This window comes from Phaethon aethereus (genome assembly GCF_964289735.1).
Source record: "Phaethon aethereus genome assembly, chromosome: 4".
Classification (NCBI taxonomy): Eukaryota; Metazoa; Chordata; class Aves; order Phaethontiformes; family Phaethontidae; genus Phaethon; species Phaethon aethereus.
Window position 1 is genome coordinate 20,127,980 of NC_138578.1, and position 128,495 is coordinate 20,256,474.

The window sequence follows — 128,495 nt, forward strand, 5'->3', positions numbered from 1 at the left end:
CCTGCCCAATGAATGCTGTCTAAAGGTGGTGAAAGCATGCAACATCCAAGGCATGTTGGCTCCCTCCATAGGCACATAGCAAAAAAAGCGCTCTCCTCGGCATCTTAAGTCCCACAAATCTTAAAAGGTGAACCACTGTCTTCTGGTGTCTCTCAACTACAGGAGACTGTATGATTAGTTATCCACACAGTGCAATAGGTAATGCTGCATGAGAAGCATCCTTACTCCCTAACCACCTTGCAGGCCACACTAAGATGGTTTGGCACAACTCATATTTGGCTGTCCTCTCTGGTACTCGGAAACCCTAATTCAGGTGGGCTAGTATTAGCTCATTTGTAAATTAAAGGTACATGGGGTCCATGTCCTCCCTTATCTGAACCACTGGCATTAAGGGGGTTTTAGATGGCGTTGCATTTTCCCCTCTGAGAAATACTATGGGACTCATTTCCTTGGACACACAAGAGCTTTGTGTGGCCTCCTATCACAGCTTCAGGCTACTCCTTTCCAAGATTCCTCTCTAAACCTAGCGAGCCTGAAAAATTCAAACCCCCAAGCGATCCTAAACTTTTACATAACTCTTGGCTGCATTTTGTAACTTTTCTTGTCTAAACACATCTTAGAAGTACACTTCTGCTTATTCTTTCCTAAAGAGGAACCAATGGAAGAGCAAAGACTAATTTCTGCCTCCAGGTACTGGAACAAAAACACTCTGGCTGAGCCTTCTCTTAAGCCTTCCTGAGGAATTTTAAACCCAGAAGGTGCCATCAGAGACCAGCATAATTCAACAGTTTGCTCTCCAATGCTAGAGAAATCCCTGTAGGGCATTTTTCATCTAACAAAAATAAATCCCTACCTAACATGCTATATGCAGAGATTTGCACAAACCACCAGCAAGACCTCTGATAGAGGAGAAATCACATTTTTAAGAAAAGTTCTTAATTTACTATGTTTAAGAAAGTATTTCTATAGTCTCAGCTCAGCAACCTTTAGGCTTTTACTGGGACTCACTAATGCACTAGCCTGAAGACTCTTGTGTTCAGTGAGATGATGCTTCCTCTATGTTAATACTGAAAATAAACCATGACACTACTGTGAATCACTGTGTGTCCTTAGGAGCTTAAAATGTTTCAGCAGAGATTAGGAGTGGCAAAGGAGACCAGCTGCAGACCACTGCAGAACACAAGAATGAGCCATGTGACAAAGTCGCAAGTGTCCGAGAACTAGCCAAGTGTTGTATGGCTAGCACACGGGTTTTATGGCAGCAGATAAGTTGCTCGGTGTTGTAGGAACACAAAAAAAGAGTTTAAGAGGAAGGATGGCCTTCCTTGAGCAGATTCCTACTGTCACTAATGAGAAAGGAGTTCAGCTCCCATGAAGCACACAAACTGCTGGTAGCAGGAAGCAACGTAGTCATGTGAGAGTCTGAAGGCAATTTTTAAAAGCTCATAACCACAGGATGTTCTATAGAGAAATTTTCATATACCCTGCAGTATATTCCCCTACGCTGTTATTGCTGCTTTTATAAGCACTTATGCTGACCTGATTCAGCCCTTTACTAGCAAACTGCCATAAGGCCACAACTGTCTTTGGAGATGGCAGCTTGTACATTCCAAAGCAACTAAACCTGCTATTAGCCATGCACAAACTAATTATGACTTAGTACAATCAAGAGATACAAAGGCAAGCCTTTGCTGAGCTGAACGAAGAGCCTACAAGAGGTTGAGTATAAAAGCTCAGAATCCAGCGCAGTTTGTTTTGTCTTGCTTGTCTTCACTAAGTAGCTTAGATGTGTCTATGGTACAAAGCCCTTTGCAGCATGGACACAGAGATAAATACAAGGGTAAATATAAGCTTGAAACTGAAATCCACATTCTGGCACCTGACTGCCACATGGCAAGACCCAAAGAAAGTGCCTTGCAGTGAGCATTTGTACAGCTTCCTGCCTTGTTCTTCCACTCACAGGTCCCACGGGAGTCACTGTCTGATGGACAGAATATGGTGCAAGAGCAGCTTGCACCTACACATAGCCTTTCCCCTTGCAGTGGAAACTTCCACTGTGGGACTCAGCTACTCATTAAGGAAAACTACCCAGTTATTTCACCCTCACAGGTGTGGAGATGCTGATTAGACATTAGGTGGCTCTCTGGGTCACCACGCATAGCAGCCATTTCCAGGAAATAAAAAACAAGTGCATGGAAAACATGAATAAAACATAACCCGTGCACAGCACTAAAGAAAAACCTTTATCACAAGCTAAAACAATACTGCACATGATTGATTCTTTAAGACATGCCTCAAAACAACTAATCAGTTAAAGAGTAAGTTTTTAATGGAATGTAGATCAGAGAACATTTTAGGTACTAAAGCGATGCCATTTTACAGCAGACATTTGTACTACTAGGTAATCTGAAGGGATATTTTCACTTTGTTTCCTAACTAGCTTCTGCTGCACATGCTTTAATCTTGTGATGCATTTCATTCAGAGATGACTCACTTGCTCAGAATTAGGCCCATGCCAACATACTTCTGTGGAATAGTGCCACAATATGCCTCTTTTTCATGCAACACCAGCTTTCAGAAGTACAGTTCTGCTCACTCAAGCTGAGCTCTTTCCTTCTCATGTGCTACACCTTGGAAACAAAGGCTAAGTTACTCTTGCACATCTGTAGCACTTTGGGACATCTTTACAACTCCATGACGGATACCGGGGAAAACACACCACACTGAGCTGCTCGAGCTGTAACTCCAGCCCATCCAGGGCACATGTCCCGGCCATGTGCAGCTCACCAGACTGTTTAACAGGAAGGACACAGGACAGGTTTATAACTGTACCTAGCATACAAAACAGTTGGTGAACACCCAAAACTAATAACTGAGAACATGCTGTTTTCACAAAAGGCTATTCACCTGGCTGAGACAGTCTGAATACAACAATTGTCATCTGTATCCAGCACCACTGGACCTGAACCAGCTTTCTGTCTGCCATGAGGCCAGCACAGAAGATCAAACTGCCTGTAAAGCAGGGCTACCCTTGGTGAAAACCTCTGGTCACCACCATGAGAACAAATAGTCAATTACAGGAAAACTCTTGCCCTGTAAGCCTCATTTTCTTTACGCCTGATGGCCTCATTTTCTTTACCCCTGATGGCCTCATTTTCATTGTTCTGGATTTTTTTTTAAAAAATCAATTGTCCACTTTAGAAGGTATTTAAAAGAATTATCTTAAAAGACTTTCAGTTAGAAGATGAGGCTTACCCTTCAGCACCCTCTGACATGTTTCTTTAAGGGCAAAGTCTGCAGCAGCTACACAGAAAGCAACTACAACTTGTATTAAATTTACTGAACAACACTGACTTCAAACTGCATTAAGTAAGTGTCCATGCTTAGCGTAGAAGAATAGTAAGACTGGTTATCTGCATGAGATGTGCAGGTGCTAACAGAAGGCCCATCCACCCACTACAACCTAGTTATATTTGCTGTGAGACAGAATCAGTGTTTAATTTCTGAAGCCCTTAACGTGAGGCAACAGACTCCTTTCCCATGTACTGCATCTAACTTGCAGAAATCCTAAATTGGCTTCATCCTGGCTCCCCTTTCATTCCACCTCCTTAGCCTGGAACCTAATTCCACTGCCACATTGCTTGTGTTTGTTCATTTGTACTTGGTAACAGCTTAACACAGCATAACCCTTCCAGAGCATCACCTGGGACCTGTGTTCACCACAGCTGCTTAACTCCTTGCAACACCAGTGCCTGAAACTATCTCTGTTCTTCACAAGGCAAGAATAGCTTCTTTCCAGAAAGCCTAACCTCCACATTGCTCACAATGCCCCATGTGTTTGGGACAGCCCACATCTTCTCACAGAAAAGCATACACCACCTCCTTCAGCTGAGCACCCACTGAGAAGATAAGCACCTCTTTTCTCCCAGGCCCACAGACTTCCTTGACTAGTGAAAAACTAGAAACTGTAAGATCACTTCTAAGCAAGCATGTGGCATAAAGCTACTCAGAGGTGGAAAACATTTTCCTGACTCGACTATAGCAACCCACAGCGGGGCAGGGGGGAAGTGTTTCACATGTGGCAATATGTACTCTAACAGCTCACTTTTGGATCAAGGAATTTAAACACGTATTTCATTAGTTAAATTTAAACTTTCAGATGATGTATGACTACCTTACAGGAAAATGGAATGTAACCTTCCACTGAGACCCAGAAATTATTTTAGATATTACTTGACTAGCTTGTTTGCTTTGTTGTCTGACCATAAATTTCTGATGCCACTCTGCTTCAAATACAAGCATCACAGAAAAACAATAATTAAAACCTGCAGCATGGCTACTCTGCAGAAGGTGGTAAGGTACAAATCTTTTCACATTCAAATCACTTTGTAGCTTCAAAAAGCTTAAGGCCTAAACAGACCATTAGGTCACTGTGTGTGACCTCCTATAGATAACAGAACCTTAAATTGCACCATTACCTCTGAACTAAACTCAGCCAATATTAGCTGTCTAAGCCACTTTCCAGAAGGGCAGCCAGTCTGGATTTCAAGACAGACAGACAGTGCAAACCTACCCTTTCCCCTTGATAGTTAGTTCCAGAGCTTAATCACTGCTCTTAGGAACTGCTGCTTTGTTTTCTCATTACAGTTGCATGCTTTCAACTTTTACCCATTTATTACCGCATTTCTCACCTTAGTTTAGCAAACATGTTTCCATGGAAGAAAATGGATAGTTAACCCAGTCACCCCAGGGACTTCTGAAAACTCAACATAAATTCCTCAGGTCCTCCCTAAAAGGCATTTGTCTTTTTTAAAATCAGTCTGACAAGGCTTTATTGTATTGCTCGAATGCTTTAACACCCCTTCTAAAACACATGTATCAAGATTTTAGGCTTATTTCTCTTAACGGTTTTGCCAGTGCCAATAAGCAAGCTAAAAAGCAATGAAATAGTAAGATACCTACGTCTATTTTGCTTTAATGACTCCCTCCTATCCAGACTGTCTTGCCTCACCAGTCTGTTCTCACTGTAATGCAGCATCCACAAATATCATTCTATACCTATTTACTTGCAGACTGTGAATAGAAATGCTGAGTTGTGGCTGTTTCTAACAAAAACCCTCAGCAGATAAGGATTCCTTAAACAATAGCTAGAATGAGATCAGTTCACTAACTCTTATCCTGTTAGCTCTGAACAGCTAACTCTTGCAACTCACAAACTTCTGCGAAGTTGAGTACTTGTCCCCCAAACCTACTACACCGGCACAATTACTTTTTCCAGCCGTAGTGCTTCTACTTAAGAAACACCACATGGCTTGTTTACTAGCATCTGTTTTCCTTTAGGCCATATTGACTTACACTAATACATTCCCATCCTGTAATTTTTTATTGAGTGAATCTCATTTCACTTATCATGTATTTTCCCCGGAACTACTGAGAGGATAGCAAGCCTACTGATGAGCCCTAAACTTATATGAGCTCCCAGTCCAGTGATCAATTCCTGTCTGTTTGGCTCACACATGCCACAAAGATGAGAAACATCACTTACTATCCAAAGGCAAATTGCAGCTAAAAACACTTAGAAAAATCAAATTAAACCTGGAGTAGATAACAAGGGCTTTTTTGCTGTAGAAGATGTAGCACCTTTTGCACAGACCAGCAAAAGTCCACCTGATCCTGTCTTGGGTCTTCAGTTAGCTCTACAGTACAAATGTACCTTCTCAGGCTGGGCATATTATATTAGCCCCACTGGCTGGGTGTGCATCCTGAATTACCAACCAGCTTCTACCCACACAGAGCCTCTAGGAAAGTCATAATCTTTCCCACTCTGCTAATCTCTCCTGTCTGTTAATCTTTATTCTGCATGGAAGGAAAAAGCATCTGATCAGAGAAGATGCCCTCAGGTTAAGGGAACAGGTAGTGAGCTCCTTTAGCAAAACTCCATAGGTCAAAGCTATTAGTCAGCAGCTGGTAAAGGACATTTACAAAGGTAGGTCTAGATTTCCAGTGCCATCTCTCAGCACTGCTTTAAGCGAAAGGAAATATCTTATATTAAGCTACAGCTTTAGTTTATATATAGCTTCTGTTCTTAAATAGTTTGTAAAAAAGCCTTTAGTGGAGGGTTACATTCAGCAATTATTTATTCTATACACACCCCCTTTTATTACCTTTTTTTTCCTCTGTACCAATTAAAACATATGAACTAGGATCGAGATTGGCTATGTTTGTTTTTGAAGATTTTGAACTTTTTAGCACAGAAATAACCTGAACTCAAGCTTTTGAAAACAGCTCTAAGAGCTACTTTATATGGAAGTCTCTGAATTGTGTTTCAGCATCCAGCCTGCCACTACAATATACCCTTGAATGTTGTTACCTCCTCTTTTTTCTACACTTGCCTTCATTTAAAGCTTAAAACTGTATCACACCATATCACTGCTTGAAGTCCCCACAGTGCTGTAAAATGGATGTGAACAGGGTAACACAACACAGGTGAGAACAGCTAAGCACTACCTTTTTCCATTTTTAATCCACAATTTTTCTAAATCTTATTTTGAGTCCCTGTGATTACTCAACGTATATACTTTTGCAAGCATAGGCTTTGCAAGAAGCCTGTCTCACCTGGGGAACGATGGGACTTGTATCTTAGGATGTACTTCACTTCCAAATGGGATGTGACAAAAAGGAAACAGCGCAGGCTTCGAGCACATTCGAGAAGACATCTTACAAAGATTGTGGTACTTTAAAAAACACTCCAACTGTTCCTCCCTGTTTTTACCCGTTACTGTAAAGCAGAAATACGTAACCACAATTATCTGTTTCCAGATAATAAATACACTAATTAAAAGAACAAAAACATAGTCCTATTATTACCTATAATGCTAGAGGCTATGAGGAGTCACAGTGAAATGCCATACCCAGCATAGCTAAACAAGGCAGTAGTAACTATAGAAAGTGACTATTCCCCATTCTTCAGAGCAAAGAATTATAGCTGGTAGTGGACTTTGACTGTATGAAACAGTTACAGAATACTACCCCTTACTTACCCTCTAATGTCATGGTTAGTGCCGTAACTTGGGACTGTCCACACGTAGTGGAGGTCAGCTAGGCAGAATATGCTAGAAAATGCAGTCTTCATGATTCCTGGCTTTTGAAAACACTCCATAACAATGACTGCAAATCATGACATGGTGCTTTAATGGTGCTCGAGTGTGTAACCACAGTGCTGGTTTTAAAAGCAAAGTCCCAGCAACATTTTGGATCCAGAAATGATCAGGTACTGAAATATTGTTCTCTGAAGTCCCATATAGACAAAAATGGAAGCATGTATGTACCCTCACATGTAGAAGTTGTAACTATGATTTCAGCATTTGAAAGTCAACAAAAAGATAACCATGCCAGGCCTCACCCTGAATTATGTGGTAACTGTTAATACATGTTTTCCTCAATCATTCCCAAAAGCATTACACACACGCTATGCTGTGAAAATATTTTATCAATTGCTTGCTTTATAACATGGTAACAAGCAAAAAGTAAATTATGAAGCACTTCCTATTTAGCCCAGAAAAAATACACTGGCAACCTAGCTCTCCCTGGAAAATGGGAATTGAGACTGCCATGTTAGTAATATTACAGCAAAGAATTTCTCTTTCCATTTAACAAAAAAATGAAACTAAACAAATTTTACATTAATGAAAGCAAGAAACAGAAAATGCTGCATATAAATTAAAAAAAGAAGACAGCTTGCTTTGCTCTTTAACATCAAAGTTTAGCAGAAGCCACCAAGCTTGTGAGACACATGGACAGATAGCTTACTGCATCATTTCAGGCAAACAATGTGCACTTCAATCAACTCAGCACAGGTGATAAAATAAACTGTTCCTTAAGTAAAAACAAGAGTGGAATAGGTTGAATACTTTATACCTTTCAGACCTCCCCTTATCACATACAAATGTATCAGTGATATATTACCAGTTCTTCCATAAACATGATCAACACACTGATAAAGATGCAAAGCAAGCCTAAAGATATCCAGCAACCTACTCTCCATTGAAGCCCCATCATAAAGTGTACCAGATTCAGAAATTCCCCTTCCTAAAAAAAGCCTCAACGCTTAGCAATATAAGAAACAAGATACACAGAGCACTAGAAAAAATTTTCTTCCTAGAGTTTTAGAAAAAATTACTAAGTAGCTTAGGGTAACATAAAAAACCTTAAGAAAATAATGAAAAAGATACGTTGGAGAAATACCTGATTATCCTCTTTCTCAAACAGAAAAAAGAACAATATAGTAACTAATCTAAGAAAAAATCTACTTAGCCTACACTGCAGGCTTATATAAACTTAGAGTAATTCGGCCCAAAGTCAAAGCACTGATTAACATGAGGGGCACATTAGCTAAAAGCAGCTGGAGAAAGACCCAAATAAGTTGTTTGAAAAGAGAATGTTTAGGTCATGTTCTGATTTTACAAGTTTTAAAGAGGTGAGTGATATGTTGCTATAGTTTAATGTATGATAAAAGTTGAAAAAAGCTAGTTTTTTCAAGTACTAAACTACTGTTAAGGTTGTTACCATGTGTGAGGGTGGGGTGTTTTAGTAGTATTAAGCAGTTGATAAAAACACAGTCTTGTTGTAAAAGGAAGAGTTCTTTTACAGGTATTTGATTTAGACTAGTAATTAGTAGAATGGGGTAAGTATGAAAATTGTTGTGTTATTAGTATGCAGCACATAAAATTAGCACGTTGTAGGTAAATATTCAACTTTGTTTCCCAGTTTATATATTTTTGGATTTTATATTAGGTGTCTTGAGATTGTTAAGAAGACCTGAAATAACAAAAAAGCACTCACAGTGGGCAATGAAACTCTAGGCTATTTGAATATATCTTTTTATTTTTCCATTGTATAATTTTTTAAAGTGTGACAGGAATATGCCTAGTTACTCAAGCAATAAAAACTTTTTGGCAAAAGAGCACAGAGAGCCTTACCACTAGATTAGCTGTCCAGGCTGCTTTTTAATATTGTGGTTAAAAAAAAAAAAAAAAGACCAAGCTGTTTTCTAGGCATGTTCTGGTCCTGGGTTTTTTCTTAGATAAATGGTCATAATTTCAAGTTTATGCTGTTGTAATAAAATCAATGTTATACACTCACTAAAAATCAGTCAAGGCTGACTGCCTATTTTTCAGTCTAATGTTCTTAGTTTGGTAATTTTTTTTACTTTTCTTTTGGATTATCTTTTGCAACGAATAACAAAGTTTCAGTAGTAACTACTGCAAAGAATAAAACCATCATTTCATAGAGAAGGTCACATGTAGAACAAAGTCTCTAAGCTTTAAAAAAAATGGAGAGGGATTTGTGTGGGTGTTGTCTCCCCAGTTGATGACTTACATTGTTTTCAGGTTTCTTCATATAATTCCTTTTTACTAGATCAATGCAATCCAGTGTACCAAGCTTTTGCTGAAAAAAATTGTAAAACTACCAAGACCTCATGAATCTCAAGTTCAGTCCTGCATTATACCTAAAAGCATGTTATAAATTGTTTTGAATCCAGTCTGCAAAGCCCAGTGGTTAGTGTTTACTCCCTTATTCAGAGTTAAGTCCTATTCTTGTCATTTTTACCTCTGGTGGAGAGAAAACTTTCTGATACCAAATAACCCATTAGTTGAAGTACCAAAGTACAACCTATGCCATACATGTGGGAAGCAAGCTTTGCTAACATGTTTTGAGTATAGGTAAAGACTCAGAAATCCAAAAAACCCAGAGGCTGATTAATTTGTTCTTCTGCGCTTGCTACGGATGAATAGAGTTTAATCACAAAACACAACTGGGAATGTGCTAGCCTTCCCCAAGCGCCGGGGTCTCATCTTGGTTATGTGTGCTTAGCTCTCCATCTAGTGGGGAGGTTCTGGTTTTGACTCCCGCATAAGGGCAGGCCCTGGCTGACAGAAAGGATACTCGGGTCAGCAGTGGGGTGTGGGGTTAGCACCGCCCTGTTCACGTGTTCTCTTAGCTCATCACCAAAGGTCGTCTTGGTTTTGAGGCTAGAGTTGGCCACTTGGGTTTCTTCTCTCAGAAATGGTTCAGTAGATCTGTTCATTGCTTTCCAGATGTCACTTCTGGCCCACAAGGAGAAAAAATACTCCACAAAGCAGTTGTGAACACAACTTGTCACAGCTTTTTAGAACTGTCTTCTCCCTTAAGTAGCAGAGTGAAGCAGCAAATGCCCTAAATTGGGATGTATATGAATGGCATACTAACACTCTTCAATCCGCAAAGGGCATACTCCCAAGAGTTGTGCACAGAAGTCAGTGTGACTTGCTTTTCAATATAAAAAAAAAAAAATCTGTAAGGCAAGTAAGAAGAAGCCTCCAGACTAGTGCTGACTATCTCTTGAAGGGAGAGAAAATTCTCAGCTGGTACCACTTTGAACAAGTTACAAGTAATTTCAGTTGAAAATACATGGTCAAAATACTCTTCAGCCTTGAAAAGGAACAACCGTTGATGTCACTATTTTGCTCTTCCTTTTCTGATGCTGTTGGATTAAGAACACTTTCATAATCAAGAATAACATTATAATGGGGTCTAAACTCACTCAACAGTTTCTTACTGAGTAGTAGTGGCAAGATACCCTGAAACAAGATACCTCTTTATGAATATAGACAAGTGTAGTAAGCACAGCAAGTGTGCATGGTCTCCATGTTTTCCTGTATTAAAGAATTTGATTTGATAGCAAGTACTTGCTGCTGTAAAATTATCTGAAAAAGCAGTGATGTGCTGTCACCCCAAGTTTGACATCCTGACACCTTGTGAATTCCTTTCTTGAGGGCTGTTTGCCTTAATATACAACTTGGTTTTGTTTCTGTAAGCAATGACAGAATTGAAAAGTATGAAGTATCTTGGATCCAAGATATGAAGCTAGATAAGCAACTGAGCAAAAGGAGTTTCCAAGAGAATGGAGATAAAGCATAAAAGCCTCTGAAGACACAAATGTTTATCATATTTTTTAAAAATCAACAGCAGAAATGGAGGGTAGCTAAGTCTGTTAGCATTCTGTGAATACAAGTATCATTAAATATTTAACTTTTTTTTTTTAAAGGTTACACTAGGTATTTACTAATAGCAAACATAAATTTTTCAGGCTGCTATCTTTCCTATGTCAGTTCCAGTACTAGGTAAATCCTTGTCACTTGGGCTTTTTGGGAAATGGTAGCTTCCTCTACAACTGTTGCTTTCATACTTAGATGGCTCTGAAATTGTTTTTTCTCCCAGATTGGAACAGTGAAATGAGCGAAATCTTGGCAATTAATATTTTGTTCCAATATTTTTGTTATTGCAAAGCTGTGAATTCATGTCCTTGTATGATTCAACATATAAGAGCTGGTGCATCCAACTTGGCCTCAAATCCGTAAGTAACATAAGTTTCATGAGTCACTGAAGTATTCCAAGGCAAAAGAATATAAACAAAGTCAAAAAATAAATGATAATTATTTCTGGATAAGCCAGGCAAACAATGAACCTGCTCTGAAGAAATAAGACAGGATGTCTGATCCTCTGTAGAACCGCTGTTAACCAAGGTTACACTGCAAATCTCAAGCTGTAATGATATGACTAGTTAAGGGAGTTAATTTACCACATCCCTTGAAGTTTCTGTTTTAATTATCAAGTAAGTCCCTCCAATTAACTATCAAAAGCCTAATCACAAATTTTTGAATATTTTTTTCTGCCAATACTATGTTACTATTTGAGGAATTCCTAATTAGATACTGTGTGTCTAACTGTCTTACACTGTCTGCATAAATGTTTTGACACTATAGTTGCCTTTAAAGTAATTGGGAGAGTTGAGAGGAAAAATGTAAATTAGAGAAGCTATCCAATGAATAGCCAAAGCCAGCTCTGAGTTCTGACACTGCTGACTTGGAAAAAGCAGTACAGCAAAAATGTGTACAGTGTACTCAGGACTTCCTTGTGGTCAGCTTGGCTTCTACTGCCATCTACTACCAGCATCTCTCCTGTAGCAAATAAATTATCTACATCTGCTGTGTTAGAGGGTAATGCAGGAGGCTATTCAGTAAGATGCATGACCCTTGTGGGTATTGGAGGTGAGTGTTTCGAGTGCCAGACACCAGCCATAGTAGACAGAGACTCTTATACTGGACTTTGTCAGCCCACACTGAAGGTCAACAGCCACCCAACCTCTGTCTGTAATAAGGATCTGGAAAATCTTCCATCTCTGCTCTTTTACAGTAAACTTGTCAAGAGGTGGGCAGCTCTCTCCTGCTCCCACAGCTACTCTCTCCACTCCCCCTCCCAGAGAAACTAAAGTGTGCTACCAACTCAACTAGAAGCCATCATAACTACCTGGGCCAGTTGTTTTGGAACTCAGAAGTATCACCTGCCAGGTTCACAGAAGTCCTTCCTATTTATGGATGAACCACCCTTTACTAGGCTCTTGGCTTCTCTAAAAGTCTAACAGCACTACAAATCTAAATGCATAAACACATTAAAGAAAAAAAAAGGGGGAGGGGAAGGTGGCAAAACAAAAATCAAGGTATTAAGAATTGTGGATTCAGCCAAAATCTTTGACTTGAGAAGACATCAACATCCTCCATATTTTGAAATAAAAAGACTATGATGAACATAGACTGAAAACAAGGAGCTAAGATAATTCACATCAAAGCTGGAATTACAACCTGAACAAGATCACCTTAAACTAAAACATGATCACTGGATAGGAACAGGTATTGATGAAACTCTGCCTGGGCTCTCCCATTACCCAAAGAGCTCTCTGAAAACCCCTCCAGCAAATTGCACAATAAGACTCGTTCATTTGGCAGACTATAAGGATGGGTAAAGAGTGCACAAATCCAGAATGATAAACATCAGAAAGGCCCCTGATACTTCGTTGCTGTGCATAAGCATTTCAAGTCGGTCCTGCTTATCGCATTATACCTTTACCTAGTTGTTGTATCTCATTATTAAGTAATCTGCACAGTATTCTCCAGCCTCTCCAGTTTCAGGTGTTTAATCTTTTGCTGCACAGAATCCCTACCTGTCAGAATCTGTTACACCGCCAGTTCCAAAAAACCACTATGGATACTTTTGCAAAATTATCAATTCATGCTGCCCTAGAAAATAAAGAACATGCTTAGCTTACCTTAACTTGGCATGTGCTAAGTTCTAATCACAAGCAACAAGCTCTCTTGGGAACAGCGGTCTTTACCCCATCTCTCAGCACAGATTAACTGTGCCCTACTGCACCAGTGCAGGAGAAGGGGCAGTATTTCCTTCAGTTAAGATTTCAGACTTGCACTTTATAAACAGAGAAGGAAAAAAGCTGGGTTTCATTTGACATTTTCAGGGGCTGAAACTGACAATTCCAAAAAGTCAACTTATTTCAAGTTACTGCTTGAGAAAAAAAACCAAAAAACAGGTCCCTGCAACACTTAAACCAAGTGGCTCATTCCAGCCTTTATTAGAATAATTACAACTAAAAGAAACATGGCACTTATATTTTCACAGCAGGACAAGCATCATAGGAAGTAATGGGCTACTGCTATAGCAATACAGTGGGAAAAGAATTAAACCAAACCCAAAGCTTGCTGCAGACATTACAGTTGCTTCTATGTGGAAACCACAGCTTTCAAGACAGCAGAGTGCAATGCAGAGGCAGCAACAGCATCATTCTATACTCTGAGAACTGGGGGACTGTCACACCAAACATGGTATGACATAATTGTGTCCTAAGCTAGAGTGAAAGCAGAAGGTGGGGAAATGAAGGTGGGTTATTCATTTGGTTCACAGTCCTATTCGGTTCCCTTCTTCCAGCACAGTAGGCAGTCGACTGCCTCCATTTAGACAATGGCTTAGTCACTGAGCCATCTGGGCCTCCATTGCCTGTGCGGTCCATTCTGGGGCTGTCTGACTTATCTTCTCCAGCAGGTTGTTAACCTGGAAACACAGTGACTGAATCTGCTTGTCCCAAGTTGGCAAAGCTTCACGAGCTGGAAAACAAACAGAGTAAGTCTTAGCAACTCCCTTGCCTTTTCAACTGCAACCTTTTCTTCTGTCACTGCACTCACCTACCTCACAGAGGAAGCCTTCCTTGCAGTCACATCATGCCCATTTCTGTATTCAAAAGCTATAATGATTTTTGGCTGTCTGTTACAAACCTAACTCCTGCATTGCAAAGTAGAATTGAACAGATAACTTCCTGGTGAAACTTGAACCTACAAGGAGACTGATGGAATACACACTTTCCTGTGGATAAGAAAATGCATTGTAGGGAGGGTGAGTGAAGTGTGGCCCTCCATTAAGGCAAACTCTGCCACCTCATGGACACAGCAAGACCCAGCAAGCTCACTTCAGACAAGATATTAAGAAACTTAATTTCCCTATCTTGTAAAGCAGCAACTCAAAAAGCTCACTCTGAATGGTGCTAAAAAAATAACTGTGGTCAAACTTACTCTCAAAATGAACAATTCCATCGATCTGGTCAATGAATCCATTCATGCGACCCTCAGTTATCATCTGAGAAGCTATCTTTTCTGCCTGAAATAATGAAGAAAGATGTTAGAAACTTCTTCCATTCAAAAAGAAGTTAAAAATGATTAAGACTTAATAGTCCTTATGGGTTTTTCAACAGCTCCGTACACTGGGGAGAAGGGAAGCTACAAACAATAATTATGAAATGATTAGATATACTATCAGCGGCATCTAACTCCACTATTGTTCATTCCATATCATGTACCCTTCCTTCTTATAAGAAGGTATTTAGATATTTAACCTTCTTCATAATACAGAATATTTAATTATTTCTTAATATTTACCACAGCTATTTGCTCATGTCTCTGATGCTCCTTGTTTTTACAAAAGATGCAGAAAACTGATACCTTAGCTGCAGGGATCTCTAGCAATGCTCCAAGCTCTTCAAAAGTAATGTTGTTGTAAAGTTTGCTCGCAGATAGTAAGTTGTGTTCAATAACAGCTCTGTCCAGGATACTGGAACCTTAGGGGTTAGATTAGAAAAAAAAAAATCCATTACTGTAAGACTGAAATACTTGGTTTATATTGTACAGCAGATTGAAAATGTTTTTTTTCCCCCAAGAGTTATGTGTGCAAATATGTCCAGATGCATCTGCCTTACATCAGTGTTATGCTATGCAGAAGAAAATGAACAAAAAGAAATGGATGGCATGTAGTTCATTTTAAGACAGCTTAAATGCTCTAATTTATCTTCTAGAATAATCAAGTGAAGCCTTTGGTTTTGCTACAAGACTCAACTTCTGAATTGAGGCAGTTTGACTTCCTGTGACGAGTTCATAGCTTACCAAATGGAAAGACCATTGCTTTTTTTTTTATTATTCATTACAGTTCTTATGGGTACAATTCACCGCTCTCTTACTGTGCTTGTATAGTGATAAACCCTCATCTGGTTCTCTCTTCTTGATTTAACAATTTAACTCATTTGCCCTTTAGCCTCTAATTGAAGATAAGCACATTATTAAATACCAACTAACCTGCATTCTTTAACTTACACAGACAAGAAGTACAGGTCATAAATAAATGACAAATTGACCCAAGGACAGGACTGCAGATTATTGTTAGTAAGTACCTTTAACCAGTTTTCACCTCTGCGATTACACAGTTGTTTATTTGTCCTTAATCAACAGTTACTGTTCACTAGGAAGGTTTTCCTGATTAAGAGGTATTTCATGCTTATGCATTTTTCCACTTCAAAGTCTTCTAATTTAGAAAATGGAGAGCAGTGTGTTTAGGATTCCAGTGAAGTCATTAAGTCACATTATTTCTCACCGTTCAGAGGCTCTAGGAAGAACAGAGCTAATAAGACATCAGTGAGATGGATCAGAAAACAATGTGGAGGCAGTGTGAGATTCAAGTCATCCCCTCACTACCTGTCATCTTCCTGTCAAGTCAGGAAGCAGTTCAAATAAATTTATCATCCACACAGACCATTTACAGCCTACATGCGTGTCGCGTGGTTCCAGGCATCCTATTTATAACAGTGCCTTAGAACTGGAGAAGCTCAAAAGGACAGAGACTCAAAGTATGTGGCAAAGTTAGAAATACTAGGAGGTTGTCAGTGAAGAGGACTGTACATGGACAGAAAAACAAGATTTTTATAAGTTATCTTCTAGAAGAGTATTTCAAAACCTTAATAACCAATGAGAAAGATGAACTATGGCTAAGAAGCTTTACTATTAAACTATACTCATGAGGGTAACATGCTGGGAAATAATTTTTTAAAAAAAATCACATAAGCAATACTAAATTCTTTTCCATCACACTTCTTGACTGCACTGGGCAAATCTAACTCCTGTGGATGAATACCTAGAATTACAAGACTTTAGAGAAATACATACCATCAGCTGTAGTTGCTTTCTGGTGAGGCATTAGCATAGCTGCAAACTCTTGCAGTTGATTTCCACGGATAATTCTGTCAAGATACATTTTCTCCAAGATCCCATAGGCTGCAAGCTGCTGGCATCTCTCATCCTTGAAGAGTGTAGCAAGCATGCGAGAACGCTGTTGTCCTAGGACAGTCAAGAAGAATCCTCATAAATGATCACCAAAGTATTGGGTATTTAGAGGTAAACAAGAAAGTTATTGTCTTTTTCTCAATACATGCAATTAACGAAGAAAGCTCTACCAAAGAAGGAACTTGGTTGTGTTCAGTTCAAAACACTGTTTGTCACTGACTTTTGCACTTTGACACTATCTTTTGCATCTTTAGCCATATGCCACCTTATCACTGGCAAAGACATGGAAGTAATCCAACTCTGATTTAACAGTATGCCAAAAGGTAATTTTGACGCCATGTTCACAATTTTGGATCCCTCCCCACCAAGTAATACACAAGCTGACTTGCTTTGGGGGATATGAAATACCTATGTTGGGTCTTTTTTACAAAAATATAAGGTGTATTTTACCTGCTGATGCCAAAATAGTACAATGCAAAGCATGCTTCAATGCCTCCAGTCGCTCAGTTTCATGGACTATGCTCTTATAGGAGAGCTCATTGTATCTTTGGGCAGCTTCAATGAACTTTCTTCTGTAATCAAGAACTCGAGCATAGCAAACCTAGAAAGAAAGTATGTCTCAGAAAAAGAAAACTAACAGGGGTGGCTGCATAATATAGATGTATATAAATTGCCACATTATCATGTGACAGTTCCCACAAATATTGCTCTACTGCGTCCTAGGGACATCTGTGTGTCTTCGAACAATTAGCTTGATTTGTAAAGTCCTTGCTAAAGTATCAATGTCAGCAATTGAAAGGGCATTTCCCAGCACTATTCACATGTTAAACACTGAAAATGTCTAAATGCCAGAAACTAAGTAAATGAAATATCGTGCAGCTCATATTGTACTTATGTAAGCTTCCCCTTCACTACTGACATTGACAGCTAGCGCTTAGGTAGCAATTTATATGTTTCAAGTGTTTGCTTTTCCCTTTCAGCCCTGTAACAGCATGATACTTCTTCTCTCCCTTCCTTTGTGCTTTTCTAACGCTTACAGAAAATATTTACACTTCTAACTTGAGTGCATGCTTTAAAACACAGCGTGGTGGGAGAAACAAAAGAAAAGGGAAAACCAACAAACCAAAACCACCACACCCCGAGTTAAAGCTCATGGCACATCTGCTTTGTGTTGTAGAATTTTAAACACCACCACACTTGATTGGTACTGTCACACTATAATTATCACTGGTCATCCCACTTACTAAAATGGTTTGAGAAATTAGTGTATGAACTATGTACACAGTAAACCCACAAATAAGCAGAAATGTCAGCAGTTACTTTACTACTTGAGACTTTAAAGCTACTTTTATGGGTGGGACTGACTTACTATTTAATTACAGGAGCGGGGGGAGGGCTTCTGTTGTCCCTAATATTGGACATGATTTTTTTTTTTCCCCTCTTAGATTTACAGATGTGGTGGGTTGACCTTAGCTGGACACCAGGTGCCACCAAGCTGCTCTATCACTCCCCTCCTCAGGAGGACAGGGGAGAGAAAAGAAGATAGAAAAAACACGTGGGTCAAGATAAAGGCAATTTAACAAAGCAAAAGCCACGTGCAGGAGCAAAGGAAATCAAAGGATTTATGCTCTACTTCCCATCAGCAGGTAATGTCCAGCCACTTCCCAGGAAGCAGGGCTTCAGTATGCATAGCAGTTGCTCCAGAAGACAAACGTCATAAAAAACAAATTCCCCCCCTGCCCATCTCCTTTCTCTTAGCTTTTATTGCTGAGCTGATATCATATGGTATGGAATATCCCTTTGGCCAGCTGTCCTGGCTGTGTCCCCTCCCAAGATCTTGCCCCCACCCAGCCTACTGGTGAGAGGGGAATGATGGAGAGAGAGCCTTGATGCTGTGTGAGCACTGCCCAGCAGTAGCCAAAACACTGGTGTGTTATCAACACCCTTCTAGCTACCAATACAAAGCACAGTGCTGTGAGGGCTGCTATGGGGAAAACTTAACTCCATCTCAGCCAGACCCAATACAACAGACAAAGGTGGGTGCAATATTTTCAACAATATTTCAGATGTTTTGAAGCCTACGTTTTATTTTCAATCAGTAAAGCTGGCATTTAAGGAACCTTTACAGATTTATCTCCAAATGATAAGGAATGAGCTGTTTAATTATTGTTATAATGTGGCTCTCAAGCTCCCAAAGCCATTTAGAAGCTTTTCCCTTTGTCTCTTTCCTCATTATGAAACTTCTAGTGGCATTGTACAAGAACATCTCAATGTGGAATCATCTCCCTTTAGAAAGAGAAAGCAATAAAGCAAATTAGACAACCTTATAATGGATTTGCAGCTGTTCGTTAGTTGATTCATTCTGAAGCAGGGAAGCTCGATTAATATAAGCTTCTGCTTGAACTGGGTCATCATCCTCCAGATACAGCCTGGCAATTTTCAGGTAGGTCTCCAGTTTGTAATCTACATTGTATTGTCTGTAGAGAAATAGAAAAGCAAGTGCTCAGAGTTGCTCCACAACTGCCCTTGCTCTTAGCTGTTCTAAACATTATGTAATGATTCTTAAGCACTAGGCAGTGTTTGCTTTACCCTGTTTTCTTCTTCCCTAACACCAAAATTAGTGCTCTCTATTCAGGGTAAGGAAATTTGAGATGAATGCCAATATAGAACTGGCTCCTACAACTACCAGTAGCTGTCCACCAAGACACAAATGTAAACTCTAATAATCTGTTTTTAGTGGACTGGAAGTTTGCCGTAAGTGGTGAGCCACTTGAGTTAAGAAGCAAACTTGCAGTGGAACAAAAAGGTGCTAATTAGGCAAAACCTACAGCAATTCCTTCTGCATGCATACAGAGAAAGAGGATAGAAAGAACAGCCAGAGAAAAGTAACAGCAAGGGTTCTAGACTTAAAAAAAACCCCAAACACAACTACAAACAAAACCCCACAACTGTATTTGTTAATATCCATTTTCAAACTATGTCTTCATTTTGAACTATAAAGGCGAACACATGGAAGAACTATCACCTTTCAAGAACCTTTCAATAACCTTAGAAGCATTTTTGAAAACACTATCAAAAAGGCTGTTTATCAACAACACTAATAAATAGTGCAAAAACTTCTGGAGCAGTATTTTCATCCACTAAACTGCTTACTGTAACGTACAGTCATCAAGCTATACTTCTGTCATCTGGCAGTAGTTCTGGCCTGAACTACTGAAACTCTGGGAAAATAAGCAACCCCAAAATTCTCACTCCTTGGCCTAGTTAAGTACAAAGGGAGCAAGTATATGCAACAACACAGAACTGCGTCTAGCACAGTACTTACTTTTGCCCTGTTTCCAAAGGTATCCCCACCAATACTTGTGCTGCATTTCTCCAGTCTTCTTCTTTCTCATAGATTGACGCAAGGTGTTGCCTTATTGAAGCAACCTAAACAATAATAAGATCATGAGCAAACGCTATAAAAGTTGAATGGTTCTGTATTAACTTTCACAGTATTTGTTCTCGTTCAGAAATCCCCTCAACCGATACCCCAGCTTCACAGACACAGCAACCTATAAGCATGCACTCTTCCCACATGGGGAGTCCTGCGTGGAGCTCCTCGATCAAGCTTTAATACCAAGCTTTTTAAATACGAGTGCTGATTTGAAGCATTTCCACTTAATCTTGTGACAAGATAAAAGGAGTTTATCTTCAGGGAGCGATAAGTAGGAAGCTTTTATAAAGCTTTTAAAAAGATGAAACAAGGCTTTCAAGAACTGGAGCACCAAGATTCCCAAGCCGTTTCTTGCAGTTATACCTCATATCAAGCCTGTGAGATATGAATGAACTATGATTAGATCCTAATGCAGAAACTTCTACTTTGTAGAGCAGCTGTCAGCAGGTAAAATGTAAGTGCTTATGATCTGGTTTTATAAGCAGAAGTATGGTTAAAAAAAGAAATCTCATGTCTTGGACTTAATTTATGCATAATCATTATAACATATAGGCAAGCATATTCAGTTAACATTTAAAAGCTGCTTAGAAAGTCAAAACATAAAGAGAAGCAAATACAAATCATGACAGAAACTGCCTTGCTTTTCTTCTCAAATATGAGATCCTAAAGGCTTTTTACATAAATACCTTCTGTAAGAACTCTCAGATGAATACATATACAACAAAACCAAGAACTGAATTGAAAAAGAACTCCAGTACATTCAGTAGTTAACTAGAACTGGGATTTCAAGAAAACATTTTTTCCTGGTAAAATGATTATGGCTAAAATACAGACATACACAAACACACACACAGATACTTATTTTGAAACAAAAGCTATTTCTCAGATGCTTCTCCCTTTACATCACCTGTGTGTTCCATTAGTTGGGTAAAATGCAATACAACGAATACCAGCCTGTCTCTCAACAGTAGTTCAAGTACCGTTTCACTGTAAGAGCCATTTTCTGGTAGCAGAGGAATACAAAGTCTGTATTCTTTGCAAGGTCCTAAATACTCTCTGCATTTAGCATAGGTTTTGCATGTACAGGAATGCAAAACTGGACTCTGAGTAGGAATACCTGTTTTGAACCACTTTTTTAAAGACTTAAAATAGTCAGCAGATCAGAAGCACAAAGCTAAGCCCACAAACAAAAAATCCCTCATCAAGATCTCTCACCTGCTCTTCAAATGAAATAACTCTAGGCTGTATCTTTTCCAAGGTGAAGTGATAAATTTCTTTGGCCGTGCTGTCAGGAAGACTTGGAAGATGTGTACAGAAATCTGTAAGTAGCTGACGTGAGATCACTAGACTGACATTTTCATTCACCACTGGTTCAGAGACACATGGAAGAAAAACACAAGATGGAGGCAATGCTTGTCAGTGCCTTCACTGTAAGTGACCATTTGCTTTTATATTAAATTTGAATATTTCAAGTTTCTAAATCTGTATCCAAGTAAAGGGGTTTTTTCTTTGTTTTTAAAGGGTGAATTTTTTTCTCTCAAACAGTTTGGCTACACTAGAGGTCACCAGATTTCTAACCCCTGACAGATAATAATGAATTTCTCACTTTGATTTATAGAGAGTTGTTTCACTCTGAATCACTGTTCTCAGTTGCTGAAACATCTTGGACAAAGTAAACCTTCAGGCTGAATTTCACTAAGTTTATTCTCAACTTAAAAAAATTACAACATGTATAATTTATAGAGGTATTCAATAAGCCAAGCATTCAATACAACACAAAAAACCCTAACCATTTCTTCTCGACAGTTTTTCACACAAACTTAAGACAGAGGAAGAAGGGGGTTGTTAGTTTAAATATCACTTGGTATCCAGTATCAATTTTAGCATTCAACAGAGACTACTTTATCTTTTCACCTTCCAACACTGTCACACTGACAGGTTGGAAAGTTAACATAATTTACAAAGCTTACAAGTGCATTATCCCTTAACTTCTGAATGTGGAAATGATGATTCCTCTTCTAGGTGTGTTTGAGTTCCAGTAGGACCAAAATATCATGTATTTACATGGCCTCACGTAGACCTCTGCAATTCTAAACAGGAATTACACAGACCTCTGGTCTTCACTCAGTGTGCAACCAACTATACCAGATGCACTTACTTGCTTCTACAAAAGCTTTCAAAGCTTCAAGTTGTTCTACACCCGACAGCTGAATGGCTTTTTCCAATATTTGACGATATCTGTCCACAGATTAAAAAAAAAAAAAAAAAAAATTAAAAGTCACTCATAGGGCACATTTTGTCACTAACAAATTTTGTTTCTCTGCTTATTTTCTATGCCAGAGCCCTGCTTTTGCTTATATTTTCTACACCTTTGAGGTGGCAATCTTCCAAAGGGCTTGTGCTCAAATGTCAGGAACATTCAGCTGGAATTGGTATCTGGTTCTTTTTAAATCCCAGGACTACATTCTCAGATAACACAGCTCATCATTTTGTTACCTGTGAATATATGTGCAATTCTGAATGTTAAGAAAAAAATTTAAAAATAACATCCCTAGGCTAACGCACAGAAAAAGTAATGAAAAACTGTATTGCTCATTGATTAAGATTAATAAAATTAGGCAAATGTTCAAAATGCCATGTTCAATGAGAATGAGAATCAGTGTTGGGAATAGGAGGTAAATAGTAAGTTAGGGCCACCTGACACGAGCACAGGCATACACTATGCACTTTTAAGTATTTATTCCTGCAAAAATTTCAACTCCAGTTTTCATGCTTCAGAAAGCTAATTAAACTTTGCCTGGGCCATAACCTCAGCGTGTGCAATACTGATGAAGTACTACATTCACGTTGAAGCCACATCTTGAGGGGAACTTTTCCAACCTTTACATGAAACTCCTAAAAGTGAGGCAATTCCTCTGGAAAATAAGCAACTGGACTGGGACTCAAAGAATTTCAGCTGACTGATCTGACATCTGACTGAACCTTCAGGGGCAAGAAAACCTGTGTGACACATTGCACTACAAGTAGCTCAAACCCCAAGGTTTGTCATCCAAAATACCAACCTAATGAAAGTAATAATAACAACAATAATAATAATAACAATGTTACTGACATATCTACAGCAGTTGAGGAATATAAACTCCTCGACCTATCAATTTCGCGCAGTCGACGGGCAGGCAGCCGAACTCTTGAGGGGCGGCGGGGAGACACGAGAGCGCTACGGCGAAGAGCTGAAGCCCCGCGAGGGAGCTGGCGCTAGGATACCACCAGCACAAAGCACGCCCTCGTTAGAAACGAAAAACAATTTAAAAATTACAAAATCATGCATGGAATTCTTTCTTACTTACTTCTTTTTATTTAAAGAACCGCGGCCGCTGGGCAAGAACCATCTCGCCGCCCAGTGCCCGGCAGCCCCCCATCTGCCCCCGACCGGCCGTAACCTCAGCGGCCGCTCACGCGCCTCGCCCCGCCATGGGGAGGCCGGCGCTAGCACTCACTTGCCCGCCAGGTCCTTGTGAGAGCCGCTGGAGTTCATCAACTGCGCCAGGTCCTGCCTCACCGTGGCCGCCATCTTCGCCGACCTGCCACCGTCCCTCTAGCGCGCCGCAGGCCTTCTCCTACCATAGAGCCGCGCCGCCGGCAGGCTAGAAGGACCGCCGCGCGGCGGGATCACGTGGCAGGGAGCGTCCACGGGGGCAGAGTCCGGCCGCGGAAATAAAGTTCTGGCAGGCTTCACACACACCTTTCCCCGCGGCCGCAGAGTCGGCAAGTGTAGAGATATATATGTTTATAATTGCACGTCGGTGTGTGCGCGTGTCGGTGACCTCAATGCGGGGTAATGCTGAGTCGTCCTGAAGCGGCGCGCGCGGCCCCGGAAGCAGGCGTCCCGGCGCAGGTGGGGCGGACCCGGAAGCGCGGGGCGGGGCGGCGCGCGCGCGCGCGCGGGGCGCTGCGCCGGCGGTTGCCAGGGCGGCGCGGCGCAGTATTATGGGATGCGGCGGGGGAATGGCGCGGGGCGCGTGATTTTGAACAAACACGGCGGCTTCGTCGCGGGCGCTGCCGCGGCCGCCGGGCGCGGTAGCGGAGAGGAGGGATCCGGCAGCGGCGCGAGGCGCGGAGTGTGTGCGGTGGCGGCGGCAGCGGACAGAGGCATCGATAGTGGAGGAGGAGGAGGAGGAAGAGCACCCGCCCGCCCGGTGAGTGCGAGGGGCGGGAAAGCGCGGCGGCGGGAGGACGAAGAAGGGGGTGCGGGCACGGTCCCGCTGGCGGGGAGGGAGTGGCGGAGCCCGGGAGGGAGCGGCAGAGGGCTGACAGCCGCCTCCCACCGCGAAGGAACAGGCCCAGCCCCGCTGGGCGCGCTCCCTGCCGTGGGGCGGGCTACCGGGCGGCCCCACCGACCTACCCGGGTTTGCGGGAACAGCCATCCCGGTCGCCCCTCCGCCGCGGGGGAAGCCCGCTGCTCGCTGAGATCAGCTGCGCCCAAAGCCGCAGCGAAGCGGTGGGATTAAAACGGACCCGGGGAGCGGCAGGGGACCGGCGGCGAGGCTTCCTCTTCGGATCGGGGTCTGTGCGGGACCCGCCGCTGCCCGCTTCCCTGCCGGTCCGGAAGCAGTTGGGGTTTGGCGGCGGAGCAGTTCAGGGCGGAGGCGCCCCGCGGGCGGCGGGCAGGCGGGGCGGGGCACCCCGGCGGCGCGGTGGGGGCAGGTGCGGCGGGGGCGGGCCCCGGGAGGCGGTGGTGACGGGGTGAAAATGGCGGATCTTTCGAAATACGGTGGCGGCCGCTGACGGAGCCCGGCGGCTCCCGGCCGCCCCCGCGCTGGCCGCTGATGAGGTGAGGCCCTGGGGGGCGCGCGGGGGTAACGGTCAAAGGCGGGGGGCGGCCGCTGCCGACGTCGCGCGATGCCAACGGTCGCGGCCGCTGGGGCTCGCCTCGCTGGGCCTGGGGCCCGACTCCTCTGGCCCATGGGACACCGCATCGGGCGGTCCCGGGCCCCTAGCTGTGGCGGCGGCGGGACGCGGTGGCTGCTGCCTTAGGCCTAGGGACGCTCTCCTCGCCAAACTTGCTGGCGTGGGCCGCTGCCCGCTGAGGACCTGTTTGAGCCGCGCCGGACTTCGTCAGGGATGAGGACGTCCTGCCTTTGTCCGCGGGGATGCTTGCTTGGGCTCTGCCCTTGCAGAGCGGGGTGCGGTGAAAACGACGTAGTGTGATTTCCATGCTTCCTTAACTCACCTAAGTGCGAGGACGTACCTGTGCCTTCAGCGTGCTGCTGCATGGCCGTGGACAGCCTCTGAGTTCAAAGTGAACTTAGCTGGACTATCTTTTGGGATAGTCTCTCTCTTCATCGCTTTTGCTCATTACAAGGTATATCGGTGGTCAGAATGTGTTATTAATTATTTATGGCCTTGACTTTGAAGCACATCATGTACTAATTATGTAACATTTGGTATGGAGGTTTAGAGTTCTGGAAAGCACTGCGGCATTGAGAGCATGTGGAAATTGTCAACTGGACCATAGTGTGAACAGGAGGAAAGCTCTCATATTTAAGATTTCAAGTGAAGAAAGAACAAATATTCAAACGATCTTTTGTTCGGTTCATCCTTCTGAACAGTTGCTTGAAATATATTACAGTTATTGTAGAAAAAAACTGAATATAGAAAAATAATTTGGAGTATTCTTTGCAATGTTTACATAAAGCTGGCAGTAACAGGCAATGCCTTGTGTGTGTGGTTAGCTTATTCACAATAGCTTTTTGGCTTATTGGAGGCAAGAATAGTAGTGGGTTATCAGCTGAGAATATTTCTTCCGTCAGGGGAATCCTTTAGTAAAATAAAATGCATCAGACTTGTCTTTGTTCATTCCCCAAGACATCCAGTTTACACATGCGTCATCAAGTGGTAGCTGTTGGTTACGTGCCTTGTACAGACTTGCATCAACCTACAGAAAGATGTATGGCTGTATTGCTCTGTAGGCCAAGCACTCTTTAAAGACTGGCTTGGAGAGTATGTTAGAAAATACAGCCCAGCTTCTCTAATGCGTTAAAAAGGTACTTCATGCTTGTTATAATGCAGTCATTTTCAAAAGTTTGTTATGAAAAGCTGATTGTTCAGATTAGGTATCAGGAACTATCTGCTTGTTTGTTTGGTTTCTTTATACTTCTGTGATGTCCCAGCTCAGATAGTTTGTAACTGAATGCTCTGAACGGTTCAGCTAGAATCCTCAAAAAGCTTTAACTGGTTTCAGGTTGAGTATCTGCTAACCGCAGGTAAATGTGAAGAGTGGTGATGAAGAGTGCTGTCAGATTTCAGCCTTAGAGACATCACTGTCTCACACATTGGGATATCCTTTATTTTAGGTTTTGAAAATCATTCAAAGCCCCTTATATTTTTTTTCCCTTACACTTGTTTGAAAAATATTTCATTGGGAAGAAAAAAAGTAAGGTAGATTGGGGGTGTGCATTTTGATTCTTCCGTCAGCAACAAACTGCTTCCTTAGGCAGGTGTCACTTGGTCTGCTTCTGCTTCTGTTCCCTTCCTGTGCTATAGAGGTAGTGCTTTCTTACTTCACATGCTATTAGACACACATCTTAATGTCCTACAAAAGTTGTATACTACAATGGTGGGATTCATAATAAGTACCTGGGAGACAAACTCATTGTTGTCTTTTTTATTTATTTATTCTTAGCTGCAGAAGCTCCCAATAAGAAGTAGAAAATGTTTCTTGAACTCTTGATTCAAGGGTTTTTTATTTTGCCAAGCCCTACATTTGAGTAGCTTGGTTTCCTCAGTTGCTTAGAAAACTGGTAAGCAGCACGTGGCTTTCAGTACAGCCTGTGATTAGGCTTGCTTACTTGACAATATTAGAAGACATAAAAGGGTTTTTTTTTCACAAGAAAGAATGAGACTGTCAGAATAATCCCTAGATCAGTGATGGGGGTGCATAGCATGATGCAAGAGATTCAGGCTTCTCATGTTCTGGATCTGCATATAGATTAGTGGTTCCTTAACTCTTCCATCTTGTGTGTGGTTCCCTTTCACAAGCCGTACCTCTGCAATTGAACATGTTCCTACATACATGAGGGTTATGCCCTTAATTTTGGGCTCTGATCTGTCCTATGAGTTCCAGGTACGTACCCAATCCCCAACTCTATTGTCTGGCTGTTTCTTTTTTTCTTCCTCTGGCGTGACAACAGTTTCTGTTATCAACTCAAAAAGTCGATCTGAAGAATGTTTTAGAAACTTCTTTAGATGAATCTGTTGTTCCTGTGAGTTTTTTGGGGTCTTTGGGGGTGTTTTTTGTTACTTTTATCAAAAAGTTTCCAGTAGTCTCAGGTCTGCCTACATAGCTTAATCTACCCCATCCCCAAATATTTGAATAAAACAGGAGACACAATCTACAAACAACTGTTTTAAAATCTAGTTAATTGTTAATATTGTAGTGTCTGGGCGGAGCTTTCCTGACAGCTTTTGTAGTTTCGTACTTGCTTTCAGTGTTTTTTTCTAAGTGTAACTGCCCCATTTATTTAGGAGAAGATGTGACTATTTACTTCTATAATCCCATGAGTGCTTGTTGCTGCTTTGCAGGAGGATGGCCCTGCTCTTCCCTGGGAGCCTCTTCCCCTTCCATGCTTTCCCCTTTTGTGCTTTGTAAGCACTCAAGCAGCTACACATAGACCACAGTTAAAGACTGATCTGCATTAAAACTAACCTGACTTTTGCTCTAGGTTGGGGTGAATCTATACAAAATGGCCTGAAGAAGTCTAGTGTTCTGCCACCACTGAAAGAGTTGGTTGTGCTCTTCCCTCTGTGCAGGAAGTATAAATGCCAAACTGGGAGGTGAGGGAGGTTCCTGGGTTTCCCCAGCCCCCTGACCCACCTGGATTGTTGGCTTTGGTGTGATTCCTTGGTGCTGTTCTAGTGCTTGTAAGACTTTGAACTGAAGCTATCTCGGCACACTGACCCACCAGAATTTGCTCGCTACTTTGTGGAGTAGTGTTCTTCCTGGGTTGAACACCAGTGTCAGCAGTGTGGAGAAAGTGGGGCTGTGACAGCCGGCAGTTCAGTTTGGATGGATGGCTTTAATCCAGCTCAGTTCCTTCATCTGGGCTGCCTTTGCAGCTGCATAAATTTTTGCTAGCACTAGGAGGAGGGAAAATGTTTGTATGGAAATAAACAGGCAGATGCCAAAGGAGGGCAGGAGAGCTTTAGCAGTAGTGCTGGCTTCATATGCACAGGGAATTGGAGTATAAGGAAAGTAATGCTGCTGATCATGTGCACACGGCAGTCAAAGTAGCAAAGGATGCTATCTGAAATAACGGTGCAATAAAAACATTGCTACAGTGTTTTTCACAGTAAATCCTAAAAAAATGCAGCAGATGCTTGTTTTATTAGTATGTAATTACCAGTTTGCTGGCAGATAAGGGTTTTTTTAGCTGTTGATTTTTCCTTTTTAAATTATAATGGAAGCTTAAATTACCCAAAACTTGCCAAGGGAAGAAAGATCTCCTCATAACTGGCATGTGGGCAAGTGGTTGGCTGGTTTGTGTTTTTTTTGCTCCAGCCATTCTTAAAAGAAAACAGCTAGCACCTCTATTATAAACATGGCAGTGGTGACGCAAGCTTCATCTTTCTTCCCCCAAAGATAAACAAAACCAAACCTATGTAATATAAAACTGTCCTGTCCATATCACTTGATAACTGTTACTTTAAACACATAGGAGTTGCTAATTTGTGTACCTTGCCCATTCCTCTGATGTGCTGCAGACAGTTGTATGTATGGTGCATCATGTAGGGAGTGTTCACTTAACAGAATGTAGAGTAAGGGAAGGGAATGGTGTGCGTTGGTTGCCTTGGGAACTATGATTTTGAATTTTGTGACTACAGACAGTTAAATTTGTGGTGAAGAACACCTGATAATTTCTTAGTATTCCTTGTAATTGATGAAAAAAAGACTGGATATTTACACTAGTTATGTATTAAGCATTTGATTGCCATTGGCATTGTATTTGATAAATCTAGAACCATGATCCTCTGGGAAGCATGCAGACAAACTGCCTCCATATCCTGTCTTCTGTAGAGAATGGAAATTATTTTGTCCGTGTTCCACATGCATATGTTGTTACTGCATTAAAACGATTTGCTGTCGCTCTGCTGTTACTTATGCAAAAGTGGTGAGTTTGCAGCCTTAGATGATTAATTTTTCCACTTATCTTTGTTAATCTCAGCTTTCTTATGGATTAATCTTTTTTTGTTTCATGACATGTATTTTTTTGAGGCAATCTCTAGCTCAGTAAGCTTAAACAAAAGACTCTCTGTTGGAAAAATGCAGTACTGAGTGATTTTGTAATACTTTGCTTTACAACAAAACAAACCTTTAAATTTTAGAGACAAAATGTAGAGTGTCAGAGAGAGTAAGAAAATGGGGAATGCGTAAAATGTATTACACTATTTTACCCATTATTGAAATGGTAAAAAAAAAATTGAGGGATGGAAATTAATTAGGAGAATTGTGGTACAGTAAGATCGCCTACATGCAGCTGTGGTCTTTCATTTGATAATATGCCAGCAGTACGGAGTGAATCTTGGGTATACATATGCTTCTGTAAAGGCTTTTTCTAGTAAATGAGAGAAAACATGTCCAGTGTCAAGAGTTTCTTAAGGACTGCATTTTCTATCATTTTGTGACATTGATCAGTTGCCTGGAATAGTTGATGTGTGCTTGCTTGTATGTACTTGGAAAAAAGGGATGGGAGAACACAGCAAACAAGGAAATGAACTAGCATGTTCTTTCTTTTGGTTTGGTTATAAAATCACCCAATAAAATTATTTGTTTCTCTCAGATTTTTTGCTTCTTTTGAAATCAACTTAGGCAAACAAGTGACCTTCACTTTCTTAACTGTAACTTGTTTCTGCTTTGCATAGTTCTATATCACTTGCACTAGCAAGCAGTCAAGAATCTGTGGGAACTACGAGCCTGATGTTTCTATGTAGTGTATTCAATCTTTTCTTGAAATAAGTTTCTTCTGTTTCCTGGGTTAATGTCCAGAATGTTAGATGAAGTGTGTGGTTTTTTCCACTTGCAAAGAATAGTTCTGGTGTCAGTGCTGCAAACTGGCTGCAGCAGAGGGACCAACGAGGCTGTAGTCAATTTAGCACCTATAGTGATATTAGCAAAGGTCACTTCTGTTTCCTGTGAAGAAAAAATTAACAATTGCATATAAGTCACGAATTCTCCCAGGAGAGAAGCAGAAAACATGAAAGAGGGAGGTTACTTGTGAATTTTTATCATTACTGCTGCAATGACTGGTTAAAATAAGAGCTCATTCTCTCTGTTGGACAGGAAAGTGAATTTTGGCCTTATGTCAGCAAAAAGGTTGAATGAAAAGTTTGACAAGTTTGTTGTCCTGGATTTTTGACAAAAATTTTTAATGACATTGTTATCATGAGTTGTTACACTTGCTTCTGCTTTTAATACTTATTTATGGCTGCAAGATAAGCTTTGTCCTTGAAAGAGAGTTATCTCTTAGTTGTCCAGATAATAAGAACCTAGGCTACCCTCAACAATGCAGGTGCTATACAATTTTGCACAAACTCATCCCATAAGTTATATTGCTGCTGCTCAGTTGGTTTTGATAGACTATACAGTCTGATACAGAGTTGCTTGGGTGCATGTCCTGAGCTGGATTCTGGGGGAACTTAATGAGGTGCTGAGACACCCTCTGATTCAAATGCATCCAGCTCTTTGTGGGTATGTGGTGCTTTAACACAGAGTAGCGATTGACTAGGGCCGTGAGTCACAGCAAGTAACCTGCCAAGGCTACAGGTCAGCTTCAGTGTCCATCATATGTAACAACACTGTTAATGTCCCAACAGTTGGCAAAAGCTTCTTTTGTGTATACAAAGTTCTCTAAGATGTAGTAAAGAGGGAAGCTATGAGCTAGGTGATCTTGCAACATAAAAAAATGAGAAAACTTCTTCCATGGAGAAACACAATTAAGGGTTTGCATATAATTGTTTCTTCTCTTATTAATTCTGAGAATGAGATGAACCTTCTAGATCCGTTTCAACTCACTTGTCCAGCTGTTGGTAGAGCATGTTTGCCATGGAAATCAAATTGGGAAGGGTATCCTGTGACAGAAAAGTATAGATTGAGCAGCATGGTTTGCATGTAAAGAACTCTTCCTCCCAGGTGGCCTTAGTATGCTCTCTGCAATAAAGCATCTCCAGGAATGGAGTAAGATGCAGTAAACATCTGTGTTGCTTTCAGGATATTGAAAAGAAAGGTTATAAGATATGATGTGCGGTCCTAATCACTGAAATGCTTCTCTCTGGCTAGTCCTGTCTGTAAGATTTTTGGGGGGGGGGGGGGTAACTTTTTGAGGTGTTAACCAATAGTTATACTTTTGGATATTCTTATGTACACTTAATAAAACTTAGCAGTTTGTGTTTCAGAAGTTCTTCAACCTTTTGTGTTACAGTAAATGAGACTTTAGGGATCTGAGGAGTCTGCATTTGAAATGGCCCGCATGGTTCTGGAGCAGAGACAAAGATTTCACTGAAATTCCCATTTCTTCTATTTAGTTGACTTCCTGACTCAAAATCTTAATGTGGAATTTCATTCCACAAAAGCCAGTCAGCTATTGCAGAATCCTGGTTATTTAAATAAGTTTTCCCCAAAAGGAACACAGAGGTGTTTTACCTAGAGATTAAAGTAGGAGGGAGGGGGTAATAGTGTTTTTTGGCATCTAAACCAAGTCATGGTTTGCCTGCAGGTGAGCTGTTCATCTTCAGCTCGGTCCTTCTACAAGTAAATATATTCTGTATTTATTAAGTGTTGTCATGTTTAAGGCTGGCAGAGCTGCTGAGATCTGCAGCTAGAAGCATGTTTTCTGGTGAATCACTGCAGTATAACTGTTTGAGCTACTTTTGCTTTTCTTTCAATGCTCCATTGCACTCAAATGAAGAAAGCCAATTTAGATTTCTAGGATAAGTTTAAAAAGCAATAGTGGCCATAACAGCTTTCACTGCTGTCCAGATCTTGACAGCACTACCCTGAAAGCAGTTTATGGTCTTAGATTTTTATCTGGTTTTCATCTCTGCATTCTTCTAATGTTGAAAAGGATCATGTGATTGTGTAAGACACATAAGGAATTAACTTTTTAGGACAAAATGCTTTTCCTGTGCCATGGTAGCGTATTTCTGGAAATTAAATACCCCACTGAAATCAGTGTTGCATGTGTTTTTGTTTTAGTCAGAATGAACTTCATGTATTGTACCTTCTGACTGGGCAGTGCTGCTGAAGTATACATGTAATGCACACCAAAATCATTGTGCTTCCTGATTTGCAAAGTCTGAATAAAATTGGTATGCTACAATTCTGTTGAGATGAGCCTTTGCTTGTAAATAGAGCGCTAAAATGCACTCTTACTGAAATAGCTGGCAGCAAGCCTAATCTTAAAAGGTACCCAATAGGAATAGGTTCCCAACACCTATTAAAAGTCAGTGGGAAAATCGGTATCAAGCCTGTGATGGCAGTTTTCATGCATGTTGCTATTAAGAGTGTTCTTGGTGTTATACCTCTGTGTCTTCTGAATTCTGTAGCCCCACATTCAAGAGGCATCCAGAATTTGGAAAGCAAGACCTTTATTTGAAGTTATGTTTAAAGACTGAAATCTGCATCCCTTGGGCCTTGCGATAAGTACTCTTTACATTTTTTAATTTGGAATTTTTGTTTGGTTTTTTTTCAGTAAAGCTAAGTTCACTACAGATATGTATATTAATTTTAACTTCAGGTTCTTATTGTTTTAATTTTGGCCTCCTAAACACTGCAGAAAATAAAATAATTTGAAGTTACTTTAGGGGTTATTCCTTTTGGTCTCACCACAAAGTTTGCATAGAACATAACGTTAGAAATGCTTCATTAAATGAATATAAATGCCCTGGAATCTACAAACCCAGATACTGGATTGTTCATGGCAGTGAACACCTTCAGAATTTGTTTAATGATCATAAGAATACCTGTGCAGTTTTGTTTTTCAGCTTTTGTGCTACTGTATGTTATGAAAGTGACTGAAAGTGGCATGCAACCCCAGGGAAGGGTGAGGGGAAATGTTCTGATTTTTGGTTTCTATTTTATTTTTAGTTTGCATAAAACTGCTTGAAAGTAGAACATTGTTTCCAGTTACAGAAAGCAAACTGAACTGCTTTGAAGTGTTCTGCTGCAATGACTGTTCTTTCCTGGAAACCTGCTATAAGTAAGGTGTGCGCTAAACAAGAAGTGTTTAAGACTTTGACCTTACCATGATAAAGTGACCTTCAGCACTCCTTTTTAAGAGAAAAGGAGGATGTACAGATGTGTATGGAATCTCTCTCTGTGGTCAACTGCATGCATTTGTTGGTAATCAGAGCATAAATGGCTATCCTAATTACTTCTCTATTTCTGCCTTCTTACCCTGGACATGCCCGTTGTTTCAAAAATATACACATATCTATGTTCTTTTACTTCCGCAGAACATTGTACTGTTAGATTGGCAGGCAGCATTTGCGTAATAATAATGCCTTTGCTCTTCAGTGCAGTCTGTAATTTCCTTAGCATTGGTGAGGATTAGACCCTTGAAGGGCACTAAGTAGTTCTTGAGGAGCAGATTTATCATCAGCTTGCTGATCCTGGTTGATCTTCAGAACAACATGGAAGTCTAAGCTTTCGAGCCACAAATAATAAATGCTGAAAGTGTTTGAGATAGGTAGATATCGATACAAATTTGAAATATAGACATGGCTTGAAATGCAGACTAATATTAGTAAAATGGTATGGGTTTGTCCCCTCCTTAATGGCCATTTAACTAGTGAGATATAGGTAACAGCTGAGAGCCATGCATGGGGAAGTAATTTGACCTTTAAGTAGCTTGGTTTTCTAGATACAGAATCACAGAAACATTAAGGTTGGAAAGGACCTCTAAGATCATCAAGTTCAACCATCAACCCAACACCACCATGTCCACTAAACCATGTCCTGAAGTGCCACATCCATATGTTTTTTGAATACTTCCAGTGATGGTGACTAGACCACCTCCCTGGGCAACCTGTTCCAATGTTTGACCACTCTCTCAGTAAAGAAATTTTTCCTATTATCTAGTCTAAACCTCCCCTGGCGCAACTTGAGGCCATTTCCTCTCGTCCTGTCACTTGTTACTTGGGAGAAGAGACCAACACCCACCTCGTCACAACCCCTTTTCAGGTAGATGTATAAAGAGTGATGAGGTCCCCCCTTAGCCTCCTCTTCTCCTGACTGAACAACCCCAGTTCCCTCAGCCGCTCCTCATAAGACTTGTGCTCCAGACCCCTCACCAGCTTTGTTGCTCTGCTCTGGACACGTGCCAGCAGCTCAACATTCTTCTTGTAGTCAGGGGCCCAAAACTGAACACAGTATTTGAGGTACGGCCTAATGATTCTGGGTTAGTGCTTGAAGTTTTGTTGGTTTTTTTCAGTAACACTACTCAATACCTCACAATGGCTAGAATGTTCTTCCTTAGTAATCTTGTTTTGTAACTGATGGTACATTTGGGCAAAGTAGTATTTTCTTTTTGTGGTGAAAATGGGGTTGTCCAATCCAGAGTTAAGTATCTGAGTGCTGTAAAATGCTGGTTTTCTAGTAAGCAACACACTCTCATGTACAGGTAATATAATTCAACCATTTACAATTTGTTTGATGTGCTGCTTTCATCAAAAACTTAGTGGTGGCTTTTTTCCTCTTTCTCTTTACCTTCTTTTTTGCCTGAAAGGTTCTCTGAGTCATGGGGATTTTTGGTTATGTACTGTATCTAAGGTCTTTGTTAATTTGATTGTAAAAATTGCTTTTGTACTCAGTGGGTGTAATCCAATTTCTGTGCTACTGTGCTGTGATTCCTTGTATGTGAGAATTCATTTTGATGTGAAGAAAACAACTACAGGTCACAGGATAGCTGAGTCTTTGTATATTTGTAGCAGCAGTTGTGGTGAGGAAGATGCAATCGTATTGTGTGGATTGCTTCTAAAGCTTTGGGTGTGATCAGCTAAAGATTTTTGTGGTGAAGGCAGTGTATTTCATATCAATATGTTGGTAAAACATTTCTGTTTTGAAAACAGTAGGACACAAATTTTTGGGAACTTAAGTAAAATATTTTTTTTATGGCATGTCTACAAAGAACATGTATTTGTTCCTCTGTGGGGTTTTTTGGCTCATTGTGTTTTAACTGTCCTTGTCAATATTTTGTAGTGTTATATGTCAATCATGGCAGCATGGAGAGCTTAGTAACTGTTCCATGGTTGAATAATTGCAAGATGCTTCTTTTTTTCCCCTCCATCCCAAGAGCTGGAAGATTAGGAAGAGGAATGGGAGCAGGTGAATGAATTGCTACTGCAGTGTTCCTACTGGATCATACTTGGATCTCTCTTTTGTGGCAGCTTCCGACTACTTGAAGCCTGGTAATTTCAAACTGCTTAATCTCTTAAGTATTAAGACCAAAAAAAAATTATTTTTTTCAGCTCAGCAGCCTTCTGGAGTTTACGTATCACCACTGTTGGAGAGGACAGACGAGCAGAAGCTGAAAAATTTGAGAAGCATTTAAGCACCTAAACTTTTACTGCGTGTGACTGACAGCATCTCATGCTTCTCGGATAAATCAAGGAATCCACTCTGTATTTCCCCTGCTTCCTCTTGCTCTTGCCTTTGTTCTGATGAATGGATTTAGGAATGAAATAAATTATGTTTTTAAACCTTTATTAGTTAAGAGAAGTATGCTGATTTTATGAATATAACTTCATGCAAATATTGTGTGATTTTCTAATTTTAAAAACCTCAGATCTGAGCCATAGCCTGCCGACAGTCCCCTGCTCCACCTTTGTTTGAAAGAGAAGTGATGGTGTTGTCACATTTTTTTCTCGGCAAAGGAAATGCTAAATGTATTGGCTAATTGGTGATACTGTATTCTTTTGGTTCTTCCCCCGCCCCCCCGCTTTGTTTTTAGAGTCCATTGTACTTGCAGTGAACAATTACTTGTTAGGTTGTCCACTGTTACTTTTCTGCCATTTATCTGACCCTAGTTTCCAGCCTGATTCCTGCTGCCTGCCCACCCCCCGACCCCCGCCTAGTAAATCCCTTGAGAGATACTGCAACTGTTGGTGTTCTTCCACTTCTCAAATTATTAGGCATACACCTTGATTCTCTTAAAAGCTAATAATGTTGTCTGAAGTCTATTGATCTTCAGAAAAGACTTGGCCTTTTGTGGCACCAAGGGCATGTGGAGATGCTCGTAAGTCCCTTAACACAAGGATTCTGATTTTCTGTTTTTCAGGAGCTGCATCCTGTGTTACATCTCTCAGGAAGAAAATTGTAGTAATGAATATATGGTCATATTTCCATCTTCTTCTCGTTAGTGATATAGTAACTAGTTTCACATATGTCCATGTGATTTGTCTCCTGGACAATAACCCTAGTGGTGACCTCTTGACGGTAGGGCTTTTTGGGATGTTTAATCATTCCTCTTCATACTTCTTTTTAAGGGTTTTTGCAAGTCCTAGCCCAGGAAGTTGAAAGTATTTGCCCTTGCTGGCTCTTAATAATGCTATGCTTAAGTGTGTACATCTATCACAACTTTAAAGAACTACTGGCTGCTGTATCTGGCAGGTGCTTGGTTTCAGTTAGCATTTGCTTAGCATGCAGCAACAATTTTACTGATCCCAAGAGACTCCCTGCTAGTTTAGGGGCTATGCTGGACTTACTGCATTTATGAAGCTTTTGATTTTGGGGTGGTATTTTTTGCAGTTTTAGATAGGTGTTCATACAAAAGCTGTTACTGATTTGATTTCACAATTTCCTGGTGAAAGTGACACTTCAGAATTTAGTTTAAAATGAACATTGACAGTGACTTAAGGCATGTCTGACCAATGTTCTTAAACTTGTCAAGTTATACCAGAGTCTTCCCATGGCTGAGCAGTACCAGGCCTATGCTGTGTACTCACAAGAGACAGGGAAGGGGACAACTAATGGGGCCACAAATGGTGATGAGTCCCATGGTCTGATGATTCGTTGAGATGACCTTGCTGATATGCAGCACCGTCCCAGGACATCCTGTAAAGTTGGTCTCGGCAGCCTTATTTCTGAGTAATCTGAATTTCTGAACATTTTTCCTTGCAGTACATATCCTTGCTGATGATTTTTGTAACATCTCCATGTAAGTACTGCACTCAAACCACTCATGGTTGCGGACTGCAAGGTTAGCTATTCTTATCTTAGTAAAATGGGGACATTTCTGGAGATGTAATAAGATGCAGTTAGTTACTGTAAAATACAGGCATTGTTATATCTTGCATTTTGTTACTTGTTTGCAGATCAATATGCTTTATGATTCTTTTGATTTTTTCCTGTTTAATGAGGCTGTTTTGCATGTTTTTATCAACACCTTTGTTGATATAATCCATCTCAACACTCGATAACAGTGTTAGTTTCTTAAAGATTCTGCACTGACATACTAGTGACAGAAGAGGAAAAACAGATCAAAGTTCACCGGTACCTGTCAGACACCATTCTGTATTTTTGCCAACAATGACAGCATTCTTTATCCTCTTCCTTATAAATCCCCTTTACCCTTTATGACATTATATGTATCTTTTTCTTTGTGAATGTCAAGTATAGAGATCTGTGCTATGGGTAAGATGATCAGAGGTGGCTCACTCAAGCTGAGCTTTTGTCCCTGTCCTCCTTCTAACAGTACTCAGTATTTTTCAAAGTTGTTGCTCCAAGACTTTGCTGATTATATGTTTTAGTCCCTGATTTCTTTATATGTGTTTGGCTGGCTGGGTGTCCTGAGCTATACTGGGACGTTCTTGTTCTAAACAAATCTTCATTGCATGAATTTCTTCTTGAGCTTTTAATTCAGTTGTATGGCCATTATTTTGTAGACTAAAATTATCTGCTTAGTAATCTGATCCTAGAATTTTTGTGGAGTTTCCCAGTCTGATAGTGTGCTTATCCACTTCCTTGGTTTAGATTTTCCTCAGGTTTTGAGCTCAATAAATGTAAACACTTAGTGATGCATCTTTCTTGGGGGTTGTAGGTACAGCTCTTGCATTATCAAGTGACTCAAAGCATTGCTGAAGCAAAGGAAACTTTCAAGTTTTTAAATAGTTAAAATAATTCTCTAATCTGTCTTGAAGATCTCAAAGCTGTTAGAATTTTAAAAAAGGTTGGCATGCTTTCACTGTTGGAAATCACTTTAGTGGAGGAGCTGGAAAAATGGAGACAGTGTGTGTTTGGTATCAAAGTATTAGAAAAAAATTAACAGATGAATTGTTGAGAAATCCTGGCTAAATATCTAGTAGTAAAATCTGCTGGGATGTTGAAGCTGCCTTTGACCACAGCAGCCTCTGATATAGCTAGGATGAGATTTTCATTGTTGCATTTCATGTATCTATTTCAGTCATCCAATAAGCAATGAAGAAGTAGAACAGGTGAGTTGTGTTGTGGTTCTTTTCCTGCTGCTGTTGATGACACTAGCCTGAATGTTAATGGGAGCCAACTGTAAAGTGATGAGACCTAATAACTAAAAATCTTCCAATGTGATAGCCATAAGCTGTTAATCCAGTAACTGTGTAATGTTTCTTTTCTTTTAACTTGTCAGTTTCTGATTCCAGACTTGATGTCATGTGTTTCTTTTGCATCTACATACTGACTTGCAAGTGGTTGTTTGAAATTAGAATACTATTTAAAACCCTGACTCTTGTGCACTTTAATTTAAATATCCTTTCAACTAGATATTGGTATTTAATAACCGTTTGCTCTTTGTAACATAACCAAATGATAAGGCTGAAGAATATAAATAACTTTTGAACTGTTTATAAGTACTTCATGATCATACTGTTGAAAGATACCAAGACTTTTCTTTTGGGGAATAACACATAGAAATGCACACCAAAAGCAAGTAATTTTAAAATTATTTGCCATTACCAAATCTGCTGATTTTTACACTGCCTGGTTTAGATGATTCCCTCCTTTTCAAACAGGGAGGCAATCATTATTTGGATTGGGGTTGACCCTCAGAGTATAACTTCTGGAACCAAGGCCCTTGTGCTTGTCAGTATAGGATGGGATGATGGTTGTTTGCGTTTGGTTTTTGGGTTTGATTTTCTTATCTGAAGTAGTTTGAAGTTGTAAGACGTAAGACACAAGCCCATCCAGGTTTGTGAGGAAACGGTAAAGCAACACAGCTCAGGAGGAGAGCTAGTGGCCTTAACATATGCTGAAACAGTCTGCTTTTACTATTCCTATTTTTGTGTACTCTCATAACCAATTTGACTGAGACAGCAATGCAATACTATTACTAATGTGTCCTTAGGAGTAAGCTGTTTTGTCTAGCACTAAGTACTAGTGCTGGCATCACTGCAAGCTGTACTGGCCTTACTTTGGGAGAAATTATTTCCGAAGGAGGTATTTCTGGCAGTGACATCAGATGACTTTGTATCTTTATGCCTGCCAATAAGTAAGCTATGTGTGAGTTTGACAGTCCGTCATCTGAACAAGTTCTTTCACAGCTTGGGGTTCCTGGGTATCATGCAGTTTGGTATGGCTTGTGCTCTGGAGGTGAGGGAAGTCAAGACGGCACTCTTCACAATCAGGAAGGCCATGGACTGCTTCAGTCTCCTGAGCTCAGCATGGAAACTAGGTAGATTATAGCAGGGTTTTTTTCCCCATCCTTCTACCTTTTGGGTAAAATGCAGCTATTCTGTAGTTAGCTGCCATGCAAAATGTAACCACAATGACTCCGGAGGAATCAATGTCACTTTGGCAATTTGGTCAGTGTTTTTAGTGGCACAGTTCCTTAATTATGAATGTCGCTTAATACAAATAACTCAGCTCTGCTTTTCCTAGCAAGTAGGAAACTGAATTTGCAAGGCTCCTATCCTTTTAAGCTTATAATGAGTACTCAAGAGTGTATACATATAGCCACATAGTGCGCTCACATAGTGCCCAAGCATACTGATGGGGTTAGCAAGTGTGAAAAATGCCTTATTAAACTGATCTGTTTTCAGCCTCTGACAGTGACATGTTTTTAGTGGAAATGGTAGATGTCACTATTTCCAGGAATGTCTTTAAGGTTTCTCAAGTGGGAAGTGGCTGGCTTTGAATTTCAGTGTAGGGTTTTTCATATAAATTGGTCACTCTTACTAGTCAGCTTAAATTCTTTTTTCTTTCAGATGGGGTGTTCTTTGTTTTGTGTTCAGAACATGTTTCAAATTAATCACTAATTTGGGCATTATATTTTCATGTGAGTATTGAGGGGGGGGGAAATTAGAGCTGCTCTTTTCATAGCTGGTTTAGAGGAATTCTCTGTTCATCTTGGAAGGGCAGGGCTTTGGCTTGGTCCTGGGATAGGTAGGCTGTTGATTAAGCTTGTGGGGTTGTTAAAGCCTGTCACTACACAGCTGTTTGTTTTTCTAAGGCTTCCAAAATGCAGATTTGGCAAAAATGAACCCCTGTTACATCTGGTATGGATAACATGTCTCTCGAGGCAAGGTAACCTGCTATTCAGTGTTGACATGTATGAGAAAAGCTGCTGTCATCTGTTGGATTTTTAAAGCTGTTTTAACTCTTATGTTATATTTCAGTAAGCTTCCATGTCTATGAACAAGGTGCCCATATCTTGGGGGATAAACACTACCTTGTATACTGTGTTGTCAAGAGCGGACTGGAAATCCACAGCAAGTCAGTGCCTTGATTTGACTTCAGTGGATGATGTTGAAGATGTTTGATATAAATTCTTGCTGAGAGTAAAACCAGCTTACTGTGTTATGTTTTAATAACAATTTTTTTCATTATATCCCTCCTGTGCATGCACAATACCTTCAGTCTGAAAAAATTTCTACTACTGTATTTTCTTCTTTTGTAATACTATTCATAAAGCTTTGAAAATGTATGTTTTCTGGAAGCCAATAACTTTTAAAAATATTATTGCAGTACCTGCTCTGGTCATCACTGCCACAACTTTGAAAATGGAGGTGGTTTCAGCAGAAGTCAACAGCTTGCTCCCTGAGGAAATAATGGACACTGGAATAACTCTGGTGGAAGATGACAGCATTGAGGCAGTTATTGTGTCATCGCCGATGGGAGACTCTATTCCCATGGAAACAGAACTGGAAGAAATAGTGAACATAAGCTCCAGCAGCGACTCCTCATCAACAACTACGGCTACAGTCATGACAGAATCAGTTACTGCACCCAGCAATCACTCAGGTGACGCAACAGTAAACACCACAACCTCAAAAACTGATGTGAATGCAGTAGCAAAGCCGACCTTTCCAAGTGGCCTCCATAAACTTGGTGCTCAGACCCCTGTCACTATATCAGCCAATCAAATTATTCTGAACAAGACTACCGATATTAAAATAGGCAATCAGAGTATTAAATCAGATGGGCAAAAGCTAATTGTAACAACTTTGGGCAAGTCTGGCCAACCTATTGTTTTAGCACTACCCCACAGCCAACTTCCACAGGCACAGAAGGCCACATCCCAAGCCCAAGGTGGAGACTCCAAGGTACAAGGCCAGCAGATCAAAGTTGTTATTGGAGGTCGGTCAGAAGTGAAACCTGTTGTTGGCGTCTCAGCATTGACGCAAGGAAGTCAGCTGATAAACACCGCGGCTCAGCCTTCTGTTTTGCAGACCCAGCAATTAAAAACAGTACAGGTAAAGTGAGTTATGCTGATGAAACATCTAAAAACAATTTTGTTGCTGCAGCTGTTGTCTGTTTCCTTCACTGATTGACATATGGTTGCTTTTAGTCTTTGCATTTATTCCTTGTATTAAAAAGTACAATGCTGCTCTTACCCCATGCTTTCATCTGCATATGCATTTATCATTTTATGTCCTTTACCTCTATCTACTGTCTAGAAACAGGATTTGCCTCAGAGAAAGTGAACTATTAAAATTTAGTAAACTGAAGAGAATTTTCCCATTGTTTTCACTTTATAAAAATAAATTTTATATGCTTTCAGGAAGACTGAATTGAACTCTATATGCCTGTTTTCCTTTATTCAAAGTGTATTCTGCTTTACTCCTTTATGAAAGAGTAGCTTCTTCCTATTATGTTTAGTTTGTTTAAATAATAAACTCTGAAAAAAAAACTTCCAGCATTTCAAAAAGAACAGAAAGGCATATCTTGTCTGCTTCAAATCTAGTTAACCTTGTTAGTAGATACGGATAGACTAGATGCTGTCATAAGCTGGACACTTCAAGATCTTGTTCCTGATCTCTGGTATGGATCTTGAGATACTTGAAACCACAGAGAATCTTCTGGGATCTGAAATTGTGTTGAAAAGACTTGAGTTATGACCCAAAGGGTCTGATTTTCATGTGGTGTATGGCAGACCTTAATGTGAGTGACTTTGTCCTCGTTGGCAGTGAGGCAGAAATAAGACCTCATGAAAGTGAAGAAGTAGAACTTGATGCAGGTTATGATGGAAAAATATTTATTTTACAGTCTAAATGAAATGAGGAATTAAACTCTAAATATGCTAATAAAAACTAATTTGCTGCACATGAAAAATTACAAACTTTTAAGCATGTTATTAGCCAAATGGTAAGTTCCCCGACTAGTATTTCAAGGAAAGCAAAATGTGAGCAACTTTCAAGATGGCTTGTTTTAAAGCTGCAGATGATCCCTGCACCAATTTCTTCTTTCTCCTTTTTTTGTTGCTATATCATACCTGTGGAAAACATGTTCAATAATTGCTGTTTCAAATGGCTGTTTGAAACATACCAATTTTCTTAAGTGACTTTTATTTTTGTGCTTTGATCATTAATGATATGGTTGTCATAGCTTTCAAAAAAGCCTCTGCTTCTTGACTCAGCATAGGAATGTTTGAGGGGATCAGTTCCTGTTACTTGGCTTCAGTTACTCACTGCCAAGTGACAGATACAGGAAATGGAGGAGAATGACTTAGCTGTGATGTGCTTTTGGTTGCATGAGATGACCTATGCTAACAGTGACTTGGCAATTGACCTCTGCTGTTTGTCCTTAGGAATTCTACAGGTTCCCTAATAGAAGCTGTTAAAAATGGACTTGCATCCATTTGTAAATCTAGTTAATTGCTGTTTGAGTAAATTTGTTGTGGTCTCTTTTTATTAAATTTTGCTTCCATTTGCAAAACAGATTGAATCGTTAACACCTGGCATTCCTTTTTTCCTATAAGGAGGGGAGGAAGTAGAAATGAAAAGCAAGAGGCAATATAATATTCGTTATAAGTACCTTATACTGCAGGGAAGATGATTACATTAGCACTTACCAGACAGTGATTTTTCACTGTAGGAAACTACTAAAGTATCAGAGGGATATATGAGGTTAGGCGAGAGATTCATGGTCTACCCTATCATGAACGACAGGGCAGGTAACTTGTGCCTTGAGTCCTTGGCTTAGAAAATGAAGTGATGCATTAACCCCATCATCCTGAACAAGCCTCTTAACCTTTTGGTGAGTGGAAAAGGAAGCTGTGAATGCCTCCCTGCCTCCCAAGGGTCTTGTCTAACTTATCTCTTGTGGCTTTGTGAATCGTGTATTTCAGATGCAAGGCAGCACAGCAGTTCAACTTGGTGCTGCAAAGTTAATTGGTAAAAGATAAGACGACAAAGCTCTCTTCAGTTCTCCTTACATCCTCACTGTCACGGAGGCTTTACACAAGGTCATTAGAGAAACTCAGCCTTGCTGTAATTTGCTGTAATTGTGACATTGGAAATCTCAGCACTTGAGAAAAGGCATAATTGATAGAGTTGAGCAAAATGTTCCTTGGAATCTGGCTCCCTCTCTGATTACAATTTTAGAGGTATGAGGCTGTGAGGTATAAAATGTGGCAGGACCTTGGGCTTCATCTATATGCAGAGGTTTATTTCTGTCCCTTGGCAGCTTGTTCTGATTTAGTTGAAACCACTGCCCTGGATGTGTGGGCAAAACCACTGGGCAAGTGCATCTACTTTCAGCCTGTGGCTCCTGCCTGTGTACAGGCTTAAAAACAATGATGTGCCTGCTGGTGTACTACTTTAGTCCGAGTGCATTAAGCAGGAGTTTGGCCTTGCAGGTGATTCCCAATCAGGTGTCCCGACCCATCGTCATTGCTGTCACTAAGCTAGTCTAACTTGAACTTGTATTGATGTGATAACTGGCTCTGTGTTTCAGCAGTTAAATCTACGTGTCCATAGCACCATTGCTACCATGGCAAGACAAATGCTAAGCCATCGTTGTGGCTTCATCTCTTCATGGAAAAGTGACCTTGTGCACTTTGGAACCTCAGAGCAAACTCCCATTCCTAGCTCAGTTTCTTCATCTTCTCTGAAGTATACTATTCTATTTCTAGAGTCCCTGATTTTTCGTATTATGCCAAATATAAATTACATAAAGCATGGCTACATGGACAAGCTCCCATGAGGTCATCTAGGGAATGGATCTATAGTATGTTAGCTCCTTTGTGGTAGCTGACTATGTGGGTATTTGATCCATCAGTAAATGTGAGGTATGCATGAGCCTTTTTCTGTATGAATAGAACACGTTTTGACAGCTGAAAACAAAGTCCGGCTGTAGAAACTTGCTAGTTCATCTTGTTTAGTGGACAATGCTTAGGAAGACACAAATTAAACCTTTAAATAAAGATGCTTGCAGATAAATCTCTTTACTTCTGTAGGGGGAAGAAGGTTGGTGTGTGCTTCTAAATGTAATAATTTTGTTATGGAAGAGCTTGTTGCCCCAAGAAATATTTTGCAGTTTAATTCAAAGTAACTTGCAGAGAGCGTGTTTAGCTTACACAGGCAGAGGAATAATGTTAAGCTTCTTGTGATTAGTACAGGCAATGTCAGAGGGCTCCAGAGAACTTGCTCTTTCTGAAGCATCAAAGGGGCAGTCTGTCATCCTGATTATTTCATCTGGCTTCTCCTGTCTCTATTGAAATGGGTAGTGAGTTTCCCACTGATGTCTAGAAGGCTTTCACAGGTGGCTGGGGTTATGAGCTCCAGTGGTAAAAACCTCAGAAAGGCTCCCTTGGCTGCAAGTAAGGGCAGGAATGCACTGCCTGCACTTGGGAGCCAAGGGCTGTTCCTCACCTATAACCACATTTGAGTTTTGCCATGTTTCCTAAGCCCTGAGGGGATTCACTCATTTTTTAGACCTCCTACTTCCTAGACAAACAGTTCACTCAAAAAGCAGGGGGGAATTTATCTGAGGACGATACTGCAAATTGAGTCTGAGGGAAGCAGAGCTGCTTGTGTTGACCAGCTATTGTTTGGGATTTTTACATTTTTTCTGAAATACTTCATGTTAATGGGGGGCTAGTGTTTTACACTTACTCATGTAAGTCATTTAAGCACACTTACTGACTGTTACTGGGAAATGACTGCAGTTGTCCAGAGCTGGCTGTTCCTGCTAGATGTTGATCACATTCTGAGCCAGACTTTGCCCTCACTTTAGAGAGTAAAAGCAATAGCAGTTGAGTTACAATAATACCTTATGGCAGGGTAAGATTAATTTCAGCAGAATGAAAAATCTCAAATCAAGCAGATGAAATGCAGGGAATTTATCAGGAATTAAAATGTGTGCAAATTTACCAAAAAATGTACTGATAAAATGCCTGCTCATCTATCAGCTGTGCATGTGCTAAAAGAACTCGAAATGTTAAAATGTCTTGGGTTAAATTTGTAAACTGTGAATGAAGCTTTCTTCTTCGAACAATTTATTTGTGAAGGTTTTTGTTAATACCTCTCCATAAAGAGCAGGTTTTTTTCTTTTCTGTTTCATTTTAAGCCTTGACTATTGTATGCTACCTCTAAAGCAGGTAATGAGGCCTGAGTGCAGCATGTTTGAGCAAATGACCTTCAGACCAATGGTCTGAGGTGGAGGTTTCCTCTGAGGAACACTTGTACTGTAACTGTGGAGTGGCACACAACTTCCATTAAATGAAGTTTGTTTTCTGGCACTGCCCAGTGTCAGAACTGCTCATTGCTGGCTTCCCTTGGCTGGGCACAGCTCAGGCACACAGAGGTGGCATTTGCTTTCTGTGGGAGGCTGGAGGACTTCAGTGCCATAGCAGGAGTGGACCTCCAGCTTCCCCAGCCATGCTGTGAGTGTGCTGCTGGGAGCTGAAACAGCCTCACATATGCTTTTTGTGGGGCAGCTGCGGAATTCATTATGTGCTACTGAATACTTTGAATGTTTTGGTGTTACTCTACTGTAGAGGAGGTGTCAGCAAATTTTATAAATAGGGTTTTGTGTAGGAAACCATAACATACAGCCTACTCGATTGCTTCATTTAAGCACTCACAACTTTCTCAGGCTGTTAAAAGTAGCTGTCGTTACTGTATCTTGGCATGTCAGTGAGATTTCTCCAGTTACCTACTTGAGTAACAAAGGTGGTTCTGCGCCTTTGAGGGGTGGCTCCCCATGTGGATGCCAATGTTGCGCCTCTCTGATATTGCTGGAGTTGGTGGCTGGGTGTGTGTGGTGGGGAGAGGCAGCGTGTGGCTGACCTGTGGGGTGTAAGTGCATCAGTAACGCCTTCCAGTGTGCTCACTCGGACTAGCAAAAGTCCACATCTATAGGCAGCCTCAGCAGTCAACAGGTTAAAATAGTGTTTGAAAGAAGTCAACCTCTTAATTGAACTATTCACCAGCTGGATGCTGGTGTACAGAAACTATTAGGATAAATGCATCTGGTAGTTAACTTCTCTAAGTGTGGAAAAGGGGAACAAGTTTTGCTTAAGACTTTTAAGACTGTAAAATGCTGCTTATAAACATTTCAATTTGAAGTGGTCCATTTCATCAAATTGCGCATATATGTTCCTGGTCCAGCTGTGTTTCAGGAGACGTGATCATGGAAGGAAAAAAAGACCCACTTGTGCTTGGATGTAGCCAACTGATTTTTCTTAGCTAGTGAGTACCTAAAACTTTCCCAGACTCACAATCCACATACTTTTTAAGTTTACCCGTTTGCAGGATAAAAGTGTGCTGCTATATCAGAATAGGTCAAGAGATGTTTCAGAGCAGTAGTTGTCATATTTAAATCACTTTAGGAACAACTTTTTTCCTGGTTGGCTGAAAAAGAAGTGACTTTCTTTAAAGCTTTAAGTATTGAGTTGTGCATTTCACTTTAACATTTTTATATAAAGCAACAGCATGTAATAAATAATTTCAGCATCTTGAAGATGAGGTATGTTTGCACAGAAAGATATCTTATGAAAAAGCTGTAAGGGATTTGGCTATCCTGCTTTGGTGGCTGGTTTTCTAAAGTGGCATGGATGATAACCTAGTTCTCTCCATAGTGAGAAATGGAAGTAAAATGTGAGATAAGCAATTATTCTTCTAATTATGTGTGCAAGTATTGCCCTTTTTGTTTTCTAATGTACTTAACAATACAATAATTTAGATCCAAAATGCTCAAGTTACTTTAGATCTTTTTTCCTCTATCTTTCAGATTGCAAAGAAGACCCGAACCCCAACTTCTGGCCCGGTGATCACCAAGCTGATCTTTGCAAAACCAATCAACAGCAAAGCTGTTACAGGGCAGACCACTCAAGTGTCACCAGTCATTGCAGGTTGTACTACTTTGACTTAGTTTGCTTTACCATTTTTAAAGGCTTTTCAAAGAGATGGTGGTTGTAGAAATTTTTCTGTCTCGGTGTAGTTTCTGTTGAAGTACCTCAAGCAATTGAGGTGGGGGGGGGGGGGGAAACACAAACAGAATTTTGTGGTTAGAAGCGGTTAAATGGAGTTATTGGTACCTTTACACTTTCCTCATTTAGAATTATCTTTGTGATTGTAGAGTTTGATCATTTTGCTTTTACTGTAAGATGCTTTTACTTTCTGGATTTGGGGGAGAAGAAAAAAATACCTCACAGCCAGAGAAAAGGCTACTTGTTAAAAAGAAAGTATTTGTAAATACATTATATAAAGACACATGGGGGAAAAAGGAGACACATGCTTTTGTATTGCTTTAATCTGCTTATAGTTGGACTTAAAGGTAATACTTGCAAATAACAGGGAAAAATGTTTGAGTGAAAAAAATGTGAATAAAGCTGTGTTGTTTCTGTTAAGTTGCTCACCTACTTCAAAAATAAGCATCACAGAAGAGTCAAAGAAAGTAATTTAGGCAAATAAGAAATGGTTTCTCTCTTTGGAAAACAAACCTATGTTTGTGTCCTTCAAAAAAAACCCCAAATTAAAGAAAAAAAACCCATAATTTGCTGATTATGGCAGTGGGGCTGATGTGTCCCTTGATAAATGTATCACTGCATGTATGCATGTAACATCTGAGACATGTAAATTATCTCAAAAGGACAAATGTAGGAAGCCAGTCTCGTCTTCAGAGCTTTGAAGAATGTCTCCAACTGCTTCCAGATTGACCAACCCAAGTAGGCCTGAAATCTTTTCCACATATTTAAATGATTTTTTTTAAGCCTTTACAGAACTGGGACTTGCGGTGGTTTTGAAAAGAATGCAACTGTCTCTTGTATTCAAAACTTTGATAGATACAAGTGAATGGCACATAACTGAAATATAATCTTTTTCTTGAGTTGTCAGGCTGCCTGCACCCTGAAGCCCAACTCATGTTTCAGGTGAAAGAGGGATTCCCTATCCCACTCCCTAGTTTTTCCCCTTTCTCAAACAATTCTGTACAAATGTACAGACCTGTGAATAAGAAGATTGCTTCACTATGTTTATAAATACTTGAATTAAGCTGTTTGTGTGATTTAAAAAAAAAAACCAATACACATTTAAAAACCCTGAAACTAGCTACTTGGAGCTGTGTTACATTTTCATCTGGCAATTCATGTAAATTGGTAAACACTAAGGAACCACAACAAAAATAATACTAACAAGAGCATGTTTTTAAGTTTGCTGCCTCCAGAATGAAGGGAAATGTCCAAATCAAAACATACCTACATAAAATTGACAAAATAAACAAAAGTCCAGCTTTTAAATCAATAGGTTGGAAAATGAAGAGTACCTGTCCCTGAGCCTGTGAGAGAATCATCACTGGGAAGTGAAGATGCTTGTCTAATTGAGAGGGAAATCTTTTTAAATATTTGTCTTCTTTCCATCCCAAACAGCCAGCACAGCTTGCCAGCTTTAAGAGGCTAGCATCACTTTGGGGAAAGTGTAACATCTGTATGTTGTGTTTTGATTTTGTATGCGTGTTTTTATGAATCTGATAAGTATTATCAGATTCTCAGATTATCTGATAACCCTGGGAATTTCTGCAAACTGAGGTGGAAGTTGTAAATTTGAAAGACTTGGTAATAAAAGCAGCCAGATTCTGTTTAGGAAGCTGATGCCAAGGGGCGCAGACGGGATGTAGTGAGAAAGGGAAAGCTGTCACCAGGACAAAGCAAACTCAAAGCACTGAATACTGTAGATGGTAAAATTCTCAGACTCTGACGCTTTTCAGGTTGCATGTGGCTTTAGCAGCTGCTAGCAGCTATCTGCGCTGTTACGTAGGCTGTACAAAAGGTTATTTTGGAGCACCTAGGCCTCAGAGGAAAGCAGCTTTCCACAAGGATGATGTTTTTTCTTGTTAGTTCCAGTTGACTTAATTATCATGCCCCTTGTTTGTTTTGGATGGAAAAGTTATGCTGGTGTTTGTTTCTTTCTTATTTTGATAAATGTAGTACAAGAGAATGGGTAACAGAAGCTATGATGGAAATGAGTCTGAGCCAAAGTGCAGCAGAGGAAAGCTCAGTGGTCAAGCACTCTTTGGAAAGAAACTTAGAAGTATGAAGAAAAAAAAAAAAGTTTTCCACTCTGGGAGTTTTGCACTATTCCTAAGACTGATTTCATGATTTGGAGCTGCTGGTTTTGATGTTTAACCTTTTTTGCTGTTGTGAAAGCAGATAGTTTGTCGAGTTACACCACCACCCATATTTTCCTGGGAGTGTCATATATTCTATTAGGCAGTGAAAAAAAAACACCAACACAGAAGAAAAAAAAAAAACACCTTAGAGTTGAGTGTAGACAGACCAAACACCTTTTTTGTGGTCACTGTAACACAGCTTGTTTCTGATGGCTGACATTTTAAGAGGAAATAGCCCCGCCCCCGATGCTCAGTTTCTCTGTACATTTGCAGCAGCCCAGGGAGTTCCTAGGAAACTGCCAGCTGGCTAGGTGTTTGTGTGGAGTGCGGGTATATTGGAAGGCTGTACACCTCAGGATGCTCTCCTGGCTTTAAAGAATTTTCAGCTGAATGTCACAGAAAGCTCAATGTACATTTCTGTTTTTTAAGCCCAAGTGAACTGTCTTTTTATTTGCAATAATGCCAATTATTTTCTTTATTGCTAAATCTAACTTAAAGAATGTTGATGTCCTTCCTACCAGGTAATAGACTCTCAGAAGTAGAGATCAATTGCATGATATGCAGAGAAAACTTTTAAAGAAAAGTTAAGGTATAAACAGGGATAACGAGCTGATGGTATCTTCATTGTTTATAGGTAGGGTTCTTTCACAGTCTGCTCCAGGAACACCACCAAAGACAATAACGATCTCTGAGAGCGGAGTCATTGGATCATCTTTGAGTACAACACCACAACAGACACCGAATAAAATAGCTATCTCACCGCTTAAATCCCCTAATAAGGTAAGGACCTGATTCTGGCTGTAGTCTTCTATCCCTCCTGCACAGTGGTCTGAATGGAGCTCTCTGTTGTCTTTGCTACAAGCTGTTTATGATCCAGCCACTCCAGAGTCTCCCTCACTATGCTCTGCAGTAATGGTCTAAGCTACATTTTTTGTAATCGGCTCCCATACTATGGTTTTAAGTAAATATGCATTACTGCATTAGTTTCCTATTCCTGCCATTTCTTGCCATTCCCTAAGCATCCACTCTGAGAGCACCTGTTCTCTCTTAACCAAGTGATCAAACAGTATCTTTTTTAATGCCTTCATAAAGTGTCAACAGGCTGTTTAAGAGGAGACCTCAGTGATGTTAATAGGTCAGCACTGATTAACCATTGCCTGCTACTGCATGGATAATTTAGTCTTCCCTAATCACATCTGAAGTAAATGAGCTTTTCAGTGGTCCTTGACGAATACAGAGCTGGAGATGGGCACAGGTGGGCAATAGATAGAAAAGGTAACTCATCCATTGTGTAAGCTGTTACAGACGAGTGTCATGGTGCAGCTTGTATTTTAGACTTGATAAAATTGTCCTGAGAAGAGAGATATTGATGGAGAAAGGAAGAGTTGGGGTGCAAGATGCATAGTGCATGCAAACCAAATACCATGTATAAAAACTAGCATAAGAGTAAAGAATTCTCTTAGTTTGTCTATGGTTTAGCTATGTAATGTTATACAAATGGAGTGAAGGACTTCTGTTTGAGAATTATTAGTGAGGGAAACAATATGAGGAAAAAGCTTAAAAAATATATAAATCTAGAATCAAAATTGACAGCAAGTGGGGGTAAAAAGACCCTTCAGGGTTACATCTTGAATTTACTGTAGATAAGTAATTCCAGTATCTTTTAAAAGCAAATGGTTTAAAAAATTGGGAGTTTTCTTAAAACATAAAGAAGGAAGTTTGGAACAAAAACTAGAAAACCAACCTTGGAAGGGGTGTGGCTATATAGAATACAGTATTCAAACACTGCAGAAATGCAGTCAGAAGACTGGATCTCTATAGGAACCTGGAAAGTAGATTTGAAAATACTGATGTTCTTATTCTTTGGCTGAATCAGTAGTGTAAGGTGAGATTGTGCCTGTCATCTGTTCCCCCACCATGTTTCTTTTAAAATTTCCATTTATGATGAAATAGTCATGGTACCAATTATAAAGCTGTTATTCAGAAAATCCATCCTGACAATGCTCAGGCTTCAATGGGCTAGTTTCCAAAAAAAAGAAAAAAAAAAAAAATCCACCCAAAAAAAACCCCAAAGCAAAAAAACAGAAGCAGTGCTAGGTTTCTGCAGGGGCCTTTTGGTGCTGGAAACCAGCAATGCCTTGAAGTTTCTAACGTGTCTGTGTGCACAGTTGTTGCACAGTCAGACCCATGTGAGTTGTGATTAAATACAGCATCCGTGTTCACAGAAAGAACTCTTTGTACTGGTGGAGAACTGTACTTTCCTGAGGAAAGGAATGTATATGTACAGGGTCTTGTATCCTGCACAGAGATTTGAACTGCTTCTTTGTTTTGCCAAGCAGCTAACAGTGGTGTCAGTGGCCTCCCAGCCTCCCAGCTCCCCCCAGAAGACGGTGGGTGTCCCACTGAATGTAGCTTTAGGACAGCAGATCCTCACAGTGCAGCAGTCAGCGCCCTCCTCCCCTGGGAAGGCTATAGTCAACCACACAACCGCCCAGGTACAGACTGACTTTCCTTTGTTTTCTGGTGTGTCTCTGTCTCATTGCTTGCGGGGAACTGGAGTGTTAAAGCGCAAATTGGCAGTGGTCAGTCCCCAGGTGTTCTTGTAAGGGTGTTTTCTTAAGAATTGGCAAAAGCATTGCTCTGAGGAGCACGTGCTTCTTCAATCGAGGGGCGCAAACGATTGCAAGCCTGTACAAGGGCATGCTGTTAGGAAGCAGCTTTCCAGCCTGGAAAGCCCCACTTTGGTGCAAGTTCTTGTCTCTGTATGCTGAATATCCCAAATCATCTGAAAGGCTCCGTATGACACACGGAAGAGTTCTTTGGGTGGTTCTCTCTCTTCTACCAGTGTTTCTATGATGCTGACTAGGGCTGCTTTTCAGGTGTTTCTGAGGTTTGCAACAATGGAGTTCACATTGTTGTGGTAGAGGTCTGCGTAAGAAAGACACCATAGTCTGAGACCTACAGAATTAGAAATTATTAATTTCCTGTGTCTCATTTCTACAAAAATATCAGGGTTTTCCATAATAGCTTTGAAAAATTAATTTGCATTAATGAATGACAAGACAAAACTGACTTTTCTTACAAACAACAGTTCTTACTCTTTTCTTTTGTAATCTTAGGTGAATCTTTTTCTATCTTAATGTCTGTATTCCTGTTTTGGTAAACATAAAGGAATGCATATGAGTGTAAACAACCAGAGTGGATATAGCAGGAACTGGACACAGTTGCATGTATAGCACGAGACCAGAGACTCAAACAGATTTTGTCAGTCTCTTCTTACCAATACAGGTGATAATTAGAATGCTGATATGGGGACACGGACACCAGGATGATTAGTTCTTTTTTCCACAGTAAAACTGGCAAAATTGTCTTTTTGAAACAGTTGTTAAAAGGTTAAGTCACTCTAATGCAATCATCAGAAGTGACAAAACAGAGATGGCTGTGTGGTATTCATACAGAGTTCTGCTGCAAAGCTATCTGACACAACACAGGGGTTTCACCTGTCTTCACTGGGCTCTCAAGAACATGCCCTTAGAAGAACTGTCACTTGAATCTTACAACTTTCCCAGTTGTCCTTGGATGGCAGCCACTAATTTGCGTGCTAGTGGGAACTTTGCCCATGCTGGTCCCCTGTGATAACACTTAGGCTGTGACTGTGCTTGCAGATAGTGCTTATTTTGAATTGCTCTAGGTTGTTGAGGTTTCAGTATAATTAAAAAAAAAAAAAGTAATTCCAAGCAAAACACCTTCTTTTAAAAGGCTGGGCTTATATTTCTAGTGAAATACATGCAAATTGAGATTTCATTTGTGTAGTTACTGAAAGCTGGGGAGCTGGGTAAATGTTCTTATAAGTAGTCACATGATGCTATCAACCAAATTTAATACTAAAACTTAATGTCAAGGACAATGATACATTTAATATTGATAGTAAAAGATACTGAGAATAAAAAGCTGATCTTCAAAACAAGTTAGATGGAAGGAAAAAAGGGAGGAATAAACCATGGGTTGAGGTTGTCAGCAAGGCTAGAAAAAGAGACTCTTATCAAACTGGTAGACTTATGTCTAAATAAAATAAACACTTGCTTGTTATCAGTTTGTAGTTTCAGAGAAATTGGAAAGATGAAGTCTTGCAAATTCCAGATGTACTGTTATTCCAGCTGTGAGGTAGCACAATTCTGCCAAACTCCCTTTCTTTCCCCTTTTTGCTTTTTTTTCCTCAATAAATTTGTTTTGTTGCTCTTCATTGTTCTTACTTCTTTCATTTCTCAGCTTGTGCCCTCTTATGTCTTCAGCTACCAGTTTATGGACTCTGTTCCATTTCCTTCTCAAGGGTTGCACAGTGATTTTTGTGTATTAATTACAAATTGTCTTAACAGGACACACTCTGTGCACACAGAGACAAATCATGCCATGGTCCAGCGTGAATAGTTATGCAAGTTCTTACCATGTGTTTTTATTAGGAATATTTCTAAGTTTGTTCATTGCTTGATTTTTTTTGAATGCAAACAGCAATGTACTCTGTAGTCACCTGAAGTTTTTTTGGCAGACATTGTATCTGGGGAGGTGGACTGAGTCACCCTACTCGTCTAAATATTGGTTTACTCTGGTGTTTTGTGTAGAGCATTGAAAATGGAACTGAGTTTGCTCTGAGCTGTTGAGAGGCGTTTAATCTCTTAGCATCTAAACATGCTCATGTTCTTTCTGCCTTTGTACAAATAACTTTATGTTGTCTGTGTTGGCTTAACAGGCTGTGAAATCAGCAGTGCAAACCATTACTGTAGGAGGAGTGGGTACATCTCAATTTAAGACAATTATTCCCTTGGCAACTGCACCCAATGTTCAGCAGATTCAGGTACCTGGAAGCAAGTTCCATTATGTCAGACTTGTTACTGCCACAACAGCCAATAGTTCAACCCAATCGGCCAGTCAGAATTCCAGTACAAGTACACAGCCTCTTCAACAGGGTAAGTGCTAGTGTTAAGGTATTGTCTGAAGTAAGGTTTTTCCCGTGGGTTTTTTCTTGTTTTGTAAGGATTAAAATGAGTACATAATAGAGATCTATCAAGACTGCCAGATTGTGGTAGACTCCTATAAATTTCTTCTACTGTTTTGTAGTAGTAGAAATGTGTTTGTATGTGGAAATGTTTCTCTGTGTCAAATTGCTCTGTAGTTGGGCCTGAATCCTTGGAGCGTTTTAGATTGCTTTTCCCTAGTTTACTAGCTTTATGGGTGACTCGTGGCAAGTCTGAGATCCTCTATATGAAAAGTGTGAAGCCAGGACAGCCCACAACATATTGCCAAAACTCCTGCAACATAAAGATCCTTCCATGTAAAATGCTTCTGAAGTGCCAGATGTTTCTGCTGCTTTCTGTCTATGCTTTCCGGAGCTGTGGTGGAATAAAAGATTTCAAACCAAGCTGTGGTTTTTGTATTCTCCTCTTGCTAAGGGAAACCCAGTGTCCAGAGGAGCTCTGCACCCAAGCTGGTTTTTAAGCCATTGATGTGAAACGTGTGCATGTACTCTCGCACCAAATACCTGTTTACAAAGGTGTTCTTTAGACAGAAGTGTTATATGCCCTGAGTTTGGTCAGTTAATCTCAGTACATAGCTACAGTATTAAGTATCTTTGTGTTATGCGCATGTGAAAGTCTGGAGGACTGAACTGCGGACGTTGAGTGAATAATGTGCATTAATGTGATGTTGTTTCTTGATACTAGCAAAGCCAGTAGTGGTGAATGCAACCCCGGTGCGGATGTCTGTTCCCATAGTGCCAGCACACACTGTGAAACAGGTAGGCTTGATGTAAAGGCATGTTCCTGACTTACTTTGTCCAGATGGAAAAAAAGTCCAGTTTCAGCACTATAATGAAATGTTCTGTTAATAAAAGTGCATTCTGAATCAGCAAAACAGTGATTTCATAAAGACCTTTTCTCTGCAGGTGGTGCCCAAACCAATCAACCCAACTTCCCAGATAGTTACTACTAGTCAGCCCCAACAAAGACTTATTATGCCAGCCACTCCATTACCACAGATACAGCCCAACCTCACCAACCTCCCGCCTGGCACTGTACTGGCACCAGCACCTGGCACAGGAAATGTTGGGTATGCAGTCCTTCCAGCTCAGTATGTCACACAGGTATGGTGTTAACCCAGAGATAAATAAGGAAATAGTGCTGTTGTGGAACATACTGCTTTCCTCTTAAAGGTTTTTGCTCCCCAACTGTCACCTCGCACTAAGGAGACAGTTTCTTTTAGGGATCCTTTGTGGAATGATGACAGCACTAAATCATGGTTACAATTAAAGCTTTATTAACAGGATTTTTTGATTAGCATAGCGTAAAATTTAGAATAGCACAGGATTTCTATAAGCAGAATCAGTGTAGTACAATTTTATAAGTAGCATAGTACAGAATTTACAATGCAACTTAGTTCTAATCACCTAGACTTTAACTTACAATTTCTCATCACCTAGATCCTCTGTAGATCGGGTCAGATTTAATATGTGATTTGCTTTACCAGTATAACAATCATAATCTAGACTCAAAAATCATATAAAAGAATGAGTCACTCAATCCTCGGAAGCAGATGGCAGTGGAGGCTTGTCTGGTCACCGGCACAGGTCTTACTGTCCAGCAGCAGTTCCGGTCCAAGTTCCTCACTTAAGACTTGTAACTGCTTGGTTTTATAGACAGTGCTCTGTGTACTGTTACACTTCCCTGTTCTGTGACAGGGTCATCACCACCACCTGGTTGTCTGGGTGCCCGAGACCTTCACGGGCAGTAAGGAAGGGAGTAATCGGCCTGGTGCCCAGGAATCTTGAGACCAGTAGCGAAGGAAAGAAGAAATATGTTTGGTTTGTCTCCTTGGTTCACAGGACCTTCAAGGCCTGATAATGAGGGGAAAGGGAATGAATATGTGAACTGCTCAGTCACACAGAATAGCTGCTTGCATTATAAAATGGTATTAGTTATGCTGACCATGTTACCAGGGGTCAGGAGCAGGCGGTACTGGTCACACCAACCCAGGTCTAGGGATTATTTTTTTGCTCTTTTCCAAGACCTGACCAATATTCAGAATGAAAAGGAGAATAAATTAAAAGTTCTCCTAAAGGCTGACCAACCAGTCTGTGTAAACAAGTCTGTCAGCTCATGGCATGACTGGTACCAACCTCATTTCTGGTTCCCTTCTGGTTTTGTCACAGCTGCAGTTTGACCCTGAAGACTCTTAACTGTGTCCTTCCAGTCCAGTTCCACAGATCTTACCTTAAACTAAATAATACTGTTTATTGGACCTTTCCTTGGAGGTTCTGTGTTCCAGACACAATCTGTCCCCTTTGACCTGGCCCAGTAGGTCCATATCTTGTTATATGCCAATCTGTCTTCAGAACCTGTGTGAACAGGAGAAAATGGCTGTGTGTAGGTAATACAAAAGAAGATAGCCCAAAACAGTGTCATTTGGCAGATTCTTATGAGGTTTTGTTTTTTTAATGTGAAAACATACGCTGTGGGTCCAGGTATACAGAGAAGTTGGAATGTAAATCATTTTACTTGCTTTTATTTAATTCCGTAACAGCTGGCTTGTATATTAAGGAAGCTACTAAAGTAATTTGTGCAGGAAGTGATCCTGCTCTATTAGGGACAGGATTGCTTAGGAAAAGAAGGGGGAAAATGAACATGTTTTTAGGAGCTGGAACTGTTTGTAGTCTGAATATTTCTGCGTGTAATCTCTGTGTTTTCTGTATGTCTGTAGATGCTAATAGAGAACAAAAATGTAATCTAAAATAATGTTTTTATGCTAAGTATGGAGGCAGGAGGTTGCTGCCTTGTCTACAAATGCCTAAAACTGTGCTTACAAGCATATTATTCTTATAACAATATCTTGAAAGCTAATTAAAAGACTAGCTACACATCCTCTTGTGTATACTATATTTTATGAGTTAACCTTTTTGTTTTGTTTTGTTAGCTACAACAATCATCATATGTATCTATAGCAAGCAACACTGGCTTTACAGGGACATCTAGTACCCAGTCCCAAGCACGGCTACCATTCAATGGGTGAGTGTTTTGCGGTGGGGGAAAGAACCACCACCACCAAAAAAAAACCAAACCAAAAAAACCCAAACCAAACAGTCTGAATGAGCTGATGAATGAGTGTCTTCTTTCAGTCCCATTATAAGGAAGGGTAGGAGCTGAGGTGTTGGGGTTTGATTTGGGGGATTTTCCAAGAAAATCAAGTATACTGTGGTGTGGTAATTACCTCTGGCTAAAACCCATGTATCTGTCTGACAATTGAGCTGGTCTCTTGATCAAAGCTGTGTTTTCCTTTCTGTTTTTGAACTCATGTAGTAGAAAGTTGACCTGAAAGCTCCTTGTTGCTCATTCTTCATTTTGCATCAGCAGCTGGGAGCTGCAGGCCTCCATTATTTCTCAGCATTGCTGGAAAGAGGTGCTGGACAATATCGGAGCTAGATGCTTAGCCCATGCAAAAATCCAGCCAAACAGCAAAATGGGACTAAAGCCCAAAATGGATCCTGATAGGAGGCTTTGGGGTTTTTTTTCAGTCTTGTATTTTTCCTTGAAGGATGAAAATAATGGCTAACACATGTATTACTTTACCTTTGCCAATCCAGCAGGCTTAGGTGTTTTGCACAGTTCTTCTGTGTTATTGTTTGCTGGAAATTGGAAATGCCAGGGTGCTTTTTGTTGCTGCAACCTTAACAGATGCAAACTAATCCCAAATCCAGATGCAGCTATTCAAACAAATGGGTTTGATTTAATCTTCCTGGTATTACATGCAGAAATTGCTGGATAGGGATGGAACGAATCTCATCAAAGGCGATTAGTAACACAAAATCTGAGTTTTAAGAGCAGTTAAAGACTGTCTGATATAAAATGTATCTATAAACTGAATACCGTGTTTTGGCATGCTTTCCCATTATTCCAGAGCTTTCTTTTTTAATTTCAGCTAGAACAAAAGGAAAGGCACAATCATGTTGCATGAACCTTCATTGCATCTAGTCCCTCTGCACAGGTTCTGGGGAAGTTTTCCCTGATTCCACTTTTCAGTTATGAGGCTTCCTCTAGCTTTAAGCCTCATTTCTACTTCAGGCAAGCAACCAGATTTGCAGCAAATAAACCAGCTCTTTCTGGGTTGGAAAGGCACTATATAAAGACACTATATATAATGGTTACTTAAATGCAGTCAGCCAAAAACCTAATGGAAGGGGAATATAAAGATTTTTTTTTTTTTTAATTTTTATTATGAGCTATTTACTTGAATTTAAAATAGGAAGAAACTGATAAAACAGTGTGCATGTATATAACTGCACTTTTTCCTCCCACAGAATAATTTCTTCTGAATCTGCAAACCGCCCAAGGAAGCCTTGCAATTGTACTAAGTCTCTATGTTTGAAATTGTAAGTACAGCTTGGTTTTGTTTGGTTTTTTAAGCCTTATTTTTTACACCACAAATTTATGTCAAGTATCAGAATATAATGCTTTTAAATATGTCAGAAATATTATGTCATCTAGACATAATTTAAGGTTGCTGTTGATATTGGTGGAGATGTTGCAGTGCCTGTGTAATTTTGCAGCTCCTGTGACCTATATGGACCCTAACATTTTAGAAATTTCTAACTTGGCAGCCTTGTTGCGTGGTGGAGCCAATTCCATTCAGCAGCTGTAGTTGTGGTGTTGTTGCTATGAGTGAAATGACATGCTATGGCATCATCAGTGGGCATCTACTATACTTTGGTGAAGTGCATCAGTACTACCATGCTGTATCAAGTACTTCAGAAAAATTTGGTTCTGTATCTTTTCTTAAATGACTGAACAGACAAGTGATTCTTCACTGTTAGGTCTGAGTCTTGCTCATCCTCATGAGATATTTTGCTATTCCATTCAGTAAGCATTTTAAGGTGAGGAGATGCTAAGTTTCTGTAACTTGAGGCAAAGACAGTTTACGGGTTTTTGGGACAGTAACAGGAAGAGATACTGAAACTAATCTGTGGTTCCCTGAATCCTAGAAGAGGAAATCGGTGGTGTGTGAAATTTGATGGGTGTGCCCCCCCATCAAAGGGAAAGTGATGCAACAGTATCTGAACCCAAGTTAAGAAGTGTGTTTAAACTTTTCAGCTTGTATTTCTTTTTGTGTAATGCACGCCACCTCTGTGAGGTATGCCCTGTGCTTCCTAATCTCAAAATTCTGTTGCACTGAAGACATAGTAAATGCAAAGATGTGTAGCTGTGTTTTCAGATGTTTTACAATATACATGACTGACTGTATGAACATAACATGCCAAATATGTGTTCAATGCTTAGGGTTTTCAACTTATTTTAATCTTTGGCATCTGAATGCTCTAGAAATTCCGGGAGAATAATGGCATTGCTGATGATGCTTTGCACCTTCAGAATGCTGTTTGGAAACAAACTTTTCTTGTAAATTATTGTAATTATATCTTTAAGTGACTGGACATTAGTGCAGAGCAAATGGCTAATTCACTCTGGCAAAGGTGCCTTCTCCCTTGGAAGGGGAGCTGCTTTTTCCCAAATGAATGTTGAAGTAGGGACATAGCCTATTCTACAAAGAAGAGAACTCAGAGAAGTTATTTGCTCACTGATGCTCTGGGTTGATGCTGGAACTGTTTGTTTTAGAAACCAGGACCATTCTATTACTGAATTTTAAACAGGACAGAAGGGAGAACTATTACAGATTGTAAAAGATTTTTATGTAGTTTATCCCTGGCACAATTCAGGATGCTAAAAATCACCAAAATGCAATTCAACCAAGTGAAAGGTTGTAGTGGACTCCAGGGCAACCCTAATCTGGTTCTTGTAGTGTTACCCTGGGCAAGCCACAGGAAGCCAGTTTTGCAAGGGGTTTAGGCTCCTAAAAATGAACATATGCTCCCAGCAGGATGTGAAAAGCAACTGAGGAGGATCAGCAGTTTCCATCAGCTATAGCTGGAGGTGGTACTGGAAGCACTGAAACATGCCAGAGTTTGTTGTGGCCCAAAGCCACGTTTGAGCTGGGAGTAAATGTGGTGCTTCCATGTATCATCCCATTGGTGGGATGGTGAGATCTTTCTTTTTGGTAGGAGGTAGCAGAGGTACGTAAGAGGCATGACAATGTGATTGGCTTTTCCTGTCAATGTTTTGCTGCTTTTTATTCACATACTTTTCCCTTTAAAGTCTCTGGTAACTACAGCTTTATCCTCATTCAGATCATTTCCCTAGTTACCTGTGCTTCAAAGCCTGAGGTGTACCACTTGTTATTCCTTTTTTGTTCTTCCATCCCTGCTTTGGTGAACTCTGCCTCAGTTCACAGCTGCAAACAGCTTATGGGCAAAACTTAACAAAAAAAGGCTCCTTGCTGTGTTACTCAGTTTGCCTGTTGATTGGCACTCGAATTGTTTGGTTTTTTGTTAAAGCTGTATGAGAGCTCCTGAAGGCTCATTTGAACTGGTTGGGTCAGGAACTGGCTGTGAGGTGGCTGTGGCAGGATGGTCCTCAATATGTGGGTCAGTCACCCATGAGTCACCCTAGAAAAAAGTCTCATTAGCTTCTCGTGCTGTGATGGAGACCTCTGGTATGTGAACATCAGCTCAGACTGACACCCTTGAGCTATACCTGTGTCTTCAGGCAGCAACTAGATCTGCATTAGAGGATTTAGGCCTTGCAATGAGGCTGATACCCCTTGTACACGTGGAGTTGAGCATAGGGTGACCCTTACCCTTATTTGTGCATGTGTATATCACTAGACTGGGAACCTACACTACTGCCATCAGTACTGATACCACTGTAATGGTCATCTTTACAAAAGCCTTCTGCATCTTCTGTTTCAGGTATTGTGATTGTTTTGCAAATGGTGAATTCTGCAATAACTGCAACTGTACAAATTGTTATAACAACCTGGACCATGAAAATGATAGGCAAAAAGCAATAAAGGTGAGGAGCCTCTTCCCTGGCCCCTGGGATGAAAGCCTCTTAGCTTGTGTCTTCTGAAGCTACGGGCAGGGCAGAGTGGGTTTATAATGCCCTGATCTCCTCCCACATGTGCAAGGCTTAAGTTCTTTTATTGCACCTCTAAATTCTGCTCCCTGAATGCAGTGACTGACCCTTTGGGTCTGCATTGACAGGCCTGCCTTGACAGAAACCCTGAAGCCTTCAAGCCTAAAATAGGGAAAGGAAAGGAAGGAGAATCGGATCGGAGACACAGCAAAGGCTGTAACTGTAAACGCTCGGGATGTCTCAAAAACTACTGTGAATGTTATGAGGTACGAAGCATTATCTCATCTTAAAGATACTGACTTTTTCCCTTTAGTGCTGCAACTTCTCTGATTTGCTTTGTCTCTTCTTTGCATTGCTATAATGTTTTCTCTTCTATTATTTTCTATTACTGTAATGTTATCTCTTCTTCCAGCACTTTCCATGTAGAAAGCCATGTATATGGCAAAATTCATCACTTCTGTGGTCTAAGTTTAATTTTAAACCATGTAGCAACTTTGAACTTAGGCTTGGATTTGTCCTTTACTGAAGAGCAGTATTTCCTAAAGAAATCTACTGCACCAAATCTGTAGGAGGAGTTGAAGCAGCATCCCACAGACACTCTGGGATAGAACACGTCTGTGGAAGACAAAAGCAAAAGTTGTTGTTGCATCAGCTAACTGATCAGTCTAGATGTAAAGACAGTGGCAGACTGACATCTCTTGTAGCTCAACCATCTAAATTCCACCAGCAACAATGGTTTGAAGAAAGGGATAAGTGGGAAACCATTGATATGCCTTTGATTCAAGTATCCATTCTGGGAAGGCATCTCAGATTGAGGTGAAAATTTGGAGATAAAACTACTATGTGGGGGTTTCTTCTAGTGGCTAATTGGTAAGAGATTAAAACACGTTCTCGTTTTCATTGTGGCTTATCATAAAGGGAGTCAAGATTGCAACAGGTTTCTCTTGTTTTCTTTCAGGCAAAAATCATGTGTTCTTCCATATGCAAATGCATTGGCTGTAAAAATTTTGAAGAAAGCCCAGAGCGAAAGACATTGATGCATTTAGCAGATGCTGCAGAAGTTAGGGTCCAGCAGCAGACCGCTGCAAAGACCAAGTTATCTTCCCAGATCTCTGATCTGCTGACAAGGCCAACACCAGCACTGAGCAGTGGTGGTGGGAAGTAAGTTAATGCAGCACCCCATTTCAGTTGCTTCTAACGTGTTTCTTCTGATGTATGTGACAGGTATGTTGCTGTCATCTTTTGAGTGTTATCTGTGTAAGCTGTAGAAGCAAGAGCACTCAGATGAAGGGAGCTTTTTGTTCACACAATGATGCTTTCTGTGGAACCTACGGTATGCCAAGCTTAGCTCTGTTCAAGCACATAACTAAGCGTTGTCTTCTCATAGTTGCTTATGTGCAACAGAAAGCATGACGTCCAAGTGTTCCATTTACTGAGAAGATGTAATCCTTGAGCTGCCCTTATAGTAAAAGCTGGAGAATTGTTCTATGTACCTGGGTATTTCAAAATGTACATCAGTGAAGGGAGGCACCAAAGCACAATGGCCCACCAGTTCATTTGGCTGTAGCTGTGGCTTATTCACTCCCTGTTGGTTGTCTAAAGGCTCTTGGAAGCAATGGAGCAGCTGAAATCTCATCAGTCCTTGTACTAAAAAGTTGCCTCGCCCTGGAATTAGGTGCATTGTGTGTTTTTGCTGATAGTGAGTGGATATTTCTTTGTTTCAGGCTGCCCTTTACGTTTGTGACAAAGGAGGTAGCTGATGCAACTTGCGAATGCCTTCTCGCACAGGCAGAGCAAGCGGAGAAGATGGGCAAGTCAAAAGCTGCAGCAGAGCGCATGATCCTGGAAGAGTTTGGACGCTGTTTGATGAGAGTTATTAACTCTGCAGGGAAGTCAAAAAGTGACCCTTGTGCCATGAACTGCTGACTCGTGCACATGAGCCACAACAAAGCGGACTGAACAGAACACTTAAGGCACAGGGACACTTTGGTTTGGCATAGAGGATTTAATAATATTTGTTAATTTGGTGCTTGTAGTTAATTGACTTGCGTAAGACTGAAACAAGAAGATCTTTTATAACAAGATGTAGAGCCTTTTAAATCTTAGCAAAATCCTCTTCTACTTAAGAAAATGCGTAAAGGTCAATTCTTCTTCCCAATGTACAGCTTTTACCTTGGGTTTCTTAAAAATTAGATGTGTTCTCCCCTCTCTCCAAGAATAATTGCCTGAAGGGCATATATAAATTATTATAATATATATTATTTACAGTGTATGGAGTTGCATCGCTTTGTGCATACAGGAAAACATGGGTGATGTCAACAGCCAGGTGACACTTTTGGCAACAGGCCCGTAATAAGGAAGTATCAGTGTATTCAAGATAGTTCTGAAAGGAAGAGTGTAAAAATGAGTATCTAAATGGGAGGTAGCAGTTGTATTTAGCACCTGAAACAGTATGTCTCTTTAGTGCATGGAGCACTGTGAAATAGATGGGTTGCTTGCGGACTTAGCATTGGGCAAGTGGTGGAGAATCTTGCTGGAGCAGGGCCCAAGGAGTTTAGAGGCAAATGGAATTAATGGGAGTTTTTTGATAGGAGTGTGGCTGAGAGCTCAGATGTTTCTTAAGCTGAAATTGGAAGGCTAAGACAGTGACCTGTTCTCAAAAGTGAGGAAGAGTAGCCATGCCGCAATGCTGGACTGTCTGCCCAGTGTACAGGGTTACCTAAGTGTGCAGCAGATGGATGCTGTTGCTTAGGTGAAGCTTGCTCTTTCAGAGGTCTGCAGCAGCCTAATCCCTCACTGGAAGTAAGGCTGTGCAGTCTATTGTGTTTTCTAGGATCGAGCTGTAACCCTGGAAAAGTGTTTTAAGTCTGAGAAGCTGAGTTCGCTTGAGACAGTGGAACCATAGTTGTCTTAATAAGGACTTGAGACAATCTGCATCTAAATCAACTTGCAAATGCAGGTAGGGATCATGTTCAGCCTGGTTGTGGGTCTTCAGGATGCTGCTTCTCTATTTTGGAAATTTACTTGGTGTAAGGGGTTTTTTTTAGTGTTGTTCAGAATGACTGTGAGACCTGTGATCAGAGAGAGCACTAGCACAGAATCATGATTGCTACAAAAACAGACAGATGGATTCTTTTACACAAAGCAGTGGGGACAGGGGGAATCAACTAGAGCTGTGTATAGACTTGGGCAGGGCAGTTTTTCAGTATTTGTTACAGGCAATCTCAGATCACATTTTTGATAGTGGGACATATTTGCAAAATTAACCTGGTAGGTTACTTACCTGCCATGGATGTCATAAGCATGTTTAATCACTGACATTTTTATTACCTGTCTCACTGCAGCCTGAGCTAGCTAGGTTTTTCCAAAAGGGATTTTGTATTCCTCATGTAAAATTGTAAATACAGGGAAATGCAGCAGAGCTCTTCCTCCAAGTTTTCTAGCAGGGGGCCAGGCTGGGGAAAGGTAGAAGCTAGACAAACCAGCAGCAGAGCTAAGTGCCTACATGTGTGACGGCAATAGGATGTGAGGATGCCTCTACTCCTGTCTTCATCCCACGGTCCTGTGCACTGAGCAGAAGGCCCTTTCTCCTTGACACTTCTCTGGTGCCTCCGTGAAATGCCTTGGGGGTGTGAAGGGCCTGGGAGATGGCCAGCAGCGGTGGCAGGCCCAGCGAGTGGTCAGTGCAGACAAGGTTTGACCTGCTAGTCACTCTCTGAAGGTCCTGTCTGCTATTAACATCTCCCTGACCATAAATAACAAGTATATTTGTGTAAATCTTTGAAAAGGGAGTCCACCTCTCATGTAAGTAAATGCCATTTTTTTCATAATTAGGACTTGGATTTACTAAAAAAAAAAATAAGTGCAGTAACTTTACATGTAGATAGTGCGGATATTCAGTTTACTTCTAGTGACCTAATATAGTATGTCCAGTAAGATTTGTATAAATGTAAATTAGTGTAAGTGAATAAAGTAATACTTACGTTATTTTTCAAACAGATTGCAATATGCCTTCTTTTGTTTAGACTTCAATCCATGTTAATTTTGTATATATTCCATGTCTTACTATAAATTGCACCTTTTGTGATGTGTATTTATATACAGTGTGCAAAAACACTTGTGAAATTTAGATTACAGTTGTAATTATGTATGATGGCATTGCTTGAGAATATTTTGCTTGTAAAGACTTTGAAGGTGCAATCAAAAGCTCTTAGTTCTTCTATTTTCTTTTGAACAAGCTTTCTCAAAATTAAGCTTGGATTCCTCTCTCTTCTCTCCCTGGAGTAGAATGTGTGAATTGGTTTTTGTACTTCCTTAGCCATTTGCATCAAACTGCTGGATGAGATTTACAGTCAAGTTCATCCAGTTAAATAAAAATAATTGGGAATGGGGCAAGGGTTCATTTTCTAGTTCTGTTTACATCTGAAAGTAGAAAAATTAAATTTATATTTACTAGACCTATTCAAAGAATACACTTTTCTATATTGTACAAATAAAACAGCCAGATAAATCACAAAGAAAAATAAACATTTATACTATTCTGTAAATACGAATTTTTTTTTTTTTTTTTTACTCCTTCAGCACTGACAAACATACACAGAAGATTTTCACTGAAATATCCGAATAAATCTATTAATACTAGGCCCACTTCTGATGCAACTACTGGCTTGGATTTTCAATATGAGATCGAATCCTATCAGAGATAAACCCTTGGTTACTGGTGTACTGTCCTCACATAGCAATTCATGGCACATTGTGGCACAGTTCATAAAGATCCAAATGTGTCAACCAAGCCAGCTCCAGGTAGTTGAGCCCATGTGATAATTTCTTTTAAACTCTTTAAAGAGAAAGCATAGTTATTTCACACGCACTGGCTGGACAAGAGTTAGGCTCAGACTGAGCAGAAAGATGTGCAAGGCCATTCTGCAGCATCTTTGAGGACAGCAGGATGCTACATAGAGCTCATTGAGGACCCTGGGCAAAAATTTGAGGCAAAGCTTTGTCAAGAGCCTTAGACTGTTTGTTATCAGCACGCAAGGCACTGTTTTCTTGTGGCATTTCTGTCTTTAGTTTCTCTCTTGGGGAGGAAGTTTGTGAGCAGCTCTTGCAAAGCTGTATTACTCAGTTGCATTAAGGAATACAAGTCAGTTAAGAGAGCTTGTGGTTTGTTTCTGCAAAGTAAAACCTGGTTTTACTTTTGTGCATCCAATTTCTACGTTCATCTCTTTAGCAGCTTGGTAAACATGGTACATGATCAATGCTTAGGGATTCTTAGGAGCATTGTTAGGATACGGAGTGAACGGAAGATGTTACTGTACTGAGCTTTTCACTCCTAGCACACTAGCTGCCCCAAGAGAAAGCTGTCGGTTACTTTAGGCTGCAGTAGAGGACTGAAAGAAGCAATGAGGTGCTCAAAGTGACTTAGGGGTGGGTTTGTATGGACCTCATGCAGGGCATCATGCTAGCAAGAGTGAGGGTGTTTCAGAGAGAAATGGTGAATGTCTGAACAAGGAGTTGCTGGGAAGAGAAAGCAGTGTCCAAAAGACACTGTGGGAAAAGGAGTGGTGCAGAAAATCACTTGGTCTCAAGTGTGGAGTTATAAATGATTAAAAATTCCAATGAAACCTGACAGTTCTTGCAGTGTGAGTACAGGCAGCAGTATCTCTGGTGGGCAACAGCAGGTCTGTATTTTTGGAAAATAATGGCAATTGGTACAGGGTTCCTGTAACAACTGTCAAGCTTTTTTATAATACTGGGTAGCTTTGTTAATTAGAGAACTGCAACACTTTTTTCTACTAATACGCTTTTGCTCAAACATTATCCTACCAAGCCCTCTAAGACTTCCCTCAACATCTCTTGAAAACCTCAGTCACCAATATTTCAGTGAATTACAAATGGATGTGTGAACTGTGGTGGTCACGGGTACGGGTAGGCCAGCCACAGGAATGCACAGAGCCTGACGTCAGCCTATCTGCGCAGCGGTCTCAGGCTCAGCGCACAAATCGGCAGCGACTGCACAAAACCCGTGAGCAATTCTGAGGTCAGGAAGTCCTGTGTGCAGCATGCCTGCCATGTTCACAACTTCACCCCAGCTTTTGTACATCTTTGTGCAAAAGCTTTCCATTCAGGAGGAGGCTCAGTATGAATTGAGCAAGACAAACTCCCTCAGATGTAAACAGGAACTGGCAGCAGGCTTTATGTTCAGACAAAAAAAAAAATGCACAGTGAGTTAGTGCCTGTTCCCTATGGCTCAGCTCAGATTGGGGCTGGAAGTTTAGGCAATGCAAATTTTACATTACATGAGCGCAACCAATCTACCACTGGGATTTCAGCAGCATTTTTCCAGTTGTCCTAAAAATTGCATATATATGGGTGGGAAATAGTTTCCTGCAGAGTCTCTTGTTGCTGGAATGGCTCCGTAGCAATGACAGCTTCAACATGTTTTTTTGCATTGGTAATTGGACTGGGGAAAAAAAAAAAAGTCTAGAGGCTTTGGTTTGCTGCTCCTAGCAGAGAACACATGAAGTTCTGCCGTACTGCTGCTCTCAGAGGTTGAGGAATTGCATGCAGGAGCTCTGTTCCCACTGTGAGTAGGACTAAGTGGAGGAGGAAGAACCCAAACCACCCAGGGACAATTTCATCAAGTCACTGGTAGGCAGAATAGCACCTTGAAAATATTCCTGCCCTGGGACATGGTGGATCACCATTTTCATACCATCTCTAACATGCAGCTCAAAAGTAACTGAACAGCCAGAGTTTTGTGAGAAGTAGTTGCCTTCCGTCTCTATGGATGCAACTGCTGTTCTGCATGGCAAAGCTAAGCCATTAAGCAGCAGTTATATGAAACTTTGCTATTTCAGGTAAAGCAGTGCATACCAAGGCAGCTTCCTTGCCATAGAAATGAACTGACTGAAGAAGCCTGTCCTACTTGGTGGCATCAAATCTATGATTCAAGTAATCAGTGGAAACATCTGAAAAGGAGACTGCCTCATGCCTTGGGCTGCAGGACACCTGCCAACTCTGGGAGGAAGGGAATGTGTAATGGGACCTGAAAAGCTTGCCCAGCTACAGCACACTGATAGTGCTGGTGCCTGGGGTTCCTGCCCAGAGGGGACGGTGGCAGTGCCCCTGGGTGCTGCTGGGCACAACAGCTTGTCCCCAGTCTCAGCACTGCCCTCCCACCATCATGGACAACAGCCTCTCTGCTTAGCATCCACTACCTCACATGTAAAACATGGGGCTTTAGGGGTGCAGTTTTTGTAGTCCTGCCTCCAGGGGATCTAGACTTAAACAGCTTGTTTAGCTGTTTGATGAGACATGGAGTAGAGATTATAGAACTCATGTACAACTTGAGTGTCACTTTCTTTTCACATCTTTATTTTCTTTCAGTAAAAGCCCTGCAAGCTTTCTTGCCTCAGCTTTTTTAAAGCAGATATGCTTTGGTGAAATCAAATCACCAGCACACATGATGCTGCCAACCATGTGGAAGATGCCTCAACTTCCTCCCGGCAAGAGTACTCACAGCACTAAGCTACCCAGCATCTCCAGGGGACACTCTGCAGTGTCCCCTACCGCTTTCCCAGGCATCCTGAGCAACCATTGCTCATCCTGATCTGCCATGCGAGTCTCATGAAATATGTGGCTGCTTTGCAGGATTGCTAGATGGAACACAGCATCAGATGAACTTCTTGCTTTGCTCAGACAAACTGAGTGGCTCAACACATCACTGCTTATCAACACCAGTTTTGCTGGCAAAATCATATGAAGACACCACATCATTTCCTTGCATGTGTTGCCGTGAACTGTCTATTACTGAGCCTCATAGGGGACAGCCATCCTTGGAACAGCAATGAGTACTCATGACCCTGCATGGGTTTGGCTTGACTGACAGCTACCCTGTGGTGATGGAAACAAATGTTTACCCTTCAGTATCTTCAGTCTGTGCCTTCCACAATGGTATTCCAAGTTCAGGTGTTTGGCATGGTTTATTCTGATGTTTAGGTAACATCGTGTTATTTCCTTTACTAAGATTGTGTAGTGATTGTTGATGCACAACTCCCTATCAAATAAATGATTTGTGAGGGTGGGGAAGAGGGGACTTTCTCCCAGAAGCTCTTGGAATACTTTCTGTTCCAGAGACAAATGCCATAGCTTGGTGTTTTTGCTAGAGTCTTCTACTTTGCCATACCGGTTTAGGACTTGTTCCAAAATGCTTGTTATGTGGTACACACTTGCTGAGGGCAGACTCACTCCACCTAACTTTTTTATGTAGAGCACTGACCCACATCTTAGCCTGCTCTCACCTGACTCAAACAGGGAAGCAAGACAAGCCTCGCATTGCAAGTCAGAGGCTAATTGCTCAGCAACAAAGCCTGCAGCACAAGTAACACTCTGTGCATACAGTGATAGGTCTGTCAGCGCGTTACTCAGTGCAGAGCCATGCAAAAGAAGGCCTGCACAACAGGGGTACTCTGTTGCCAGTGTCCTCCCACAACCTGGGTTAATCTGAGCACGAATGCTGCCAAGGGTCAGATCTCTCCTACGAGACAGAGATATGTCCAAGGAGCTCATAGTGCCAGAGATACCACTATGTGGTGAGACTGATGAGAGGCTACAGCTGGCCAGCAGTTTGTGATAAGCAGCCCGGAACACAGTGCAAGTGGGGCTCCCACTACTGCCGCAGGCTTGCTTGAGGGCCCCGAGAAACAGCTCGAGTGGGTCAAGGCTCAAGGCAGAGGCCAGGATGTAGTGGGAAGGAGTGCCTTCTGGACACACATAGTTGATGTAAAGCCACTTGAGGCTTTCAACATTGAGCAAGAAACTCAGAAATCCTAGTTTGCGTTTGCTCCTAATAATATATCTCCCCATCGAGTCTGTTAAGGTGACGAAGAAGCTCTTGGCCTCATTAAAGAGCTGGCTTATTTTGGTGTAATTTCCAGCTAGCAAAGGCCCCTTCAGTCCCCTTCTATAGGGGCCTCTGCCATGAAATATGTCGCACAGATGGCTCATAAAACGCACAAACCTGACTGTACCACTGCAGTTCTGGAATGAGGCCAGGCCCAGCTTCTGGAGATGTTCCAGTGCATCAGCAACACCCTCGCTGAACAACATGGTAGCAAGGTTGACCTTCAGGTGGTAACTCTCACTCCCAGGTCTGCCTGACTTGGGACTGCATGGCTCTAACAGCCTCTGCTCCTGTAAAGCTGCCAGCTCCACCACATGCTGCCACTGCACAGTGTCACTGAGACACTCAATCTTCCGGAAGCACTGCAGAGCATTCCTTATCAGCTGGAGTGCATGGCAAATGTCGAAGAAGTACGTGATGCTGTGAGCAGAGCCAGGTGGATGCTGGAAAGTGCACTGAATCCTTTCAGGATCTAACCTGATCCCCAGAGCTCTGGCGGTCTCAGCACCACGAGCGGTGGTGCCTGATGTCACAGCCAGCACTGTGATGCTGATGTTGTTCAGTTTATTGATGGTCTGACGAAGCAGCTGAGCAAGTAAGTGGCCGGTCATACTGTTCACGAAGAAGTAGCCAAGTGGAGCTGCCCAGGGACTTGAGACGCCAACTGCCATGAGGATTATCGCTTCTGAGGCCAGTGGAGCTTCATCAGCGTCAAGGACACCTGCTCCCAAGTCAACAAAGCCTGTCAGGCTCTGGGTCTGAGGGTCCCACTCCTGCTGCTTCTGTAGGGACATTTCTTGTACCATCAGGGCACAGTAGCGGTAGGCCTGTTCCCCTCTCTCCACCTTTTCCTGAAGGTCGAGAAAAATTGCATTGCTGAAGCCTGCGGCAGCCTCATTATTAGACAGCCAACTGGAAAAAAAGGGAGGATACAATCAGGCGACTTGATTCTGAGAAAACTGAAGGAACAGTCAGCACCTTTTACCACTTACGACATGGTCAGCCATGTCCAGAGCTGGAGAGCAGGCTAAGACACCAGAGTATAAAGCAAGCAGCCCTGCCTTTCTCAATGCACAGTCTGAGTTTCTTTTCTTACACCCTAGCGATGGGAAGTAACAAAACAGCTTCCTGCTCCTCCAATGTATAGGAGATCAGGACAACAGGCAAAAAAACCACAAAAAACTAAACCAAACACAGAAGTGCAAATCAGGCTATGCAGAGGGCCAGCAACACCAGGCTGCTCTCCTTCCCAACCGGCTTTTTCTACACTGTACATCTTAATCCAGTTTAGAAGATGTGAAAGCCTTGGCAGCCCATGTAGAATGCTCTCCTCTAATACAATCTCGGTTCACTACCTCCTGGCACTTCTTCGAGAACATTCTTTGGAGGAAGCTGTGTGAAACCCCCACAGGCTGGCATGGACACAGTGTGTGTCTGTTGGGCATCCTCAAACTGCACTACAGGAGTCTGGGACTCAAAACCTGTAGGAGGGAAAGTTTCTTCAGCTTTTGTTTTGTGTGTGTTGTTACAACTTCACTCCCTGTTAATGGGTCTGATAGCACTTCAGGTAGTAAATTCTGAGCCTACATAATTATTTGCAATGGGTTACACAACTGAGTTATAGAGGGGAGATATTTCACATAACTTTGAAACAGACTCTTGTCCATGTTCACTAACTTCCCAGAGTCCTTGTGGAGCAAAATGAGAAAAAACAGAACTCTATAGTCTAAGTGCTTTATGCAGTCCTTCACTTTCTCATGTTCCCTTCTTGACTTCTCCCTTTTCCAGAAAACAGTCCCAAAGTTTTCCATGTGTAGTCCTATTGTTTTTGATTTCCTCTACTGACACTTATTCCTGCCCATGTCTCCTCACTTGGTTTTGGCTGTTGGTGGAGTTCCTTTCGCACTGCCTCCTGCTGCTTCTATTTAGATGACCTTACTCATATTTGCCCTTCCTTTGCCCTTCCTTCCACTATCTGGCTCATCCCTCCCCTCTCACAAGTCTACACTGCACATCACAGGGCAAGAGCATGTGCCAGTGTAGTAAAGCACCTCTGCTTTTTTGTATTCCTCCTTCCTCCCCAGTGAACAGTAAAACACATATAGACTCTACAGAAGCTGAGGCCCTGAAATGTAGCTTTCTTTTTTTTTACACCTGTACTCGTCTGTGAATACTTCGCAAACTCCACAATTACCCTAAAATTGTTGATATGAGGAATGTGTAATTCTCATGCTGTGACCCACATGCATGAGAACTACCAGATCTCTGAGATGAGGGGTATCAGTATTTCTTGTCATTTGCTTCCCACTCCACCTCTGTTACTAAAACAAAGCAGGGAAAAACTACTGCTGAATGTTTTCAGGACAGATCTGTTACACCTATTTCTACATGAGTACCTGGAAACACATTCAGAATGAATGAATTAATAAAAACTTGCTTTGTCAGGCTGTAAGGATGAGGGAGGGGCAAAATCTTCCGTAGATAATCATAGGCCTTAACATGGTAGAGGTGGAGAATACAAGCAAATTGCCTCATTTCTGGTGAGTATTCTGACATCTGCCTCCAGCTGTGCAACTCACAAGGCAAATCTGCTTAAAAAAAAAAACAGGAGGTCAGATTTAATGAAGCAAATAAATAGCTGATAACTTAACAGAGGGATGCATAAAACAAACACATTGCAGAATACAAGGCAACAGGGAGGCCTCCGGAGCCACTGGGTCCTGAAGTCTGGTGTGAAGTGTACAACTCAGCAACACTATTACTGTGCCTCATCTCTCCAGGGCCAGGCAGTGGCCAGGTCCACAACACATCTTTTCCCCTCGTTTCCTATCTAATGTCATCCACAGCTTTGAGTAAAGATTGTATCTTAAATGCAGGTGCTGCTTAAAAATAGACATAACAGGAGAGAAGCCATTAACTTACAGTTGACTCAGCAATTTGAAATGGCTTCTTTGGGTTATATTATCAATGTTAACAGAGCTCACTTCTGGACAGCACAAAAGACAAGGTTTTCCTAGTTAAATATACTCTATTCTTGAGTCATCCATCAGCTGAATGATGGCACAGTTTGATCTAACAGTCTTGGTTATAGGTCTGACCTAAGCACTATAGCCAGCCTCAAGTAATTGAATTTTTCAGGGAAATTTTAATGTTTTGCGGGATTGGTTGTTGCTTTCGGACCTACAAATCGCAAAGCCTTTGTGCTATAGCATTGGACCTAGAATTCCAACAATCTGGGATTACCGGTATCAGAAAATCAAACAAACACATAAAACTGACGCAAGGGAGTACAGAACCTGAAGCACTCTGCCTTAACAAACGCCCCCAGCAGTACCTGAAAACTGGGCCTGCAGCAAACTCACGGTTTCCTCAGAAAGCTGCTGCTTCTCCACCAGCTCCCAGAGGATGTTCGCCAGCGTTCTGGGCCGGTGCGCAGGGGAGCATCGCCCGGCCGCAGGGAGCTCCTGCTGCCGCGGGGTCTCCAGCGGCCGCCGCGCCTCGCCGCCCGCTGCCTGCTGCCCCTTCAGGCTGTAGTTGTGGTCCTCGGCGGGGGGGCTGGGGAAAGGCTGCTTCAGAGGTCGAGTGGGTGGCCCCCTCCTCCGGCCGGCGCCCAGCGGCTCCTAGCGGGGAAGGGAGAGGGAGGTCACCACACACCGACGCGGGCCGGCTCGGGGGCGGAAGAGTGGAGCACGGCCGTTATGCGCACGCACCGGGTGGGGGAAGCGGGAGGGCACAGCCCCCCGCCGCAGCTTCCGCCGCAGCCCGTAGCGTTCGAAGTCGGCCTCAGCGAAGTGCCGCGAGCAGAGAATGGCCCCGGGGCCGGGCCGCCAGGCCTGGCGGCTCCGCGGGTCCACGCGATTCACGGCGCGGATCCACTCGCGGCGCTGCGCGGCATCCACCGGGAACCTGCGGTAGACGGAGAGAGAGAAGGAGGCGAGGCAGGGCGCGCGGGGGCTGGCCGCCCCGCCGCTGTCCGGGGTGCCGCCGCGGGGCACGGCCGCACTCACTGGTGGAAGGAGATGCCGCGCTCCCGACTCCGCCCGTTGTCGCGGGCGGTACAGCCCAGCGCCGAGCAGCTTCGCGTCATGGCTGCACCCCAAGCCGCCGCGACCCTCCGCCACCGCCCACCCTCCCAGCTTCCTCCTTCCCATTGGCTCGCAAGCCACGGCCCCTAAGCCTTCCCGTAGGAAGCTGCTTCTCCATTGGGCGCGGCAGCTGTTGCTGCCCGTCTTGTGGCAGGGCTGCAGTTCCGCCTCGGTGTGACGTACGCAGAGAGGTAGACGGTAGGACTGAGAACCAAGCCAACCGGTAGCGGTGGTAGAAGAAGAAGCAGCCAATGACAAACGGTGATCCTCGTAGCCAATGGGAGCAGCGCTTCCAGCCCCTATATACAGCGGGGCCGAGAGAAAAGGGTCTCTTTCCCGCCGCGCGGTGGTTGGAGGCGGGCTGTAGCGTACGCCTGAGAGATGCCCGACGGCGGAGCCGCTGTCCGCAGGCGCTCAGCCTCGCGGAGGCGGGAGCCGCAGCCGCGCCATGAGGCCAGGGCAGCGCCCGCCCCGGGCACAGCGTGTGCTCGCTGAGCGGCCGTGGAATCCGGCGGCGGGAGGCGGCGGGCGGAGCCGCGCCCCGGCTGCCGTGAGAGGTGGGTTAGGGGCCGCGTCCGGAAGCGCTCCCAGACACGAGCCGCCGCCCCACCCCGGCCTGTGAAAGCCGGCGGGTCGCCGGGTGCGGCGGCTGGGTCGCTAAGTCACGCGTGTTGGTGCTATTCCCCTGCCCCGAGAGACGGAGGAACCCCCTGGTTCTGGGTCTGGCTCCTGTCCGATGATGAGCCTCACTGCTGTTCACATCATGACAACGCCGTGATTACTGCCGTTGAGCTGAGGAGGACAGGCGGCACCGGAGTCCCTGTGTAGCAGGCGCTTTCCCCCGGTTCCTCTAAACCCCAGCGGGGCGGCCGCCCCTAACGCCTGTCTCCCTCTTCCCCAGGGTCGATCGCTGCTCCTGCCCCGAGAAACCTGGAGGAGATCCCGAAGAAGGAGGTGGCTGCACACACACACACATACACGTTCGCTTCCCGCGTGGGGGAAAGGCGGAGCTCCACTCTCCGACGCCCGGAAAGTGCGAGGCGCGCCCGGAAGCCGGCGACGGGCGAGAGGCGGTGCTGCGGCTGCCACGTTGGAGCGGGCCGGGGACGGGTGAGCGCCGGAGACGGGGAGGTTGGGGGGGTCGGGGGGGAACAGCTCTCCTTTTACACCTTTGTTTCCTTTAGTTCCTGTCGGAAACGGGGCATAGGTGCCGGTCGACGAGGCGGCCGGCGCCCGCCGGCCGTGCATGATGTTTCCGAGGTGGGGGAGCCTCAGGGTGTTAAAATAAGACCCGAAAATGAGACGGTGGAGGCTTTTAAACCGTTTTTTGTCATCTGATCCGTCTGGCTGTTGAAGGTGTTTGGCGGCGAGGGTCTAGTGAGGATTTTCTCGAGGGAGGGTTTGTTTTGTGGGTTAAGGCTGAAGGCTGCTGTAGGGTGCCCGATGTGTGCCTTGATGCTGCCAGAAGAGGATTTTTCAGAGCAGCTCAAGCTTTGCCTACGTTTTCCTATGTTACAGTCTGTTCAGCAACCCTCAGTTTCCTCTATGTGTCGATTTTATTGTGCTATCAGAGAATCATTCCTCCCCTTCCCCCTGGGTGTGCTCTGGAGGGGATGGCTTAGGTGTCTGTGGGATATCTTTAGGAAAACAATCACCCTGGCTACTTCTGCCAAGTCCTAATGCAGCTGCTGAATCCATGGCAGTGCACGCTCCATTTAAGCATTACCTTTCTTGGTTTTATTTTTCAGTAAAATGAAGCTGAAGGAAATTGATCGTACTGCCATGCAGGCATGGAGCCCTGCCCAGCAGCACCCCATCTACCTGGCCACAGGTGAGTTTCTGGGAAGTATGTGCTAGCAGGCATCGGGCTATGTGTGGTGGCTGCCAGGAAGTGGTCATAATTGAAAGCTGTAGGAGTTACTTTTTGTCCTGAAGGCTGGAGTGTAGTATATGGGGCAGTGCCTTTAGTGGACTTCTCCAGATGTGCTGTGTGTGAAAACATGCTTTGCATTCTGCAAGTGACAGGAAGCATCCTCTTCTTTCTTCCAGGGTAGGGTCACAGCAATCCTAACTGCTAGCTCACTGTCCCTTGCTGCTCATTTATAACTCTGATCATTTTCTGTACATCGTCAGGGAGAGAGAAGCATTTGCCCAAAGCTTTTCCTGTTCATACTGGTTAAGAAACCCCCAAAGGGGGAACCATGGGGAAGGAGAGTTATGTAGAACTGCATCTAAATAGCAGAAACAAAAACCTGACCCCATCTCAGGGTCCTTTTTGCAAGGATGATGTTTTTATGCCCCTACTTGTGCTGCTTTTGCTCTTTTGTGTATCATGGCTTTCTCACTGCCAAGCGCGCTTCTTTGCAGGTACATCGGCGCAGCAGCTGGATGCAACCTTCAGTACAAGTGCTTCTCTAGAAATATTTGAGTTGGACTTATCAGACCCTTCACTGGATATGAAGTCCTGTGCCACCTTCTCCTCCTCTCACCGGTAAGCAGTGGGGTTGTAAGAGCAAAGTAATGTCTGTGGAACTGTTACACATGGTACATGTGGGAAGACCACTTAATGAGGTTTATCTGCAGTTGTTAAGGAGAGGAGCAGAAGTTCAACCCTGAAGGATGAAGGTACATGAGTGCCATTGATGTTTTGGGGCGGTGAGATGTCATTGTGAAGGCAGTGAGCTTGTACTCCCAAGGAGTTGCAAGCAGCTCGTGCTCTGACATAAACCTAAAAAATCTGACATTGGCCAGTAGGTTTGAATATGTATGCAGGCTGTTTATCTTGGGGAGCCTCTGGGATTCTCCAGAGAACAGAAGGAAATGTGAAATTATGAAATTGCAGTGCAACTTTTCATGATGATCCATCCTGTTTGCATTTAGGTATTTCAGGGAGACTCCTGTAACATAACTGATGTTGTGTGTGTAGTATCATACCTCACTCTACAGCTGGGAAGCCAGGCTCCCAACTGTGCAACTCCACTTAGCTCTTAGTTCCTTACCATGTGCATGTCCGAAGAGAGATTGCTAGCGTCCAGTTTCCCTCTCTGCAGCACTGGTAGCAGCTCTCTGGTGGCTGGTCCGGTGGCTGCTGCTTGTTGTGGGTGAGCTGAAACAAAACAGATGGAAGTGCAGGATGTTTCTGTGGGTAGAGAAGGAGATGACAATTTTCATTGCCATTGGATTTGATCCGTGACTTTTTCATACCAGCTACAGTGTCAGCATAACCACTCTTTTTCCTGGTGACCCAAAACAACAAGGTAAAGGCAATTACAGCATTTTGCCAGTATGTTCAAGTGAGAATTTGTCACTTCTAGAGAAGCAGTTGCTATCTCCCCCACCTTTGACATGAGTAGAAATTAATTGGATTTGAGTCTTCATTATCTGTTTTAAAGCTGTAACTTGGAAAAGAAACAACTGTTTCCTAAAGTTTCTGACCAAATGCAGTTTTCTGGGTTCCTAGAGATTAAGTGTTGCCTGTAAACAACTTGAGAGGGGTTGAAATTATGTGCATTTGCATGCAATAAGATTGTGACCTTGCTTAGGGATGCTCTCCTGATTTGGCTAAATAACAGTTGCAGTAGCTTTTGCAGGAAGAAGCCACAAGGTGTTAGGCTGCTGGCTTTCTGCCATGTCAGTTTAGTTGTAATGATTTGTAGGGCTGGCAGAGTAGTTGTGCTGGCAGGCACCTCCCAGTTTGTGCCCTGCAGTTGTCTGTGTTTTATTATGTGGAACTTGTGAGAAACAGCCACAGTCTCTGTTTAATGCCCTCCACTGGGGGAAAAGCTGATGTTAGCATGTCCTACTGACCTGGTGACCACAGGATGAGGTATTTGATCTCCTCAAGTTTCCTTGTTCTACCTTGTTTTAACTATGACTGATTTTTAAAGCATTGCCAAGTGGCATTTGCTTACTGAATTTCAAAAAACACTCCTTATAGCCAGGATGCAGTGCTCCTTTGAAAGCAGTTCCCTTACTGAACAACACAAGGATTCGACTTTGCCCCAGAAAATGCATTACAAAAGAGGTGGATTGGGTTTTTGTTTCTTTTTTTTTTTTGTAATTAAAGATAACAAGAATTGCCCCAGCTAGTGTATACATTGGAAAGTTTTGCACTGCTTTTATAAGGGCCATACTTTATCCTGGAAAGAGTAAAGGGCCAGAGGAAAGTAATTGCACTGTTAACTCTGGTTTTTGTTTTTCACTGTTTTCTGCCTTCATTTTGGATTATCTTAAGTCCTGTTGAATCTTGCTGGTGGTGTAATACTAGTGCCCGGTCAACCCTGTTGGTCGCTCCATTTCTCGTAACCTTGCGTAGTTAGGTGCAGAAGTATAAAAATCATACCCAGGAAAAGGGTCTGTCTGATATCACAGACCAATTTCCATTTGTAGTGTCATTCTTTGGTGAACCCCCACTGTAATCTGAACACTGCACTAGGAGACTGAGCATTTGGCTGTTACAGTATTTTTCACACAGCATATGATCTCTGTCTAGTTTTCTGCAGTATGTATTTTATCATGCTGAGGTTGCTGTGATTTAAATAAATTATTTGAAGGTTGTCCAAAGATAATCAAGAGATTAATAATAACCCGGTGAATGCTAAAGTAACTTCTTGCCACCTTCCAGTCAGTGTGGGTTTGCTTTCTCCTTGTGTAAGAGCTGATTTGTAACAGTGTGTTGCTTTATGTAGAAGAAATTAATTCTTTGCATGGCTGAATACACAGGAATGCCGTGTATTCACAGCAATGCTTGCTTATGCAGCAAGTTCATTGAGTTGAAGGAGATTTGGGTATTTGCAGATGGACACAGTGGTGTGAAAATACTTCATTTCTGGAAGTAGGTTTAATTCCTCTTGATTTAGCCTGGAAAATAGATTGTGTCCAAAAGACATGTGTTTGTGATGTGAATAAACTACTTGCTGAGCCTCCATTACAGCAGATGTAATGCTTGCATGTGCAGAAGCACAGATATGGAAAAGGATTTGGAATTTTTCTAGTCCCACCTTTTTCCTCTCTTGTATGCAGAGCTGTTCACAAATAGCAGAAGTTTCCCTCCAGGCTGTGGCTGGATGGGCTTACTGTCCTTATTTTGATTACTCCTGTTGTTTTGCAAAAGTGGGCTCAAAATCACATGCAGCTACGAGCACTTACCTGATTTTGCAGCCAGAAGATGAGAGATGTTATCAGCTGTGTGTGTGGTGACCCTGCATATTGATAACGAGCAGAATTGGGATACATTGCCTTTCTGATGGAAGGGGTTGTTAGTACACTCATCCTTGAAGAGAAATGCAGACAGTGTTTTTCTCTGACGTGTCTTCTCTGTCTGTTAGCAGCAGTCTGGAGGCTTTAGCCGGAGTGAGCAAAATAGGGTGCATCGGTGTACCTGGAGCTAGTGGTGGATGGTTGTAGACTGTGGGGACCTCTGTCTTACAGGTACCACAAGCTGATCTGGGGCCCGCACAGTGTGACCTCAGGTGAGAGAGTCTCTGGAGTCCTGATTGCCGGGGGTGAAAATGGAAATGTCATACTGTATGACCCAGCCAAAATCATAGCTGGAGATACTGAAGTAATAATTGCCCAGAAAGACAAGCACACGGGACCAGTAAGAGCACTCGATGTCAACATGTTCCAGGTTGGTTTTCTGCTGTTCTTCATCACATACTGTCATAGATGAGTGGCCTGTCTTAGTAACCTTAAGTGTTTCTGTCCCTTTCCACTCCCCTGAAAAGCATGAACTAAATTTGATGCTTGTATTTAGTAAGAAAAACCTATCCTGTTAGTGGCATTCAGGATGGGGAATGAGGAGTGTAAGGTTTCTGGTTCATTCCTTCCCCTTGTCAATTTACATTGTCAACTTAATGGGTCTTTTTGCTCAGCTTACTTATAAAGTAGAGGTGGTCTTCTGTGGTGCTTTTAGACAGTCTCCTTTTTCAGCTCCCACGTACTGTGCTGATATTATCATCGCATGGGGAGTATTTACATGCTCTCACTCATATTTCCAGTCACATCAGAGTTTAGGTGTCTCCTTTTGGGGGTTGGGTAGGATCTGTCTTAAAGACCTCCAGGTATTCATACTTGGAAAGAGGAGACAGAACAGGAAACACTGCGATGTGGCCTCTTTAGCAGAACTCTCAAAACCAACAAGCTTTCCTCCGTCACTAATGTTTACTTCCTTATAGACACAGTGGGTTGATTTTTCCTTGTCCCCACCAGCTGTGTGAGAAATCAGTTGAATTAATTTCCTAAATAGCATTTCTGTCCCTGCACACTTGCTTTCAGCAAGGCTGCCCTGTGTTCATTGGGAGATTCATGAAGAATTGCTTCTTTCCCTTTCTGGCCGTTATGAAGTTGGGACTTGCTTGTCACCAGCCACGGGATGTGATCAAAGGGTGCTCAGTGCTCTCGTCTTGTGTTGCCCTGCCTAGACTTTTGCATCCCAGATGCAGGATTGCTCTGGATGATTGCATCCACTGGGGGCAGGGTGCTGTCTACTGCTGGTGGCACAAATGCCACACTCCTTCCAGCCAGCCCCACATGTCATGGCCTGCCCAAAGCAAAGCTCTGCAGCGGCGATAGCTGCAGCACTGCTTCCTTGTTTGCCGCCTCCCAGAAGTGTCACTGCTTTCCACTTGCCTGTCCATGGCTGCGCCCCTGCAGCTTCCTCATGGGTGTTTGCCGTAGAGTGGAGGAGGGCACTCCACAAGATGCGAATTTTGGTCTTGGCATGCCAGTCTAGTGCAGTGTATGGATTTTTTTTTAACTCAGTCCTACCTGCAATCTCAAAAAAAAATTGTTTTTTCCCTAAGCTGCTCTGTGTGAGCCAAAGGGTACATTCCAAGCTGATAGGAGAAACTGGCACAGTCCTATGGATCTGATGCCTCCCAGCAGCTAAGACTGTGAAAGCTGATGCTGAAAATACTCTTAACATCTATTAATGTGTCTTACAGACTAATCTGGTGGCCTCTGGTGCTAATGAGTCTGAAATCTATATCTGGGACTTGAACAATTTTGCCACACCAATGACACCAGGAGTGAAGACACAGGTACCAGATTTGGATTTGTTAAATACTGCAGAGCAGACTAATGAAAAATATGCATGTCGCCTAAGTTGAGAGATGATTGAAACCTAGAGTTTGAAAGCTGTCTCAAGGGTTGGATGGGGGGGGGGAGCCTTTTGAAGTCTAGCTTGGGTAGCAGTTAATTATAGTTATCCATGAGCTACATTTCTGGCAATGTTAGATCCAGTCCTTAAGGCATGGTACAACAGATCTTTCCATATCAAAATAAATAAAAACATGTTCCTGCATTTTGCTCTCCACTGGCTTTCCCCGAAGGCCAACAAACACAGGCCTTCTATTGGACTTATTTGTAACATGCTTATTAGACTGTGGGGTTTAAGATATTTTTCTCCTTGTGACATGCTTGTGACTCAAAGCATATGACAGGAGCCCATGTCCTTAAGGACAATACTCTCTGAGCAGCAGCATAGGTAGCTTTCAGGGAACAGTTTTGGAAGTCAGTCAGTTGTGATAGCATTATTTTGCCACACTTTATGTCCAGCTGTGATTTTTTTTTTTTTTTTTTTGCCCAGCTTCATACAAGGGTGACTGGCGGCTGCTGCTGCTTTTCTAGCCCCAGGAGTGCAGTTTCCTGTCTGTGCCTGCAAGTGCAAGCATGCACAGGTCCAGGTGATGAGTGGTTTGCTCTGCTTCCCATGCAGCAACCCTGGATGTGCAGTCATGTTTATCCACAGACCTGCAGTTTTGGCTGGCTACACAAGCAGTTGATTCATGTCTTCATGTGGTGGGAGTTCATTTTTTTTAATTTTATTTGGCCAGGGAGAGCTGAAGTATCCCCTTCAAGGGAAACGTCACCTTTTATCGAGCAACAAGTAATAACAAGCTGAGTCTCTCAGGTTACACCACTTTTTAAGTATCCATAACCATTACATGTCTTCTAGTCTTCCTCTGCATGTTTCACTGCATGTATGAATCTGAAGATTGTGAGGGTACAGATTGAGGAAAACGGGAGGAAGATAAAAAGTAGCTACTGAGAAATCAGAAGATGAGGCAGTAGGTTTGGCAGTTACCTTCATGGGTTTCAGGGGGTGTTTAACTGCTGTACTTAAGGGCCAGTGTTTCGCCTGTGTCTCTTGAAGATCTATGGGGAAAAACAATAGCCTTTTGTACTTTGTGCCTTTTGAAGGAGATAGAAGAATGGCAGGAAGTTGTATTGATGCATGTACATTTCTTTAGCTGTTACAAAATTGCACAGGAAGTTTCTGGTTCCTGGAAAATGGGTTTATTCTGCATGGTAATTTGGAGATGACAAAGTGAGGAAATGGGATGAGAAGTATTCTTTGGTTTAAAGATTTTTAGTTTAAACTCTGTGGGTTTGGATATTTTGTTTAGTCTGAGTTGTTTATTATCATGTGGGCGTTTTTGAGGGCGCTCACCTTAAAGATCTCTGTATAGGAATTTTTTTATGTTTGATAGTAATTTTTTAAGCTGAGAGATCTTCTAGTCCATATGCTTAATGACAGCTGGAAATAATAGTGCAACAAGGGCTGAGTTAGCACTGCTTTTAGTTCCTGGACTAGAAATAAGCAGTGGGGAGGGGGGATAAAAAAACCCCCACAATTCCTTCAAACAGACTTTTTTTGTAAGTCAAATCCTAATAATCCAAGGCAAAAGGCAGTTTATATACCTGGATACACTTTCAAGGAGTAATTTTCTGTTCTCGAAGACAGTTGTGCTTAGTCTTCTTTAACTGATATTTACTCATATTATAAAGCAGAAAATGCAGATATTACAGAGAAACACTAGCAGCTTATGAATTGGGGTTTTCAGGCGTTCTGCCCTACAGAACATGTTCATGTGTACATAGGAAACCAGAACACACAGACTACCTTGGATGAGTCGTCTTGCAGGTTTGTCATTTAGCAAGTCATGAAAATAACAGGTTTTGAGTTTTCAATTTGGAAAGGTTGACAGGCTGTTCTGTGTGTGCAACAGCCTCTCGAGGACATCAGCTGCATTGCATGGAATAGGCAAGTTCAGCACATCCTGGCATCTGCCAGCCCTAGCGGCCGAGCTACCGTGTGGGATCTCAGGAAGAATGAACCCATCATCAAAGTCAGTGACCACAATAACCGGGTGAGTTAGCTCTCGTGCAGCTGTATGTGTGCTTCTGGAGAGGTGTTGGGGTGTCTCTTGGCATGTGGGGACAGGTCATAGCATCCCTTCTTACATCACATAAAGATACTGGTGCCTGGCCCAGTTTTATACAACATGCTAAATACCTAATGCTTTCTCGTAAAAGGCTTTGTATATGCAGAGGGGTTGTCAGCATTTGAAACGAAAAAAGGCAGATGCAGATTGAAGCAAGGCAAGGCACTCTGATTTCCTGTCAGAGTGATGTTAGTTTGGAGAAAGCCATTACTGATCTGTTTGGGGCTACCACAGAAAGATTTTTCTTAAGGCGTGTTTTGTGTGCTGGAGAGATGTGCTCTGGGTGAGCACATTCAATTTTGCATAGCAGATGGCGTCATGACTTGGTGCTCAGGCAGAGAGGGCTTCCTCCTTGGCATCACAGGTGAGATGAGCACAGGGGCTGAGCCCTGCCAGGGCACTGGTAGCTGATGAAGCACAGACTAGAGCTGGTCTGGATGTGGAAATGGGAGCAGGCTGCAGCCGAGCTTGGAGAGGGCCGAGTCTGTGGTGGAGAGTGCCACAGAGGAGTGTTGCCATTGAGCGGGTTATAGGGACACTGCCTTGTACGGTTACAACTGCCATGCCTGCTCCTCAGGCAGTGTAAATGTAAAAAAAGCGTGTTGAACTTGTGGAGAGTGACATATTTGTATAATTCTATATATTTTAAATGGACTATTGCTGTAACAAACCTCGAAGATGTAGCAAGAGTTCAAAACGAAATTTACAAATGGGTCTTCCTGAAGGAGCTGCTTGGTCACTGCGCTCTCATTCTGATAAACTGTGTAACTCTTATGTGTTTGCTGCCTAACATAATAGCAGCACAGTAGGCTGTCTTCATCATGTGATTGTAGTCTAGGGATACAATGTTCACATGACAATAACCTCTGCCCAATGATGGCTTTTATTAAAATATCAATTAAAATATTAGAGAAAAAGGCTTGTACAGAGGGCTTTACAGTTTTCTCACATTAAAACATGGGATTGTGAACAAGACAGCATGAAGTCATCTCTTTGAGGGGGCCTTCTGAAACTAACTCTCCTCACTCAGGGAAGCTTGGAGAGTATCCAAATCTGAATGCAGTCAGAAATAATGCCCAGAAACACAGCTTCAAATTCCCTTGCAACAGTGTTTTACCATGCATGTAGACATATTTAGGCTAGTTGTCTTTTTGTCCTTTAGTGCTGCTTAGTTATTTTATACAGTGGCACAATGTTGTCCCTCAGATGCACTGCTCAGGCCTGGCGTGGCACCCTGATGTCGCTACCCAGATGGTTTTGGCCTCGGAGGATGACAGGTTGCCTGTGATTCAGATGTGGGACCTAAGATTTGCCTCCTCACCACTTCGTGTTCTAGAAAGCCATACAAGGTATGAGTCTTACGTAGCTTGCTGCTGTATGGTGTTAACACTGTTGGTGACTGCGTACCAGTTCATACATCTTGCTTCTTGATCAGTTCCCTGTGAAGGCTCATTTAGTTGGAGCCAGGGATTGCAGCAGCAGGCAGTGTTATATGCTGGCTTGCTGACTAGCCAACCCTGAAATGCTTGCCTTTTTTGGGGCCTGCTGTTTTGAAGGGAACAGGCTCCAAAATAAAAAAACAACCCTCATCCTGCTGAAACACTGAAGTTGCTAGTTTGTTTCTGTGCTTTTCAAGAAGAGGCAGCTGAGGTGCAAAGAGTTAGTAGTAGCTGATTTTGCCTGAATAATAGATTGAAGGTACACCTGGGCATATCCTCACATGTGGACATGCACAGTCTCTGCCCCTCAGTCCCCTAAATACTTTAAATTTGGGTACAAGGGAAGTTTTTGTTAAATTCTTGTCCCTCCTCAATTGTTAGTGAAACTTTTTGCCCAAAACCAACACTTGATTTAAGAAGAGAGAACAGCACTCAGTCTGTGTTGCAGCTTCTACCAAAACTGCTGCCAATGGTTCTGCTGACTTGAATCTCCTGCTAATAAAGAAGCTGACAGACTTTGTAGTCACCAACCTTACCTACAGGCTTGCACACTATATGTTAATGATACTGCAGGCACACAAACCATTTTGTTACATTGGTGTCCAAGTTCTTTCGCATGACTTGCATTTAACTTTCAGATACAATGGCTGCACCTGTATACCTCTTCGTGCAGAAAATAGAAAGCATCTATTTCAATAAATAAAGTGCTGATAACATTGGAAGAAATCTCCTCTTGTAAGAGGAAGGAGTGGGGAGGGCATTTTAAGGTGGAATGCTCATCTTATATAGAAACTCAACTTACAGATATGCTTTATTTGTCACCATTTTGCATCTACGTTAAACTTCTTTTGGTCATGACTTTTCATGCAGGGGTATATTGGCCATTGCTTGGAGTATGGCGGATTCGGAGCTGCTACTTAGCTGTGGGAAAGATGCTAAAATTCTCTGCTCCAACCCTAACACAGGCGAGGTATTGTACACACACCACTTATTGTACACATACCTCCTGTTCAGAGGTGGCACAGTAGCATATGCAAAGCAGGTGTTGGTATGCTTGCAGTTCTCGGAATTGGGCTTCTATGGGATGTTTCTCCCTATGCTGTGTACTTGTGTTTGGTATATGTGCCTTCTGAGCGTGCTCTGGTAGTGCAGTATTCCTTCGTAGTATTGCCAATGTCACACGTTTGTCCTTACTGCTTCTCTCCTGCTAAGTATTAAGGTCTTTCCTCGTTATAAAGATAGAAATGGCCTCACTAAAACTAAGTATTTCCTTCCTACTCTTTTGGTTTGGGCCTGATGTGGCTGGATTGCTCTTGCAATTGCCTTTTTCCTTCTGTAAGTGTAAGAACTTTTATCCAGACCAGAGGGATTTTGTAAGTTACTACAATAGTGGTAGACCAATGAGAGCCACTTGAATGTGTCCCCAGCCCACCTTTTTGAGCCTGGGGATACCTTTCAAAGGGGATGCAGATCATTTTCGTAGGCAGCTGGAGTGTTTGCCCTTAGACCATGAGACGGGCTTCAGGCATGCTGGAGGGCTCCTTGCCTGCACTGGGCAATAATCCTGGAGGACAGAGTGAGAAGTGTTTCTAAAATTCAGGCACTGGCCCAAAAGTGCAAAAGCTGTGGGGTGGTAAATGAGTTATCTGAGCTAGATCCTGTGCTGTTAGGAAGACTGTACGTGTGGATGAATCATACTACATGTTTTTATTAAAAACAAAAAAAAGTTTCCTGGGAGACAGCAAGGCATTTTTAATTAGCATTTTGCTCTTTGAGTTTCTCCTAGTTTATCATTAAATGTCTGCTGCAGCGGTGGGCTTGTCTGTTGCAGGACAGGAGAGGCTGTCTGCCTAGAGTACAGGTTTTAACTTCCAATTTTGCTGCAAAAACAGGCTTACTTTGGAGCCTGGACATGTAGTGTGTAGAGATACCCAGATTAGCTGTGAGCTAGCATGAATACCAGCAGCAGCTCACAGCAGGACAGCACAGACATACCTCACCTGCATAGTTTGTTCGGTGTGGATTAAACAGCAGATTTAATGGGAGGAGAAGGAAATTAAGCAGTGGTGTGTGATAATTTGCTGTTTGGCGATTGTCAGGGTTTGCCCACTGTTAGTGCGTACAGTGATGTGGAGGCTGCTGGGGAGCAAGAAGAGCAGACCAGTCACAGGGCAGGCAAGAAATTTGTTGCTGTTGGACGTGGTGCTTCATAAAAGCCCTGATTTGTTGGACTTTGGTTTTTCTGCCCAGGTGCTGTATGAGTTGCCCACAAACACACAGTGGTGCTTTGATATCCAGTGGTGTCCCAGGAACCCAGCTGTCTTGTCTGCAGCTTCGTTCGATGGGTGGATCAGCGTTTACTCCATCATGGGAGGCAGCACAGATGGCTTGAGGCAGAAGCAAGTTGACCAGGTATTGAGAAATGTTCAGCTAAGAATACAGACAGGAAGTGGGGGGTGGGTGAAAGATGGGCTCATGGGAAGTCTTCAGTGGCTGTATGCAGCCCTGCTTGAAGGACTACCAATCTGGTGCAAATAAATGCTTGTGTTTATTGGAGATATGTCACTTTTGGGTTTTTTCTCCCTTTTGTTATCGAAGCTTTCATCATCTTTTGGGAACCTTGATCCGTTTGGGACAGGACAGGCCCTCCCACCCCTGCAACTTCCCCAGCAGACTGCCCCACAGAGTGTCATTTTGCCCCTAAAGAAACCACCCAAATGGATTCAGCGACCTGTGGGAGCATCATTCTCGGTAAGCAGGAGACAAGGCGTGGTTGGTCAGGCAGGGAGAGAGATAGTAGTGGCACCTACAAAAAAACACTTTAGGAAGAGAGGGGTTAAGGAATGTGTTCCACCTTGGGAGAAACTTCCCCTGTTTGTCATCATGGCAGGAGATGCTCACAGCAGCTTCCAGACTGGGCACTTGGGACAGCAAGCCAGCAAAAGCATGGCAAAAATGCTTGGGGAAAAAGAAACAGGGTGGTGTGTTGCCATCAGGCACTTGTTTTTTTCTGGTTTGGGATTAGGTGTTTGCTTATATATATGTGCATTGCTTGCTTTGGGGTAAACAAATAGACATTGGAAGGGGGGAACAGGACCAAACTGGGCAAGTTTGTGAGACTTGAGTGCAGTTTGAAGCTATTATGCAAGTCAGTGTGGTGGAGAATACTCAGGTTAGCTCTAATTAAAGTAGCAGAAGTCATTGTAGCAGCACATGGCTAGGCTTTTCCATGGCTGGTTGATTTGCAGAAGAGCCAGGTGACAGGGTGGCAAGGCCCTGCTTTTTGTGAGAGCAGTCTCGTCTGCTCTTTGTTGGCTACTTTCTAGATCCACAGGCCATTTCTTAGGGAAGTCCTGAAGATTCTAGCATCCACTTGAAATGGATTTCTTTGCTGAAGTACTGCTCAACTCTCAGCATCGTATGTCTGCTTATTCGTGATCTGATGCACAAACTAAATGCTATTTTCTCCCATCCAAGAGAAGTGATGTTGCCTAGCCACTGACTGATGTGTCATTTTATAATTGTATTTATTCCCTTATTTGTCCTGGTTTTCCAGGAGCCAGCTGTCAGTCTTTTTCTTGGCTAGGCTTTTTGCTTTTTGTAATGCTGACTTTGTCATTTATTGGACTGGCCTGTGTAAGATAACTTTGAGCTATAGAATGAAACAATATTATCAGCCCCTTGTAATTTTTTTCCTTCTGTTGATTTTACTTCTCTCCAAATAATGATAATGCTTACTGCTCATCTCTCAGTAGGCTTTTAATTGATAAACAGCTTGCCAAGAGCAGGGCAGACATCATGTTGAGCATTTATTTAATGATGTATAGGTTTCTTTGGTAATTACATTGCAGTATCATGAGATACTCCCATTTATGCTGGGCACTGTACAGACTCACAGCTCCAGTTCCCAGTTTCTAGTGAGTCTTCTGCTTAAGAAACAACAGGCATAGGAGTAGCAGTGCTTATAAATCTTATTAAATGTGCACCCACTTATCCAGCAAGCACCTTGCATGTATAGAAATATGGGGTTGTGGGGGGGAAAAAAAAATCAGTGAGTTGATATTAGGAATGCTGGTCTATTGGATGATAAGCATATATACGCTTATGTATATGTGCATAATTTTTCATATATAATCCAGTGTATACTTGTATTTTTACACACTCTGTGTGCCTCAATTCTAGTTTGGAGGCAAGCTGGTTACATTTGAGAATGCCAAGTTTCAGCAGCAGCCAGGGATCGAGCAGCAGCAGCAGCGTCATCATGTCTATGTGAGCCAGGTTGTTACAGAGAAGGAGTTCCTGGCCCGCTCGAACCAGCTGCAGGAGGCTGTGCAGTCCGAAGGCTTTGTCAGCTACTGCCAGAAGAAAATCGACATGGCCCAGGCTGACTTTGAGAAAAACGTGTGGGCCTTCTTAAAGGTAACAGGATAACAGCAGTTCAGGAACTCCCCACTGACTTGGAAAGCCAGTGCAGAAGTGGTTCCTTCTGTGCATTATGGTGTTTTAGCAGAAGAGATTCTGGGAACCTGTGTGTAGTCTGTGGCAATAGTGCCCATAAGCCCCATTGTTGGAGGTGGCCCACTGGAAAAGAGAGGGTCCTCGGGGCCAGGGGTGTTTGTAAGGTTCATGAGAAATCATGGCAGAAGTCAAGGCAAGCAGATTGTTCACCTACAATAACCAGACTGAAGCCTTGCCTACCTGCTCAGGTGCCCAAGCCACTGAAGACCTTTTCAGTTCTCTTTATTACACTGTCTCCACAGCTCTTATTGGGTAACTTGTGCCAGTCAAGTAAAAGGCCAGTGAGGGAGAAAATGAAAAATTGTGAATTGCACTATATTCTTTTAACTTTTTTTTTAAAGGTGAACTTTGAAGAAGATTCACGTGTTAAATATCTTGAGCTCTTGGGATACAGGAAGGATGATCTGAGGAAGAAGGTAAATGTGCCTGGAAGCTGTGCTTGTGTTAAATATTTTCCTTATGGATGTATCTGCAGAGTACAGCCGAAAATGTTGACGATGCCATGTATGCTTGAAGTACTCATTTACTTGTGGAACTGGAAGGGCAATTGCCAGTATCCATAGGCTCTTCAATACAATAATAAATACATTTTTATACAACATTATTTTTGATGTGTTTCCCAACAGATAGTATTTGTTAGTATTGCAGCTCTCCTAATAGCCATAATACAACTGTTACCTTTGGTGCCAGAACCTTTGTTTAAACATGGCTGTGAAGAGCTGTGTTATTTAAGGGATTCCTTTGTTCCAAAGGACACTAGAAGTCTTCCTCTGCTCTTTAAATTTTGTCTAGATAAGCAACTTGTGAATAACTTCCGAATTCTTACAGCAAGCAGTTTGCTTTGATGGGGTTTATTATTAGCTGTGTCATTTTCTTGCAATATGGATGTTCAATGAAAATTTCAAAGCAAGTAACAGACTTCAGAGGTGTGTCTGCATCTGACTGTCCAATGTTGATTTGAAATTCTCACCCGTCAAGAAACTTTGATACTTGTTGATTCAGGCTATTCATGTAACTTTTTGACATGCTTCTACTGTAGCATCAATGGAATCTGATATGGTTTTAGGCTTTCTGGTTGAAGAACATGTTAAGCAGTCTTCTGGTTTTCATTAACTACCTTGGAAAACCTAGAACAGTCTATTTTTTTGTGTGGGATGCCATTCATTTTTACAAAATAAGAAAACAAAATTAAACCTGGTTACACTTGGAAAGGCGAAATTTGGATTACCAGGAAGCAACTTGCTTCTTACATATAAGTATAGAGCCTTCTTCCAAATTGGAAGAAGATTCTTCTCTCGGTGTTACAGCGGGATACCTGCTGGGCATTTTGGCTCTGTTGCTTCAGTGCTGTACCCAGGAACTGTAGTATTTCTTCAGTTCTGATTCGATGGATTTGAATGCTTGACTTATTTTCATTGTATCAGACTAATCTCCTATTTTCAAAGAATGGCTCCATAAAAATATCATTATGGTTATGAATTAAATGGCCTCCAGGGCAAACTTCTTATGATTACAGAAAAAAACATGGTTTTGCTAACAGTCTGTCCTCAGCTTCTAATTTTTGTTGCATGAGTCAAAGGCAAGCACAGCAAGGGAAATCCTGTTTTTGAAAAGCAGATCTCAATTAGAAAATCCAGTTGAAATTTAGTAGTGGCCCTATGAAGCAGCCTCATGCAGACTGGAGTCTACTGCTGCTGTTGCTCTGGGTTTGATATACCCTGTGCATGGGGAGAAGCTGGGAAAATGGGCATAGCTGAATTCAGTGGCCTGAAATTCTGTGCCTACACGATTATTTCAGTATTTGAGGAAAAGATGAGGGGAGCTACGAGGCCATGTGTTCATGTAGCTGTTTCTCAACAAAGGATTTCACATTGAAGTTGAATCCAAGTTTTTTAGTGTCAAGAAACAATATGAGACAGCTCATCTGAAAATTTGTGATACCCAGATGATAAACTCACTAAATTGCAACTTGTTTTTCGTGTTACCAATAGGATAAGGAAAGTAAACAAGGGTCACAGATTTCAGCTTCTTGAAATAAGTTAAGAACACGGTGGTTTGTTTTTATCTTCTTAAAACCTGTGATTCTCATATGCAAGTCAAGTCCTGGATTTCTCCTTTCTATTGTAAACTAATGATTAAAAAAGAAAGAAAACTATCTCCAACAATTGGAGCTCAGCTTTGTGTGAAAACCAGCCTACAAGGGTAAAATAAAGCCTGCAATACTAAAAGCAGTAGATAACGTTAGCAGTATTAGGAAACCCAGGCTCCCACTTGCCTAACATATATTTTTTGCAGGTATGCTAAACTCTGTACCTTAAATAGGTGTTTTTGAGGACCCTAATTGAATCTGGAGTCATGATTTGCTTTGCAAAGCAGTAAAAGCTGGGCATTTGTAACTCTTCCATACCTTGGAAAATCATAGCCCGCAGCCATATGCCTGCTGTGCTTGAAACCACAGCTTCTTGGTGGGCTGGATTGTCATGACTTAATTTTCCCTAGCCAGAGCAGACAGAGGGTTTTGTCCTGCATGCTCTGATACTGTTTTTATTACTGTGGTTTCCAGCACCTCTAGTGAGGTTTGAGGCCCTTGAATTAACAATTAAAGGTTTAAAGGCATAAAGCAGCTGTTGTTACCATCAGAGCTTGGGGTGCAGGGGGCCTAGCAGTAAATCCATTGCCAGGCTGGGAGAGGAAATGGCTTTAGTTTCATGTTAACTGTTCTGCAAGCAGCATATTAGCCACATGTGCCAGTTCTGCAGTCCAAGAGATCAGTGAGAGGTATGTCTCCCCAAAATAAAAGGGCATTTTACTTAAATCTTGGTTGTTTTCTAGATTACATCCGCTCTGAATAAAGAGGGTCTTGCAGATGGTGGCTTGGGAGAGGTAAGCAAACACATGTGTACAACTCTGTTTAGTTTTATAATGCCATGGTAATGTGCAAAGAAAGAATAATTTTTTTCTGCTTGGTGGCTGCCAAAGTCACAAATAACCCAGCATACAACAAGTTCCAACATTCAGTAGGATGAAGGTACTTATTTAAAAAAACACCACTTTTTTCCACTCAGATGTCATCATCCCCTGCTCCTTTCCCAATGAAGGGCTGTCAGTCACAGGTTTTAGTTCAGGGTCTCAGTGATGTCCCTCCACCTTTCCTTTTTGCTGCCTGTGTCTTGCTCATGGTGACACTTTGTGCTGCCTTTGAGGTGGAGCAGAGCCTTGCTGCCTAGCAGCTGGTTTCAAGAGCAGCACCTTCCACAGGCTTTGAAAATAGCAGGTCTGAGAGTGTGGCCCTATAACACTTCCCCGCAAGAGTGATAAATACAGTTTGTGTTGCCTGTTGTAATTGCAGTGGTCTGAGTCTACAGTGGGGGACTGCATTGTTTTTGTGCTGTAGACGTTTCAGATGTCATTTGTAGTTGCCTAATGGGGAGGAAAAGTTTTGCTGCATGTTTTCAGGCAGCTAAGATGAAATCAGCACAAGGTACTGTGTAATTACAAAGAGCAAGGAAATGGAGGGCCTCTACCATGTTTGTCATACTCAAGCATATATTGCCAATGCATTTCTATGATTTGCAGTCTGGTTCTGGCCATTGTTGGTGGCAAGGTTGCTATACTCTGCAGTGCAAAGTATTCTTCTTTTGCTGGCTTTTTTTTATGGAATCTTCTCTCTGCTGAAGGCTCCCACAGAATCTGATGAATCTGTGCTGAACGAGGGGGACGAAGGCCAGGCTACAGAGGAGCAGTTCTTGGGAGAGGTATCTGTTGCCCTCTAGACTAACCCTGTTGACCTCCTGTGTATTTACTTTGTTACTATTAAGAGCATTTTATTTTGTTGGCTTTTCCTAGTGCTCAGGGTATATGGAAAGACAAGAATTTATTTAGAATGAGAAAAATATGGGCTTTTGTTAAGTCGCTTGAGATTTTCTCATCAACCTTAGACATCATGTGGATAGATTTTGGTGGCAATGAACAAGCTCATTTTGTAACAGTCCAGTTGGCGCCAGGCTCAAGGACTTTATTCTGCCATAATTTTCACTCTGACATTTCCCCAACATGTACTAAATTATCTGCTGCCACATCTCTGATGCATTCCTTCCTCCCTTCCCCCCCCTTTCCTCATTCCTTTCTTCCCTCCCTCTGGTTTGATTATTACCAAGCTGTCAGCTTATTAGTGCCTGTTCCTATGTATAACACTTTGCAGAGATGCAACTGTGGTACTGAAGGGAGAGCAGGAATGTTTGTTCTCTGCACTGTTCCCACCAACATCACAGTGCCATCTATCCCCTTTGCACCCAAACAGCAAGTATCAGGGCTTTGGTAGCTAGCTGCCTCGTGAATGTCTGTTGCAACAGCATCAACACAAACTGCAAGTTTGTGCTCTACCACATCTGTCTTAAGGACCCAGACTCTGCCATGTGAGGTTAGTAACACTGAAAATACTAGTATTGCTGTGTGAACAGGCCAGCTTCATTCTTCCCCATTTCCTCAGTCTCCCTTTTGGGTTAGAAATTGAGCTGTTAGACCAAGCTATGCTCCCTGCCTTTGGTGCCTGTCCGCAGTTGGCTGTGAAGATGAGGATCATAGAATCATTAAGGTTGGAAAAGACCTTTAAGATCAAGTCAAGCCATCAACCCAATACCACCATGCCCACTAAACCATGTCCTGAAGTGCCACGTCAACCCGTTTTTTGAACACCTCCAGTGATGGTGACTCTACCACCTCCCTGGGCAGCCTGTTCCAGTGCTTGATTACTCTTTCAGTAAATAAATTTTTCCTAATATCCAATCTAAACCTCCCCTGGCACAACTTGGGGACATTTCCTCTTGTCCTATCACTAGTTACCTGGGAGAAGAGACCAACACCCACCTCACTACAGCCTCCTTCCAGGTAGTTGTAGAGAGCGATGAGGTCTCCCCTTAGCCTCCTCTTCTCCAGACTAAACAATCCTAGTTCCTTCAGCTGTGCCTTATAAGATGTGTTCTCCAGACCCCTCACCAGCTTTGTTGCCCTTCTCTGGACATGCTCCAGCAACTCAACATCCTTCTTGTAGTGAGGGACCCAAAACTGAATGCAGTATTTGAGGTGTAGCCTCACCAGTGCCGAGTACAGGGGCACAATCACTTCCCTACTCCTGCTGGCCACATGATTTCTGATACAGGCCAGAATGCTGTTGGCCTTCTTGGCCACCTGGGCACACTGCTGGCTCATGGTCAGCCAGCTGTCAACCAGCACCCCCAGGTCCTTTTCTGCCAGGCAGCTCTCCAGCCACTCTTCCCCAAGCCTTTAGCATTGCATGGGGTGGTTGTTATGACCGAAGTGCAGGACCCAGCACTTGGCTTTGTTAAACCTCATACAGCTGACCTCAGCCCATCAATCCAGCCTGTCCAGATCCCTGTGCAGAGCCTTCCTACCCTTGAGCAGATCAACACTCCGGCCCAATTTAGTGTCATCTGTGGTGGTGGTTTATGGCTCATGCATGTTGGAGTGGTGCACTTGTTGACTCCATATAATGGCCTGTTAAGGACACCAAAACAGAGTGCTTTCCTTATGGTAGGTGCTTCATTGCTTGTCAATTTGTTAGACACTGTAGTGGCAGACGTGTATTTGACTGCATAAGGATTTTGCTGTATGCAGTCATGAAGATATTGGATGTCTTACAACAAATCTCTTCTAGGAGAGAATTCACAGCCAAATATGACCTTAGCCTACCAGCATGGGTGGCAAATATTTGTGAGACTGCCCTGAAGCTACTGATGATGCATTGAGGAGTGCTATCACATACATAAAGTAACTGGATGGGCACATTATCCCTGTGATAGTGACAACATGCTCTCAACTGATACCAAACACCCATCATGCATTTTCTGACAGCAAAATAATTTTCCAGACACTGCATCCTTCTATAAGCCGAACATAAAGCTTGTGTGGACTTACCTCCCCATCCCAAATGCCTGTTCTTGGTTGACTGTGTACTTGTTCTTCATTCTCTGAAGTACAATTTCACTGATAAGCATACAAGCAGGGTGTTCTCTGCAGACTCTTGAATTGCCACTGCATGGACTAGCACTCTGGCTTATGACAGAGGAGGCAGTTTGTGGGACAATTTCTGCACCCTTCATAGGCTGTGCTGTGAAAATTGATGGTGGAGAGAGTCTTCCCTCTTAGTATTATTTTTTTATTATTGAAAGGTTTTGTTTGAAGTCCCAAAATCCACATACTTGCAGGAAATGCTCTCTATCTTAATTTCTGGGGGAATTTTATAAAAAAACCAGCTTATGACTGCTGAACACTCCTGTACTGAGTACAAAGTGCTTAAGTCACAGAATCATTAAGGTTGGAGAAGACGTTTAAGATCAAGTCCAACCAGCAACCCAGTCGGTGTGGACTATGCTGGACTTCTGTGTTGAAGTGTTGAACACATATATGTGTTCATGTGTTTTGCTTAATTAAACTAGGGTGTATGCTTAGTGCAGAGTGTTTCAAGGATGAGCTGAAAGTCTAAGTGGAGCAAAGTGAAACCTAGGTAGCATTATGGTAGATTGTTCTTGGTAGAGATTGAAGTTGAAAGAGGGGAAAAGGGAGAAGGTTTCTGATTTTGTGGTTGTGGCTGTTTTGCTTTGAGGGGGTTGTGTGTATATGGGTATGGATGCATGTATGCAAGTTAGTACCCAGGATCCAGATGTCTCTAGGTATGCACATTTGTGCTTGCATAAGCTTTCCCTGGTATTTAGAAATCGGGGGCTTCCAGTGCTTCTTCCCCTTGACATCCATTTTAAAAAATGGTCCACTCTGATCTCTCAGAACAATGATTTTATAGTGGTGTGTTTACATGCACTGGAGGCCCTTTGATAAGCCAAGGCCTTTCTCGGGCTTAGGAAGTGGCTTTGTGCCAGCACAAGGTGAAGTTGATTATCCTGTGCTGAAACAGTGATCTAACAAGTGACAGGGATACTTTTCTTCCCTTCAAAGTTAATGATCTCTTAGGCAACTGGTAGTCTGAAGTTCTATCTTTAACTTGTAATGCAAGAGCCATATTTTTTTAAATGTGGGTCTATATTCCAAGTGCTGACATAATCTCCAAAATTATGCTTTTCCTTTCTCTTAGAGGGTGAAGGACTGTAAACAAGAAACTGAAGATTTGAGATCTGCAAAGATGACATTTAACATCTCTGTTAGTGGAGGTAAAAAAACCCTTGGTATTGATTTCATTGTATGTGCTGATACTTATAAACACTGATGTTGATACTGGTGTTCCAGTGAGAAGGCAATTTCTGCACAGATCGTGAAGGATTGTCATGACTTGCCTCTGACTCCATTCATTTCACAGCAGTCTGAAGGCACTTGAAAATACAGCTTCTTTAAGGAAGGAAAGGAAGTGTACAGCAGTCATATACCCCATCAGTGAAATGCAGCTACTCTGAGTGATTTCTGATATAAAAGAACACACACCTGAACAGGCATGAAGTGCTAGTGTTACTGTTTGTACAGAAACTCCCAGGGGATCTTGAATAACACAGAAACCATTGACCCCTGTCTAGGTTTGACTTTGTTTCTGGCACTGCATGCAGCATAGTCGTTTCAGAGATTATTTAGACCTCTAGCATCTTGCTAGCATTTGCTAGCAGCTTGCTCTGCAGCAAGGTAAGTGGTGCTTGAGAGTGCCCCACCTGATGTGGCTGTGATAATAGTGTGTTTGAGACTGGAGGTCAGCTTGAACATCCCTGTAAGTAGGAGTAGGCTGGCTTGCAGAGAACTTTGCAGTGTTGTACAGTTGGACAGAATCACCTGCTGCTGCATATTTAAGCAATATTTTGTGCCATTATTTATAAATGTACTCCTCTCGTTGCAGATGTGGACGGTTTGATTACCCAGGCTTTGCTGACGGGTAACTTTGAGAGTGCAGTAGATCTCTGCTTGCACGATAACCGCATGGCTGATGCTGTTATCTTGGCCATCGCAGGTGGACAAGAGCTGCTTTCTAGGACACAGGAAAAGTACTTTGCTAAGATGCAGAGCAAAATTACCAGGGTATGTTTTTTTTCAGTTAAGAAACAACATGCATTCAGGCCTTTGGCAACTCCCCTTTTTCACCTTAAAGTTTTCTTGCCATTTCATGGGTTTATTCCTGTCAGAGGCTAAAAAGTATTAAAGTCATCCACAAGATCTCAGAGCAGAAGGATTTCTGTTATTCGTTTTTTAGTGCATTGATAAGGAGAGAAGAGGCATGCTACCTGAACATCAGTACACAAGCAGAGTATTCTTTACCTTGTCTCCAGTGTCTGAGTTGCATATATGCTAGTAGATTCTCACTGATAAATATCTTAAGCAGCACACATTTCAGTCTCTTATCTCTTCGCATTTTTCAAGAGTTGCACATGACCCATGGTCAGTGCTAGCAGCATTATGTTGCTTTCTGCCTATGATCAAGTCTTGCCAGATTTTGCACATGCTTGATTTCACTGCGTGTACAGAAGAGAGCTAAGTATGCCAAGGGTAGATCAGTCGCCCTCTGTCTGGGAGACAGTGTGTTATGGCCAACTGGTTATATTCTTTTTAGCTTTTTGCAATACTAGGGCTTGCTGATGCTGCTCGTTCAAATCTTCCTTCTTTACTACTGACATGAGAAAGTAGCAACAAGAGGATGAAATGAGGGAAGTGGCCTTAAAAGAGCGCAGGACAATTGGTTTGTCAAGGATGGCCGCTTTTAGAGGAGGGGAGAAAGTTGCTTGTTGTCACTTTTTAGCAGTCCATCAAAAAAAGGGTGTTTATGCAGTAGCAGGAGGCAGCCTGTAAAATGGGCCTGTGTTTAAGTGCTTTCCTGGAGCAGGGCTGAAGGTCACAAAGCACAGTCACTTGGGGAGTTAGGGCATGTAAGCACACAGACTAGGGTCTATAAGTGGCATTTTGCTGGTCACCACCTGCAATCCAGCTTGAGATGGGAACAATTTGCATTTTTAGTAGTATACAAGTGAAAAGAGGAAAATCTCAAGTATTAAGACTCTGCAGGATTTTTTCCCCCCACCCCCAGCTCCTTTTCTGCCTCTGGCCTAAGCAGAGGAAGGAGAATTTGTAGTGCACAGGAAATTTCTTCACTGTAGTTCATCCCTTGGGAAAAGGTACTTTTATGGAGAGCTGACAAGTTACCTGTGCCTGTGCTAACAAGTGAGTGTTGACCTTGTAGGGAGGACCTTGCATTTGTTGTCAGGTGTGTTTTTTTTTCTGGTCCCAAACTGCACTCTTACTGCTTGTTCAGCTGTTTCTGAGCTTTAAGTCCTGATGTGGCAAGGGCTTTGTTCACTAAATAGCAGCACAACTACCAAGTCTGCCTTTTGTCTGAAGCAAAATAATCAGAGGCAGAGTTTGAGATGGAAGAAACTGGAATTTCGTTCTGAGGGCTTATGGACAGGCAGCCTGTGTGCCTAGGTGTAGAGTAGGGATGCTGCAGCCAGCTCAGGTTGATATTGCTGCCAACTTGCTTTCCTTCAAGCAGCCTTTTCAACTGGCCCTCACTGGTCAGTCTGAGGCCAAGAGCTTAAAGCCAAATTAAATAGTTTGACAAACAAAATTCATACCCTTTGGGCATTGTGTTGAGGACTTCCAGCTAAATACTTGTTATGTTATCTTTGTCTGCAAAAACAGTGCTGAAAACCATCTGCAGCAATCCCAGCTTGCAGAGATTTGTGCATTCTTTTTTTGCACAAATTCTTTTTGTAGCAAGAATAATTGGCCTCTCTCTTAACTGAGCTTGTTTTGTGATTTTTCACTGAACTCCTTTTGAAGTAAAATGTATTCTTGTGCAGTTGTTGAATTGCAGTGCAGTATCTGCCACGACCCCGGTATAGTGGGGATGTGTACATTTGAATAGATACAAATTTTACTGTATCCTAAAAAAAACAAAGGAAATCCTACCAAGATCTTAACTGTGGTCTCTCTCCTTCTGGTCTAGCTCATCACTGCAGTGGTAACAAAGAACTGGAAAGAGATCGTGCAGTCTTGTGATCTGCAGAATTGGAGAGAGGCTTTGGCTGCTGTGCTCACTTATGCCAGGCCAGATGAGTTTGCAGCCCTTTGCGGTAAGGACACTTTACAGACTGGATGTCACTTATTCCACTTACAGCAAATACACTTTGCCACGGTTGTTTTCCTTTCAGTAAATTATTGTAATGCCTCACTAGCTTCTCTGATGGATAATGTGGGTCTTCAGTTGTGTTGCAGAGGAGGAGAGGAACCTCTGGGATGCTGTGTTCCCTGATTTTCTGGGCACAGAACCCAGACCCCTGTGAACAGCTGTGTCCTGGCAATTGCCTGTGTAGTGCACAGCTGCTGGTCTTTTACTGTTTCCAAATGGGTAACAGTGATGATGATGTGGCAGGTGTCTCAGCCAAAGGACCAGTGTCTTGGAGTGTTTGTGCGTGGGATGCAAGTGGAAATGTTTCAGGGAAGCACTTTGCTCTTCTTTTCCAAGAGCAATTTTGACTTCTTGGAAGGAGGCCTCTTTCACAGGCAGTGAGCATGCCTGCCCTCATGTGTTCTGCATGGCTGGGTTTAACCCATAGGGGAGTTATATTGCCAATAGCTGTGTGCCTGACACCCCTGTGCCCCTCAGACACCAGCCACATTGTCTAGGGAGCTGTACAACTCACTTCAGCACATGCTGGCCCAGAGCAGTATCATGGCTTTGTTGCTCACAATTCCTTGGCCACTTGCACACTCGGGTCATGCTCCTGAAATGAGGGACTGCAAAAAGTGGATGGCAGAAGGGAGAATCAGACCCTGGCTTCTTGTCCTTTGTCATGTCAGCAAAGGGACTGTCCCCTCTGACGTGTCTCAGGTTTGCAGGCATTTGTCATGGCAGCAAGGACTTGTCATTAAGTACCTCTGAAGTGCCCTGGGCTCCCATGAGATAATCTGTGCTGGACATAGGAGTTTGTCCTTATCAATGGAGCCCAGAGGCAATATCCCTTTTCTCTGTGCTGAGCAGACACACAACAGGCGTTGCAGGCTTCCCCAGCATCAGCAGTGATGGGAGAGATCACTGAAGTGATTCACTAGCATCTTCTTTGTTCATATTTTTCCTAGATCTCCTGGGTAACAGACTGGAGAGTGAGGGGGACAGCCTTCTGCAGACACAAGCTTGCCTCTGTTATATTTGTGCTGGCAATGTGGAGAAACTTGTTGCTTGTTGGACCAAAGTTCAGGATGGAAACAGCCCCTTGTCCCTTCAGGTTTGTAAATCTGTTAAGAAAGATGTTGGAAGTAACACACTGCAATTATTTGGTAAGCTTTGCTGTCTGTAGCTGCATGTATCTCAGGATGCAAGCCTTTTCCTTCTTGGAACGGGTAACTTTCATAGAAATAACACATAAATATGATATTGGAAAATGTGTTGCGAAGCATGATGGCCCTCATGTCTGCTGTGGTCTTGGGGTAGTCATGCTAATATGCTTCTTGTGTAGAAAGGCAGTTGTAGGGCTTAGTGTTTTGGTAAAGAAAGGGATTTGAATGCTTGCATCTCTTGCAGCAGGGGAATACTTGGACATTTTTGCTTTTGGAATAGATGGCTTGGATGTTCAGGGGAAGAAATCTTAGAAATTACAGTTAAATCTAGAGAAACTTGTAGGAAGGTTCTCATGAGAGTTTTCTCTAGGAGGTTGCACATAGAGGGTTTAGTTTCCAGCAGTGAAATGCATTGCATATAGCAAATATCGTGGGAATAGGATTGATGACAGTGAGTTGAAGCAATTATGGAATAATTTGTTTTATAGTATAATCTTAGTTTCTCCTATTTGTTCAGGGCCTTTGAAGGACCAGGTTTAGAAAGTACTTAAAGTAACATTATCTGGCAGTGCTGTGAGACTCTGTTTAGTTAACTGAAGGAACTGGAGTATATGTGAATGTTGCTTTGCATTGTTAACTTTCTCCAGTTTTGAATTATCAAAATTAGTTTCTAGTGTCTTGACTGTGAGGGCTTCATTTAGAGATTTACCTTTCATTTGAATTTGCATTTTGATTGCATTTGCTTTGCTCTCTCAGACACTAAAATTGAAAAATATTGTTGGTGTCATAATTAGGCTGCTTGTTTACTATGATGTGGAATTGCTGAAACTTGTAGGAGTTGTTGGTTATCTTGCCTTGTTTTACTTGCCTTTTTTGAAGTGCTGGTTTGTTGGCAAAAACAAAAATGTATTACTGAACAGCCAATAAACAGTCCTTATTAGTGATGTATGGTTGAAATCCTGTGTGGTACACTCTCTCTAAATCTGTTAAAAGAGTTTAAAGAGGGATTGCATGTTAATATTGGCAAATGAATATTTGTCATATCTTCCAATATAATACAGTGAGAGTAAGAAAAACATGAGAAACCTGAGCAGAAAATGTTCCTGTAACTTAGCACTAGGAGGAAACCCAACAAGGACCAGCGTTCATATTTGGGGATGTGCAAGGGAGGCAAGATCTGGAGTATTCCTGGTGAATATCAGGAAAACCATCGTTGCAGTAACAACCAGAAGACCATGGGCAACTCTCCCAAGGGAGCTGTTAGATCCTTTTGACTAAGATGGTTAAGAGCTGACTTGGTAAACTGCTGCAAAGACATGTGCAGCACCTCAGCACTGAGAGTGGTGATGGGCATGATGTTTTCTGTTCACTTTCATGGCTTTCACCAGATATTTTTATGAAAGCATACTCTCTTGGTGGACATGCTCAGTGCTGAAATCCTGTTTAATAAGAGCAGTTATTTTGGCTTTGAACTCTACCCTATGAACTGCTGTCTTTGCTATTAGAAGCCACTTGGTGCACAGTTGCCAGCTGCTGTTCTAGCATCTTGTATACTAGGAAAGTCATGCCTTCGGTGCAGCTGTAACTGTCTGGGAAACTGGCACTTGGCATGAGCTTCCCATCAGGTGAGAGGGGTTCTGCAGGGCTGCCCTGAGGAACAGCCCTCCATGACAATCATTAGCCAAGGCCTACTTTACCCTGTTCTCATTTGTGGTTTTTTTTTTCCTTATCTTCCAGGATTTAATAGAGAAAGTTGTAATTCTGCGCAAAGCTGTGCAGCTCACCCAGGCTGTAGACCCTAATGCTGTGGGGGCCCTTTTGGCTGAGAAGATGAGCCAGTATGCCAACCTCTTGGCTGCCCAGGGCAGCATTGCTGCAGCTTTGACCTTCCTCCCTGTGAACACTAATCAGGTATGGGGTCTTTAGAGTTTTTACTCCCTCTCTGTGTGGGAACAAAGTGTACTTCAAGCAAAGATCTCTGCATGGTGCAGTTAGCAAGTAGGACTGCCATTTGAAAGGCACCTTGGGATGTGACAGTCAGGCTGTTTTCCCGCTCCCTGCATTGGCCTCGCTGAGCTGGTAGAAGTGCATGGCCTTGTTGTTCTCCCTCTTCATTTCACACCCTTGTCCTTGCAGCCAGTGGCTGCCAAAGGGGCAGCTGTCCCTCCTGCAAGCCAGACGCAATGAAACATGTACCTTGACACTTGGTCAGCTGTCATCTTTTGACTTCTCAGCTTCCATCAGCTGGTATTTGTAGGCAGGCTGGCTTGGGAATGATGCAGCCCAAGATAGGAGGCAGGCACATGTAAAGCAGTTCCAATGACTCCATGCCTCATGCAGAAAAGAGTTATTCCAATCAAATAAAGCAGAGCAGGCATCTGAGAGAGCTCATCAGTGTGTGGCCAATCAGCCTCTTGGTGTGACGCACTGGGTGACAGGCAGTGTTAACCTTCCTTTGTTAACCTTCCTTTGCTATCCTTTTCTGATTTGCAGCCAAACATAGTGCTGTTACGGGACAGGCTTTGCAGAGCCCAAGGGGAGCTCCCAGTGGGACAAGAGGCGCTCAAGGCACCATACGAGAAACAGCCCATGCCCAAAGGACGAGCTGGCCCTGTGGCTGGACAGATGCAAGGGCTACAGGCTCCAGCCCAGCAGTATTACCAACAGGTAAATGGGTTTTGGCAGTCATGGAGGGACGTGGTGCTTGAGTTCCCTTTCTCTTGATCTGAGCTGGGGTTTCATGACTTAGGTCTACCAAGGGCTTTGTGGTGTTGCTTTTCAATCAGTGCAGATGCCTCCTTTACTCCTCATCTAGAAACATCTATTAAACACCTTGTCAAGTAGCCTGCTTCTGAATATTAGGTGTTTTCCCCCTTTGTTTGAAAATGTGCTTCAGTGCCAAAAATTACTGTGTGGGAGAGCACTGCAGGATTTTTCTGTGCTTCCTCTCATAGTCCCTGATGTCGTCCCATCCCTGCAGGCCTTCGGGCTTGCTGTGCTGCTCACCAGCCTCTTCTGTGGCTGATTATTTTCCTCTTCCAGCTCTGATATTGGCTGCAGAAGTTGCTGAGCAGTGGCAACAGCAAACTGAGGACATGTTTCAGCAGTTGTGGGTACAGCATACTATGAAAACACTTTCCCAGCTGTGTGTAAGGGGGCATAGGCAGCATGGGCAGAGGGTGAGATGAGAGTGGGGAGGCAGGCCTGGGCTGAGAATGAGCTGTGCCAGAGAAAGGACATGGTGAGTATGGGACTAATAACAGAGCTGGGGGCTGTACAGGGAAGAAGAGGGGAAACGGGGGAGGCAGATGCCTGAGGATGACACTGCATCAGACCATGTTGGCTATCACCTGTGTGTGGTGTAGTGGGCAGCCCTGGACTTGTGCATGTTTAAAGAGCATTGCCAAGTCCCTAATCCCTCAGCGTAGCGCTGGAGCTCATCTGGCACTGTTTTACACAATGGCTCTGGGCTGGGCTTTTCTGAGAGTGGAGCTGTTAGCGCCACGGGTGTTCTCCTTACACAGAGGAAACTAGCACAAGAAGAGGCATGTGTCTCTCAGTGCTGCCCTTCACGCATTGCCTGCCAGAAAAATGGGGGCAGGGAGGAAGAAGGGCTAAAAAAGGCAGGGGGTTGGAGGGGGAGTTGGGCTTTGTTATCTCCTTAGTGTCAACAACATTCCTTCACCTTTTCTCTAGGGTGTTAACAAGGTAGATTTCAGAAGGGACAAAGCCTTCATCTTGTTCATACAATATTACCTTGCTAATGCCATTGCATATGATTTTAAATACATCATTGTCAATAATTAACTCTACTGTTCTTACCTATGTCTTTGACCTTCTTCCTTGTAACCAGTGAATTGCCTTGAGAAGCAATGCTGTGTATTTTCCGCTTGGCTGTGGAAAATAGCAGCTGTCCTCTAGATGGCGTGATCTTAGCAATGCATTTTTTAAACCAGAGTTTCCCCTTTCTCTACTGTTTCAGGAATGCCTGAAGCTATTATTTAAGCAAGACCTGCTCATTGATAAAACGCTGGGTGTTTCACAACCCTGCAAGCATACTGAGCCCTGTGTTCTTGGCTTTCCAGGGAGCTCATGCTCAGCAGGAAGGGCTTGAAGGGGGCAGGTGTTATGTCAGAAAGGTGCCCAGTGGTATGCTGATAAACCAGAATGGAAAGAAATGTTTGTTTGACTTCCTTTTAAGAAAGTATGTACAGAGGGCTTGTTCAAGCTTGAGGCAGCCTTTGTTTAACTGCTGTCCCAAATAGGAACATGTACTTAAAACTTAGTTTCCTTTCAGCATAGGTTTTCTTTTCAGATGAAAAAGTTCAAAAAACAGGCATGAAAGGGGATGGAAAAGTCTTTTAGATTACTCCAGTGATGAGTTATGTAGACATTAACAGTAGTTGTACAACGGACTGCACTGTTAGCCCAGCACTGCACAGGGTTGGAGACTGATTAGACTGAAACCAGCTGAACCAGCCAGGACTTCAAGGATGCAGCTTCCCCTCTGCTTGTGCTCAGGTGGGGTGTTGGACTCCTGACCAAGCATGCCCTCCCCTTGCTCAGGGATGTTGCAGGCATAAGAAGTTCTTTGGTTTCTGTCCCATCAGAAAGATAGTAGTGGCCTTATGAAACTGAAGGGCTTTGGAGTCGCAAAGAAGGAAGACAGAGAAAAGGAGCTGTGGGAGACTGGCTAGGAAGCAATTAGCATGAATATGTATGTTTGTGCATGTGCAAGAGCTGAATATCAGATTTTAACCTTTTTTAATTCATCTTAAGCTTGATTTAAACAGACTGCTGTTGTGTGAGGCAGAATGTTTGAATTTAACATGGAACTTGGGACTTCCAGCTGTGGTTAGTGATTCTCAGCGTCATGCAGTAGCCTGGGGGGAGCTTCTGCAATAGGAAAATGTGATGAAAGAGGCAGACCTGGCTCACTGGCACGTGTAACACTGCGCTCGCTCCACAGGCTGTTGTAGCTGCATCTCTGCTGTGCTTCATCTTCATTCTGCAATTCACTTTGGCTCCAGTGCACAATGATTTTATCTGTCTTGAATGCACTTACCCTTCTTCCTCTGAGATTTTACGGCTGTGTTACAAGTGCCAGCATGCAAACCTTTGTGTTCACTTCTTTGCATCTCATTTTGTGAAACCCTTTAGACTTTTTTTATTGTTTTGTTTTCCATGATTGGTATTTCTTTGTTCAATTCAGGTTAGAATTGCCCCTACTGTCACTACCTGGAGTAACAAAACTCCTACTGCCCTTCCCAGCCATCCTCCTGCAGGCTGTCCCTCTGACACACAGGTATAACCTTCATTATTCATCTCTGAGCCCCTGCTCCACCCTGATATGTCCCCTGGTGTAGTCTGTGTACTTGACAGTCTGGTATGGATAGGCAGAAGGAGCAGCTGCCACGTACGCTCTGGTTTTGCTCCTTTGCATCTCATGTTACGTATTTTTTCACCAACACCCAGATGAGCGGCTCTGGAAAGCCTTGAGTGGGAGCTCAGTGTGACCTGAGCTCCCCCAGCCCTTGCCCCACACATTATGAAGTGTGCTGATATTTTTCCTTTCCCTCTTTCCCATGGAAATTAGAAGCTTCAGAGTTAACGTTTAAGTCTTTCAGTTGAAAGCTGTGGATGGCAGGGTGCTCTTGGACTGCCTAAATAACAGGCAGCGCTGGCAAGGACCTCTTCCTTATGCAGGAAGGTATGTGCTGCTCTGCTGCTGCTGAAGTCACTGCACATACAGGCTGTGCTTTCAGTGTTACGCCGGGCGCCCTAAGGCACTGGAGTGGTTGAAGATGTTTGCCCCTGTGCTGGTGGCTCTTCCAGGGAATGTGGTTTCAGGCCTTGAAATGTGAACTGATCATTTTTGTAACAGTTCTACTTCAGCACTGCATTACCGTTGCTGACTAAATTCTATCTGCCCCTACCCTTTTTCCTGCAATCTTTTTTTACAGGGAGACAACCCACCTCCCCCAGGGTTTATCATTCCAGGTGCTGTTAACCCCAACACGCCACCACAGCAAGCCACATCATCCAATTACAGCATGTACTCTCAAGCAGGGGGCCGGACAACGTACCCGCAGAGTGAGTAGCGCAGCTCCTCTCTTCCTCCCAGCCAGGTGATGAGACCGCATTTACTTGGGGATAGCCAGCCCCCTCCTTGGGGTTGGGAGGTTTCAGGCCAAGCCAGTCCCCCATTTCTTGGGAGGGTGGGGGGGAAAACTCATGAGATGACATCTCAGGATTGTCATTTCTTGGTGGGGTCCAGGCATTAGGCACCCTCTGTCAGACACTTGTCTCCTCTGCTGAGTGGTATCTGCTCACAGATTAGGACTCCATGAAGATGGGAAAGGGGATGAGGAGAAAAGGGCAATAGTAGAAGTGAGTGAGGAAAGGCGCAGAGCACTGACACACTCAAAGCAGGGGACTGAAAGTACAAGCACCAGGGAGGAAAAAATGGGCATTGATGGGCAGAGAAGAGGCAGTGAAGCCAGTGAAAGGCTGTGAGCTTGCATTTGCTCCCAGAGACTGCTGTTCACTTCCTTGGCCTTGGCTTTCCCTTTGTGCAAACCTGGGGCAGGGGTTTCCCTTCCCTGAGAAGTATCATGAGGACTGCAGTGGTCCAGAAAACAGCCAGAGTGTCAGCATCCATGTGCCCCAGCCCCACCCTGAGTGGCATGGTAGCTCTGGGCAGGAGAGTCTGTTGGGGGAGAATGGGAGTCCTTACAGCCAAGCAGTCCTTTCTCTGGCTCCCCAGTCCCAGTGGCAGGCTGAGGTTTTGAGCAATCCTGCAAGTGCAGGCAGAGTTGTGGGAGCCAGGATCTGGCTGGGCAGGTAAGTGGTTTGCAGGGGAAGGGGCAAGAAGGAAGGAGAGTCGGGTGGCGATGGAAGCAGAGGCAGATGAAACCTGCTCCTCTGTTATAAACTCGCTGACTGAACATCTTTTCTCCCTGTTTGTAGTGTATCAGGCCACACAGCAATACTCTTGTGGAACAGGGGGACCAGCTCTCTATCAGCCTCAGCAGCCTATCGCTGTCCCTGCTTCAGCCTCTTACCCAAACCCTGCCCCTAACACCACCCCTTCCTACCTGCCATCTGCCCCTGCTCACCCTGTACCCTCTCTGTTGTACCCTGGGCAGCCTCAACCCTCCCCGACAAGCCTCAATCCCACCTCTTCCTTCCCTCTTCCTCCCTCTGGCGCATCCTTTCAGCATGGCAGGCCAGGACCTCCAGCAACTTCTGTGGCTTATGCATTACCTACTGGACCAACAGGTACTCTGCCTGCAACCAGTGACCTTCCTGCATCCCAGAGAACAGGTCTGCGCTTGGTTGGGGGGCAGACAGGGAGGGGAAGGGTTTTGCTTTATTACTCAGCACCTTTTCCTTGTGAATGCTCTGTACAAAGTTTGCTTGTGCTTAGAAATCAATTCAAAGCATTTCTAAAACATGTCATCTTCCTTATGCATCTGGCAATGATATGGCTATGTTGCTGCAGTGACCACTTGCTGAGCAGCGTGAGCCGTTTCTTTTTCTTGCAAGTCAGGCCTTGCCACAAACATGGAGCTTTTGTCTTGCCAAAGAAAGGGTGCTACAGCATTGTCTTGTTATGAGGTGGTTGTATACTGTGGATGGATGGTGTCAGTTTAAACTTTGAGGCTGACACCAAAGCTTGCTATGTGGCTAGAGAGCAAAATACAAAAATGAGCAAGTTTTCCTAATCACTGCAGAGAAGATAATCCCAATTCTCCTCACAGAACAATTTTGCAAATATAATTTGTCCCTGTGTCTGTGGTTTGTGAGTGGCATTTCAAGCCCAGGATTGGCAGCATATTTAATTCAAACAGCATTTTCTGTGGCATCAGCTCACTTCCATTATTTTTTTCCTAACTGCTGGGATTTACTGTAGCTGAGAATAAAAGATAATAACTTAAAAGATAATCAGAAGTGATTTAGAAGTGCTTTTACCTGTCTCTTTCCTGAATGTTAATCAAAAGCATGTGTGTGTGGCTGACATGTAAGAGCATGTTTGAGCACATGTGGTAAAGAGCATGCACTGACATGGGACTTAATGTGTCCTTGTGACTGCCTGGATGTAACTGTTTGCTCTGGGACAGTGACTTCACTTGTGATAACAAACCTGCCTCTTCACTTAGCAGCCTGTGAAACAACAGCTTTGCATACGTCAGACTCAGCAGGAAGTATGAGCTGTCCTTTTCTAAACCTGGCCATAAACATACTTCACATCCAAGTGGTCCAGCTGGAGAGCCAAGGACCAGATCTGGGAAGTAGGGAGTGGAGGGAATATTAGGCAGGATTTGAGGGATGTTCCAGGGATGCTGACTCTGCTGACAGACCCAAAGGACCCCACTATGACTCCTCTCTTTTAAACGTCTGTTGGGGTGATGCAGGGCAGAAAAGGCATATTGCCTTTGTCTTGACAGCAGTAGTCCTATGAGTAGGTGCTCTTGGCATCTGTGAGACTGGGAACCCACACTTCTGATGGTACTGCCTTCACACACACACTTGTGTTTTGGGGAGAAATTGTCTCTTGCTCTGTCAAAAAAAAAAAAAAAGAGGACTGGTATAGGGCAGCCACCAGGGCTGTGAGGGGAGAAGAGGCCTTTTCCCTCCAACCTGCAGCCAGATTGGGTGTCCTCTGTTCTTGGAGATGCTGTACCATGACCTCTCCTGACCTCATGTTACGGGGCGTGTCAAACTTGTATCTCTAAGCTAGAGGAATTATTAAATTGGACAGAGGAAGAGGTGTTGGATAGGGTTCTAGGCCTTGGGTGTGAAGCAGTACATTATAATGCAGACTGCATAGCTTCTGCACCTCCAAATAAATGCAAGGAACAAGAAAATTGTTTTCTTATCCATTTTACTATTCTACTTGCGTCACTGGCAGGCACTTCAGATCTGTCATTTGCTAAGTTTCTTGCATTAACAGTGAAGTGACCTAGTCCATGTGGCGTGCTCAGAGCGGATGAAGCTCTGTACTCTGGACAACAGAAATTAGCATCATTAATGACAATACTGGTCAATTTGTAAAATTGAGTAATCCACATAGACAGTAGTCTAACACATCTTGCCTATGTCATTTTAATACAAGGGGAATTAAAGCAGTCGTTATCTGCATTGCCTTGCCATATTTCCTATCAAAATTAAAAGTTGTCCATACTAGGCTTTTTATAAGACTTTCTGAGAACTATCAGTGCTGCTTGTGTTTTCCCAGCAGCTGTGGTGAGAAGGCAGCCAGTACAAAGCATCAAACCTTCAGGAACCCAAACTTAGGCATTATCTCCGATTCCTGACAAACACCAGCCTTGGGCTGAAATGCAGAGGTAGAGTCCAGGGCACAGTGAGGTGCCAAGGCCAGGTGGCTCATGCGTGTGGGCTCTTGGCTTTTAACTGCTGCCTGCAGCTGGAGAACTATGGAAAAAAGAGAAGAGGTATCTGAAAAGCACACTCTGTCCTCTTCCAATTTTTAGATTATGCCTTTCAAAAAACACATAAGCAAGAAGGAGAAAACCACCTTGCTTTGTAAATGCAGAAATGACAGTGTGCATGCTTAATATGCTTAACCACCAACATACTTTCCAATGGCATGAGATCCCATAGAATCACAGAAATCTGCAGCCAGAAGTAGATCTTACCTGTAACTGTGAATGTTCCAGTGCAGAGCGTATAGTGATGCTGATCTTGGCTTTGAAGTGGTGTGCTTTTGTTTGTGGTGATGATGTAACCTGGGAACATCATGTTTCACTTTGCAAATGTGATTCATTTATAGGCAGGGGTAAGGGATGAAGGAAAAAAGATCTCAAATTTGAAGTCTTGAAAAGCACCTGACCTTTCAACTGGCTTGGATTTAAAGATGAACTTAAAGAAACAGTTCTATAAATATCTTCTGATTTTTTGCAAGTGCATATAACATCAGTATGTTAAGCTGTTCTTAGGGCTCCAGTATGCAAGAAAAGCCCACATTTAATTTCATTTTCAAACTATCTCACTTTCTTTTGTGAAAGAAGGATCTTTGAACCTGCTTTCAAGTGAATTTCAATTTTCAGAGTCTTGAATCACATTTGAAATTGTGATAGAGCAATTCTGAGCTAAGGGAAGGGTTTGCACCAGAACTATAAGCGCATCAGACCAATCTCAGGGACAGTTGTTCTCATCTCCAATGTTCCTCTTCTCTTTGAAATGGCAAAGACTTTATTGTCTGTGTTTTGCCATTTTGGATTTGTTGCTCGGTCTCAGCAGGCAACGTGTCTTTTCACATGGGTGTAAAGCTGCTGGGCTGGATGCAGTTGAGAGTGCACCTTGATTTGGGAAAATACATGATGTCCACCTTGGAGTGAAGTGCTTTAAGCATTTCCTGAAAAGCTTTCTGGAATGGTAAACCAATGGTGAGAAGATTGTTGCTAAGAAGAATCGTCTGTCAGCTGCACTGGCTGGTAGCAATAGAAATATGAGAACACCAGAAGAGATAAGAATGTGGGCCAGGCCTCTGCAACATTTGTTAGAAACAACTAGAAAGACTGATTTACTGCATGGAAAGAGGAACAGGCTTGTTTTCAGGGAAGGCAGACAAAAGTAATTCTAGAGGGTGGTTTGGACAAATGACTTGTGTCTAAACTGGCATTGTAATGAGGTTAGGCATTTTTTCTCCTGACTTCTCATGCTGATTGAAACTAAATTGCTAATCAAAAATTACAGATCAATTGTTTTGTTATTTTTGAAGAAAATCTTTTTTAGCTCTCTGCATCTTATCTGCAGAAAGCCTACCAACTCAAGACCAGGCCTCTCCCTTCGCAGGTGAACTAGGTACCACCTAACCTGAAAATAAGTACAGCCACTACATGAAATTAATTGAACAGATATCAATAATGCATACGTTCTTCAGAGAACATGAAGTGCAATGCTATTTGCCAATTACTTTAATCAAATAAATTTTTAATTCCTTAATTAAAACCAATAACATATCTGGAGTTTTTAACCACAGAAACAAATGCTGGTTTTCCCTTTTTTAAAGCAAATTATTCCAGGAAATTAACAGCAGTAAGTCTGGGAGATTTTCTTAACGTGTTACCACTGTCAGCACTGCAGAAGTTAGATTTCCTATATCAGAAATACTCGGGGGTGTTTTGGATAGGGAGGAACAGAGGAGCCCCTGGGGCACATGGCTGTCAGGAGCTGGGGCACTGCCTTTGGTTAAAAAGAAAGCAGATGTGAAAGAGGTTTTAAATTGTTTTTATTTACCCCTTTTACATGCTCTATATGTGGAACTTGTTTAAGAAATCTCAGGAGCAAATGAAATTTCAGATAAATTGAGCAAATTTTGTAGTAAGTTTTGATTTTCTCATAAGCTCTGTTTAAGGTGAATTCATCATCTGCTAAGTGTGGTAAAAAAGTCCATTTACACTGTGGTAAAAAAAGTCCATTGAGCAGGGATTTGGTTTTGTTGGCTTTTTGTGGCTTTGTGCAATAAATCCTGATTACTCAGTGAGGCCATGGTAATTCTGATATATAATGCTGTGGTCCCAATTAAATGTGCCCCATGATGAAATAGGGAACTATTCCTAATAGACTAATGTTAGTATTGGCCTATAAATCTTGCAGCTGCATGGAGCATGCGTTCTTGGAAGAGCAGAACATTTGGTACAGAATAACACCCCTGACTCTGAGTGAATCTGCTCAGACATCCTCTGTGCTTCCAGTTTCAAACAAATTGTCCTTGGTGCAAAAAGCTAAGTTTTGCCACCTTGCTCCAGCAGCTCTGCTCTGCTTTTGGGACACAAAGCACCTATAAACATGCTGTAGCTGGCAGGGGAAACCTGGTTTTATGGCTCTTTTGTGTCTCCAGGGTGGCTGGGGGAATCTGTCTTGAAATGTTTAAGGCTCCTGTTGCCTCTTACGCCTCTTCTTTCTGTGTTGTGTTGCTGGGGAACATGTCTTAACTGTCATGTATAAATACATCACAGTACACAATCGCAGCAGCAGCTCTTGGGAAATGGATGCAGCTTAATGGTGTTCTTACACATCCATGGTTTCTGACATCTCTGCTGCTGATTAATGTTTATAATATAATGTTAAGGTGATCATGGGGAAAAAAAGTTCAAAACAGGTTCTCATTTCTTCTCATATGATGGGAGAAATTTTCACCAGTAACTGAAGCTGTCTTCACATATACAGTCTGGAGCAGAGCTCTGTTTTGGGCATGGTAGGCAACTGCCTGCCTTTTCAAAGGGCGTATCTGCTCAAGGTTTGGTTTTTTTCCTGCATGAGAAGAAAAAGTTAATTATTAAAAAAAAAAAAATTGACTTCTGTCAAACTTGGACCACTTGGTCAAGACACCAAACCTACACGGTGGGTGCAGAGGCCAAAGGGTCTGATGTTGAGAGGCTCTGGCTGGCACAGGACATGTTCTGGCCCCCAGTGAAGGGCGGAGCAGCAGGCAGGTGAGGGCAGGCTCTGCCTCCTCCAAGGTACGTACTTACTCTGTTTTCTTTCTGTCCCAGGGCCTCAGAATGGCTGGAATGACCCTCCTGCCCTGAACAGAGCTGCCAAGAAGAAGAAGGTACTCAAGGAAATCCTGTCTTGACACAATTGAGTGCTGACCACTTGAGCAGCTTAAGTTACTGCTTTTCCTGGGAAACTCATTGGCAGGAGAAGGAAAAAGAAGGGTTAGCAACAAACAAAAGCTGCACCTTGTGAGCAGAAATGGCCCTTATGCCTCTCCAATATGCATTCTTTCTCTCAAAATATTTAAGCCTCTAAAGAGATAGTGGCTTTTTGCTAAACTTGTGGTTATTAATAACAACATTGATCCTGGTTTGAGGGAAGAAAATACCTCAGGCTATTTTCATCTGCATAAAGCAGATGAGTTTTGCAGGAGATGATATGTGAAATGATGAGGCCGTGCAAAGTGTTATAGATTACTGACTTTGCTGGAGCTGAAAGCAATTTATCCTGATTAAGGGTCTGACCCTGAGAGATCTGCTGAGAGTAAGATAATTTTCATGATAGACACAATGTAGTTTTGCAAAACAGATTTAGATTGTAGCAAGACAGAATAACTGGGGACGCTTGGCACAGAGGAGAGTAAGCCTTTTAATCCCCTGGTGCTGCTCTCGTCTTGTGTATCTCCAGCATTCAGTGTCATCCGCTGCTGTCTGAGCCTGGTGCATTTGGGAAGCAAGTGTCAGTCTGGAGTGTGTAGTGTGGGGAGAAAAAAAGTTAGAGCAAGCAAGATAAGGTCTGGGTGAAGGCAGAAGTCTCCCTTACCCTTTGTGTTTTGTTCTCTGCAGTTTGATATTAAGACACTTCTGGAAGATGGATAGGGGATGCTTTGTGTGTTCCTGACTGTCCTGGTTCTGGGACGTTTGTCATGCAGCAGCCAGCATGCTGCCTTTCGGGGCTTCAGGCTCTTTAAGTAGAAGAAGGAAAGTTGTCAGTGAGAATAACTGCTGGCCTTGAGAGCTCAAGAAGTTGCCTTCTGCAGACGGGGTTTTTGCTACTGCTCTGTGTGTCATAGCCAGAATTTCTGCCATAAACAGGGCTTGAGGGTTGGCTCCCTTCTAAATGAGGGATTGTGTTTGTTGCACTACCTGTTGGGTATTTAACAAACCTCTGTCAGAAATGTTTCTGTTTGTTTCCCTTATGCCCACTGTATGAAGAGGTGGCTTATGATATTATAAAATAACTAACCACATGGGCTATTGTAAAGTAAAAGAACTGTCTGGCATTTCAAGTCGCAGCATAACTTGCAACTGTGTTCCACCTAAGAACTTACCCACCACTCGAAAGTTTATTGCTGTGATTCATTGCTTTTATAACTGACTTTGGTGCTGGACTGGGAATATTTTTCTTACTGTCCCAAACCGCTAGCTTAATTCTGGCATCATTCATTCACGGTAGCACTCAGGGTTCTGTAATCTTTCCTCTTTTCCATGCATGCTCAAAGAAATGAGCATATTCCCATGGGAGCTCTCTTTTGTTTGGATTCCTGTATGATGTGTGGCCAAGGCCAGTAGCTCATTCTGCTGTTTCTTCCCTCTACCAAATGTTTCTGAAACACCCCTGTGTAAAGACTGGCAGATGCTTAGGGATGAATCTGAAATGTGCTTATAATCTGTCTTAGTGCAAACCTGTTTGCCAGAAGCTTGAAAGGCTTTCAGAAGCTTTATTGGTCCGTGTTGCTAGCTGTGACCTATGTACCACATGGACAAAAATGTACCCTTTAAAATGAGACACAAAAATCTAAATATAGTGACCCAATAGTAAGAATAGAAGTAGGTGTGAGTTAGTTTTCATTAGTACAAATCTTCTGTTAGTGCTGGTCTGCCAAACCTCTGTTTTTTGCCCTTCGTAGAAGAATGGCTCTGACTTGAGGTTGCTGCAGTCAACTCTTGTGGCCAGGGGCAGGCTCGGCAGACTGCTGCTGCCCTGTGCAGGCGGGACAGCAGGCAGAGCACACAGGACTGGAAACACTGGAGGACATTACTGCCCTGGGGCGCTTCTTACTGTGCAGCTGCTGCCAGAGGAATGGGTTTGCTTAGCCAGACTGAAATCATGTATTGCCTGTCCCCGTTACTTCTATATCCTGGGGGCTCAGCACTCTGCTTGGCAGAGTTCTCAATTGCTGCGGGTTGGGAAGTCTGTAGGAGACGCGTGTTGTGTGCTCTGCTTGCAGCAGCCATGACAGCATAAATGCACTGTTTGTTTTTTCCCCAGGTCCCTGATAACTTCCTGCCCCCAGTTCCCATCACTTCTCCCATCATGAACCCACTGGCAGATCCACAGTCTCAGATGCAGCAGCCTCCAGCTCCAGCACCACCCACTGGCACACCCAGCTTCCAGCCTCTGCAACTCCCCACAGGGCAGCCGGTGCTGCAAGGTGGCTACCTGCCTGCTCCCCAGCCACTGGGGCCATGCATCATGCCACCCACTGTTTCCAAACCCAGTACAGAGGGGGCCCCTGGGGCCCCAATCGGCAATGCCATCCAGGTAACGTAGACCCAGCATGGCACAGTTTTGGTTTGTACATGGGCAGAGCCTTGCAGGCTGGGATCCTGTTGGCCAGGCATTTCTTGTACCTCCAAAGTGTACTGCAGGGTTTTTAGTCACTAGCTTTGCACCATGCTGGTATTTTTCTACTGTAATCTCCACCTAAACGCTGCCTGCTTGCAGTTAATACTCTAGTCAGTATGGGCCAACAAGCTGCTTCCTTCTGCAACTTCACAGCTCTTTCAGAGGGAGCAACAGCAGATGCTGATAATGTCACCTCCACACACCTACAGGAAGAAAGAAGAGTTGTGCCAAGCTGGCTAATAATGCCACTTGGTTTAGTTGAAAACAACATGTGGCCACAGTGACCTGGAAAATCCTCACCTGCTCCCTGTTTCTCAGCATGTGCAGGCACTGCCAACAGAGAAAATTACCAAGAAGCCCATCCCTGAGGAGCACCTTATTCTGAAGACGACATTTGAAGCTCTTATCCAGAGGTGCCTGCTGTCTGCCTCCGATCCGGTAGGTCTCTGCAATGTTCCCAGAGTACCTGTGTGTTTGGGTGAATGCACTGGTACCTGCAGCACAGTTAGCCATGGCAGCCCCTCCTGAGATGGCTTTTTCCTTCTAAAGGCTGCTTTGAGCAACCACAAGCAATGCATAGAAAAGACATATGCACATAGGATGTGGCAGTCTGGGGCCAGAGCACAGCCCAGCTGCCCGAGCACTTTCACTCTGGTCCTTACAGCCCACAGCATGGGCAGAGCATGATGGTGGTGCTTTTGGGCAGGGGATTAATCTGTTGCAGCCCCCTCTGCTGCTGTCTTCTAAGGAGGAGGTTGGAATTGGTTACAGTTAAGGTTTTGATGTTGATGGTTAAAAATAAATAAATAAAATGAAAAATTCGAAAACCTTTAGAAAGCGCTGTCCTTCCTTCTGTCACGTGATTACTATGGAGGCGTGCCCTGTACATTTCCTTAACTGCTGTTTATAATCCAGAGCAGGAAGCAGCCAGTATTATGCCAGGTCTGAGCCAAGGCTCACATACATGAGTACATGCATCAGATTTTGATCTGTGATTTGTGATTTCTGATAACAGACTCATTTCAAAAGGAAACACTGGGTAGTAGGGAGTAGAAGGTTGAGCTTTAACATGACCACTGGAGCTGGATAGGCAAAACATCTCCTGTGACAGTCAGTACTTTGTAAATAAGCCATCCATCTCAAAGCTTCTCATTTATTTCCAGTAGTCAGTAAAGAACACTCTATCCCTCCCAAAGCCCAGATGCTGACTGTTAAGCTCATGCCTGCCACATGCTGAAAGGTGGATGGTGAAGACAGGCTGGTGGTGCGCAGAGGACTTTGGGTGCTAAATGTGCTCGGTCAGCAGCACAGACTCACACTCCTGTTACGGTGACAGGGAGCTGAGCTGCCTGAGGGCTCTGTGGCAGTGGCTGCAGGAGTATATTGGGCGTTTGCTGTCAGTTCTGTCTGCTGTACAGTTTCACCTGGCTCTGTAGTTTAGACTTGACATCTGCATATATGTACTCCTTATTTTCCCAGTGGGTCTCAGCCCAGCAGTTTCAGGGTGGACATGCCCATGCGTTCCTTTACAGAAGCTTTTTGAGGCCATAGACCTTTCTTTGGACAGACCTCATAAGGTTTGGTAGCATTCAGTCCCTCAAAACCCTTTCTTTAAAGGATATGCTGTACAGTGCAGAGATAGAAGTCGTATACTGCATGGACCCTTTGAACTTTTCTTCCTCTGAGTGCCCCTTCTCCCAGACATAAAAAGGAGGCAAAAGCATTCAGTTCATATCTGCTCCCAGGGATTGCTTTTCTGCTCTGCCAACATATTTTGCTTGCTTCCTGTTAAGTGTCTCTGATTTTTCTGAGGTAGAGCAAGCGTTTCTGGCACGTAGCACTAAGAGACACCACCCTGATACATCAGTTATCGTCGGAACAAACACAGACACTGCTCAATTATTACATTCTGAAGGGGGGAAAATGGGAACAGGAAGCAAAGAGTGAGAAGAACAACCAGTTTGCACTTCTTCCACCTAATTTCCTTTGCTGGAAAGATGCCTTGCTGTTTACTAAACACAATTTATTCCTTTTTGCCCTAGTTGGCTATCTGTAAAATTAAAACAGCATGTATGCATTTTCACAGGTTTTGAAACAAATGTTCCAAAGTCATGTATCTCTCTGAGTTAGCCAGTCCAAAAGAATTAGCCAGTTTCTTATCTGCTCCTCCTGGGGGCACTTTTTTCTTACTTGTCTCAGTTCCTTGACAACTATGTTGAGGGGTTTTCCACATGTGGCCTGAGATCCCTGTGCTGTGTTCTCCTTTATGCCCTTTGCCATCCAAACAGCTTTCCCTAATTTCTAGCACAACAGGCAGCCACCAGTCTGTCTTTACCCCTGAGCTAGAGCGTTCCCATAGGCTTTATTTTCTCTCTTGGCAATTATTTAATCCTGGGAACATTTTCCAGTTGCCAGGGGAAATGGCACTAGCCTAAGTGAAGAGGGATTGATGTACGTAATGATTTAGAAGGAAGTTCCGTTACTCTCGTGCACTGATGCCACTTCTGCTGTTGACTGCCTTCTTTTTTGTGCCTCTGTAATTGTCACCTTGATGCTTTATTTTATTATTTCATTATTCTGGATTAAAATCTTCAATTTCTGTGGCTGTTTGTTTTTAAAAAAAAAAAAAGGGGGTGGATAAAAATGCATTTGTCCATCAGCTGCTGTGGCACTCCAGGTGGAATATACTGGGGTTATTTTAAGAGCCTTTGGTGGCAAAATAATTCAATGCATCAATAGGTGGCTTACTTTATATAAAATCATGGAAGTACAAAGGATCTGTAAGGACAGTTTGGGTTAGGCTATTAGTTTTTCTGTTGACAGTAAAAACTTAGAAGCTTCTGGTTTTACTCATCACATAATGAAAAATAGTTTGTCATAAATGGTGGCTGAGTTTTATGTACTTAGACTTCAGTGACTGCATGTGCCCTCAAGCTCTCATTGACATTGCTGGATGCTTGATTCCAGTAATAACTTTATCCAGCTATCATCATGCTTTGCCAGTGAGCCACAGAAAAAAAATTTGTACTGCAACTCAGAATTCTGTCACTTTCCATATCAGCTATAACTGTGGGTTTTGCAAATGACCAGTGGCTTATGAGATGCACCTCTACAGTTTACTATTCTTCTATAGTAAACTGTAGAAGTACAGCTTACTATTCTCTATACTCTGTAGTATACTCTATACTCAGTAGAGCAGTTAACATGTGGAGAGCTACAGTCATATCATGTGGTCTTTCCTAGCAAAATTGGGGGAGAAGAGTACAGAGCAAAGAATTCAAATGATGTGTTAGGAAAATGTTGTTGAGAAAGGAATTTCATGTGCTGCGTGGACCTCTTTGCAATGATACCAGATCAATACGGTGTTCTTAAAATCGCTGTGGCTTAATGTATTTATTTCTCTTGCAGCAAACCAAGAGGAAACTAGATGATGCAAATAAACGCCTGGAGTTTCTATATGACAAACTTAGGCAACAGACAGTAAGTTCTGTTTTACTACTACCTGCACACTCCCCACCCATCCCCCCCCCAATATTGCAGGTATGGCCAAGAACTGGTGTGGACCCCTCTGCAATATGTAGCAGGTGCTTGATCTTTGGAAGCATGCTTCAAGTCCATTTATTGTGTGTTTCCATGCAGTTCCCAGAAACAGCTAGGTAGAGTGCTTGGCCCCAAGTACCTGTGCAGACTTCAGAGTTTTGGAGTCATGTCATGAGTTTTATAGTGCTGTGCAGGGACTGTGCTGAGCCAAAGAGCAGAGCTCCTTACAGTGAATGCATCAGGAGGGTTCCTGTCCCCAGCAGCTGGCACAATGAGCCAACACAGCAACTTTGCCTGCTCCCAGCAGGAAGTGACACACATGCAGCCTGGGCTCAAAAAAACCCTGGAAGATTTAGCTGTTGGAGGCTCAGTGACTTCACTGGAAGGCAGGTGTGCAAGCACTTTTGAAGACTTCATGATTTTTCTAAAGCCTGCCAGGAAGTCTGTGGCAGAATAAAGGACTGGGCTTAGATCTCTTAGTACCTTAGAATTAGAGTGGTCTAATCCTGTCATTGTCAGGCCATCTTTGCTGAGCAATTAACTTTACCCCAAAGGCATAAAAGCTTGGTAGGTTTTTCATGTGCCACAGTCTGTCACTGCAGGTCTCCCACCTCAGGGAATTGCATCCAGAGGCTGGCAGTGAAGGCTTGCAGGGCTTTGCACTACTGCAGAGAAGATATGTTCTGGTTGAAGTCTGCTGTTAGACTTTGCAGTGACTGTTCCCAGTGTGGGGCAGCTCTGAAGATGGCTGTCTTTAAAGAAAGGAACTAATTGCTGCGCCTTCCTGAGGGCCAAATGGTGTACTTGAGATTTCTGTTTTTCACTAGTGTATGCACTGTTTTTTCTTTCTGCTGACCTGCCTTGTCTGGCTTCCTTGCAGCTCTCTCCAACCATCATTAGTGGTTTGCACAACATTGTGAAAAGCATTGAAACCCGCAACTACCAGGAAGGACTGAACATCCACACACACATAGTCAGCACCAGCAACTTCAGCGAGACCTCTGCTTTCATGCCTGTTCTGAAAGTTGTCCTCACCCAGGCCAATAAGCTGGGTGTCTGAAGTAACCCTGCATTTGCAAAGCCTTGATGGTTGCTTTTCCAAAGAAGTGCATTTCTACAGCAAACATGCAGGAAACGGACCAAATGCTAGTCCTTACGGCGTGTTGTGGTAGAGCACTGACAAATGGCATTATATTATCCCTGCAAAATACTTCATTCTAGGAGGGCTGTGGAGCCCTGGTGCTTTTTATTTTAATCTTTTCCCATCCCTAATGATTCTTGTCTACAAATAGTATATTTAATGGATGATGCCCCATATTGTCAATTTTTAGATGCATGTTGTACTGCTAAACAGTGGCTTTTAATAACAGGTATATGTGTTAAAACTACAAGATAAGTTGTATATCAGACCCTAAAACAGGTTATTCCTTTCCACCCCACTGTACCTTATCCACCAGATTAAAGAGTCTGATCATATTATAACTGTATTTGGTCTTTCATTTTATGAAGCTGCTTGCAGTTTTGTTATTACAATTTACATGTTAAATAGCTTTAATTTTGCACTGGGGCAAATGGGCAAAATAAAGGTTAATGTGGTATTTTCAATAAATGTTAATTTATTAAAATGTGTCTTTATGAAGTGCAACTTCAGAGGTTTTGAACCTAGAGTACAGTGGGGTGACTTTCTGTTGAGGGTATTTTTTTTCCTCAGTGCTCATCACTAAAAGCTCTGTTTAACTTTTCTAGAGAGATTTACATTTCAAGGAAAGGTTTAACAAGGATTCTGAACACTTCTGTGTATATTTTTAAAAGCAAAGAGTGAAAATAATGCAGAGTGGTTTAAGTGACCCATACAGAGATGTGGCTATTTAGTGTGTAAACAAGGTGCAAATTGTTTCCTGCAGTCCCCTGAACCTGGAGATTGCTGCCTCCGCGGTACTGCATACACTGTGAGGGCATGCTGTGCTGTGAAACTGCAAGCATGCTTCTGCTGGCCATTAGCAGTTTGGGCTGGGCAAGTTTTGCACCACACTGTCCTTTCCTGTGGCACAGTTGGCGTTAGCTTTTAAGTTTTAAAAATTTGAAACAGCATGCCACGAATAGCAAGTATGTCTAGGAAGAACAGCAGTTGGAAGAAATGTCCAGATTTAAAAAAAAAAGGCAGTTTTGCCTGAAAACTACATAAACATTGGTGCCTGTGGACTGTAGATTTGACAAATATACTGCAAGAAATACTATAAATAACAATGCAAATCATTGTGACTTTAACTTATCAGTTTCAGATTTGTCAGGCAAAACAGTTCCATTCCTCTGACAAAATTGAGCTTAATTTTATTTCCTTTCCAGCATTTTCTGACCAAGCTTTCATAATTGGTGAACATAAAAGATCATTTTGGAGTTGCCTTGTTTCAGGAGTTTAAAAAAAACAATTGCAGTAATTTTCTTCCCCTTATAATCTAGGTTACAGGTTTCTAAGCAGTGTTATAAGTAGATTGTATTCTGCTCCTGTCATTCAGAAGGTTTGCAGGTATCCTTCTTTATTCATCCATGCCATTAATAAAAACTCCTTGCCCAGCAGGGTCTGGTATTGGCTGAATCACATAAAAAATGTGAACTATGTTAATGCTGCCAGAAACTGGTAATAAGGAAATGGTAGTCTACCCTAGTGGAAAAAACATTGAGGTCACCAGCCCCACTCCTGATTGCTGGGATGACATTATCTAGCAAATACTTTGGAGCACCTCCTGACCCAGATGAGAATGGTTAACAGCTTGGTGTGCTCCACCTTTCCTCCCTGGGTACTGCTTTCTGCAAGCTTGGAATGAAATGCTGGGGCCCTGTGCATAGGGAGGGCAGGAGGAAAGGGGCTGCACAGAAGCAGGTATGTTGCCATGGGCAGCAAAAGCAGAATTCAGACAGCTTAGTACCCCAGGATCTCTGCACATGTGGAAGGGACTGCGGCACTGAACTTGCACTGTATTGATGCCTCTCAGAAAACTGGGCATGGTCAGGCCAGAGAAACACAGACCCTTGTGTCTTGATTCACGGTAGGAAAGAACACATTCAAAGGTAAACAGGAATTAAAAAAGGTAGGGTGAAAAGCAGGTGTGCTGGACTGGCCTGATGTCTCTGACACACGGTTCACCAAGGAAAGGAAAGCAAAAGAGAATCTCAGTATTTCAGGACCAAGCTAGTGAAATGGGATGTACTGTGAGAAGGCTAGAAGAGGAATTCAGAAGCTTTTTTTGCATATGCTCTCAGCAAGTGTTTTTGGGAGTACTCCTGGACAAGAAGCAGGAGTGCTGACAAGTGGCATCTGTGAAGGACATGCAGATGGTCTGTAGTTTGTGAAGGTGGCTATTTCTGGCTGTAACAACTGGGGAGACTGAGAGCAGTGGCAGAAGTGGGATGCACTCTGGTAGGTGCAGTGTGCAGGGTTGTGGGCAAAAGCATTGCTGTAAATTGAAGGCTTAGAAGTTGGGAATAAGAGGAGCAGCAGGACCTGAGAGGATTAGCTGGGAACAGCTCCTCAGGATAATGTGGCTTTGTAAAAGCCAAGGAATGCTTAATGGCATTGCACAAGCCTTCCTGAGACTTCCATCCCTGTAAAGATGCCAAGTGACAAGGGACTCAGCAAGACATACAGATGTCAGGGACTGAAGAGAATGTTTGACAGAACAGACTAAATAAACTTTACTTGTTCCCTAGTGAAGAGCACAACGGGAATCAGGTTGATTGGAACTGAAGAGCAGTGTTAGCATGAGAACAAATGTGGTATGAGCTGGCCACAATTAAACTTGATCTGGAAATTGAAGTGGTCAAAAATGAGACCACGGGATCAGAGAGAAACACTGGGGTTTTCTGAGGTGAGAGTGTCTTTGAGTACTGTGATGTTGCACCACTGGCCTGGACACTGTACATCAACAATGGAGTAATCTCACTCTTCTCACTAAAAGGAAAGCTATCCTCTGCCTCTGCCATCCTCAGGAGCTCAGGGCTGGAAAACTGCACTGCCCAAGTGCATAACAGGAATGGATGCAAAAATCTGCTACTTCTCTCCTGAGAGCAGCTGAGATGAATAATAATAGTTAATCAGTTATGCTGCCATCTGTTCATATCTTCAAGGAATGCCAAGCAATTAGCCACCCATCTGATGTTATAAATGCAAATGGCCATCTTCATTTACAGAAGGCAATGAAGCCCTGCCAATTTACACTGGTAAAAGAATTTGGCCCCAAATAGCCTAATTTTGATCTCTCCGAGTGAGAAGAGATTTATTCTATGGCATTAACACCAACCAAGCTACTCGTCTGTGCAGCCCTCCAAGGCTGCGGAATTCTAAGGAAAAGGGATGGAAGGAAGTTCAAAGATGTAATCTGCAGCAGCATGGGTGTTGTCCAATGGCAGCTGACACAAGGAGGTATCTTGCTACTCCAGCTGTCGCCATCCAGGCAAAAGCACCAGTAGGAGAGTTTGTGGGAAAGGGCAGCGTTAAGGCCGTTCTCTGCTGCTGCCGAGGCAAATCGTTGGGGATGTAACGGGCAGTACTGCAGAGCAGGCTGACTATGGGCAGAACATCTAAGTACATGAGTGAAAACCTTTTCCGGCCTGTAAAGCTCTGTAATGGATTTACCTTGTTTTTGCTGGCAGAAGCCCAAGGTCAGCATTAGACATGAATGTTGGAGATGATTGTCTTTTAATCACTGCAGCATTTCTAGCTTGTGCAATGTTTACATCAGATTTGTTCTGTGTTGTGCTTTTTGGCTAACATACTTCCCTAACATACAGATTGGGAATGTGGGTTTAGTGTTCAGTAACTGTGTTTGTTCTCTGCCCAGAAGGGAACATATGCTAGACTGACTGGGTTATTGAGACAGAAGGGAGGGGAGTCTTGGTGCCATAGCTGTTTCCCCCTAAAGCTATGGAGGGTAGGGGGCATGTTTTGGGAAGCATGGCAGAGACAGCATACAGAGAGCAGCACCACTCCCAGGAGTCTTGCAGGCTCCCCTCAGCTTCATCCTCACCACCATGCTGGACTTTTGCTTCAGCAGCACAAACCCCACCGTGTCATTAGCCTGGCTGGAGACTCTGTTATGTCTGAGAGGGGGGAAAAAAAGGAGTCCCTAGCTCACATAGTCCTTAGGTCCCCTGCCCCCCTCCCCCCCGATCCCATCTGTGATCCCACATAGCTCCGCGTGCACTAAGGGCTCACTGTTCTGAGCTGCATTAAGCATCCGCTGTAAAGACAGGGCAGCATGTATAGAGCCAGGCATGGCTCAAAGCTAAAGGGAAAAACAGGCTTATATGGCCAAATGTCTTCCATCAACAGATCCTGCCTCCCCTGCAGGGAATGCTGAGCATTCTATGGGGTGCCTAGTGCCGAGCTAAGTCGCTCAGCCTTGAACAAGAGCCAAGGCCACTGTCAGAGTATACTGAGGAGTATAATAAATAATGTACTGATAACAGGAACAGTTTCAACATGTCCAGTCCTAAATAGGGAAGCTCAGGGTAATCTTCCAGCCTTGACTCATTGTATGCTGAATTGGTCATTCCCAGTTTCCTCTGCCAGTCCTGCTGATCAGACAGATACATCACCAAACAGCCAGGCAGGATATATGCATACATGTAATGCAACTCTCACTCAAAAGAGGCTAAACCAATTAAAATTCCTATGAGCTTTAGAGCTGCAAGTTAGCCAGAAAAGCGTCTAATTAAGAGAGGATTCATTAAGAAGCACCCTAAAAAAGCAACTGCAACTGACCTCACCAGTAAGTCCGTGCCTGCCTGGACAGCACAAAGGAGACTTCTTGGGAACTCGTTGCTCAATTTCTCTGCCAGGTACACAAGAAGCACTTCAATACATAAATATTGAGCATGTAATTTTTGTCCCTCTGATGTCTTAGGCTTTGTATTCTTCTTTACCACTTAAGGCCTTCATTTGAACAATGCTTTGGGGTCATTATTTCATTTTTCATGTCAAAAGAAAAGAAAAAAAAAGGCCACTCTTGTCAACATTTTAAATAGCTCTGTGCTGAAATGTGATGATAACAGGCTGCAGCAGCAATAAAATGATACTCACTTTGTTCTCATTAACTGTTCGCTAACTTTCATCATCGCTGCCCTCTTTCTTTCTTCCAGGTGGAGAATTCTAGAAGAATGTTTAAAATATATTAAAAACAATCTTGCATTTAATTATATAGTCTCTGCTGATTCACTTGCCTCAAGATGTGTAGTTAGTAACTAATTAGCACAGCAGACTAATGTGCTTTGTACTAATAATACTCATAAAGCCACTCTCTACATACAGGTCACCTGGACCACAGCTAAATGTCAGGGGCCTCTTGCACCTGCACAGAAAAGGCATTATCACAGAAGAGGTGGCCAAATGCAGTGAGCAGATGGGGACACACAACAGTGGAAAGTCCAGCTGGGATTGTCAGCAAAGGCAAGATGTGCAGCGAAGAGGAACCTTTCTCTCCAAACATTGCCTTGAGTTCTCATTTCCAGCATGTCTGCAGTTACTACACCTTCACCATTAAGTTCAGCAGACAAACTCAAGCAGTTTCCAGATTTCTAAACTACACTTAGGCATTTTTTTTCAGCCTTGCACATCATTTGCTTTTAAAAATATGAAGTTGTTCTCATGTTAACACTGCTCTTTAGTCCAAATCAACCCGATTCCCTTTCTGCTCCTCACTAGGTGAACAAGCAAAGTTTATTTAGTGTCTTCCTGTTTAAACAGCCTCTTCAGTTCCCAAACTTCCTGGAGTGTTTACTGAGAAACTCTCCTTTTGCGTTTGTTGCTGTTTTGGTTGCATGTCCTCAGGTTTCTTCTCTAGGCAAGTCTGGCACACTGAATGTTTTCCATTATTATTTTTTACTGTGGGAAATAGGAGTCAGATTTGCAAAGTCTTTTCTTTGCATCTCAGGGTACTAGCAAGATCTTAGCCCAGCAGTCCAGATCTCTGTCTGTGGCATGTAGTCTTGACATCATGATCTATGTAGCCAGGAAGATTTTTAAAAGAGAGGAGATGCTCTCACAAGTGTCATGTCCCAAAATGTGCAGCTGCCCACAGCCACTGCATCAATCCTGGGGCAAACACTGATGCTGTCATTGAAGTGCCACTGCCTGAGCAGTGATTTCTGGGGTCAGGGGAACAGGGATGGGATCCACTCATAAGGAACAGCACTGTGCAACCACACTCTCAGAGAGGTGACTTTGGTCTGACTTGGGCTTCATCTGTGGCTCCACTGGGACCAGCAACTCCATGAGCAGCAGGGACCCCTCTGGTCCCAGGTGGGCTGGATGCAGGATGATGTCCCCCTTCCAGTTTTGCTGCTGCACTTGACAAGCTTTCTCTGCATGTGACCAGCTTTGCTAGGACAGGGTATGAGGCTTTTCCTTCACAGAAGATATCCAACAGTGTCACCCTAAGCATCAGCACTCCCCACACCCAGAGGACATCCGGCAATAACAGTATATTTGTCATGTCATCTTTGTTCACCTGCTTCCCATGCTGTGTTGGCTACGAAACGTACAGTATGGTGTGCAAAGGTAACATCGCACTAATGCACGCTGCTGGCAGAGGGAGCCTTCATGGATGCAGTGACTCAGTGATCAGTGATCAGTGACTGAAATTAGTTGGAAATCTCATAAAGCAGTTTCCATGTGTGTTTGCCTCTTGCCAGGGTGGCAGGAATGTTTGTGGAAGGTAGCTGCTAGGTTTCAGCACCACTTGCATCTGTGTGAGCGTACAAGACTAATGTCTATCCCATGCCATGCTTCAATAGCCTGCAGAAGCCAGGTCAGGACAGATGCTTTCATCCTGCCTTTCCAAAGAGACGTGCTCTCCGGCCTCCATATTTCCTTGCTGCCTAGTAGCACTTCCGTTTCGCTTGCCCTGAGCCCCGACCTTCCTCCATTAAACGCTCAGGGCAGCGTACCTGTGCGAGCTGTGGTGCGCGGAAGTGAGCTTGGGCTGTGCAGTTTGCTTCTGTAAGCCCGAGGGTCACCCATGGCGTAGTGCACGCAGCAGCTGGGGAGCAGCCGGTGCTTAAGTGATGGGGTCTTCTTTCTGCTCTCGGACACTGAGAGATGGAAAAGTCATTAAAGGACAGAGTCCTCCCTCCTGCCTGCCCCCAGCATCATATAGCAGAGTCCTAAAAGGGAAGTAAGTGTCGCATTTAGATATACTTGAACTTAGCCTAACAGTTGACCTTGGGCACCTGGAGGAAGCCAGAGCAGGAAAGCACAGCACAACTTCTGCGGTCGTGGTGCAGCAATGGAAAAACATCGTGGGCTATAGATCACGGAGGAGCTGGCCCCAGCACCTGGCTGTCAGAGGGCTGCCGATATGCCTGTGCCGCTCCCTTCTTCCCTCCTGTCTTCCCAGAAACATTCAAAACTAAACAAAATGCATCGCGGGCCAATGTTTTATCTGGACTTAGCATCCGGTTCCTACCTAATGCCTTAAACCTTCCATATGCTGCTTGTGCAAGATGTTCCCTGCTCCGCAGCAGGTAAGTGCCTCACTAGTAACAGTGAACTACTTTCTGCCTGCTGCTCCTCCACGTATCTGGGTCATCCTTCTGACACGGGTGAGCTCGCCATTAACAAATGCCAGCC

General features: G+C 42.9%; 4 protein-coding genes across 17 annotated transcripts; 2 read left to right on the forward strand and 2 right to left on the reverse strand.

Annotated features, from left to right (window-relative positions):
* Window positions 1-13,657: 13,657 nt before the first annotated feature.
* On the reverse strand, window positions 13,658-23,494 carry COPS4 (COP9 signalosome subunit 4; the record flags this gene model as incomplete). Its single annotated transcript, XM_081998819.1, has 10 exons — window positions 13,658-13,991; window positions 14,454-14,538; window positions 14,880-14,995; window positions 16,371-16,541; window positions 16,938-17,088; window positions 18,811-18,964; window positions 19,813-19,916; window positions 21,139-21,290; window positions 22,082-22,161; window positions 23,421-23,494. 10 exons carry the CDS (start codon window positions 23,492-23,494, stop codon window positions 13,858-13,860), a joined length of 1,221 nt encoding a protein of 406 aa, XP_081854945.1. The 3' UTR covers window positions 13,658-13,857.
* Window positions 23,495-40,944: 17,450 nt separating this feature from the next.
* Window positions 40,945-63,708, forward strand: LIN54 (lin-54 DREAM MuvB core complex component; the record flags this gene model as incomplete). 2 transcript variants are annotated; one of them, XM_081998689.1, is made up of 12 exons in its annotated part: window positions 40,945-41,637; window positions 47,399-47,522; window positions 50,409-50,554; window positions 54,522-54,738; window positions 55,492-55,565; window positions 55,713-55,910; window positions 57,737-57,828; window positions 59,118-59,189; window positions 61,617-61,719; window positions 61,911-62,048; window positions 62,741-62,943; window positions 63,507-63,708. In XM_081998689.1, 12 exons carry the CDS (start codon window positions 40,945-40,947, stop codon window positions 63,706-63,708), a joined length of 2,262 nt encoding a protein of 753 aa, XP_081854815.1. The 2 variants fall into 2 exon arrangements, with proteins under 2 accessions (XP_081854815.1, XP_081854816.1); XM_081998690.1 differs by lacking the exons at window positions 47,399-47,522; window positions 50,409-50,554.
* Window positions 63,709-69,639: 5,931 nt separating this feature from the next.
* THAP9 (THAP domain containing 9) lies at window positions 69,640-74,838 on the reverse strand (the record flags this gene model as incomplete). The annotated part of the gene is made up of 4 exons (XM_081999617.1): window positions 69,640-71,599; window positions 72,027-72,168; window positions 74,022-74,307; window positions 74,398-74,838. 4 exons carry the CDS (start codon window positions 74,836-74,838, stop codon window positions 69,640-69,642), a joined length of 2,829 nt encoding a protein of 942 aa, XP_081855743.1.
* Window positions 74,839-76,524: 1,686 nt separating this feature from the next.
* SEC31A (SEC31 homolog A, COPII coat complex component) lies at window positions 76,525-120,929 on the forward strand (the record flags this gene model as incomplete). 13 transcript variants are annotated; one of them, XM_081999208.1, is made up of 28 exons in its annotated part: window positions 76,525-76,603; window positions 77,140-77,263; window positions 80,203-80,401; window positions 81,717-81,812; window positions 83,784-83,924; window positions 85,206-85,348; window positions 86,309-86,408; window positions 87,689-87,850; window positions 88,037-88,189; window positions 89,621-89,857; window positions 90,298-90,372; window positions 92,789-92,839; window positions 93,634-93,711; window positions 97,062-97,137; window positions 97,806-97,984; window positions 99,903-100,029; window positions 101,036-101,181; window positions 102,971-103,144; window positions 103,727-103,900; window positions 106,446-106,538; window positions 107,197-107,326; window positions 108,203-108,559; window positions 112,016-112,063; window positions 113,758-113,816; window positions 115,973-116,245; window positions 116,648-116,767; window positions 119,738-119,809; window positions 120,750-120,929. In XM_081999208.1, the coding sequence occupies 28 exons, from the start codon at window positions 76,525-76,527 to the stop codon at window positions 120,927-120,929; spliced, it is 3,846 nt and encodes a 1,281-aa protein (XP_081855334.1). The 13 variants fall into 13 exon arrangements, with proteins under 13 accessions (XP_081855334.1, XP_081855339.1, XP_081855340.1 ...); XM_081999213.1 differs by having other exon boundaries at window positions 112,016-112,054; XM_081999214.1 differs by lacking the exon at window positions 112,016-112,063.
* Window positions 120,930-128,495: the final 7,566 nt, after the last annotated feature.